Here is a 118,811-nt window from a genome sequence, read left to right on the forward strand (position 1 = left end):
GTGTGTGCCAAGTGGCTTCAGTCATGTCCGACTCTTTGCGACCCTATGGACTGTAACCTGCCGGGCTCCTCTGTCCAAGGGATTCTTCAGGCAAGCATGCTGGACTGGGTTGCCATGCCCTCATCCAGAGGAATCTTTTCGACCCAGGGATCGAACCCGTATCTCCTGCAGCTCCTGCATTACAGGCGGATTCTTTACCACTGAGCCACTGGGGAAGCCCCAAAGGAATTCCCCGTCATGCCCCTATTGTGCAGACAGAGAAACAGAGGCCCATTGAAGGATAGAGAATCACCCAAAGCAAGGCAGAAGCAGAGCCAAGACAGGGGTGTAGGGCTCCTGATATATATATTTTTTTAATATTTATTTATTTGGCAGTGCCATATCTTAAGTTGCAGCATACAGGATCTTCTGTCTTCCTTGAGGCATGCAGGATCTTTTGTTGCAGCATGCGGGATCTAGTTCCCTGACCAAGGATCAAACCTGATCCCTCTGCATTGAGAGCGTAGAGTCTTAACCACTGGACGACCAGCGAAGTCCTAGAGGGTTCCTGATTTGAATCATATTCCTGGCCATTTAACCCCAAGGTCAACTTCTACTCATCCTGCAAAGTCCATCTCAGATGTCCTCTTTTCCAGGAAGGCTTCCGTGGATCTCTTTTCTCCCCCTGGATTCCACTAGTTCCTTGTTCTAATCATTATCCTAGCCTCTTGGGCTTCCCTTGTGGCTCAGCTGGTAAAGAATCCCCCTGTAATGTGGGAGACCTGGGTTTGATTCCTGGCTTGGGAAGATCCCCTGGAGAAGGGAAAGGCTACCCACTCCAGTATTCTGGCCTGGAGAATTCCATGGACCGTGTAGTCCATGGGGTCACAAAGGGCCGGGCACGACTGAGTGAATTTCACAGCCCTATCTCCCTGCATTTTAAAGTTTTTGATCATGTTTCTGTTTACACTGAAGGGGCTTCCCAGGTGGTACTAGTGGTAAAGGACCTGCCTGCCAATGCAGGAGACATAAGAGACATGGACTTGATCTCTGTGTTGGGAAGATCCCCTAGAGAAGGGCATGGGTCTTCTCACAAGACTTTCAGGATCAAGTGATTCCAAGCCAAGAAACAAAAGCAGAATTGTCCCATCCCTCAATGGATTCGAATGAAAACTGGTAATAAAATCAGGTACAACTCCAAGAGAAGACACTGGAGAAGAACCAAGCTGGGTGTGTAAGAAGCCTCCTATATAAAGTGGCATACACGCGGTGTGTTAAGATCACTTGTATGTTAACCAACCAAGTCACAGTGAGAACATCACTACTGTCTGAATAGCTTATGGGGGAGATGAAATGCTTGGCTCCTGATGTTTCTTGTTTCTTCACTAGCAGTCTATGAGGCTTAGTAATAAATATGTGAAACTTAAAAAAAAGGAAATGTAAACTTGTAAGGGACCTATCTTACAGTGAGTTACATGAATGTATGCATCTGTCAAAATTTATTGAACCCTACATTTATGACTTGTGCACTGCACTGTAATTTAATCTCCAAAACAAGGCAAAATGATCTTGTAAAACAAACAAAAAAAGAGAATAAAGTGTGGACAAATTAAGGGGGGCGGGGGGAGAAGGGCATGGGAACCCACTCCAGTATTCTTGCCTGGAAAATGCTATGGATAAAGGAGACTGGCGGGCTTCAGCCCATAGGGTAGCAAAGAGTCAGACACGACTGATGCAACTTAGCATGTTACACTGAAAGAGATTCTCCAGTATAGAAAAGGTTAGATATCTGCTGGAAAGAAACTAGGCATTCCTGAGTATGTGGTGAATTCAAAGTGTACAGTGCTCTAAGAGACAGGCAGACAATGTGTTTGTTTCGGAGGCTCTGAGGAATGAGAGGTTAATTCTTTTCAAAGAGAGCTTGGAGAACTTACTGGAGGAAGTGCCTTTGGCTGGATTTGCATCCCACATATGCAAATTACTTGATTTCAACTATATGACTTCAGCAAAAGAAAGTATTTGCACTAAGACAAAATGTACTAGAGTAAGATGAATAACTCAAGCTGTTTCTTAATTTTCATGCAAAAAACTTTTCAACACACATGTAGTGTTGAAATAGTGTTCAACACACTATTAGTGTTCAACACACTATTACTGTCTAACAAACTTCCATAGGTTAAGGGACTCAAGACAATACCCATTTGTCTTTTTCCCTCCTGGGTGAATACAATTTTTTTTATTAAATAAAAAAAATTTTTTTATTTTGTATTGGAGTATAGCTGATTAACAATGTTGTATTAGTTTCAGGTGTACAGCAGAGTGATTCAGAGATATACATATACATGCATCTATTCTTCTTCAAATTATTTTCCTATTTAGGTTGTTATGTAATTTTGAAAAGAATTCCTTGTGCTATACAGTCAGTTGGTCCTTAAGACAACACCCAAGCTCAGAGTTCTGGAAATCAGACCAGGGATAGCTCACCTGGGTTCTCTGGTCAGGGACTCACAAGGCTGAAATCAAGCCCGTGTTCTCATCTGGAGACCCAAATAGGGAAAGTTTGGCCCTAGGTTCCCTCAGGTTATGGGCAGAATTCATTTTCTTGCTGCTGTAATACTAACATTTCCATTTTCTTAGTCCTTTGGGCAGGGACCACCCTCAGGTTCCAGAAGTCCCTCTTGGGTCCCTGCATGTGGCCATCTTCACAACACGGCAGTTTGCTCCTTCAAGGCCAACATAAGAGGGTCTGCTGCTCAAGAAAATGACTTTTTAAAAAAATACTGTACATTTTTTCACACACAGTCTTTATAGTTGTATGCTATTTATTATCGAACATATAAGCACATAGAATATGGAGCCAGTCATTTTGCAGATGAGAAAACTGAGGCCCAGAAAAAGAAAGTGACTTGGACAATGAACCTAGGATAAAACCAGGATTGAAATCTGGATTTACTGACAATTAGGCCAAGGATTTTTTCATGGTGTACACATACACACACCACAGTTAGATCCAATTCAAACATCTCTTGGTTGAACAACAAAGTTTTTTGAGTATAGGTTCTAGGGACATGCCCCTTGGTTAAGGTATAGGTCAGTCTTTTGGGGGAATATGGGGATTATGTTTGCCTTAGCTGGCTTTACCAATTAAATTTGTTTCCCTCTTTGTCTCAGTTTTTTCACCAGTAAAATGAGAAGAATAAATTTTATCTATATTAGGGGGTTGTTGTGGAGATTAAAGGAGTTATCAACACAGGTAAGGATCTAGAATGGGCTTCCCAGGTGGCGCTAGTGGTAAAGAACCCACTTGCCAATGCAGGGGATATAAGAGACATGGGTTCCATCCCTGGGTCAAGAAGATCACCTGGAGGAGGGCATGGCAACCTACTCCAGTATTCTTGTCTGGAGAATCCCATGGACAGAGGAACCTGGAGGGTTACAGTCCATAGGGTCGCAAATAGTCAGACACAACTGAAGCAATTTAGCATACACGTAAGCAAGGATTTAGAATAATACCTGGCACATAGAGGTCCTAAGAGTGTCGTCATTAATATAGTTTAACTCTGTAAATCTAGGGCTAGTTCAGGGTGGGGGGTTGTGTTTCTAGAGTGATCAGGACCTGCTGGTTTCATCAGATTCCAAACTGCCCACCAGGCTTGTCTCAGCCTTGCCCTCTATCTCAGAGGGGAAGAGGAGAGAGGGCAGTGGTAAGCTAGTTCTTCAGTGGACTCATAACTTTGAGTACGTGCAAGATCCTATGAGGGATACAGCCAGGCTGACGCATCTCTGCCCTTTGAAGTGGGGGAACCCCAAGCCATTAGGGAGCCCCCAGAGTTCGGTAAAGACAAGCCCTAGTCCCAGATAGAAGAGAAGGTCAAGAAGGCCTCTTGACCTCCAACCCTGGAACCCGTAAAACTGGGCTAGTTTTGGGACTTCCTGGTGGTCCAGGGGTTAAGACTCTGTGCTGCCAATGCAGGGGACATGAGTTTGATCTCTGGTTGGAAAACCAAGATCCCATGTGCCCTGCAGCCAAAAAGGAAACATTTGGCAGGTGCTTACATCTGGGCAAGGATTAGAAGGGCATGAGCATCTGTTAACTCTGCAAATGTGAGCTCATGTGTATGTGTATGTTTGTACATGGATGCCTTCATGTGTACACATAGATGCCCGTGTGTATGTGTGTGTACAGGAGTGGCATCTTATGTCTGATTGGAAATGAGATTCCAGGATTACTTTCAGCATAGTGCCCAGGCCAGGCCAAGGTCCCAGAATACTAAGCCCACTCCAGCGCCAACCAAGGTCAGTAGATGACTCTGTTGCTTTAGAATTCTAAACAAGTAACTTAATCTCTGTGTCTCAGGGTGCCTTAGTTTCTCCACCTATAAAATGAAAGTTTGGGGATGAGCTGAGCTCTGAGGTCTTCTCTAGCCCTAACAGTACATCTCTACGGTAGAGAGGGATGGGTCCTAGGGGTTTCAGGAGGGGATTCTGCTAGGCTCAGCCACCACACTTTCATGGTATCTTTGACTCATGAGAAATGTAAGGGTGAGATCTGGCCTGTCTGTCTGTACACAGGGTTTATAAAATTGGGAACAGAATCCAGGTCATTTAGGGGACCAGAGTATATGACAAGAAACCCTTTCCCTGGGCTCGGGGTACCATAATCCTGTGCTGAATAGAATGAAATGCTTCCTGTACCAGGGTTAAGGGTCCAGGTATAGGAGTCTTCTCATGCCAATCATTTCTCTTGAGCTGAGCCTTTAAATTTTTTTTAATTGAAATATAGTTTATTTACAATGTTGTGTTAGTTTCAGGTATACAGCAAAGTTATTCAGTTATACATACACATCTATATTATTTTTTACATTCTCTCCCATTGTAAGTTTTTATAAGATATTGAGTATAGTTCCCTGTGCTATACAGTAGGTCCTTGTTGGTTGTCTTATATATAGTAGCATGTATATTTTAATCCCAAATTCCTAATCTAGCCCCCATTCTCCAGCCTTTAACTGTTGAACCTTTGGTTGAGTCTACTCTATGCTAGGCCCAGCACAGGCTGAATGAAGTATATAGACAAAGATCCTGCCCTTGGGAGGCCCACAATCTACTTGGGAAAACACATATACATTAGTCATCATCACTTACTGTTTATTGAACAAATAAATGATTGTACCGTCGTCTATCAAGGTAGTTCTGGACACCTGGGTGGGGACAGGAAAGGTGACCTAGAGGAAGAAGGAGTGAGTAGAATCTTGAAGACAGAAAAACTCTGAATTCAGAAAGGCCTGAACAGGGAATTCCAGGAGAAAGCTTGAGCAAAAGTATGGATGTGGGAGAGTGAAGAGACAACAGGAGTCTGAGCGTAGCACAAGGTAGATGTAAGTGAGGAAGAGGAATAAAGTGAGAGCACTGGGGCTGGATCATGGAAGGCCACAAATGCCGTATTAAGGGGCGTGGTACTGTGGGAGCCACAGGAGGTTTTAGAGCAGGCAAATGATGTGACAAGAAGGCGTATTAGGGATTATCCAGTTTAAGTCAGCAAAAGGTGAAGAGAGGGTATGAGGTTAGCAGGAAGCAGATGTGATGGGCAGAGGCTCAGGGTTGCAAAGAATGAGGATGGTTTGGGGATACCACTCCAAAGGCCAAAACACTGCTTCCTCACTCCTACCCATCTTCCCCAAACCGCTGGGTATTGTTTCCTGGTTCCTTCTCCTAGTTGCTAGGATTGAGACGTCCCTCTGGGGTTTCAGATTAGGCCGGGACAGGATTTTATCAGCAGAGCAGAAGCTCTGGCCTAGTTCCCTTCCCCCACAACCCCCCTCCTGGTGAGACAGATGGGCAGTGCCCAGATTCATCCCCACCAGCCCTGCTCTACTGAGAGAGGATGCACAACCTCTGGAGGTGCTGAGGATGTGTACTGTGGTCTTTCCAGCCACTTCTCAGGTCACTGGGAATGCTGGGGGCCTAGAATATGGGACTGGAAGAATCCTGAGGGTGATGACTTTGAAAGAATCTCTAAAAGGTAACTTGGATATTTCGACAGATATGAAAATTGAGGCCCAGAGAGATGACATGACTTGCTTGAGGTCACACAGCAAGTTTGGGGAAAGGACGAAGCCCAGGTCTCCTGGGGGAGGCTGAAGCACCCTCGGGCTTTGATTATCTGGTGCTTGTAGAGAGTGGAGAGTGTTGGAGCCAGGAACTATGTGTTCAAATTCTGGCTTTGCCATTTACTATAACTGTGTGACTCTGATTCCTCAACTGGAAAATGGGGATAACACATACCTTTTCGGTTGTTGTGAAGAATAAAAACACATATATAGCAGTATGGCACAATGCCTGGCACTCAGTAAGTGCTCAAAAATGTCAGCTAATGGTCTGGCAGTGGCAATAGTTGTTGTTGAATGCGTTACTGAATATGAATCTATATACTAACCATGAGATCTGCTTCCCTGTGTGGTGGTGGTGTTGTTTAGTCACCCAGCTGGGTCCCACTCTCTGCAACCCCACCGACTATAGCTTGCTAGGCTCCTCTGTCCATGGAATTCTCCAGGCAAGAAAACACTTGAGTGGGTTGCCATGAGATCTATCTCAGTTTCCCTGTGTGTACATCAGGGTTAATAATCAATCAATCCCTGTCTCTCACTTTTCTGTCCAGCCCCAGTAGCAATATGGATTAAATAAGGTGTGTAAGGGCTTCCCAAGTAGCCAGTGGTAAAGAATGAGCCTGCCAATGCAGGAGAGTCAAGTTCCATCAGGAAGATCCCCTGAAGAAGGAAATGGTAACCCACTCCAGTATTCTTGCCTGGGAAATCCCATGGACAGAGGAGCCTGACAGGCCACAGCCCATGGGGTCACAAAGAGTCAGACAGGACTGAGCACACACACGCACAAGATGCGTAAACGTTCCAGTGTAGATTACTCTCTAGGTCAAAGTTTATTTAGCCCAAAGCAATTCCTCTCCAAGTTCTACCAGCAATATTTCCCTGTCAGCCTAACCAACTCTTCTATACTTCCTGCGATCCCCTGGAACCAGGGAAGAGGGTTATCCCCCAACTGTTAAGCTTGCCCAGCCGAGGAAAAAAAGGAGTGGGAAAGCAGCGAGCGTGTACGGCAAGAAAGAGAGATAGAAAAGGCAGAGCCGAGAGCCGGGTGGTGGGGAGGCTGGAGTGCACGAGCGTGGTGTGGAGTTGAGAAAAGTGTACAGACTGAGGGACTTGAATATAAGATGCAGGTGAAAGGACAGGAGAGGCGGCGGGAAAGGTGAGGGCGCTGACAGATGCGGAGGGAGTGCAGCAAGATGGGGATCTCGTAGGAACTAGTGGGAATCCCCCTCTTAGAGAGGTCCGTGGGTCGCCCAGAGGCAGGGCGGTCCAAGCTTCCAGCAGTTGTTTCTCCAGGCCTCCTCTTCCCTAGCCTGGGAGTCTGGGATCCCCGCGAGGGAGCCACTAGCCGGCTAACCGCGGAGGAGGCGGGGAGAGGGAATCCGCAGTCTGGGATTGGCCGCCGCTTGGCCGGCCGGTGACGCGAGGCGGGCGGGCCCCTTTGTGACGTCACAATCAGCTGTTTGAACGTTCCAATTTGTGCCGTGAGTCCAGCGGCGGCGGCTGTAGACTCAAAGCTTCGCGGGCGAGCGCAGTCAGTCTGAGTGCGCGACGCGCTCCCAACCCAGCCCCCGCGATGCTGCCGGGCCTGTGATCCGCCGCCGACCCCGGGACGCTCCACCTCACAACTACCTCAGCGCTACCTGGTTCCGCCGCACCGCCCCCAGTCTCCAGGTGAGTTCCGACCGGCTTTGGCCAGGGGGGCTCCTGGAGCCTCGGGACACGCCCCGCGCCCCCAGTTCCCGGGTCTTTGTCAGTCTCCGCCAGCGGCTGCCGGGGCTGCATTCTGGGCTCCGGATTGGCTGCCCCCCGCCCGGTAGACGGTGACGTCTCCCTATTTGCATATGACATTGAGACGTCACCAAGGCCGGCACCGCCCCCCCACCCCCTCCCGACTCCGGTCGCTTGTCCTCCGGTGACCCGTTGGGCGCTGGGTCGGAACTGGGCCCATGAGTGAGGGACGCTGAAGGCAGCGGGACCAGAGGGCCCTCCTGTTTCCTGGGCTAACCCAGGAGCTGAGGTCAAACCTCTGATCTTCTACTTTCTCCTTAGACCTGAGAGTGGTTCGAAGAGACTTGAGAGAGGTTCCGAAGGCACAGCTGGGTCTAGATAGGGGGAGGGGGTTGTCAGAAGTTCTGGAGCCCCTGAAGCTTGAACTGTAGATCGCTGGGGCAGCGCCAGGTGGTGGTGCAATCTCCTCCCTCTGGCTCCAGGCTCTGCGCCCCTGGGGCTAACATCATAACATTCCCTTAATCCCTGACATGTGTGCAGCGCCTTAGCTGACGTCGTTCCCAGCCCCCGAACGAGGGGTCTTAGAGCCCATTTCATGAAAGGAGAAACCGAGTCCCTGAGAGGGGAGGTGGCTTACTCGAGGTCGTGCAGCCAGTTACAGTCATGCCTTCCTAGTGAGTGGCGGATCCATTAGCCACTGGCACATACCTAGTAGAAGCTTATTACAAGTAACAAGTTACTCATCCTCCTTGCACCTAAGACTCCACTTGGGTTAGTTCAGTTCAGTCGTTCAGTCGTGTGGGACTCTTTGCAACCCCATGGACTGCAGCACACAGGCCTCCCTGTCCATCACCAACTCAAACTCATGTCCATTGAGTCGGTAATGCCATCCAACTACTTGGACTAAGCCCCATCCAAATTTGATACTGCTCCCAGATTTCCTCACTCCTGGATCTTTTTCCAGGAGGTCTCTGGAGACTGGGTCCCTTTTTGAGGCCCCCACCCTCATTCTGTACCTCAGAGTTCTGGAGCCCAGTAAAATCACTGCCTCCCAGCTGCTTTGGTCACAGAAACGTGAGTCAATGACTGCATCAGGGTGTCTCCCGGGCCAATGTTGGGATGGGGTGGAGATGAGAGTTCCCTCTATTTGTCTGTCCTTCACCTCCCACCCTGGTGGCTCAGATGGTAAAGAGTCTGTCTGCAATGCAGGAGACCAGAGTTCAATCCCTGGGGTCAGGAAGATCCCCTGGAGAAGGAAATGACAACCCACTCCAGTATTCTTGTCTGGAGATTTCCATGGACAGAGGAGCCTGGGAGGCTAGTCCATGGGGTCACAAAGAGTTGGACACAACTCAGCAACTATCACTTTCACCTTGTACCCCCAGAGCTGTCAGCTAGAAAGGATTGACCTGGACTAGTGCTGGTGATTACAAAGCATGTGCTCCCCTCTCTGCTCACAGAGAAGCACCAGAGACTGAGCAGGAGAAGGGGATCCTCTGACTTTCCAAGTAGATGGGCCTATGGGTTGGACCAAGAGTCCTATCTCAGCCTAGACTCTGCTCACGGATGGGCTGGGGATGAGGCGTGGGGCTCAAGTGTTATTCCGGGCACAGCTGTTGCAGTTATTAAAGGGAATGGTTCTCCCAGAAGCAGAACTGGAAATGTGAGAACCAGGAAGTTGGCAGGGCTGGGAAAGAAAAATTCTGGGAGCCTCCCTCTGTGGTCATGAGAGGGGGCGGGCACTGGCTGGCTGGTGAGGCTGTCGCTTCTGGCTCTGTCACTGACTTGCTGTGTGACCTCAGGCAGGGAGCTTTCCCAACCCTAAGCCTTCCGTTTGTAACTTGAAGAGACCTGGAGCAGACTCTGGTACACAGTGGGTGCTTTGGTAAATGCAGGATGAATCTCGGTGCCAGGAACCTCAGACCCTTTTATAGCTGGACAGAGGGCCCCCTGAGAGGGGCAGTGACTTGATCAAAATCTGACTCCTGTCTGACTTCCCCCGTCTCCCCTGCATCGTTATATTTTGGGGGATTGTTTACTGAGGGGTTCCTGACTATGTACACTTCAGACCCAAGGCTCAGTGACCTGGTGCTAGGCCTGTTCTGCCGCCATCTAGCTGTGTGTCTTTGGACGGATTTATGTCCTCTGATCCTCAGCTTATAAAATGGGCTGTGTGAATATCATGGTTTATGAAACACCTGTTCACTTTCTTTTCATTTTCTTGATGAAGCAGTAGGTCCTTGGAAAGAGGGTGTGCCTCATCAAGGCCCCAGTCTTTTGCTTCCTTCAGGAGGGGTCAAACTCTCTGAATTTTTGGTAACTGAGTCACTAACTCCCTGTGGCTACAAATGGGCTGGGATATGTGGCTTGTGCTGGGCGGGCACTGATTAAGGCTGACCCAACCTTTCATAATCCCTGAAAATCTACCACCAGAGAGGCCAACACCCAGGCACCACTTCCTTCTGGAGCCCGCTGTGGGGTCTGCAAATGTATACATACTCTCAGGGTGTAGACCTTAGGTGATTCTGTGACAAGTGTGAAAAATACACCCAGGAATTGGAAGAGGTGCAACAACCATAGAAATACCCCAGGTGGATTTGCAATAAAAGTAGAATGCCTCCAGGGAATGGAAGTGTGACTGTATCCCTAGGGAGCTTTATAGGAAGTGTGGAAACATCCTTAGAGGAAGGTGACAAGTGGCTGAGTAGCAAAACTGTTGGCTATCTTCAGGAGAGTCAAGCTTTAGGGACATCTAGGGGGCCTGGCCAGCAGCCCCTAACCCAGGTCTAGTCCTGAAGTAGGCTTGGTGTTTCCATTGCTGGAGCAGGGGGTCTCCTTTCTCATCTTCACCCAGGGAAGGACTGATTAAGGACTTGAGTCCTGGTCCAACCCTCAGTCCACATCGTTAAGGGCTCTTGGGGTCTGATAACTCTCTCCCTCCATCATCACCTCCCACTGATCTGCTGTCTCCCTGAAGATCAGGCAACCTGATCTTCCTCCCTAACCAGGGATGCTATCCTTGAGCAGGAGCTTGGGAATAGTGGGGATGAGGGTGGAGGGCCTGTGGGAATAGGACCTTCATCTGACAGACACGATTGAGGTTTATGCAATCACATGGTGAGATGGTAGCTGTTCTGTGGGATTTCTGCTAGTGAGCCCTTTTCAAGCCACACAGGCTCAAGTAGTGGGTTTTTTTTTTTTCTTTTTTAATTTTATTTGGCTGAACCAGGTCTTAGTTGCAGGGTTCGGGGTCTTCAATCTTCATTGCAGCATGTGGGATCTTTAGTTGTGGCATGTGAACTCTTAGTTGCAGCACGTGGGATCTAGATCCCTGACCAGGGATGGAACCTGAGCCTCTGAGTAGGGAGGGCGGACTCTTAGCCACTGGACCACCAGAGAAGTCCTCTCAAGTAGTGATTCTTAATCTCTGGGGTCAAGGACTGCTGTTTAGGAAATCATGATGAAAACCAAGGTCCTTCTGTTCAGAAAAATACACATGGACCATGGTCCCAGGTCAATAAATTAAAAATGCCTAACCCAGACTGATACCCAGCAAAGGCAATGGAGTATAGTGATCTGGAATCTGCGTGGATTAGAATCCTTCCTCTGTGTCTAACTAGCTGTGAGATTTTAGGCAAATCATCTTGTCTCTGAGCCTCAATTTCTTCACTAGTAAAAGAGGGCTAATAATTATATCCATTTCCTAGAGTTATTGTGAAGATTACATGAGGTAATATAGGTTAAAGGCTTAATACAGTACTTGGCACATGAATATTAGCTATATGATGATGATGGTGATGATAAATAATCATGATATTGGGCAGTTTCTTCCTTGCCTGGAGAACTGTTTTTACCCTTCAAGGTCCAGGTTGGACGTCCAGTCCTTTGAGGACCTTCCCTGATACAGTCTTATATATCAGTCCTACCTAGAGCATGCAATAATATTAGCAATTATTAATAATAAACTAGTTGATTAGTTTATCGAATGCCTAGTCTGTATCCAGGTACTGTTTTGAGCACTTTGTGTTTAGCGAGAGCCCAGAAGAGGATACTGTTATTAGCTCATTTAATTCCTTTAAGGTCTGAGAGGAGGATACTATTATTCTTGCCATTTGACAGATGAGAAAACTAAAGCACAGATGCATTAAATAATTTCTAAGGTCATACAGAAAACAGAAAAGCCTGAAGGCAGGCTGACTTAGCAGAAAGTGAACACACACACACAAATGTGTATACACACACCCGTGCAAAGGGCAAAGCTTTCCCACACATTTCCGTTGTACTCTTATCAATGTTCTGGGTGCTGGGGAAGTTGGGGGGAGAGCAGTCCCTGGTACCTCTGACTCCTCTCTACCTCACAGGTTTCTGCACTGCCATAGACCATCCCCTTCCCCCAGGCCTCTCTGCTCCCCCACCATGCTTCAGCGCCTCACCAGCCTCTTCTTCAGTCCCCCACCGCCTGCTGCCGAGGACCCCGACTGCCCCCAAGCCTTTGTCTCCGAGGAGGATGAAGTGGATGGCTGGCTCATCATTGACCTGCCCGGTGAGTCTGCCAGGACTGACTCCTGAGCCTGTGAAGCTTTCATTAGGGCACGTAGTCCAGCCATTGAGCAGGGAGCTGCTGGGGGCTGGGGAGTTCCCAAGGCAAACTGGGGCTGAGGCAGTAGCATTGGAGGCCGTCCCATGCAAACTGGGGCTCTCTCCTGGCAGAGGTGTTGCAGTCCACACCTCACGCGCCCTAGGGCAGCAGGTCGAGACTTGTGGGTGCCCCGTGGGTGTGGTTGGGGGGCCTGCGGGGCTGACTAACGATGCCCTTTTTCTCCCTGTCCATTGTGTCCTGTGTGTGTGTGTCTGTGTCTCCCCACTGCGCCCCCTCCTTCCGTAACCCATAGACAGCTTCACAGCTCCACCCAGACCCGGGGCCGCCGCTGCCCCGGCAGGCCGCCCTCCGCCCGCACCCTCCTTGATGGATGAAAGCTGGTTTGTTACCCCTCCGGCCTGTTTTACTGCAGAGGGGCCTGGACTCGGGCCTGCCCGCCTCCAGAGCAGCCCCCTGGAGGACCTCCTCATCGAGCACCCCAGCATGTCCGTTTATGTGACCGGCAGCGCCATAGTGCTGGAGCCTGGCCCTCCCTCCCCGCATCCAGAAGACGACGACGCTGCCCTGCCCGACCGAGACTCTAGCGACGGGTGAGCGGGCCGGGGGCGGAGCCGGGAGGCCTAGAGAGGAGTGTCTTGCAGCCCAGGAACCCCCTGGCACTGCCTGGGAGGAGCCGTTAGAGGCGGGTGCTTAAGGCAAAGGGCGGGGCCGATGGGCCAGGACGTAGCTCAGCCTGAAGGCGAAGGAGCCTTTGAGATTGGGAGAGGCGTGGCTTCGTGGCTGGGGCGGGGCTTGAGAAAGACTGGAGCTGAGGTTTGGGGTCTTGAGAGGTTGGAAGGGCAAGGCCGCGGTGCTAAGGAGGTGTGGGGGTATGGTACAGAATGCCAGGGTCGAATCGGAAGTTGAAGCTGAGCTTTCACGGGGCCACATTTACCCGTTTTAGAGTCTAGGATGGAGGAGGCATCTCTGGGGTGGCTTGGAGGAAGGGCTGGTACCCAAGAGAAAGGCATTGGGCGCCCCGCTCTGAGCAAAGACCAAACCTTGAGGAGGGTGCGGGGACAAGTGGGAGGTGCCAGCACTCCCCTCGATTTGTCCAGCCCTGACTGACTGACTGTCTCTCCGCGCAGGGAGCTGGCGCCTGCTCGCCGCGAGCCCCGGGCCCTGCACCACGCCGCCCCTCTGCCCGCGCGGGCTGCGCTGCTGGAGAAGGCGGGCCAGGCGCGGCGGCTGCAGCGGGCCCGGCAGCGGGCCGAGCGCCACGCGCTGAGCGCCAAGGTGGTGCAGCGGCAGAACCGCGCCCGAGAGAGCCGTCCGCGCCGGCCCAAGCACCAGGGCAGCTTTGTCTACCAGCCCTGCCAGCGCCAGTTCAACTACTGAGCTTCCACCGGCCGTGCTGCAAGCCCCTCGCTGACTCCCGACCCCATCCAGCCCCTCCGCCGCAGCCAGATCGAGGGGGCGCCTGTAGCCCACCTCGGGCTGGACACCACAGCCTCCCTTCTTAAGTGTGTGAGGTGGGCTGATCGCCTCACTTCACTTTCTCTCATCCTCTAATCTGCCTCTGAACACACCCCTCACCCCGCTCAGTAACCCCCACCCCCCACCCCCCACCCCCAGCCCCGCTCCGTTCACCCTCTCACCTTCTGGCCCCATCTGGCATCTAATCCTCCATCTCCCCCACTGACAGTCGGTCTTTCCTTCTCTGGTTTCCCTTCTGGATCTTTGCTCTGACACTCTCCATCCCCATCCCTCCAGTCCTCTATTTCCGGCCCACTCCTGTTTCTGAGTCTTCTTCCAGTCTCGCATCTGGCTCATTTCCTACCTTCAGCTCCCACTTTACAAGCCTCGCTCTATCTAATGTTTGGACCTGCATTCACTCCTGCCCCCTTATTAATTACTCAGTGATTCTCCCAGTGAGACTAGAGGGAAGCCTTTAGTCTTCCCCCTCCTCTGGAGGCTGGGCTCCTTGAAGTTGCTCAGGCATGGACAGGTAAGGTATGTGGGAAGGGACTGTGAGATGTGAGTTAGTGGGAGAAAGTGGAGGGAATCGAGGAAAAGAGGAAACCTATTGGAAAGGTAGTCAGGTCAGACAGGTTGAGATGCTGTAGGGAGCAGGGCACAATAGGGGCTCGCACTGTGCTTGCTCAGAGAGGCCAAGTCTTGCTCTCAAGCTGGAGCCCGGAGTCTACGCCCTCATCCCTTTTCTATAATTCATCTCCCAAATCTCTTCCCAATATCAAACCCTCTGCAGATCCGTGTCTGAAGTGCTTAGTTAGACCTTGATGCCCTTACCTGCAACATGTCAACTTAGCAGTAAAGGCTGGGCAAAGCCTTGCCATCCTAGATATCTGTTCATATGCCCAAGGTGCTAGAACTAGTTTAGGAGAGATGCAGGCTGGAGGGATTCTAGGCAGGGGAAGAACACACCCCAGAATAAGAATGCAGAATGGTAATGCTGGGGAGGACAAGCTGTGGGGTGAAGCCATCCCAAAAATGGCAGCTCAGCCTTTATCTTGCCTCTGGCCTGGTATTTCACACTCTGCCAGGATGGCTAATGGTAGGAGGCCAGGAGCCCCACTGCCCCAACCCCCATAGTCCCTACCCAGGTTCAGGGCCTTTTGGGAGGGCTCTCTCCATTTCTAGGCTGCTGGGGAGAAATAGGTACCCTATGGTTTCCTCTTCCCTTCTCCTCCGGTAAGTACCTGGGAGAGGGAACCTGGATACCTGATGAGACACAGGGGATAGGGCAGTCAGCTTTCTCCTTCTCACGGCAGGACTGAATTTTGGGCTCAGACACCAGCAATAGCCTCTTGGGATGCCCCGAGTTGCTTCTCCTTTCTTCTTTCTAACTGTCCTTTTCTAGTGTGTGCTCTTTCTTCCTTGAAACTTTTAATATTTCCTGTTACATACTAACATAGGTCTTCCCCTCACTCCAGTTCTAGGTTTCTAGGCCTCGTGGCCAAACTGAAGTTTAGAGAAACCTCTGCAGTTCCATGAGGGCAAAGACAGCTGTCCTCCCTGACTTGCTAACCCTAGGCCTCATGGCGGGGTGTACGGATAAGGGAGGGGGGTAGCCCTACAGATGTTAGGATGGGGACAGAGAAAGCCCTACAGATGTTAGGATGGGGACAGAGAAAGCCCTGTTGGGGTCTCTTACCCAAGGGAATAGGTCACATTTACAATATAAAAGCAGTTCAAAGTCCCCATACTGGTCCACTAGGGCTCCAGTAGTTGACAGCCTTGCTCCTCTCCCCAAGGTTCTCCTTCAGTTACAACCTAGTCTCTTTGATTCTTCCAGCTACTCCTTGGTTACATCACAGCCAGCTTAGGGTCTTCAGCACTTCCAGGAGCTGAAACTCCCTCCAGCGCTTCTTGCCTACTCTTTCGCTGCCAGCTGGAGCCTAGGCTCAGTTCTGGGCAGTGCTGTTCACAACCCTCTGTGGGGGAAAAGTGAGTTAGAGCATTTGGCTCCAGTTTTGGAAGGTCCCTACCTTACCCATAATGCTGAAGGCTCCTGTAGTTCTAGAACCCTCCAATATCATCACCTAGCTGGTTTTTACTTTTCCTATAGATTTCTGTAGCATTTGAGTGTGGCAATATTTTAATTTGTGTATAGATCTCTAAGAACCAACACTAGTTGGTCTCCTGTTAGTCTGACTCCTGAAGCATCAGACCTCGTCATACTGTACTGACTGTGTATGTGCCTTTCACCTTGAGCATGCTTCAGGAATTTTTTTTTTAAACCACGGAACTTGAATACATGAGGGAACCAGAACTCACAAAGTCCTATGCAACCTCAGACAGGAGGAGGTTAGAGAGTCTGTCCTTATGGATGTTTTCAGAGACCCTGGAGAAGTCTGTTCCAGACTGTATTACTTAATGTCAGCACTACCAGCGCTTTGCCAAAACTCAGTACGTGAGAGGGACCTGTTTCTAGAGTGTGTCCCAGTTACATTAAAGGACAACTTCCACTAATTCCCCAATACATCTGAGTAATTCCCCCAATACAGCTCTCTTCAAGCTGGGCGTCATTTCCAGCTCTTGCCAGTCTGTCCCCATCAGGGTACCACATGTGTATGAATGCAGTGTGCTGCTGTTTTGGAGTATGCTTGCTCCCTGACCCCTGTCTGGAACCCTGGTAGTCTGCTCTGATACATAATGTCAGGTGCAATGAGGACCCCACGGGAGCTCCTGGATGACTCCTCAGATCCATGTGGCTTTCTGTGAGGGGACTGAAGGCAGACTTAACACGGCCCCTTGTATCTTTCCTCTTGCCCTGCCCCCCCTGGTTCCAGGTGGAACCAGTAAGATGAGTGTATCCCTCTTGGGTGTTTTGTGTCGAGACCGGCTGAAAAGAGGAGACTCTGGTTGACCATGTTGTGACATGTTGACAGACTCGAGGACACAACCACCTCAGCCTGGTCATGTGGCATGCCTGTGGATGTGTGTAACAGGATTCTGATTGTTAGATTGTAATGTTATTCCTCTACGGGAGAAAAAGTTAATATAAAGAAAAACAAATAAAAATCTATTTAAAGCACATTATGCTTTCCTCCTGAGTAGAGCTAAAGTTGGAGAAGCACTTTGCAATCTCAAACACAGTATTGACATAGTCTGTTATTATAAGACTGGGTTAGGTTCTGGTTGTGTGTGTCACACAGGGAAAGAAGAGGGTAGATGAGCTTGCTGGTGACAGAGCTAGACAATGTGGTGTGACTCAGAAATAACTACTTTTAGAGAATCCTTATAATGCAAGACACGTTTTAAAAAATGAGAATAAGAACATGAGAATCACCAATTCATTCTTTGGGTCTCAGGCACTGGGTTATGGAGCTACTGAAGGGGAAGGGATGGAGTATATGTCTGGCTATAGGAGACATAGCAGAAGGTTGGGGCCCAGACCAAGATAAAGACAAGACTTCAAGCACTGATGTCCCCTGAATGTTGATGGTAGGAGAGGGGCAGAAGCAGCTGGTTTAGAGACCACAATTTTTAATGTAAGGGCAGAGCCAGGAAAGGGAGAAACCTAGGCATGTTCATAAGTCACCCCAAGCCATGGTGATGCCAATTAGAAACAGAGTAGCCAAAGAGTGGAACACAGTGGGTGTCTCTGAACTGTATAATGCAAAATGACCACTTTTATTTGGGAGCTGCTCCATCTAACCACAGATATGGACTGAAGTTAGAAACCTGACCTAAACTGGGCTAAAATCTTGCTGGTTGGTCTGGGCTTCTCTCTTGAATGGATGAAGTGTATACATGCTTGTTTTGGAGCTATCGTGTGCATGGAGAAGCAGACGAAAGAGGTAGAGAAAAGTGCCGTCTGATTTGCTGATTGCTTCTCATTTCTAGATGATCCTGGGTGACTTTGATCCTAAGTTGATTCTGTTGTTTTCAACCAAAAGAAATCTGACCAATATCAAAGTGCCTGGTACAGTGCTAAAAAGAGCTAATTTTCCAAAGCCAAGGAATGAGCTGAGTGCACAAGTATGTTCATTTTCCAAAACTTCCCAGGTGGGCATCTCAAGTGCAACGAGGACAAGATGGAATTCTAATTCACAAAGAAGGCTGTTCCTATTCACTTATGGTCCGAAGAAAGAGCCTGCTTACCCAATAATCCCTTACCAATAACATACATTTATGTTCTAGGACAAAAGACATTTATTTAACACATTCAGTATTTCACATTGTACAAACCCTTAGATTCTCTTTATTCACTGGTCCATTTCTACAACAAATACATTCAAAACACTATATAATAAAATTATTTACAACATTTCCAAATGAGAAGATTTCCTGTTGCCCTACTACTGCTATCCACACACAGTACTTCCACGGCACAATACATCATTAGAGATCTAAAAATGCTCACCCTGTACTCTAGGCTGCTTAGGAAATGTGAAAACTAATAACATAATCGCGTTAGCTCCTCTCAATACACGGCAACATTTTAGAAACCTTGAACTTCATCTTGCAACACCAAAATGGTTCAACAACTCTGCTTTCCCCATTGCACTTTACGAAACAGGCTGCAGGGACTAGGAAAAGGACCACGTTATTAAAATAACTAACTGTACAGAAATGGATTTTTAAAAAGTCACAGCTCAAAATTGCTTTTTGTAAAATTCACACACATTTACAAATATCAAGTCGTCGTCCAACTTGTTTACTTGGATTTTCTTCGCTTGGATTGCACCGCACTGGTTACGTCTGTGGGGAGAAAGGAAGGACATGTTCAGCTGAGGCAACTTTTTACCACAGTGACTTTCAGGCAGTCCACAAGAACCAGGGCTGACCTGAGAGGAGGCCTACTGGACTCTGAGTCAGTCTACGGGCCTCAAAAGGCCCGCTTAGTGTGAAGAGGGTCTCAGGCTTCTCAGTCTGATAAGACTAGGGCCTGGCTGGCAATTGGGGAAATGTTATACAGGTAGTAGGAGGTGAAGCAAACATACATGGAAAAAGTGCCAAGGGGGGGACAGACTCTTTAGCGGGGCAATTAACCCCACCATCTCCATCACATGTTTCCATCACTCAACAAAAGGATGGATAGACTGACAATCCTTTTAGTCAGAAATCAATGAGTGATGCTACAAGCAAGTGAATATACTGTGCCAGAGTGCAAAACAAAACAAAACAGCCTCTGGATCCCTTCCGGGGCCAAGTCATTTTTTTGCACTGAAGAACTCTTAGCCATGCCATAGTCAAAGTCTCTAAATAACATAAGCATGATCTTGGTCAGCAAGTGTCTACTATGGCCTAACAGCAACTCGGAGCACGCCACAGCCTGCTCTAAGCCCAGGTGAGCCTGAAGGCTTCACGGAAGAGGTAGGAACTGAGAGGTTTATAACACTGACATAAAAGGGAGGGAGGGAGTGTGTTTTAACTCCTTTAGTATTATGTCTTCAACCAACCAACTTAATCTTCTCCCATATTTAAACCATCTTTCTCAAAAACTTTTCAACATAAGTCTTCTACAGCAAACAGTGAATAGCCTAAAGCTCCCCAACTGTAAACATTTCTTTAAAATCTCTTATTAATATTAAAAATTCACCCTCATTCTACAAGCTGCTCCATAATAGATATTTTTCATTAAAAATGAAAAAATATTTTTACTTCCCAATAAGGACCAAAAAAGTACTATTAACATAAATGTGTCAGATGAATCCAACTTACCCCTTTCTAGAAACTAGGCTGAATTTTCTGATGTTGCACATTATTAGGTTCAGTATTCTAAGCAATTTTTCTTTTTTGTATTATATCAAATTTTGAGAACCCAGACTTAAAATGTGGATGAAAAAAGCAGAAATTTCACTAAGTAAAATTTTAGCTAAGTAATTGCTAAGAAGTGAAACCTAGATGATTTTCTAAAAGGTGGCCTGTGTGGTGACTTCAGGCTTCTGTTGGTAGAAGTTTCAATACACCTTGCTTCTTGTGGGGAGATAGTGATGCTTGTGCCAGGTGGCAGAATTACTTTCTCTCATTTACTCATTAGTCTTTTGCTAATTGGAGGATAGTAAATCTGATATGATGTTGATAATGGTGTTATTTTAATTCCATGTAAATAAACCGAGTCCCACATAGCACACAACTCCCCATGATCAATCAACTCTTTACATCCACCTCTCAACCTTCACTTTCATTGTAGATTTGTCATTTGCAGTGAAAAGATACAGGGTTTTGTCTTGACTAAGTGTTCATCCTTAGAAAAATATCTGTTACTTAGGTCAACTTTGGGAGCTTCTCCTTTGTTAAGATATGAATGATGAAGTGGTGTGTCTAAGCAACACACGTGGTTGGGAAGCATGGTTAGCAGTGGGGGAATAAACAACCTTAGGCTCCCCCCTCCATTCCCTCCTTGCTTGTTCCCATCTGTCAGTGCTCCAAAGCACCCAGGGATCTGGCAGGCTGCCTCTGCTTCTGAGGATGAATCAATGAGTGGGGCCATGAGTAAACAAGTTATCTATGCCAGAAACTGCAACAAAAAAAATAAAAGTCTTTTAGATACTAGAGTGAGAGGTGGCAGTGGTGGTGTAGGGTGTTACGTTTACACTTCCATGAAAAAGAAAACCTGATCTTGAAGTTTCTATCACCTTCTCTGGATAAATCCAGCCAATCTGGTCACAGAGCAAAGTTATGTTTGATGTTTCTATAAACTTGGAAAGTTATTTTTACGGTTCAATTTTATACTCCCTCTAAAATATTACCACTTTTACCATTCCGTAGTACACAATAAGAAAATCTAGAAGCTAAGTTTTTAAGGTAAGGAATTCTGGGGAAGTAATGTAGTAGGTGAAGGTATATTCAGGATGTATTTAATATGTAAGGCCTGCTCCTTATGGCCACCTAGCTTATCTGATTATGCATAATCCTACCCCAAGCCCCTATTATAAACACCATATTGGAAAAAAAAATTACATACATTATTGAAAAACTCTTTTTTTTTTTTTTTCTTTTAAGCATCAAAGATCTTTTTGTTTTTGGTTGCACTGCGCTGCTTGCCAGGATCTTAGTTCCTCAACCAGGGATTAAACTCGGGCCATGGCAGTGAAAGCCCAGAATCCTAACCACTAAGCCACCAGGGGACTCCCAACCTTCAAGGATTTTATAAATTAATGTCTTCACAGATATAAAAGTAGTCCAAAGACTAACAGTATAATTACTTCACTGATATTCATATTTTACAATCAACTATATAGTAAAAGTGAGGGTCAGTAACAGTCTTTCACGTGCTATCTATGTATGTCCTTGGGAAACATTTAAATTTGTAATTTGAAAGGGCATTTTAAAAGCATTTTTAAAGTAATTTTAAAATGAATGCCTCATTTTTTGATCTTAAGCAAATCTGGCCAAATCTATATAGTTCAAGGTTCTATTAAATCTTCTAGTATATGAGCTTTACCTTCTAAGGAGTTTTATAAATTAACCTTGACCTTGCTCACTTCATTACACTTTTTACTATTCTTCTTCTAGCCAAGATTTCCACTTAATTGTAAAAAAATTCTGGAAATTTCCTTTCAAAATTTGTATGGCTTGTTTCTAAATGACTACAAGAGTGCAGTTACTGTTCAGGGTTTTCCTTGGTCTTCCACATTGCAGGCAGATTCTTTACCAGCTAAGGCACCAGGGAAGCCCTTTCCTTCCATAAGATGTATCTAATTATGCTTATTCTATAATAACAACACCTACATTTTAAGTGTATCTGTATCAGTTCACTCGGTCTTGTTCAACTCTTTGTGACCACCTGAGCCACTGATTCTAGTGTATCTGTATACTCTGTGCTTTTTAGATTGCTGCTTTTCAAATCACTAGCTATGGACAGGACACAGTTATCACCCCACTTTGCTATCAGAGGCATCTAAGGGCACACTAGGGACACCCACAGCTACTGCTGATTACAGCTTGCTCTAAACTTCCCTCTTATTAGGATATTTTGCCAGGTTTCAAACTAGTACACCAAACTTCATCTTTTTAACTACTGATCCTTTTTCCCAGTTGAAAATATAACACAAAGCTACTATAGACATAAGACTAAATAAAGAATGACAAGGGAAACCAGAAAAATCATTTCTGTGTGAATGGAGAATTCATCATGTCAGGAAGCAGAACTATTCATTTGCATATCTGTAAACACATCTGATCAAGTGCAATTTTAAAAAGTTCACTGATTGGTGGGAGCCAATTTCCATTGTCTGTAATGAGAAGTGGCAGGACGGGGACTCCCCTGGAGGTCAGGTGGCTAACAACCTGCACTTCCGACACAGGGGGGAGGGGTTCAATCCCTGTTCAGGTAACTAAGATTCCACATGGCATGACGTGTGGCCAGACAAACAAAAGTGGCAGGGTGCTGGGGGTTGGTGGAGGGGGGGGAACCCAACCAACCAAAATCAAACAACAGATTGGAGAGAGTGACCCATCGACCATGAGGGCCTCCCTGGACTTGCTCAGAAATCATCCATCCTACCGGCTCCAATCTGGTAGTCCGATGGGCCTTGGTTAGCATGAGGTAAGCAAACTCTGTTCTCAAAGCAGAAGCATGATGAAGGTTACTGGTTTTTCAATAATACAGAAAGTACCAATACTTCTCATTATAAACTGCTCACAATATTTCTCAGCTTTCAAAATTCTCACGAAAAAATACAGACTGTTTCTGATTTTGTTTGGGCATATATGACCAAAATCTTAAAGAGTACAAAAAGGCAAAACCCTCTCTTCCTTTCAAAATTTGGAGAAGTACTGATGCTGCAGGAAGATGTTTCAGGTGACCAGCACTATATATGTCTACAAGTTTGGAACACATACAGCTTAGAAGCCAGCTTGATATTTTATGACACTGGTTCATTTTTGGATACAACATAGAAGGTTAAATAATATGCATATTGATTCTTTAATTTGGATCCAAGAGCTCTAACACTTAAAAATCAAGAGCTATAACATTCATTTCTGATTTTAAAAAGTAACTTGCCCTAGAAGAGTTAAGGATAGATAGCCTGAGGGCTTAAAGCTGATGTGGAGATCTAGACATGATTGTGATTCCTGGGGTCTGGCCAGAACCCTGCCATCCTCTCAGGAGATACTTACACAGCGTCGTTCCAAGTAATATCACAAAGCCTGTGAGTCATTATGACCTCTTCTAAGCCAGTTGCTAAGCCTCAAAGCATGGATGGGACAGGCATTCCAACATGACTACCATCACCTTGGGACAATGTTCAGTTTAAGTGTACAGGCCTGTACACCCCAACCCACTTCTCAAACAGGCTCCAGCTTTCCATCTTTTTTTGGCTAGCGGTTATCTACAGAGTGGCTCTAATTTGGGCATCTCTTAACTGTCCCAGCTGCCAGATTAGTTCTTTCTGGTGCACTGTAAATGGCATCTTTAGTATCCTGAGGCTCTGGGCTCAGTCCAGATTTCCAAAAATCTGGTTGTGTGACATCTCTAAAGGTCAACACTTATTTTCCTGCTTTAAAGATAGCTACATACCATATTCTACAGCCTGGAAGACCCTGATCCTTTGGGAAAATACACAGAATTGAGGGGAAGCAGATTTCCTCACAGAACTCTAGCAATCTTCCACGTTATGCTTCCTTCCAAACAAGTTTTTGCCTAGGAGATGATTCTCAGGGAGGGAGAAGGAAGTTGTTGGTTTCACTTCTGCATCCAAAGTGGGGATACCCATAGGACCCTGACTGTGGTATACATGGTATGTCTGGAGAGGAAAGAAGGCCGCTCCCAACCTCTCCCCTATCTGGCAGGCTGAGGTAAGGTGATGTCTACATCTCTGCTTTGCCTGTACTTGATCTGCAGATTTGTGGCCTCCTCTAGGAACTCTTGTGAGGCATTTGAACTCCGACCCAGAAACGTGACCCAGAAACAACTGAGCTCTCGGTCAGCGTCTGGTGTTGGAGCATCGCAATCTCCCCTGGTCTTCAGGCTGGTATCCTAATGGTGTGTGGCTGTTTTGCAGCAGCCCTGCTGATATCAGGCACTTGGCCAAGATTCCAGCTCTTGTCTAGCTTGAGCTACTTAAGCTCAGTACACTTCCTGAGAAGATGATACCATCCCTCAGCTCTGGGCATTTGCATATGCTTTATCTTTTACTGGGATGATGCTTCTTTGTTCTCAGTCTCAGCTTAAACATCATTTTCTCCAGAAAGCCTACACTGACTTGACAGAACAAAGCATCCCAGGTATTGGGTTGACCAAAAAGTTCCTTTGGTTTTTAAGTAAAAATAAAAAACCTATTTTTCATTTTCACCAACATACTCACTGTTTTGTTCCACTATCTTCCGCCTTTTTTCAGGCAACTTCATAATTCCATCTTCCCAAAACTTTTTATTTTTCTGAGCAAAGAACTCTCCCAGGTACCTTTAACAGTCTTCCAGGGAAAGGAATTTTTTTCCATTAAGAGAGTTTTGTAAAGACCAAAATAAATAGAAATCTGAAGGTGCAATGTCTGGTGAATACAGAGGATGAGTCAGAATTTCCCAGCCAAGCTGTAACAGTTTTTGCCTGGTCATCAAAGAAACATGGGATCTTGTGTTAACCTAATGGAAAATTATGTGTTTTTGTTGACTAATTCCAGAGACTTTTCGTCAAGTGCTGCTTTCAGTTGGTCTAACTGGGTGTCGTATTTGTTAGAATTAATTGTTTGGTTTTTTTAAAAGAGCTCCTAATAGAGGACTCTCCTCCAATTCCACCATATACAACATCACTTACTTTGGATGAAGACCTGCTTTTGATGTGGTGGTGGTTCACGTCACTTGCCCTATGATTTCTTCTGTTCCACATTATTGTACAGTTTCCACTTTTCATTGCCCATCACAATTTGTTTTAAAAATGGAACACATTCATTACATTTAAATAGAAAATCGTATGCAGAAATATGATCAAGGAGGTTTTTTTTGCTTATGTGGGATCCAAACATCAAAGTGACTAACATAAACAAGCTGGTGCAAATGATTTTCAACGCTTGATCTGGATATTTTGAGTATGTCAGCTATCTCCTGCATCGTATAACATTGACTGTTCTCAATTAATGTCTCCATTCGATCGCTATCAATTTCAATGGGTCTACCCAGCCATGGAGCATCATCCAGCGAGAAATCTCCAACACAAAACTTTGCAAACCACTTTTTACATGTTTGATCAGTCATAGTAGCTTCTCTGTACACTGCACAAATCTTTTTTTTGCACTTCAGCTGTGCTTTTACCTCTCTTGAAATAATAAAGCATAGTATGTAGAAAATGTTCCCTGTTTTCTTCCATCTTCAATACTAAAATGGCTACACAAAAAAATCACCAATTTTGATACTTTAAAAAAAAAATACACACTGATAATGATAGCTGTCACAATACAATACAAGAAAATTGTTTTAAATGAAGTTTAAAACAACTAACCACTACTAGAGTTTTCTTATGGGAAAAAACAAACAAACTTTTTGGCCAACCCAACAAATACCTCTACAGTACTATATAACATTGCTATCATAAAAGCATCATAGCAGTATCTTTCTTGATAGCTTATAATTGATGTGACAAAGACTCTGTTTTTTCACTGTTACATCCCCAGAGCCTGGCATGCAGTAAAGTACTTAACATATAGTTGATAGACGGTTATTAACATAGTAATTACTGATTGGATACTTCTTGCACTTAGGCATCACGTAGGCACCAGGCATACTGTGGTGAGCAAAACCAGACATTTCCTGCCCTAATAGAATATGTATATTAACTACTTACCACATAAATTGACATAAGTTATAACTGTGGTGTTACAAAGGAGAAGAGCATGGTGCTATGGTCCCACATAGCAAGGACAACTGAGTTAAGATAAGCAGAAAGAGTGAGAAGTTAATGAGGAAAAAAGAGGAAGAAAGAGAGAATACTCCCCACAATAGGCATCACACATACCCAGGCTGTGATGAGAGGATGGCATGTCCAAGTTGCTAAGGGAAGTCAAATGAGCCGGGAGAGGTTGACAGGAGCCAGACCAGACAGGACCTGTGGTTCATGCTGACGCTTTTAGACTTTAATCCCAGTTATAATGGTAAACCATTAAAAGGTTTAAAGCTAGGGTAGCAGTAAAGATAGGGAAAAGCAGATGAACTTGAGTCATCTGAGAGAAAATCAGTAGCTTTCTGAGATATATGTGAGGGTGAAAGAGAGAGGTGTCAAGCAGGACATGTCTAATAGACAGAAAGATGGGAGCAGGGGACCAACAGCAAAGGACCTGGCATCAGGGGTGAAAAATCACATGTTTTCAGACATGCTGAGTTTGTGGTCCTGTTAAGAATGTATGTGCAACTGTCTAAGATTTCTAGAGGTCAGGACTAAAAAACAAATGTATGAGTCATCTGTGAAAGGTTGTAACTAAAGAAGGGAGGCATGAATGAGATCACCTGGGGAGAAAATATAAGTTGAAGAGAAAAGGTGACTCAGGATTAAAGTTTGAGTAGGCCAACATCTAATGCATGGGGACAGGATCTGAGAAGGAATAGTCAGAAGACCATTGAGAGTTCTGGGTCAGAGAAGCCAAGAGCAGAGTTCATTTAATGGAGAGACAGCAGTTAACAGAGAAGAGAAAACTGATTGTGTCAGGTTCTTGAGAAGCTCAGAGAAGATGGGATCAGAGGCACAAGTGAAGGCACTGGCTTTGGACTGAAGGAGGGACAGTACTCTATCAGAGCACGAGCAGAGGACGACACTGGTAGATTTATGTCCTGGTAGTGAGCGTTCTCTGTGAAGAGGTGAAAGTCTCTGCTGAAAGAGAGGACATAAAATAGGAGCCAGAGGTTTAGAAAGAGTAGAGAGAAGGAAAAGAAGCTGACCACAGAAACATAAGAAACACAAAGGAGCCACACTGAGGACCTGTCTGAAGTGACGATCATGGCTCCATCTGCCCTGTTATGTGCTTGCTGCTCTGGTACACACACTGCAAACACACAGTTAAATGAACTAACAAATAAAGGACCTACTAAGCAGCAGAAGTCAAAGCAACTTGAAAATGTAAGGAATACATGCAAAGACGAAGGGCAAAGGCCGCTGATGTTGTGGTAAGAACCCTGTTCTTCCGTTTGACCCAGAAACAGCATCCACAGCCCACTGCTAACCTTTAGTAGAGCTGGAGGCTGAAGCAGGCCGGGAGGATCGCTTTCGATGTCCGTTTTCCATACTTTCAGAAGCCACAGCTGGTTCTTCAGTTCGCGAGTTTCTTCGGCTTGGAGTCTTGGACTTTTCAATTATCTCTTTGGGCTCACTGCTGACAGAGGGAAGCACAAAGCTCAAGGAGATGAGGGAATCAAGTCACACAAAAAATAAAGATTAACAGTTTCATTCACAGGAGATTAAGAACTACATAATCATTCTGAGCAGTCTGGGATAATAATCACAGTTACACTCTAATGTTACTGACAATTTAAAAGTGAGTCCAGCTTGTTATATTAGTAAAAATAAAATAAATTTAAGCGTAATACTGGCGAGATTGTGGAAAAACAGGTAAAAGACATTAAGAACTTGGAACAAATATCAAACTTCCTCACCCATTTTAGTAAGATTAGGATACTTCCCTTCAAAAGTTAATAGCACCTAAAATCTAGGAAATGAATAACATACACTGACATTTACTATGAGTTAGATAGACAATTGCATATTACAAGTCGCACTGGAGAATCGATAGGAGAATACATTTACAATACACTGCTGGGTAAATTGATTGCTCCAATCCCCCTTTTTTAGTACATGGAGATTAAAAAATAGTAACATTCAGTACTACTGAGGGTACAGGGACAAAAACTCGTGATGGAATGTAAACTGCACAACCCAATGATTCTCAACAGGGGGCAGTTTTGCCTCTTAGGGACAGTTGGCAATGTCTGGAGACATTTCTGATTGTTACGACTGAGTGATGCCACTAAATATTCTCTAATGCATAAAGCAGCACCCTCCCCCACACTCCACACAGAATTATCTGATCCAGTCAGTAACGCTGAGGCTGAGACACCCTGGTGTAATCCTCTGGCTCAGCAATTCTGTTTCTAGGTGTCTAAGGAAACAAATCTTTTTACAGAGCTCTGATTACACACAAGGATGCCAAAGCATTTTATTCATATTGATGAAGACAGAAGACCGAGAAGCTTAATAATGATAGCAGATTAGTTAACTAAATCATGGCACATCTAAATGGAGCTATAAAAATCATGCTGTAGAAGGTTAATAATAAAAACTGTTCATAATACATTAAATAGGGAAAAAAAACTATCACCCCTATGAACAGTATAATCTCGTTTTCATTATAACATACATTGAGTATATATGTAACACGTATGAAGGGGTGTGATATACTTATATGTGCATATACAACATATAGGATTTATATATGGATATAATACTACATATTAGATGTATACAAATACTCTAGTATATATTAATATATACCATCCTTGGAGAGTTTTAACTCTATCTGCACATACTTTGTGAAGAAGACTAGAAGAACTAAAATATACACAGTGAATACTGCTGAATTGTAGGAATACTGGCTAATGGATAACATTTTTCTTTGTAATTCTCTGATCTGAATTTCAATTTATTTTCAGTAAACTCTCACTACTTTCACAGTTCAAAAAAAATCATGTTAAAGTCATTAGGAAAAAAAAGAACTTGATTACATTTACTTATAAGACACGGAACTGAAACAGAAGGAATGCAACAGAAACAAAACAAAAAACCAGTCAAAGGGATGCCTCTTCTGGGAAGTCTTCCATGACCTCACTCCCCAAGAGGAGCTGCCCCTTCTGCTTTTGGGTTCAGAGTCTGTGTCTGGCATCCTAGAGCACCCACCAGGCCGTACAGCGCGTTTTTAGTGTCTTGTGTCTTCCACCACAACGTAAGCTTCTTAACTGGGCCTGTCAACTATCCATAGCCCTCCACTGCTTAGTCCTGCCAGAGGACCCTTTGCCTGGCAATCCAGCCACAGAGTTCATTATCCTAGCTTTACTTTTAACAACTGCCCAGCAAGCCAAGGCAAGTCAAACAGGAGGCTGGGCTAGCACTGCAAGTCAGGGGGATTTACATATCCTTTTAGAAATGGTGTGTAAGGATGGCTTTCTGACTAGGAGTCCAGAAAACGGTCAAAGCCTCTAAGGTAGAAGATTCCTAATGGAGTTGCCTCTTTCTCCTGGTAAAACAAAAGCCTCAGCAATACTATTCCGGTGTTTATAGGGTCAATGGTCAGGTGACTCAGGGAAAACACCTATAAGGTATCTTTGGTCTGATTATCTCTTCCTTAGCCATACAGTTGGTGTATACTTTGAAAAATGCAAATGAATTCAAACATAAGCCCAATCCAAATGAAACTAGACAGGCAGAGTGCTGCTGTAGGAATAGCAATGAATCTGGAGTCAGAAGAACAGGGGTTGAGTCTTACCTATGCATTTACTGGCCATGATATTTAGCTTTATGCTTCAGATTCTTGATCTATAAATTCCCATCTTGTCTGCTGCAATACATTAAGTGTGAGAGCTCTGCAGTCAGAAGGCCTGAGTTTGAATCTTAGCTTCACCATTTACTAAACCTGTGGTTCTGGGTGATTTAGTTAACCTCTCTGAACTTTAGGTTCCTTATATGTAAGACAGAATTTCCTTTCCTAATAGATACTGTGAAAAATAAATGCGATAATACATCTAGGGAGCTTTTAGCCCAGCATATGACATGGTACAGCATTCAAATAAATGTTGGCTATTATTGCCACCTCACAGGGTAGCTATGATGATTAAATGAGAAAATGACTGTGAAGCTGTTTTACAATCTAAGTTGATACAGAGCATGACAAATTCTTTAAAATGTAGTCTAGTACATTCCTACACTAAAAAAAGGAATGACTTTTTTTTAATAATACTCCTCTCCATGGGGCTAGTGAGATCGAAGCCACAGTTGTATTTCATCTTGTTAGGTTATATACGACAGCACAGTATAAAAGAAAAAGCATGAGTTTTGTGGTCAGACCCCATCTGCCTTTCTCTCACTTGAGGATCAAACAGCTACACTTAGAAGGTATTGCAAGGAATACTATTAATGACCAATGACAGTAACAATTCCTATATACTGAACACTTACTAGTTACTCACTATGCTGAGTGCTGAAAAATGTTATGATTCAGTTTCAAAACAACCACAAAAGGCAGAAACCTGGCCACCAAGTTTTACTCAAAGAAATTTTACCTCTGAGAGGTTGTTACTCACGACAGCTCCCTACTTCAGCAGGAAAAAAACTGGTACAAAGAGTGAAGGAAAAAGCCAAGGTGAGGAGAGGTTGAAAGGCTGAGAAAGCTGATACCTTTCAAAGAGGCTTATGCCATATTCATGCTAAGTCTGCAGAAATGATCATCTTACCTTTGTCCAGAGACTACGGCAGCGTTTGCCTCGAGTTCTGTTAAAAATACAAAGGACAGAAATGAGATGTAGGAGCTTCTTGTGTACATGTCCACTGGGAGAGGCTGGTATCTGAGAGAATTCTAAACGCCCTGTTTAGGCTGCCGTGTCTCCAAGCGTGGCAGGATCCTCACCCTGATGCAGTGCAGAGACAGAGATGGCATGGACATAACTTGACTGGGGCAGAAGACACTAACTCAATTCTATTTTCACTCCTACTCCATACTGTGAAATAATCCTGTCTGGATCAACAGAACTAAATTCACACTGCCTGCTTCATATTTCATCTAGCTAACTAGGTTAGTAAAATAATCCTCTTTCTCTCATGTAAAAAGAGACTGTTTTCATTCTTAGAATATCTCTCCCCTCCTGACATATTTTTTAAACAGTAATCTTCAAATATGTCTTAAATATCCATTAAGGACGTATTCTTCTCCAAAGGATTTCCCCACTGAATTTTAGAGGGCAGAATGCTTTACTCTAAGGTATCACCTACAACCCCATTATGTCCCTCTCTTCCTCAACCTCTCAGCAATGCCCTCTAAAAATGGAAACCTTCAGTAATTTGTCTAGCTGGGTTTTGCTTAAATGAGCATCCTATGGATTTGCCAGGCACTTCTTTCTTAGCACCAGCAGGAAAACATCCTCTTCCTCTATTATCCACCTTTAGGTAGTCTCATCTTTTCCAAAAGACCAACCCTGGTGCACCTGGTCTCCAACAGTCCTTTGGTCTCCAATAGTCCTTTCCCCATCCCCCACTTTCAGGGAATTCAGCACCTCAGACTCAGTGTACATGTCTAACCTACCCTTCTTATTACAGAGTAACCGCCTTGAAAGCAATGAAGTCAGATGCCTTGGCTATTTTGACCTCACTGCCTGCTATCCATGAGAACTTGGGCAAACTTTTTGACCTCTCTGTCCTCAATGCTTCACCTGAAAAAACAAGGATAACCACTTTACCCACTTCAAAGTTAAAAAGATCTATCTTGTGGAGAAAAAAGGTGGTTTAGGAGATAGAATTCTCTTCCCCTTTCTAGTTGCTCCCTTTCTCACCAAAAATGAGTTTAACTATTTAACTTGCTCCATTCCTATCCTTCTCAGGTATCATGTGGGTAGTTGGGAGCAAAAAAATCTGGGTGGTTAAAATGTTTTTTTCCTCAACCACTTTTTCCAGAGGTCTGGTTTTACCCAAAGAATGTACAATAGAAAGTCCTATCCATCATATAGGACATAGCACCCTGAGGCAGGTTTTAAAATAATCACAACTTTTACCTTACTTAAAAAAAAAAACTTATTTTATTCATTTATTTACTTGACTATTTTGTATGGTTTGTGGCATTTTAGTTCCCTGACCAGGGACTGAACTGGGCTCTCAGCAGTGAGAGTGTGGAGTCCTAACCACTGGACTACCAGGGAATTCCCAATTTTTACCTTACTTTTACTAACTCAGACTCAAAATTAAACATTAAAAAAAAATTCTGTCAAGTGTATGAACTGTATTGTCAGTGAGATTCTAACCTCCTTGTGGAAAGCAGTCATACTTTTTTGTGGGGCATACCTACAAGAACCTACAATGCAAAGAGCTAGGCAGGACTAAACTGTAACAAATCTATGCTCTTTATCTGCTCTGGCACTCTAATCTATGAAGGCAGTGTGCTATTATTGCCATCAAGATCCTCATGCATTCAGAGCTGACCCAGCATCTCATAGTAGTTATCTGTCAGATTACCATGGACTCCACCTTCCAGAAACACCATCCCTAGTGCTATTTACAATATCTTGGTCATGGGAAGAAACTTAATGCCATCCAGAGATGACTGAAATGACTCTGACTCTGGAGGAGTGGCTACCTCACTGCAGTCTAGGTTTTCGGAACAAGGCTGCACTCCTGATATCATAGTGCAATTACTATCTTAATGCAATAATGCCTGCCATCCTAGTGAGTTAGCATGTGCCAGTCAGTCAGGGGCCAAGTACGGGGGCAGGGTCATGGAACAGGGCAAACCGTGCAATGGAAACCACCCACAGCTGGGTGGCAGACAGACAATGGGCACTGAGATGCCCTTCTTGAGTTCCCTGGCTGACACCAGGAATGCGTCAGAGAGCAAGTTGCTCAAGGGAAAAATAACCTCAGATAGTACTGCATGAGCTGCCACTCAACCAAAGTCTGCCCTAAAGCAAGCAAGACAGTTTCAGCCATTTCCTGGCACACTGAGAACAGTAGTGGTTCCTTCAAATGCGATCAACTCCACTCTAGAAAGTTTTCCAGGATGGGCCTTACCTGGTCTGGGAACAGACCCCTGCAGTGCTGTGGCTGGAGTTTCCTTTGGGACTAAACTCTGTGAAGGAGCTAAGGCAAGAAGTTAAAAAAAAAAAAAAAGGAAAAGAAAAGAAAAAGAAAGAAACAGGTCTTTAACTTTCTTTTCTGAACAAAGTAGAAAGCACCGAATCAAGAGCTAAGTAACTGCTGAAATACATATACTCTTGGAAAGCAGTACTTGAAGTTAACTTTGAAAGTACAGTACATTTCAAAACTGACTTTAAAAATTATTACTTTAACACTCAGTAACAAAGACTGCCGTGAGGAGAGTCTGTTATTCCTTTTTTTATGTACAAAGATCAAGGAAGAATATGGCCATAAGATAATAGCACTTATAATTTTTGCTTCTTGGAGTCAAGTTCTGTCCAGTATTCTAAAACACCCCAAAGCATACTTCGGCAGGCAACCCAAACCTCTTTCAGAGGGACAATTATACCATCCAACCTTAGCACTGAAAAAACTGCTTCAATTCTCTAAAGACTACATTCCTTGAGAACTGAAATGAATCATATAATTTATCTTGTACTTTTCTATAGCACCTGGCAATTATGATGGGCATAAAGCAGGTATTCAATTCATATTTAATGAAGCAAATCAATTTGATGTTATCTACTTATCTAACAAACAGTTACCAAGAACTTTCTAGGGGCAAGGCTCTGTGCTAGGCACCCCTAAGGTCTCTAAAGACCAAATTACATTCTTCTTGCCCATCAGAAATTCAGTCTAATATTAAAGAAGTATATACAACTGGCACTCGGGAGTGAACTGTGATGTTAAAATGAAGTAGATTCATAAAGTACAAAGTGCTATGGGAGTACAAAGCAAGGGAGATCAATTCTAAACTGAGAAATCTGAAGGTACCCTAGAGGCAGCAACGTCAGAATCAGGCTTTGAAGGACAAAGAGAACTTGGGCCCCTGAAGAGGAGTGGAACAGAATACACAATGTACTCTAGAATGGAAACTTCTTGGATCATACAGTAAAGATTGAGGGCATAGATATGCCACAGTCACTCAAGGTTAAGTCCTCCCACCTTGATACTCAAACATCCTAGATAAATTCTACAACAATAAGTTTTATCTTCTTGTGCAAATGGGACTCTTGCAGATTTCTCTCTCTGCTTAGTCAATGATGCATTTGTGTTAAGAATTTATTTTGGATGCTTATATAATACAGCTTAAAACTATAACTTTTATTTTTTACTCCAGTATTGGTTTTTCACACTCTTAAGATAAAATCACAAAAGGCCTTTGAAAAAGACTGGAAATCATCTTATCTAAATTTGAGAAGTTTCTCTCCAACTACTGGTTCATCTCCCTAACACTCATGTATTTCTCTAGGATTATATAGGACCCTGATAAAATATTTTCTAAATCATTATTCTCTTGGTACCAGAGGGGAAAGTTACCCGAAAGGAAGTAGAATGGAAACATATAATAGTGGAAAACATGTTTATGTCACATATTTTTAATTCTTTTAAAAATTTTAGCAGGTTTGAAAAATTCTTAGGGCTCACCTACACCAACAGAACTAGAACCAGAAATCTATTAATATAGTATCCAGCCCTATGAAGTCTTTCTCCTCCAAGGACAGAGAACTAATTAAAGGCCTTTATCCCTCCCTGCATCTCTGGTATTGAAGTGAACAGGTAGAGAGAAGGAGAATTAGCCTTTCCTGGGCTCTGTGGGAGGCAGCATGCTGGCCTGTATGCTAAGCCCCTCAATGAATCTTTGTATCAATTCTGGGAGGTAGGAATTATCTACAAAATCTCAGTTTACAGGTGAAGTCCATAGCTTATAAGAGGTTAAGGGATTTATCCAACCACAACTGGTATCAGTGGAGCTAGAACTTGAACTATGATCCTGTCCTGAAGCTTGTGTTCTTTCCGCCCCTCCTCCAGCCCCTCCAAGCATTTTAGCCACATAAACAAGACAGGGGCTCTTGACTGGCCTAGAATATAGCAAAGGTCCTTTGAGCTTTGGCAGTTTTTGACTGATTCTACTGTGGGGTACAGAGCTCTGTAGCACTTAAACCTCACAGAAGGAGGAACATTATGTGTGTGTGTAGAGGTGGGGAGGTGGCGTGGAGTGGTGGTGAGGGGGAAGGAAGGGAAATGTAAGGACACCTATGTTTCCTATGAAGTAGCCCACCTTACTAGTACATAGGAAATAATCTGAACTAGAAATACATCAATGGGATGGTCTAATTTTCAAAGAGACTGCGTCAAAAAGAAACTGGTAATAAGAATACTTACTATTGAATGATTACTATATTCTAGCCCTGTAACCCTGTAACATGCTAATCATGTTACATGCAGTATCTCATTGAATTCTTACAATTACTACTGTCCCTATATGACAAAGGAGGAAACTCAAGTTTGGAGTAAAGTAACCTGCCTAAGACCAAACAGCTGGTAAATGTTGGTTGGCACTGTGATACCTCCTTCCATTCTATTACCATGAAGCCTGGTTTTCTGGAAAGCTCTCCCCCAGCCAGTCAGAAGGAAAGAATCCCTGGGAGAGAGTACAATGAGGAAGGGGTTATGAGAAACCTGCTCTGAACAGTTGAAAGCAAGTCTTTACCACCGTAAGAACCTGCAGGAGCTGCGGTTCACCCTTAAGAGACAAGGTTAAATTAGACGCTCACATACAGACTTTGAACAACTGAACTCGGAGCTTCCCACGTAGGACGAGATTAGTGTTACCTGACAAGGTTGGTATGAAGATGAGGTAACATATGTAAAAATGCTTCTTTGTAAAATGAAAAAATTTTATAAAAATATAAGGTATATCATTATTCTAGGAGTTGAGAGAGAACCATATTAGTAATGTAAACAACATGGGAATTTAATAGGAAGTATATTTCCCAATGTACTTCAAATAAATGAAACTACCACTATAGCCATTTAGCCCACTCTTCTTCCTCCAAGTAGAAAAGAAGCCATGCTTTCTCTGGTGGGATAGGTCATCAAAAATTGACACGAGATGATGCCAGGTATCAAGTACATACCTATGCTGGGCAGAAGCTCTGGATGAGATCCCACCTTCTCCTCCACTAGGCCACCTGCAAGTGGCTCAGATGCTATGCCAACATGATTGCTTTTTGTGGTCGGCGCCGCAGAGATGAGTTCAGAGGGTACCAGAGCGGTTACTATTGAGCGTACATTGGTGGGGAGCGTACTGCCAGGTAAGCTGGGTCCTGCTGAGGCGGAGCCCGGGCCCACAGGGCTAGAGGTCATTTTGAGCAGAGTGGGCGCTGGGGGAGTTGGGGTTTTACTGTCCAGCTCTGAGCATAACTGCTCCGTTCCCAAGAGCCCTGGAGCCGGGGTCTCTAGCCCCTGGCCTTCAGTCTCTCCATCGGCACCATACTGCTCTTCCCCTTTCTCAAGGGAGCCTGTAACTTTTTTACATGCCTTGGTCAGCAAAATCTGGCCGATTTTGTCCACTTTACCTTTGCCCTTACTAGACGAGACTGGGCTTCGCCGGTTGACAGAGGATCCTGGACTATTGGTCAAAAGGGGAGAAACCACTGTGGCTGTCTGTGAAGAGGGCAGAGTGCTTTGATCTGCTGAGGTGCTCACCTGAGGGCTAGTCTCATCTGGATTCAGTTCTTTGACTTGCTGGACAGGGGGGTGAGGAGGAACAACTGGAGAAGTTGTACAAGGCGGGGAAGGAAGCTGAACAGGGGCGGCTCGTGAGTTAAGGACCAAGGGGCGACCTGTCTGCATGTTTGCAGCAGGACTACTGGTGGGGGCATTAGGCAGCACGGGAGCAGAAGAAAATTTTATATTCTGAGGTATGTGTAAAGGGCCAACGACTGCAACGGAGGGAGGCATCAAGCCAGAGTTGGTTGTCAGTGGGGCTGCAGGAATTGTGCTTGGCTGTGATCCTTTCATAACCTGAATTATTGAGGATGAATTGATAAAGACGGGTGTAATGAACTGAGGCCGGGCATTTGACTGAGCAGCTGACTGTCCCTCAGAAACCATAACCTTGTTACCCACATTGGGCATTGTGACAACTGTTGACATTAACGCAGACTGCAGGTGAGTTGGCAGAGCTGCTGATGTGTTCGCTGAAGTCGTGATGGGATTGGAAGTCACGAAAACAGTTATCTGATTTGGGGGCAAAGGAGTGGAAATGGAGGAAGAGCTGACCGGTCTTGACATTACCTGAGGGATGCTCGGGGTGACATTGGAACTGACCTCACTCAATTCTGGATGCACAAGGGCTGAACACGGCTCGTTACTGTGAGGTAAATTTAGGGAACTGGAGGGTTCTTTAGAAGACGGATCCTGAAGGGAGGGAATGACAGATGCTTTTTTCGGGTCCTCTCCAGACACTCCTGGAGGTGTTACTTCCAGATCTGTAAGCCCGGGGGGTTTAATGGTCACATTAGGAGCTCCAGAGTTGTCAAGTAGTTGACTTAGCGATGTTGGTGCTTCCCTCATAGCAGGAGACACCAAATTTTTGTTCTCTTCAACACTGGGAGGTTTGTTAGGATCCAAAGGCTGCCCATCCTTTTTGGATTGATCTTCAGGGGCAACCATTTTCACTTCTTGGGGAGGGACTGCTTTTGGCTCAATGTTTACCTGCTCCTTCCTAACCTGGGAATTCTGGCAATCACTGTCCTGTGGCATATTCAAGCTCTCCTTGTTATCCTCCAGAACACCCCCTATTGTGGCTACAGGTATGGTAGGATTCTGAGGATTCAACCCACTGTTGTTAGGGAAGCTCCCAGGTACAGGCGGATTGGCCAAAGGAGTAGGACTAACCAATACATTTCTTGGCAACTCTACGTTTTGCAACAATGTTGCATTTGTTTGAGAGGCAAGTGTAAGTTTAGGGGCTTTTGAATTCTGTCTCCCAGGGCTTGGGGTGGTTTTCCTACTTGACCCAGGACTAGACCTGCGGCTGTTGCTTGGACTCGCCCGTTTTGGTGCTCCAGAATTAGACTGCTTTCCAGAATTCACCACCACAGAATCTAATTTGTGAGTCTGTGGGGCAGCAAAATTGGAAGGATTATTCATGGTAAGGTTTGAAGGTGCTTGCCCGATGGCCTTCAAAGTTGTTGGATTTAGGCCCTGTTGATCAAAGCCCCTGTTTAAATTTGGCCTGGGAGGTAAAGGAATATTAATCTGTGGGGGGAAGAGCCCTGCTATGGAGGCATTGAGTCTTTCTGGTGACAGACTGATTTCTGAAGGTTCCGTGCTGGGAGGGCGGTTGTTGGGTGTCTGAGGATAATAGGGTCTGGGGCTGGCTCTGTTGGGTGTTTTAGGCCTAGATGTTTGGGTGGGAGCAGCCACGTTTGGAAAGTGGTGGCCATGAGAGCTGGGCAGGGAATTTACAGGAGGTTGCTGGGGAGTTGCACCTTGAGTTGCTGAAAGCGGTGAGGGTCCAGGTTTTGGCCCTGTCATCATTAACTGATTCTGGGAGACCACTAAATGTGAAGGCATGTTATTTGGGCCTCCTGAGACGGACGGTCCTTCACTGCCACTTGCTTCTGGGAGCGAGGACATCTCTCCCAGTGGTGAGCTGGCAGGGTTCTGGGGGTTCTCCTGGTACATCATTTTCCTTGAAGTGCTTCCCAGAGGAGTATTCACAGGCATTGGCATTCTTTGCTTGTCAGGTGACGGCGGCACCGAGGCAGGGCCTTGCAGACTGACCATGACAGGCACGCTGCCACTCGGCTGCATGGGCATTCTCTGGGAGTCTGGGTTCAGTGGGCCCCTGGGCGGGTGGACATTCTGGGAGATCGGAAGCCTAACGGATTTGGGGTCCTGCTGCATCATGAGCATCATCATCATTTGCTGCTGCTGCTGCTGCTGCTGCTGCTGCTGCTGCTGAGACTGTGGCTGACTGGGAGGTGGCTGCGGTGGCTGCGGTGGCGGCTGTGCGGGGGGTGCCACGTGCTGCACGAGCTGAGGAGGCAGCTGCTGAAGTGGCCTCTGTTCAACTGGTTGAGAAGGATAACCTAAAACGAGCCCCCAAAATCAGGGAAGTTAGATTTTCAGCAAGAAAAGCTTTGCGACCTTTAGGGGATGGCCAAGCAATACTCATCTAGGTGGCACAAACAGTTCAGGCATGCCCGTTCCCAGGGGGGTAAGGGGTGGCCCCTCCTTCTCTGGCGTAAGCAAAGAGGCACGCTGCTTCAGGAAGCAAAAAGCAAAGCATCGAGAACCTGGAGCTCCTCAGTCTTCAGCGTTTGCATGAGGCATCACTGTACTAAGACTCTAACAGGCACTGTGCTATGCACTGAAACTGGCCAAGTCTATGCCAGCCTCACATTCAGATGAAATGAGGACAACTCCATCAACAGCACACAGATGACCACCCAGTACTGGACTCTCATGCAGGCATAGTAAACATTTCACTGGATTTGTGAATGAAGCATTTAAGATACACTTTTTTTCTTTTAGCACAGATTAATTTTTTTAAAGACTTGGTTTTGTTGAAAACACCAGCATCGAAGATAGCCTTTTTATTCTTTCAACAGAAGTAAAATATAAAGTTCTAGGGTTCAATTCCTTAAGAAAGAAGGATTTAAAATCACTCCAATCCATTGGCTTCACACACCACGCTGCACCCTCCGGCTTGCTTCTTTGGGAAACCCAGTGAATTTAACTGTCCCTCCAATGTAAGTCAGTTTAATAAATAGTAGGAGCTGACTAGAAGCTGACACACACACTGAAAAGAAAATGAGGGCACTGAAGTTCTTTTTACAAATGCTAATTTCCATGTACTTTTTTACATGTCAAACTGTATTTGGAGAAATACTGTCTTTGAATCCATAAGTGGAAAATAAGTGAGCAAGAAGCATAGCCCTCAGGAATAAAAAATAATTTTGGGAAAAGAATTCTGAGGACAATGCCTTTTAGATTTCTAGAAGGCAACATCTCAAATGATTCTTTCTTTTGTGAAGATTTTATTTGGCATTTTACATAATCAGCAGAAAGGACCAAGAATAAAGGTGGTTCAGTGGGAAAAAGTGGACATATAGCTGGGATACAATTTTACAAACTAGATTTATTTCATTGTTACATAAAAAACATATTAGGAAAGTTTTATGAAGGCACAGGCATAAGGACAGCGGGCTCTGGCGGTCAGAAGTGCCCGCTCCAGATTTTCACAGAGCAGCTATCAAATGCTATTGATCCATAGGTTCACACCCTGTGTTTAATAGCTAATCAATGTCTTCTGGCCAATGACAGACATGACCCCAATGAGTACAATTTTTTTTAAAAATTATTTACTAATTTGGCTGTGCTGGGTCTTAGTTGTAGCATGTGAGATCTAGTTACCTGACCAGGGAACAAACCTGGGCCCCCTGCACTGGGTCCAGTCTTAGCCACTGGACCACCAGGGAAGTCCCCAGAATCCAGTTTTAAAGCTGTTTTGTTTTTTTTTAAATCCTTTTTTGTTTTAGGCCCAACTGACTTCTTTACATTTATAACACCAACAACATATGGCATTTCTATAGGTTTAACTCAGGTTCCCATGTGAAGAAAATTGTAATTTCTATAGAAATTACAAGCCCGTTGATGTCAAGGCTATGACACAAATGCCTTCATCTTTAAAATGAGGGCACCAAACAACATAAATACCAAAGAGAGCAGCATAGACAACACAGCAGCCTCTTGAAAGTAACAGTTAAGGCTTGCATGACTGCTATAAAGGTTTCAGAAGCTGGAGGCAGCAGTCCAAAGAGCACTAATGGTAAGAAGATAGACTGGGGTCGTGGTGACAGAATGGTGGAGAGGCACAGCCAGGACACACACAGTGCATATAACATAATCAAAGATCAAATTTATTAATCAAAAGATGAAAATTCATATTCCTTTAGGGGCCAGACTGGCAAATAAGAGAAGTGGGCTGCTGTAAGACAGTAGCAGCTCTGTGGACAGAGCCAAACTGCAGAGCTGATGCTCTACCTAAAGACATCTAAAATCAGGTTTCTGTTTGCTTTCATATTCTGCATGACAATTCAAATATATTGCAGGCCAAATTCAGCCTATAGGCTTCCAGTTGGCAAACTGTAGAAAGGAAGCAATAACGTGTGTGAGAACCTCTGGGATTTATAGAATTCAGATGAGTCTGAGGGAAGAAGGTGCCTTCCTGCTCATAACGCCTCTGGACATACCCACCAAAGACTGGTGACCTCCCAGCCTCAACTGTGCTGCTGCAATTCACCGATGGGAAATGTGGTGTGCCCAAACAATTTGCAATCAGTAACACATAGTATTGACATCATAATGAATTTACTTTTTTTTTGGATTCACTTTTAAAATACATAAATTAAGGATACTGAAGTTTATCCCTAAAATAACTTACAAAATCACTTCCACTTATATGCCAAAAAGGAGGTGGAATAATTAGAAAGGAAGGAACAAAACTTAATCCTTTGTATACACAGGGAAGTGTGGCCTAAATGTGATAGGTTTGTGTGTCTTCCTCATAGGGGAATAAAGTTACAAATTACTGCTCGGGCTAATTGTAACCAGGTTTGGAGACATTGTGGCAGCTGGCCTTGGTTCTATAATAGCTAGGTTAGAATGAATTAATTTTAGGAGATTTTTTCCCTTCCAACATTTTAAGAGGATGGTATTATTTTATAATCAGAGGGGGATATAACACAGAGGGCTTCAACAATACTGGTCTTTTTATCATTAACCGGGTAGGAAGTACATAAGTGTCTCTTTCATTACTCTTTACATATTTTTTAATGTTTAAAGATTCATAATAAAAGCTCTATTAAAAAATCTTATTTTAAACCCTGGTAGTTCTCTGCTTTGAGAAAGTCCCAGTAGAAAAGGTTCAGGAAAGGCAGCAAGCAGGATTAGAGTGAAAGCTTCATTTCATTTAATCTTATTCCATTTTGATGCCAACTAGAACCTTGATATTGACAAGAATAAAGAGGCACTGACTAACTTTAGTTTGATTTTATGAGGACCTAAAATAACAAAGAATAATTTGAGCAAAATACACACACACACAAATATATACACATACACATGCACATACACACACTTTCAGAGGTTATATTTGAAACTTTTTACTTACTAACAAGGCAAAGTTTCCAAATACTAGACACACTAAATCACTAAAGTAGTCTAGTTAGTAAACAAAATAAAATACTATTGTTTCCTTGAAAAAAAGCCTTATAGTGCTGTAAATAAATGATGACAAGTATATAAACTTTAGCTAACATTTTATCACCTGGTGGTCGGTTTGAAAATTCTGGCAGTTTAGGGCCTGAGCTGTCCAAGTTAATTCCTTGTTCTCCAGGCAATGGCTGTTGATCAGCCTCCTCCAGACCAGCTGGGCGGGTATCTGGGGTGCTAAAAAATAAATTACACGTTTGCGAGTAAGTTGTACAGTTTATACATGAAAATTGCTTAACCCCTCCCCTATGTCTGAATAAATCCATCTGCATTATCATTCTTAGAATTATCTATATCTCTCTAGTCTGATAAAACATTCAATATTTGGCATAAAAAATCTGCCAATTTCATTAAATGTTAAAATCCACTTAATTTAATAAATGGTTATTTACTTGAGGTGCTTTCTACAAATTTCTGATATAATGATTTTCATTTAATTATCCATCCAATGTTTTAACAGCTGATTTTGGGTTATCAGTAGTACTGTTCCTAAGAAACCACACTATCTTTGGGGTAGCTATCAAATTGAACCAGGGAATCTAGACTTCTTTTTTTGTGAATATTGCAATGGTGGCTCCAACAATTCATAACACCTTGCAAGAAATTGTAGACTGGCTAATGAAATGGTATTCAGAGAACAAAGAAAGCTGGAGAATACTAGAACAAAGCTAATTAATTTTGTTGCAGAATGTCTATTTAACAGACATCCCCATCAGCTTTGGGATGCTTTCATTTTCACCTAGGTGTACCTTACAATTTTATTAGAGAAGGAAAAAAATGAAGAAACACCCACATTCCCAAAGACGCAGGGCTCACAGCTCTCATTTCGTTTTCGCCCTGGTATTAGTCACCTACTTTTAGACAGTATTTTATCTGGTTGTACTCTGTAGTTTCATAAACCTTACCTTAAACCCATTTTAAAAGCTCTAGCACATGGGAATTTAGAACCTGAAGCAGGTCCTAAGCACATCTAGATTCCTGTATTGATTTGCTCCTTAAATGACTTCTCTCTTGCTTCAATTATAAGTAAGGATTCCTGTAGTATTCTTTACTTTCAAAGAATTATACTGCTAAAAAATTATCTCAGGTCTAGCCACCTCATGTTACTGGATGAAAAAACAAAGGCCCACAGAGGTGTAAGAAGACAGGCTGAAGATTCCATGGTAAGCTAGTGGCAGAGCTGGGAGCATGCGCTCTTCCTTTTAACTTACTGTCTCCATTCCCAGGAGCCTTGATGTAGTATAACGCCCTTTCCACAATCTGTAGCCGTAACAAGTAAGCAACTCCCTAAGTGCTGGTACAGATAGCAAAAATCCATACTAATGGCAACTGAAGTACCTTGCAGTGTTACTCCTAGATTACTGAAAGGAATAAATATTGCGACAGAAATGTTACTCCCATACAGATTGACAGTAAAGAATTTAACTTAAAAAGAGCTATTGGAAAAATCAGATAACCAAAGAGTTTACTAATTCTGAATTCAGGAAAAATACAGGTTGCTAATATACAATTATTGAATTCTGATTTATAAGATTCAAGAAGAAAATGAATATGATAAGTTTTATAGTACAACCAAAGGCATATTGTGAGAAGACTGAGAGAAAGGTATTGGGTTGGCCGAAAAGTTCATCCAGTTTTTTTCCAGGTGTTATGGACAAATGTGAATAAACTTTTTGGCTAATCCAATAGATGGTTTTATTTTGAACATTTATGTTTGATTAACTAAAGCTCCCCTATTCTCTTCTATAATTTTAGTAATTTACTTGAATTAACCCGCTTTTATACTCCGCAGTCATTATTTTCTGGTAATAAATGTCTCTGGATTTCAGTTCTGTGATTAAAGGCAGAAAATCCAGTTTAATCAATGTTCCTTTGGGAGTCATTTTATCAAAGCCAAAAATATGACTTAACACTTAGATTAGGAAACGAAATATAAATTAACTGCCCTTCCCACTGTGATCTTGCAAAAGACTCACCTTTACCAAAAGGTGATTGAAAAGGTCTAATCATCTTTTAGGTTTTAAGCTGCTAAGGATGATAAAGAGCCTTTAAAAGAAAGGCATTTGCACAAAAAACCATTTCTATTTGAGAGACAGAAGGGAGTCTCCATAAGTAGTTTTCATTCCTAAAACACACATAGCCTCTCTGGTTCCCCAGCAGTCATTACAAGCTTGACGTGCTTTGTAGAGTTGTAGTGTGGTAGCACTGGCTACTTCTCAGGCTCTGAATGGCACAATTCCCTCTGAGACTACACTTAAGAGACATATATCAATTGACTGCAATATATGAAGCCTGTTTGGCTCCTTATTTGAACAAATTGTAAACAAAAAAAAAAATTATTTTGAGATAATCAGGGAAATCTGGACACTGTCTGGATATGTGAGAATATGAAGGAAGCATTAGTTTTTTCCAGGTGTGCTAATCATATTATGTGGTCATAAAAAACAGAAAACAAAAAAACTGTCCTTATCTTTTAGAGGTACACACTGAAATATTTAAAGTGAACTTGCTTTAAAATAATCAAGAGGTAATGGGAAGAACATGAATGAATGCAAGACAGATTATGAGCTGAAAATCTGAAGCACGGGGAATTCCATTATACTGTTCTTATACATGCTCAAAAATTTCCATCAAAAAAAGTTGTTCACATAGAAATAAATGAATAAGATTTCAGACAAGACTATCACAACCTACTTTATGTCCTGCTGACTATTTTTCTTCTTCCGAGGGGGCTTCTTCTTCTTCGGTTTATTTGCGTTGGTATTGTTTTGCTTATTGTTTACCCCAAAATGGCCTGCAGAGATATCACTCTGCAACAAGTTGACCAACAACGGGCTTGTCAGCGTGACATCCTTATTGACCGGGAAGCCTGGATTCTGACCACAGGACATTTGATTTCCATTGGGTGCTCCATTGAAAGGTGCATTGAAGGGCATCCCATGGCCCGAGAAATGGTTTCCCGAGGCACTGTTCCCCTGCATGGCCTGCACGTGGGGGGGGACCATGTTGCTTTGCTGCATGCTAACATCTGGCATCATCTGTGACAAGTTGACATCATTATTTGCTGTCGTAGCAGGATCACCATGCTGCTGGGCCATGTGGGGGCTTGGCCCTGGTGGCCGCAAGACCTGCCCCTGCATCCCCATAACCTGAGATGGACTGTTGTTCACGGGCCCTTGCTGCGGCAGCATCTGTCCTGACATCGGTCCTGTAAACTGCACCATGTTTCCTTGCAAGTTTGGCGTTGGTCCCCTCATTATCTGTGCTGGTCCCGGCATGACATTAGATTGGTTCTGAGTGTTAAACTGTTGCTTATTCCCCTGCATCTGATTGGTCATGATCTGCTCTATCATTGGATTCTGTTGGAGCAAAACTTGCCCTTGAGGCCCCATCATCTGGTTATGTGGCGCCATCATTTGGGGGCCCTGCTGGGGAAGCATCTGCTTGGGTGGGGTCATCCTTTGGGGCGAGGGCCCAAGATTTTGGCTCTGAGGATTCACCATCATCTGACCCTGCGGCATAAGCTGGGCCCTTGAAAGGATCATGGGGTTCTGAGGGTTCAAGGTTCCTTGTTGCTGGACCATCTGGCCCTGGGAGGGCACGATCTGCTGGTGCATGCTCATCAGTTGAGATGGTGGGCCCTGTTGGGGCTGGCCTTGCATGTTGCCCAGGTTCACCTGAGGAACCCCAGAACTACCAGCCTGTTGGTTGTTCATGTTGCCATGAATTCCCATGAGGCTGGGCTGCATCATATTTGGTGGCCCGTGGGACACCTGCATCTGGTTTTGAGGAGGACCAGCTCCTTGACCACCTTAAAAAAAAAAAAAAAGGCACAGTTTCAGCAAGAAATACTATTATCTTGTTGGTATTAAGATTCTCAAATTACCTTAATTAGAAAAACACCCCTCACCCATATCCAGTGATCAACATAAACAGATATGCTATGTTTAACATATTTCTGTGAGTTTTCTATAGTATGAGGCTGTGACTGTGGCATACATTCTCAGTGACCATACAATAGAGAAAGAGAAACCATTTCTTTATTCCTATTTGGTAACTTGATAACATTTTGAAGATCAATATAGTTTTCTTTCTCTTAGACTAAACAAAGAAAGGCAGCATCTCATTATTTAAAAATAACTTGTAACTATCTTAAAATGAAGAAAATTAATGAAAAATGCTATGGGTAATGAAATAAGTTCTCCTTTAGATGAATCAGGAAACAAAAAATGTGCTGCAGCCTCTTAAGAAAATCTCAGCAAAGCTGAGAAGACGTTTAACAATGCTCCTTGGGACACTGTGATAAAGACTCTCCAAGGTTATGGATGTGTTATCTGGATGCTTCACTTTAAAGAAAAGAACAGCTAATACTTCCTAAAGATAGGTCTCCCCCACCCCAATGTGGTAAAAATTATTTAATCTTGACCTGGAAGCTGAGACTCTAGTGGAAGTCAACTGACAGACAAGTAAGAAGCTGCAAGCAGAGGACAGTCAGGAAAGGATGATAAAGCTTCAGTGACCCTCTCTGGGGCAGTCTCTAGTAGACCACATGGGGCATGTTTTAGCCTTCTTAATTATTTCCAATTCAGACAAAGAACACTTCCTGGCTTGCCACAGTGTATACTTACTGTTAGGTCTTTGGAATTTTCCTATAGCTGCTTATAGTCTCTCTTCCTTTCTGCAGAATAACCTTCTAGCTTATTTTATCTCCTCCCTACCCTTTTCATTTTTAAATGGGGACTAAAAAGTGATAGCCACAATGAAGTTATCAAGCCAGTCCATGCTCCAGCCAGGAGGCAGGGGACAAACTGTCCTTTGTTCATACAATCTAGATTTTTCCTGACTCCTAAGATCTTCCAGACGGGCCTTAAACTGAATTCCATGACCACTGTATATACTATATACACTAAATATTCCAGTATATATTCATTCAATCGACAATCATCTATTGAGTACCTAATATGTGCAAGGCACTTCTGGTACTGAGGTAACATCAATAAGCAAGACAAACCAAATCCCTTACCCCTTGGAGTCTAGTTGGCAAGAGAAAAATAACAAACAGATAAAGTATTTTCACAGGAAGAAGTAAAAGCTAACAAGAGAAGTAGAATAAGAGAACAGGAAACGACAGACAAGAGTAGAGCTATCTTAGATGGGATAAATGGAGAAATCAAAACAGTAAGTGCATGGGGAAGGCACCATATAAAAATAAAAAACAGCTGTGCTTATGTGGAGGAATTATGAATGATTTTATTACTGTTTTAAAACTTCCTATAGAACGTGAATTTACATAGCTCAGGAATTATAGTTTTGCACTGGCAGATGGGAAAAGTCACGGTTTGCCCTACACTTCTTCAGCCCTTCAAGAGGTAGGTTGAACTTTTTTAAGTTTTGAACTGCTCTCCTTCCTTAGTGATTTCGAGTTAACAGTGGAACTAAACTAACTCCAAATGGGCATGGGAGCTCAGAAGGTATTTGTGCTACCTCAATCCAAACTCCCTATGAGAAAGGGTAAGAGGATTAATCATGTGCTACCTAACAGCAATCAGATACATGCAGTCTGGGCTAATACATATTGCTTACAAATACTTTCTAGCCATTCTGCTGTACACAATATGCCCTCCTAAATTTCTTCTTATATACAATACACTACTGGCATTTCACCTGTACTGATAAAACCTGGTCTTCAAACACCACCTTGTAAACCAGAATTCAGACACTCAACATATACAATGTTAACATGAATTATAAAGATTTTAAATGTTGCAGTTGTTCAAAATGCTATGTACCTCCATGCCTTTGTACCTACCATCTTCTTTGCCAGAAATACCTTCTGTCGTTTTACTAACTGAGGGATCAGCAACCTATGATCCACGGATCAAACGAGGCCCATTGCCAGCTTTTAAACAGACATGAATTCACTCAGAGCTCAGGAATATAGTTTTGCATTAGCATACAGGCAGTGTGGAACATTGCCATGCTCATTCATTTATGAATGAGTCTATGGCTACTCTGGTGCTACAACAGCCAAGTTAGGTAGCTGCAACAGAGAACATATAACCTGTGACGCCTAAAATATTTACTATCTGGTTCTTTTCAGGAAAAAAAAATGCTGACTCCAGCTCTACCTGTAGGTTTATCTCCTTTCTTTAGGTGTTTCCAGATTTTTCAAGACATTTTACCTACTTTCAATATAACAGTTATTGCCCTGAAAGAATATTTATAGGTCTGAAACGAAGGGGAAGGATCAAGGTTTATATTTCTCTGTATATCCTGTTGTCTACCTACCACACAATGTTCAATAAATGCTGGCTGAATAAGTCATAGAAAACAAACCTGCATGCTGGACATTTTGATTCGCTTGCAGCTGAGGGGCTCCTGAATTCCCAGGGGTAGTTGCTGTGGTCGAAGGCACCTGACCTTGCATAAAGTTCGGATTGGCCTGTCCTGCTGAGAAGCCAGGTGGGAGGCGTTTAGGCATTCCTTAATAGAAAACAACGAGTAAGGCAGTTACCTAGCAAATTTATACTCTTGCTTAGATGTGGAATGAATAAGGAAGGATGAGCTGCATGAAGTCTCCACTGGCTTAGCTCTCTCTGTCACACTGGTAGGATCTTTAACAAGGTTGGGAAAGATGGTTAAAAAAATCAACACAATATCTTACATGAGCATTGTCAAAATGAAAAAGAAATACTAAAAAATTTACACTTTGAACATGCCAAGGAAAAGATGGCAATCTGCTCCCTAAATGTGATCTGAGGCCACGTCACAGCAAGGTTTAGGGTTCACTTTTCTGCAAAACAACGGACCCCAAACCTTTACATACTTTAACATAGGTACCAAAGGAACACACTAAATTCTCTCATAAACAAACTGATCAGAAATACTATAAAACAAAGACCTGGGTCCTGATATTAAGCATAGGTAGGTGGTTTTTTTTTTTTTTTTTTCCATTGAGGGAATAGATGACAATTTTCTTTGTGGAAAAATATCTCCCCTGTATTGTGCTGGTCTCTTTGGAAGAGACAAGAGATCAGAAACAATTTATAGGAGCATCAAAGTGAGGTTATATTAAATTTATCATTACACCTTCCCTTCAAAAGGGTTTGCTGAAATTCTGACAGCTATGGTACCAAAAACTGTGCTCTAATGGAATCTTACTAAAGTAATACTTTCTTTTATAGGAAGGTTTAATTTCAGAAAACAAATCTATAATAAGAAGAATCTCAGAACCCATTCACTGTTTATAACATAGGCCTGGATGTGGCCAGATCACCTAGGTGAGCACATCATTTGCTCTATGAAAGCATCAAGACCTAAGCTCACTTGAATTAGTCCATTTATTTAAGGGCCAAATTTTCAATGTCCTGAAAAACGCTCTGAAGACAAATATGCATTTGTCCTTTCTTTAGCAGTGACAAGTCCCCATTTGCATGCTTCCATTGTAATTATATCAGTAATCACATTTGCAGGAGGGACTACCCAGCCCCCACTGATCCAAGGCTAGATGCCCAGAACAGTGAAGTTTGGAGCCAAAACATTCTTGCATTTTCTCAAAACTTCTTATGATTCAAATATTGCAGCCTGCATGTCAGTAAAAATAATTACAAGAGAGTGAAAAGACTGATGAGCGACTTAATTTTACCAGAAATCATGGGAACATGCCTTTGCTATGTTGCATTAAAGATGCAAGGGTTTTTTTTTTTTCTGGATAGGCAATGGGTGTCTTTTGGTGGGGGTATGTTTATCAGGTGACAGTATTACACTCTCTATACCTTACTGAAAAGCTCCAAGCACATTCATGTGCACTAGATCAATGATTAATAAGAATAAATAATAAACATGGAGATGGATAAGTTTTACTGTAATCGTTTTACCTCTCACACATTAAGCTCCATTGCTTTTTCTTCATACAAGAGGCACCTTACAAAATAAATAAATAAATCTCCTTTAGGTATAACTGGTGGAATTCCCTCTCTAAGGAGCAGGCATTGGCATTATAAAACTGTAAAAGTCAATGATTTCTGAACTTACTCCCCTTTAATACTTTAAGCAAATTTAACAAATACCATGCTAATAATATTTTTGCTGACTAGGATTATCAAAATTGAAAACCACAGGGCCATTTCCCCAACAAAACCCTACACTTATCTTTTCAATTTTGCTCTACTGCATAACCTTAATTTTTTCAACAGTGGAGCAGCTTAACTTGTTAATAAAACCATGATTCTTCCAGATGCCTTAATTTACTAGTACAAGATCAGGCAAAAATATTTTGAAAAACAAAATGAACATATAGCTACATTGAATTTTACCTGCGTTTTTATCCAGAGGACTAGCTTAAACATAACCAGTAAGATGCTGCATAATGTATCAAGTTAACTAAGTCACATCAAGTGTCATCACTATATTCACAAAATCAAATAGTTACATCCTCGTTTCACTCCCTCCATTAATTTTAAAAATTGAAGTGCTACTAAGATCTAGCTCCAGTCAAGTTACCAACACAAATAGCTCCAGTGTTCCTCACCTCCTAGGCCTGGATGTAAACTCTGTGGCCCCTGATTTGGTGGTTGCTGCTGCATCACCATGAAGTTAGGTGGCACGTTTCCCTGTTGAACCATAGGATTCCGACCCGGAGAGCTGACGGGCTGCTGAAATCCCTGGGGAAGTGGGTTATTTTGAGGTGGCCTTGGTCCCATCTGCTGCTGAGTTTGGTTAACCGTTGGGGAGGAAGCAGGGGATCCCTGCTGGAAGGAGGAGGGTGAGGAGGCAGGAGACTTGTTGGTGAGGTGGGGCTGCTGCAGGGGGGTCGGGACCCTAGAGGGCCCTCCCTGCAAACTCTTCATCTGAGGAGCTGTGAACTGGCCTGGGTTGCTCATCTGAGGAAAGTTTGTATGGGCTTGTGAAGCTTGCTGGCTGCCAAAGGGATATGGAGGGGGAGGGTGGGAAGGTGTCTGTACCGTGGCTAAGGATGGTCTTGCCTGGAGCTGCTGTTGCATTGGGCCAGGCAAGGGAGCCTTCTTCCACCCTTGATTTGCAGTCATTGTGCCCAGAGAACTCTGGGCTGGAGGAGGCTGAAGGGCTCCAGAAGGCAGCTGGTTCCAGCCTGGAGGAACAGGCACCTGAGTAGGGGCAGTAAACTGGGGTCGGATTCCCTGTGGCTGTTGCTGCTGATGTTGCTGTGGGGGTCTTGCCTGCAGCTGCTGCTGCTGCTGCTGCTGCTGCTGCAGCTGGGGAAAACTGGCTGGGTTTATTTGTCTGTTCACAGGGCCAGGCTGCATTGGGTGGTGCGGAGGCGCTAAAGATCCTGAGGGATGACTCTGCTGCTGTATGTGGAGCCCAGAGAGGAGTGGATCCATTGCATCTGTTTAAAGATAGTCAACAAAGCAATAATTAACTTACTGCAACCTAGATTCTAGAGCAATCCTAGAGTCTTGGCAATTCTGAAAAAACAGAGTAAAATCTTCTATTATCATTTAATGAAATGTTTGTGAGCATTTACTATAATGCAAAACAACTACCGAGATGAGAGAAAGACTGAATCTTGTCTATAAAGAGCGTATGATTCTCAAGTGGATATAAGAGCCAGACAAACTATGCAGAGCAGTATTCTCCAAAACATATTCTGAGGAACTATGTTCATTAGTATTAGCAGAAAACAAAACAAAAAAGAAAGTCAATCAGGTTTGGGAGACACTGGACCTAACAGCCTTAGACAGGTTTCTTCACTATAGGACTTTCAGTGCTTCCAACATGTTACTTTTGGATCTCTGGGAGGGAGGATCTAGTAGGACACATTAACCAAATTTACTTCACTACAGAATTCTCGGTTATGGAGGAGCAGGATTAAGTAGGCCACGGAATACATTTTTAGGAATGTTGGGGTATAACTGATAAGAATAGTGAGAAACTCTGAGAAGAAATTTTGAAAAGGAAATAATGACTTCCAGCTTGAAGAAACTAGGGCAGATTTTATATAGAAAACAGCATTTAAGCTGGGCAGTTAGAAATCTGGCATCAGAGAGAGAGCTGAATTCTACGATGCTCTGTGCAGGCAGTGCAGCCTCTTCAGTTCTCAAAGGTTAGAGGTCAATACCTGACTGAGAAGCAGGGCGCGGAGTCCTGGGCTGCAGTTCTGAATTGGGGCCTGGTGCCATCATGGAAGATGACACGTTTCCACCCTGGGGTATCATAACAGTGGCAGGACTGGTCATCCTTATTAATCCTAGAGAAAAAAAAAAATCTCTAGAATAGAGTACTGGAATTGACACAATGCTTGTTTTTAATGAAATATTTCAAAGATGTAAAAAGGTATAGAAAATTTTTACACCACCATCTACCTTATTTAAATGTAAACATTCTACCCTGCCTGCTTCATATATATATATGCAAATATATATAAGAAGCCTCCTACTCCTTCCCAATCTCATTCCATTCCCTCCTTATCTTACATCTGGGGTTAACAGTTCCAAGTTTTTATCTTTTCTACATATATAAACTGCAATACATTTTTTGAATGTTTTTAATTGTTGTATAAGTGATACCATTCTATATGTATTCTTCAATTCCCCTTTTCACTTAATAGTATGTTTTGAGATTCACCCACCCTGACTATAATAGTGCCCCATTTTATGGAGTCAATACATCCATTCGCCTGCTGATGAACACTGACTTTTCATCGTTAGAATTTTGCAATGGCATGTATTTGCCCTGTATTCCATAGACATGTAAGAGTCTCTTTAGACTACATACTTAAAATCGCTAAATTTTAAAGGATAAGCATCTTCAATTTTACTAGATATTGGTAAACTGCTCTCAAAAGCGGTTATACCAAATTTATACTTTGACTAAAGGTTTGAGAACTCCTCTTGATTCACATCTTGCTAATTTCTGATACTATTAGATTTTCTAGGATTTATTAATAGCATCTACCTTTATAAGTGAAAACAACTTATAATTATCCTCTGCTCTCGTCCTAATTTTAGCATCACGATGAAAACAATTTTGGAGTGAGTTGGAAAGAACCTTTCCTCTTTTTCTATGCTCTGAAAGAATATGTGTATCTGTTCTTTAAATGTTTAGTAAAATTCACCTGTAAAATCATCTGAGCCTGTGGTTATACTAGTTGATTCACAGGGAGACAGATTATTTTATTTCTTAAGTAGTTGTAGATTTTTCATTCGATATATCTTACTAAGTCAGTTTCAGTTAAATTATACTTTCAAGAAACTTGTTAATTTGCCAATGCTTTCACATTATTAGCATAAAGTTATTCATGAATATTCTTTTTTCCCATTCTTTCTAAAAACTGAGATATAATTCACATACCATAATAAAATACACCCTTTAAAGTGTACACTTTTTATCATTCTTTACACTGCTCATGCATCTCTCTTTTTTATTTGTCTTACTAGGATCAACAATTTTAGTTGTCTTTTCAGAGAAACATCTTTTGGTTTTACTGCTCTTTTCCATTGGGTTTTTTAATCCATACTTCACTTATTTCTGCTCTTACCTTTATTATTTCCTTCCTCCTAAATTATTACTTTGCTGTTCTTTTTCTCATTCTTCTATCAGACACTTAGTCTTTTAATTTTCAGATAGCTCTAGATACCTCAGATTAGATATTTCAGACTGCTCTAAATATCTGAGGGGTCAAATTTTCTTGTCTACATCTCACAAGTTTTGATATGTACTATTTTCATTGCCATGTTATGTGCTCAGTTGTATCTGACTCTTTGTGACCCTATGGACTGTAGCCTGCCAGGCTCCTCTGTCCATGAAATTTTCCAGGCAAGAATACAGGAGTGGGTTGCCATTTCTTCCTTTAGGCGATCTTCCCGACCCAGGGATCGAACCTGCAATCTCCTGCATTGCAGGCAGATTCTTAAACCTGCTGAGCCACTGGGGAACTATTCTCATTATTTCCTTCTAAATATTTTCTAATGTCCATCTTTAATGCTTTTTTAAAAAAATCACCGGTTATTTAGAATACATTTTAAAACTTCTAAAAATATGGGATATTTTAATTTTTTCTTCTTTTTCGCCGCTGACTTGACTTAACTGTACTATGGTCGGAGAAAATGATCTGTGTGATACCTGTATTTGGTATTTACTAAAACCTGCTTTTGGAATAACATAATCAGTTTATACAAATGTCATACGTGAGAAGATTAGGAATTCTTGAATTATTAGTACAGTTTCTAAGTATCCCCATTATCTCAAACTATTTTAATTATATTGTTTGAGCTTTCTTTAACCTTACTAATTTTTGTTTGATCCACCAATTACTATCGGAGGTGTGTAAAAATCTTCCTTAAGATTTGCTATCTACATGAATCTGGGCCATTTTTACTTCACATATTTAAAGCTAGTTTATTAAAAACACAAAAGTTTAGTTATCTTCCTGGATTTTTCCTCTTATATTTTACAGTCATCCCTTTTATCTCCAGTAATGCTTTTTATCTGATAAAAATAGTCTTTTTCTTGGTTAATATTCACCTGGATTCTCTATTTTCTTCTATCCTTTTAACTATGAACAGAGACCTTATATTTTATATGATTCCTCTAAGAGTACATAGCTAAATCTGAATTAGTCAATCTGATTAATCACTTTCTTTTTATCAGTGCTTATAATCCACTTGCATTTACTGTTAATTACTGGTATATTTTATAATTTTATGATATCACTGTTTTTTACCCTGTTTTTTCTGTGTTTTCCTACTTCTGAATTTTATTGGGACTTTTTTTCATCATGTCCTTCCTTTTAACCCCTCCACTACTAGTTTAGAAATTATACCTTCTATTTCTATTATTTCAGTGATATTTTAAAAATGTCAGCAGACATATCTAAAGGTCATGTATGATCATCATTATTACTAAGTAAGTTAATGTTTATTTACATTTACCCAATGTTTACCAATTATTTAGCTCACCATTCCTTCTTAGCTCTTATTTCTTCCATCTTAGGTTCAATTTTCTTCTTCCTGAAGTACATCCTTGAGCAGTTCAATTAGCAAGGGTCTGTTAATGGTAAATTCTCTTAGTCTCTTTAAAAAGGTCTTTAATTCACACTACTCTTGATACTATAGCTTTTGTTTAAAATTCTAGGCTGTTAATTTTCTCATCACTTTGAAAATATTATCCTCATGTTTCATGGCGTCAATGTTGCCACTGAGAAATTAGCTGTGGGTCTGATAATCTTCCCTTTGTAAATCACTGGGGCTTTATTTTGAATTGCTTTTAACATTCTCCCTGTTTTTCTGCTCTGCAGTTTTACAATTTTGTGTCTAGATGTGAATTTTTTTTTTTTTGGTAGGGCTCAGAATTATTGGACTTCTGAATCTGAGGACTTGTATCTTTCATCAATTTTGGAAAAATTTCAGCCATTCTCTCACTACTGTCACTCCTCAATTTCTTTATTTTCTTCTGAAACTCTTTTCAGGGACATACATTAGGCTTTTTCATTTTATCCTTCACTTCTCTTGACCTCTTTCATATTTCCTTCTATTTACTTATTGTCTGTTGCATTCTGAGTAATTTCTTCAAATTCACCTTCCAATTCAGCTGTCTCTAATTGGTTGAATAAGTTACTTTTTAAATAATTTTAAAATTTCTGTGGATTCTGTTTTTCCCCTAAATTCTCTTTGTGTTTTGATAGTGTCTTGTTCTCTTCCTAGAATTTTCATTATTTTAAACATGCTGATATTCCTATTATCTAGAATTCTGGAAAGAGGGTCTAATCTTAAATTTTATAAATTCAGAGAATGAGCTCGTTTATAACAGGCAATAAGTATGAAAAATCTGCAATGGTTTGGGGTGAGAGCTTCAATGGTTATTACCACTTCAGAATCATTTAATAACTTAGCTTTGCTGTTCCTGGGTCATTTCAATGACACATGTCCAACATGTATGAGGATAGAGAAGACAATTCTATAACCACCCTTTCCCCCACTCAACTAGAGTCCAGGCCAAGAGAGAAAAGTTTTGCCTTCGGCCTCCTGCACCAGAGAGTGAAACTTTTTCTTATCTACCTTTTACTGAAAATACTGGTTTCATGAAGGATTCTGAATTCTAACTTTCTTCTTTATGTTGACCCAAGGCAAGGCTTCCTATTTTATCCCTCCTGGCCATTAAAACTCAAATCCCTTGGCTCCTGCAGCATCTCCTCATGTGTTCTGCTGCTGCTGCTGCTGCTGCTAAGTCGTCGCGTCCGACTCTGTGTGACCCCATAGACAGCAGCCCACCAGGCTCCTCTGTTCCTGGGATTCTCCAGGCAAGAATACTGGAGTGGGTTGCCATTTCCTTCTCCCCTCATGTGTTCACTGCTATTTAAATGTTCTTCTTTGTTCTTGCCCTGGGGATTTTCCCTTATTGTCTTACAAGCTCATCTGTGCATTAAATGTTCTATTTTATCTGACATTTTCAGATGTTCTGTAGCGGAGACAGCGCAGTTAGGCAAATGTTTACCTGTTAAAAATGGATTTGTTTCTTTGGAAACCCACCCCACTTTCCAAAGATGGTAATTGGCTAGCAAGAAAGTTCTTGGGAAATAGAAAGAAATAGGTTGTCTTAGTCTACAATCAGCTTCCTATCTCCAGAAACATTTAAGCACATGCTGGCTAACATGTTCAGTGGTGATACTGTAGAATACATTCTAGCACGATGTGGGAATCTTGACTAGAGTCATGCTTCACAACTGGGGGCAATTCTGTCCACTAAGGGATATCTGGAAAGGTCTGCAGACCTGCAGCTGTTGGCATAACTGGGAGGAAGGTGTGGTGGTGCTACTGGCACCTGACAGCAGAGGCCAGGGATGCTGCTGAACATCCTACAAGGCACAGGACAGCTCCCCACGGGAAAGAATTATCAGTTCAAAACATCAGTAGTGACACATGACTAAATGACTACTGTGGTACCTCATTAATCTTGGAATTCTATGAAGCTATGAAAAAAAATTTGCTATGGATTTGGTTTTCATTTCAAAAGACTCCTGCTTATCAGTCAAGTTTCTGTTGCCAATGCAAAGAGAATAAAGTAGTGTTAAGAATAATTTAATCTAAGAAAGACATTCTAGATACACAATTCTAAAATTATTTATTATAGTTTTAGAGGGTAGTTAAGGTCTCTTTCCCTAGAAAAATTTGTTTAGTTTAACTAAATATTAAATTTTGTTTGCATACACTGTCCCAACAGACAACAGAGAAGAAACATTCTTATTTTAAGTATGCTTGGCAGTAAAAAAAGATACTTAGGTGTTAAAATGTTACTGTAACTACAAATCATTACTAATTGATTATTCTTGAAACTTTATATTGTATATTTTATCACAGTGTCCTTCATTAAACACCAATCTAATTTCAACCTAAAGCTTTTAAGTTTCCTATGTTGATAATGAACTACATACATCACTAAAATTTACACTCAGTTTTCAGAGATACTTAGTAAAGATGCCTGCTGTTTGCCAGATACTAGAAGAGCTTGCAATTAGTGTGCTGATATTGGCTTAATGGAGTCTTAACATTTTAAGGTTGGAAGGGATCTGAAATATTGTTTCTTGGACATAAACATGTTTACAGGTAACTACGGCCAGTAACTATTAAAACATCTGACCGGAAGTTGAGACTAGAACCCAGATTTCCTGAGTCTCATCCTAGGTCTGGTCTTTCTTCCACTAACTATATGCAACTTGGCTATACTCTGCCCACTCTTCTGGCTCTTCAATAGAGGCAACAGTGTCACCTATAATCTCTCATCAAGCTGCCTTAACACCAAATGCTCAGACTTCTGTGGAGAACTAAATTTATTTAACTCCCTACTATAGGTTCCAGGTTGGGTATTTTCCATTTACCATACAGTACTCCAAAACAGCCCAACAATACAGGTCCTGACATACAACAGGAACTCAGTGAAGGTCTGCTACATTGCTCAAGGCTCATCCATCTTCAAGCAAGAGCTCAAAAGATTATAGGGACTATTATCTCAGTGTAGAAACTGTTGCATGGAGAGGTAGTGGCTCGCTTGAGGTAAACATGAAGTGGCAGTGCCAGGATAAAAACCTAGTTCCAATTCTCCATGGCCAACTCTTCAGTTACAGTTCAGAAAAAAATGGCTTTACAAACTGAGCTTCTCTATTCTGCTGCATTTCTTCAAGAGCTACTGTGGTAGGTTGGAAGTGAATGATCGGGTATAATTTCACATACTGAGACTCTCCTTCAACCACAGCAGCTGTGCTTTTCTGGCTTATTTGAATAAAAGTTCCTATAGCAGAAAAAGCCTGAAAGCTGCTAGTGCAGTGAAAATAGCACCGAACTGGGGAGTCAGATTTGCCCACTGCTACTTGACCATGGGCAAACTGCTTCCTCTCTGTGAACTCCACAGTTTCTCCAGCTTAAAATGAGAGTACCAACTCAATTCTAACTTTCTTTGACTCACAGAACGTGGGTTCAATCTCTAAAGAGGAAATTTCAGCACTGCTACAAAGGTAGCAAATAATCTGTAACTCTCTCAAATTCTAAATACATAAAAACACATACTCTCCCACATACTTCTACAGATTCCACCTAAGCATACACAAACTCCCGGATTCTCAGTCACAGAGAAAGGTGACTCTTTCTCTTTCATAACATAGAAGGCTATGTTATGCTATAAACACCCTGAGGATAGAAGATGTTTTATTCAGTTCTACTTGCAACACTTAGCATAGGTCCTATCTACAATGAGAACTCAATAAATGTTTCCTGCATGGCTCAGGACTCATCTACCTTTAAGTATGAGCCCCAAACATTGCAAAGACTATATATGCTCCATGCTCTGTGATTCTAGTCTCCTAAGAGTCTAGATTCATGCCTTGTTTTCCTGAACAAATCAACAGAAATGTGTCAGGAACCTCCACCTATCTTGCAGAACTCAAATAATTATACATTAGCAAATAAAGCCAAAAAAAGGAAACTAGTCAAATGTCATACAACTGAGTGGGAGATCTCACCTGGACCGCCTGCCATGGGAAATCCCGCTTCCATCCTAACTGAATTTCCAGCTCCCATGGGTCCATTCATTCTCACATCTTGGCTCCGGTTCTGAGCCAAAGCCAGGTTGATAGCACCTTCCCCTGAAAATGATAGTCAGGTTTAAAAGGAAATCATCAGAATAAGATGTAAATTTTGTTGAAAAACAGATATACAAGAGCTTTAGTTTTATGTGTTTTTGAAGAATTATGCTAAGTTTACCACCACAAAAATGGTGAGTTCAATACTATACAGGTCTCTTTTCAACCTCACCTGAGCAGGTTTATTTACATGAAGCACAAGAACATAACTAATTCTCACAACACAGCAGATGGACAATCATTAATGATGTATGGCATCAGCAGAGAGCTTGGAAGGCTGAATATTTATTTTCTACCAACTCATATGTGTGTAGGAAGAAAATATTCTCAGAAAGTCTCAAGTCCTAGATTACTTTTTGAGAATTTATGATCAGAAATTAGAAATATGAGTAGGTCTAATGCAGGAAGAACATACAATGTCATGTGGACACTGTGGTATTTGTAAGTAAAATACCATTTTCCTTTCAACAACTGCAATATAAAGAGATATGCAGAGGAGAAACTCATGCAGTGAAGAGTAGATACGCTGCTACTAATCTACCTCTGAGATCTGATAAGAGCAACATTTGTATAGTGATTTTAATGCTTAAAAAACTGTATCTCATTTGAACCTCACAATAGCCTGGTAGATAAATGTCACTAGAAGTGTTCCAATTGAGTAGACTCTAAAGTTAAAGGCTATTTACTTATTTATTTTAATTAGAATGATATGATGAAATTTATTTTTTAGTAAATATCATGTACCTAGAAGAACGCATGAAACAAATTCAGTTCAAAGAATAATTGCAACACAAACCTCACATAACCACCATTCATTTTAAGGAGCAGACTCCCTGTAAGCCCTTTGTGCTCCTTTAACATCACATGCTTTTCCTTTCCTGCTGGAGTTAACTACTAAAGTTAAGGGCAATTTAAACCTCACTTAATAAAAAGATCTCTGAAACAAGTTTTGAGATGCTTCCTGAGCTTAATCCCAAATTTTGACTGTTCTTCCTCTGGTAGACAGCACCACCTTGTGGACAGAAAAAAGTATAGCCAGCCTGTGGTCGAGGATTTGAAAGGCTGCATTCACCATGCTCCTACTGTTTTAGGGCAAGATGACTAAGAATGAAGCCAATGAAGGCACAGCAGTTTCCTGTCTTGTCACTATATAGGTCAGCTAGATAAACAGATAAAATATTAACTATTGTAACCAGGCAGATAGCTTGGTAACAGGGAACAAATATCCTAACAATAAGTGACCAATCACCAAGGGCTATATACAATGTTCTAAATTGCCTATGGGAGTTAGGAATAAAGGAGAAAAAGAATACAGATCTTGAGGGTTTCCACCAAAGGGAAAGAACTATTAACATATTAAATTTGCGAAGATGTTCTAGGTGGAAGGACTTTTGTTTTTGAAATGGACAACAGATCATAAAAGTGGCTTGTGGCAACAGATGGAGAAATATACCGTGTTCATGGATTGGAAGAATCAATATTGTCAAAATGACTATACTACCCAAAGCAATCTATAGATTCAATGCAATCCCTATCAAGCTACCAACGGTATTTTTCACAGAACTAGAACAAATAATTTCACAATTTGTATGGAAATACAAAAAACCTCGACTAGCCAAAGTAATCTTGAGAAAGAAGAATGGAACTGGAGGAATCAACGTGCCTGACTTCAGACTATACTACAAAGCCACGGTCATCAAGACAGTATGGTACTGGCACAAAGACAGAAATATAGATCAATGGAACAGAATAGAAAGCCCAGAGATAAATCCACGAACCTATGGACACCTTATCTTTGACAAAGGAGGCAAGAATATACAATGGAAAAAAGACAACCTTTTTAACAAGTGGTGCTGGCAAAACTGGTCAACCACTTGTAAAAGAATGAAACTAGAACACTTTCTAACACCATACACAAAAATAAACTCAAAATGGATTAAAGATCTAAATGTAAGACCAGAAACTATAAAACTCCTAAAGGTGAACATAGGCAAAACACTCTCTGACATAAATCACAGCAGGATCCTTTATGACCCACCTCCCAGAATATTGGAAATAAAAGCAAAAATAAACAAATGGGACCTAATGAAACTTAAAATATTTTGCACAACAAAGGAAACTATAAGTAAGGTGAAAAGACAGCCCTCAGATTGGGAGAAAATAATAGCAAACGAACCAACAGACAAGGGATTAATCTCAAAAATACACAAGCAACTCCTGCAGCTCAATTCCAGAAAAATAAACGACCCAATCAAAAAATGGGCCAAAGAATTATACAGACATTTCTCCAAAGAAGACATACAGATGGCTAACTAACACATGAAAAGATGCTCAACATCACTCATTATCAGAGAAATGCAAATCAAAACCACAATGAGGTACCATTACACGTCAGTCAGGATGGCTGCTATCCAAAAGTCTACAAGCAATAAATGCGGGAGAGGGTGTGGAGAAAAGGGGATCCTCCTACACTGTTGGTGGGAATGCAAACTAGTACAGCCGCTATGGAAAACAGTGTGGAGATTTCTTAAAAAACTAGAAATAGAACTGCCATATGACCCAGCAATCCCACTTCTAGGCATACACACTGAGGAAACCAGATCTGAAAGAGACACGTGCACCCCAATGTTCATCGCAGCACTGTTTATAATAGCCAGGACATGGAAGCAACCTAGATGCCCATCAGCAGACAAATGGATAAGGAAGCTGTGGTACATATACACCATGGAATATTACTCAGCCATTAAAAAGAATCTGAATCAATTCTAATGAGATGGATGAAACTGGAGCCCATTATACAGAGTGAAGTAAGCCAGAAAGATAAAGACCAATACAGTATACTAACACATATATGTGGAATTTAGCAAGATGGTAACGATAACCCTATATGCAAAACAGAAAAAGAGACACAGATGTACAGAACAGACTTTTGGACTCTGGGAGAAGGCGAGGATGGGATGTTTAGAGAGAATAGCATTGAAACATGTATATTATCCAGGGTGAAACAGATCACCAGCCCAGGTTGGATCCATGAGACAAGTGCTCTGGGCTGGTACACTGGGAAGACACAGAGGGATCGGGAGGAGAGGGGATCGGGATGGGGAATACATGTAAATCCATGGCTGATTCATGTCAATGTATGGCAAAAACCACTACAATATTGTAAAGTAATTAGCCTCCAACTAATAAAAATAAATGGGAAAAAAAAGTGGCTTCTGGCTATTACTAATAGCTCAGATGTAGTCCTTGCCAGTCTCCCTAATCCCAATTCACACTACTTTCTCCTTCAATAACAAGGACTCAGGTTCAGTGGCATTTTTTACTCTCTAAGGCACACAAACCCACTTTCCTTAAGTCCTTTGTACATGTTGTTCTCTCTGACTAGAACAGTTCTCCTGCACTCTTCACATAAACCAACTTCTCAATTTTCAGTGTAATCTTAAGTGTCACAAGCCCCAAAAGTCTTCTCCAATCATTTTTTCCAAGGTCAGGTCACCCTTATCAAAATATCTTGTTACTTCTTCAGAGCACATCCCAGTAGTTATTCATTCACTTATTTTCTTGTCTGACTCCCCTTTATGGGCTTCTGAGGTAGCACTTGTGGTAAAGAATCTGGCTGTTGATGCAGGAATGCAAGAGACACGGGCTCAATCCCTCGGTCGGGAAGATCCTCTGGAATAGGAAATGGCAACCCACTCTAGTATTCTTGCCTGGAAAACCCCATGGACAGAGGAGCCTACAGTCCATGGCGTCGCAAAAGTCAGACAAGACTGAGCATGTACACACACTCCCCTTTATATCTGTTGTCCCGGGATAGCTATTAATAGTTATTCATAGTAACTCCATTTATTTTCATTTCCTAATTTAAATGATAAATTTTATGGCCACCTTAATTATATCCTTTAGACACCGAACAGTGTTTGGTATACATAATAGGCACTCATTAGCTATTTACTGACTGTATGATGAAAAGTCATCTTATCATAATCTTACAAAGAATCATAGGCACTTTTCCATATGATAATTGCATTCCAAGAAAATCTCACAGTCTATAAAAATCTCACACTGAAAATAATAAGTTTCATGAGAGAAACCCTGTTGAGGCAAACTCAAAACCCATGCCGCTTTGTAACTAGTGCTCTAATGAAAACAAAAATTGGTGTAGGCAACACACCGGAACACTAGAGTGGAAATGTCTGGTTAAAGCTGGGAGAGAATGCAGATGCAGTGGGGCTTTGAGCCGGTGCAGCTGCCTTCCAGGTGCGCATGGGAGGAAGTAAGCTGAGAGCCATGCGATGCTGAGGGTGTACTTCTGGGGAAGGTACCCGAGTGTCACTTCTCATTCTCGATTTCCTGAAAAAAAGCTGAAAGGACTCCCACCCATGTAGCAACAGATCAAAAGGCTTAGGACAATTAACCTTCTATTCCTACTATTCTAACTCCTTTTGCCCAGGAAAAAAAAATAATGTATGAATAAACACAATTTCCACACTATACTACTGTTATTTTCCAATTTGCAAGCTGCACATAAGTTAGTTGTTGTCAAGGAAACACACATAGAAGAGAATACTACTGGCTCTCCAACTTGCTGACTGGGGTTGACAAACCATGACCCATGGGCCAAATCAAGCCTGTTGCCTGTTCAGATAAATAAGTGTCACTGGAACACAGCCACATTCACTCATTTACATATTGCCTTGACCATTTTTTGCACTATGGCAGCAGAGCTGAGTTGTCTTGACAGAGATCTTCTGGCCCACAGAGCCAAAAATTTTTACTCTTTGACCCTTTACAGACTCCAACTTTAAATCAGAATGAATTTATAGAGGAGTCACAAAATGTCCTCAAAAGAAATGTCTCAACTCCCTGGCCAAAACTCAAAAGAAGGGTACAGGGAGTGTTCTTCAATGGAGAAAAGACTGTGTGTCCTTGGGGGGACAACTTGTTCCTTCAGCCCTGCAGCAGACACCACGATAGTGGCAATACCTTCTCTTATAACCTAAAAGGCATCAGCCCATCATGTTTCACAAAAGCAACAGCTGCTGACACCACTTTCACTCTTGCCTGAACTCCCAGTGAATGTGGAAAGAGAAAAGGAGAATGCCTGGGACACAGGTGTACTCTAAAAGTTAAAAAAAAAAACTCTTTTCTGTAGTATGATAATCACTGCCACATGTGAATTTCATAATTTCCTATATCTTATCTATTTTGCTTCCATGCTGGTATTGCATTTTAATTTATGGCTACAGTAATAAATGGGAGTCTTACTCTTTTGAAGACTTGTAGGAAGTAGGGATGATTAAGAGAAGAAACTTGGGGTCATACAGACAGCACATCCTGCCCTGCTCACCTAAGTTCTCGAGCAAGCTATGCGTCTGCCCTTTTGGTTTTCTGAACGTCACCAAGACGGTTGGTAAGAATAAGCGCCTTACGAAAGGAGGCAGAAAGGGAGCCAAGAAGAAAGTGGTTGACCCATTTTCTAAGAAAGATTGGTATGATGTGAAAGCACCAGCTATGTTCAATACAAGGAATAGTAGGAAAGCACTGACCACAAGAACTCAAGGAAACAAAATCGCATCTGATGGCCTCAAGGGTCGTGTTTTTGAAATGAATCTTGCTGGTCCGCAGAATGACGAAGCTGCCTTTGGACAATGGAAGCTAATTACAGAAGATGTTCAGGGCAAAACCTGACTGAGATTTCCATGGTATGGATCTTACCTGTGACAAAATGTGCTCGATGGTCAAAAAGTGGCAGACCATGATTGAAGCTTGTTGATATCAATGTGATTCATTTGTTCTCGTGTATGTTTTACTAAAAAACGCAACAATCAGATTCGGAAGACCTCTTATGCCCAGCCCAGCACTAGCAGGTGCACCAGATTCACAAGAAGATGATGGAAATCATCACCTGAGAGGTGCAGACAAATGACTTGAAAGAGGATGTCAATAAATTGATTCCAGAAAGCACTGGAAAAGACAGAGAAAAAGCCCTCCAACCTATTTTTCCACTCCATGATGTCTTCGTTAGAAAAGTAAAAATGCTGAAGGAAGCCCAAGTTTGAAGTAGGAAAACTCACGGAGCTACATGGTGAAGGCAGTAGTTCTTGAAAAGTTGCTGGGGATGAGACAGGTGCTAAAGCTGAATAAGCTAATGGATATAAGCCAACAGTCCAAGAATCTGTTTAAAAGTCAGACTTTTAATGGTGACAGACAAAAGATCTTATTTGTGGTTTAAAAAAAAAAGAGAAGAAATTTGGTGTTTCCTTTCTCCACTGGAAAACACTACCACAAAGCCCTTTTAATTCAAGCAAATAGGTAACACAGACTATAAAATGCTTAGGGTTTTTAAGAAACTGTGTATATGTTTCTTATTAAAAAAAAGTATGTTGATATGCTTATAAAACATAAACAACCTATATGGTATTATTAACAATAGCTGTTTGACTTCTACTCTTCCCAAAAGTTCATCCTATATTTAATAGATTGCAGTGAATTAATTTTACTTTTCTGAATCCTTTTGGACAATCAAAACAAACTGGTTATTGTTTAAGCCACTATTCTCTTATTTATCAAATTATGGAATTCACCTCATTTATCATTCTATCTCTAAACAATCTGTTTGTTGTTATTGCTCCTTCTGGGGCACCATAACCTATAATCTTAACTGCACAAAATGTGTCCCACTCCTAAACATAAAATGTTGACCTTTCAGTTACTGAGGTTTTGTGCAACTTCAGGTCCCATGCAAGCACAGGGTCAGAAGGGCTTGGGTGACAAGGGCAAGAGAAGGCTGGAATCACTCACTGGTTGTGACCTTGTTTGCATCAATGCAGGAAGGTTTTAGTTCATTGGGCACCAAAAGACAGAAGCTCCTCTGTGCTTCTTCATACTTGGTAGTTATATCTCTCAGGTTTATCTCCCTCATTAAGGTCATGAGCTCCTTCTGAGTTCATAAAGGCAAAGCCCATATTTTGCTTATTATATATTCCAAGAGTTGAACCAAACTAGTGCTATTATATATGTGTTTCCTTTACTTTCATTCAGCATATGTTTATTAAAGAACTTAACATGTACAGTCAAGTCAAGATACAACAGTGAGCAAAACAAGATATGTTTCCTGCCCCTACTGGAGCTTGGAGTCCATGGGGGATCAAAACAATCACCAAAATAACTGCTCTAGTCAAAGTGTAAGAAATGATCAGAGCGGGGGAAAACCAGACTTTTGCAAGAGCATGTGAAAAAAGACTGATTCGGTCAAGGAGTTCAGAAAACACATCCTTAAGATTTAAGCTGATACTCGAAGGCTGGGTATACAACTAATGGAAAGGGGAATGGTAGGGAACAATATCCATACAGAGGAGACATCAATGCAAAGGACCTCAGGCAGGAAAAAGAAATGTATATTCAAGGAACATTCAAAAGAATGTTGAAGAGACTAGAAAAGATAGCCAAGGAGGAGGGAGGAGAGCTGGACAAGATAAAGCTAGATGAGAAATGTAAAGGTCAGACTGTGCAAAGCCTGAGGTCACAATACAGAGTTTGGACATCATTCTGCAAATAATGGCCAGTCATAGCAGGGTTTTAAGGTGTGTGTGTACCATATTTTCATTTTTAAAAGATAATGCTGACAAAAACACCTGCAAATGAATACTGCTACAAAAGGACTGTTCAGGGCCTCTGTTAGATAAATAAAAAATAAATACTAAATCAGGCATATTGGGTGAAAGGAAGCAGATGAAATTAGGTATTTTTTTAAGGTTTTTTTTTCTGATGTGGACCATTTTTAAAGTCTTTATTGAATTTGTTACAATATTGTTTCTACTTTAAGTTTTGGGTTTTGGCCCCAAGGCTAAGATCTTGGGGTCTTAGCTTTCTGACCATGGATCAAACTCACACCCTCTGCATTGGAGGCAGTCTTTACCACTGGACTGCTAGGGAAGGCCTGAAATTAGACACTGCTTAAAAGACAAATCAGTTCTTGGTTAGGGTGCCAGTAAAACCAAAGTTGGACAGACTGATAGCCAAAATCAGTTCAAGGGAATGGAGTCTGAGGCTATGGATGCTGAAGCATCAGGACCCAACCAGAGCCTCAACTCCTTTTCATACTAAAGTGCTACAATGTGAAGTGCAGGTGACACGAGTAACTTGTTGTTCAGTTGCTGTCAATCTGACTCTTTGTGACCCCATAAGCTGCAGCACACCGGGCTTTGCTGTCCTTCACTATCTGATTTTGCTCAAACTCATGTGCACTGAGTCACGATGTCATCCAACCATCTTATCCTCTGCCCCCATCTTCTTCTTTTGCCTTCAATCTTTCTCAGTATCAGGATCTTTTCCAATGAGTTGGGTGTTCACATCAGGTGGCCAGAGTATTAGAGCTTTAGCTTCAGCGTCAGTCCTTCCAATGAATATTCAGGACTGATGTCCTTTAGGATTGACTGGTTTGATCTCCTTGCTATCCAACGGACTCTCAAAGAGTCTTCTCCAGCACCAGTTTGAAAGCATCAATTCTTCAGCACTCAGTCTTCTTTATGATCCAACTCTCACATCCATACATGACTACTGGAAAAACTATAGCTTTGACTAGACGGACCTTTGTTGGCAAAGTGATGTCTCTTTTAATACGCTGTCTAAGTCTATCATAGCTTTCCTTCCAAGGAGCAAGTGTCTTAATTTCATAGCTGCAGTCACCATCCACAGTGATTTTGGATCCCAAGAAAATATAATCTGTCACTGTTTCCACCTTTCCCCCATCTATTTGCCATAAAGTGATGGGACGGGATGCCATGATCTTAGTTTTCTGAGTGCTGAGTTTTAAGCCAGCTTTTTCACTCTTCTCTTTCACCTACATCAAGAGGCTCTTTACTTCCTCTTAGCTTTCCGACATTAGAGTGGTATCATCTGCATATCTTAGGTTGTTGGCATTTCTCCCGTCAATCTTGATTTCAGTTTGAGCTTCGTTCAGCTTGGCATTTTGCATGATGTACTCTGCATATAAGTTAAATAAGCAGGGTGATGATATACAGCCTTGACGAACTCCTTTTTCAATTTTGAACCAGTCCGTTGTTCCATGTCCAGTTCTGAATGTTGCTTCTTGACCTGCATATAGGTTTCTTAGGAGGCAGGTAAGGTGGTATGGTATATTCCCATCTTTTTAAGAATTTTCCACAGTTTGTTGTTATCCACACAGTCAAAAGCTTTAAAGTAGTCAATGAAGCAGAAGCAGATGTTCTTCTGGAATTCCCTTACTTTCTTGATGACCCAACACATGTTGGCAATTTGATCTCTAGTTGCCCTGCGTTTTCTAAATCAAGCTTGTACATCTGAAAGTTCTCGGTTCATGTACTGCTGAAGCCTAGTTTGAAGGATTTTGAGCATTACCTTGCTATCATGTGAAATGAGTGCAACTGTATGGTAGTTTGAACATTCTTTGGCATTGCCCTTCTTTGGGACTGAAATGAAAACTGACCTTTTCCAGTCCTGTGGCCACTGCTGAGTTTTCCAAATTTGCTGATATATTGAGTACAGCACTTTAACAGCTTCATCTTTTAAGATTTGAAATAGCTCAGCTGGAATTCCATCACCTCCACTAGTTTTGTTTGTAGCCATGCCTCCTAAGGCCCGCTTGACTTCACACTCTGGGATGTCTGGTTCTAGGTGAGTGATCACACCACTGTGGTTATCTGGGACATTAAGGCCTTTTTGTACAGGTGTTCTGTGTATACCTGTCACCTCTTCTGCTTCTGTTAGGTCCTTACCATTTCAGTCCTTTATTCTGCCCATCTTTACATGAAATGCTCCTTTGGTATCTCCAACTTTCTTGAAGGGATCTCTAGTCTTCCCCATTCTATTGTTTTCTTCTATTTCTGTACATTGTTCAAATATGAAGGTATTCTTATCTCTCCTTCCTATTCTCTGGAACTCTGCATTCATCTGGGTATACTTTTCCTTTCTTCTTTGCCTTTGCTTCTCTTCTTTTCTCAGCTATCTGTAAGGCTGCCTCAAACAACTACTTTGCCTTCTTGCATTTCTTTTTCTTTGGGATGGTTTTGGTTACCGCCTCCTGTATACAATGTCACGACCTCTGTCCATAGTTCTTCAGCACTCTGTCTACCAGATCTAATCCCTTAATCTATTCATCACCTCCACTGTTATCATCATAAGGGATTTGATTTAGGTCATAACTGAATGGCCTAGTGGTTTTCCCTACTTTCTTCAATTTAAACCTGAATTTTGCAATAAGGAGCTGATAATCTGAAGCACAGTCAGCTCCAGGTCTTGTTTTTGCTGACTATATAGAGCTTCTCTATCTTTGGCTGTAAAGAATATAATCAATCTGATACCTGGTGATGCCCATGTGTAAAGTCATCTCTTGTGTTGTTGGAAGAGGGTGTTTGCTGTGACCAGTGTGTTCTCTTGACAAAGCTCTGTTAGCCTTTGCCTTGTTTCATTTTGTACTCCAAGGCCAAACTTGCCCGTTATCCTAGGTATCTCCTGACTTCCTACTTTTGCATTTTACTCTTCTAAGATGAAAAGGAGATCTTTTTTTGGTGTTAGTTCTAGAAGGTCTTGTAGGTCTTCATAGAATCAGTCAACTTCAGCTTCTTCAGCATTAGTGATTTGGGAATAGACTTGGATTACTGTGATGTTGAATGGTTTGCTTGGAAATGAAGAGAGATCATCCTGTTGTTTTTGAGACTGCACCCAAGTACTGCATTTCAGACTCTTGTTGACTATGAGTGCTACTCCATTTCTTCTAAGAGATACTTGCCCACAGTAGTAGATATAATGATCATGTGAATTAAATTTGCCCATTCCTGTCTATTTTACTTCACTGATTTCTAAAATGTTGATATTCACTCTTGCCATCTCCTGCTTGACCATATCCAATTTGCTTTGATTCATGGACCTAACATTCCAGGTTCCTATGCAATATTGTTCTTTACAGCATCAGACTTTACTTTCACCACCAGACACATACACAACCGAGCACTGTTTCCGCTTTGGCCCAGCTCTCTTTCTGGAGCTATTTCTCTGCTTTTCCCCCAGTAGCATATTGGACACCTACCGACCTGGGAAGCTCATCTTCTGCTGTCATATTTTTTGCCTTTTCATACTGTTCATGGGGTTCTTAAGGCAAAAACACTGGAGTGGTTTGCCATTCCCTTTTCCAGTGGACCACATTTTGTCATAGCTTCATTGAGTTATGCAAACCCCTTCACCATGACAAGGCTATGATCCATGTGATCATTTTGGTTAGCTTTCTGTGAGTTACTTGGCATTGTGAATTCAACTAACAGGAACAGACAAAGCAGCACATGCTATAAATCATATTATATTCTAGTATTCCTTTAATCTGGAACCAGACATGTACCTTCAATCTGAACGGAGAGAATTCCCAGATCCCGAAGCTGCTGGTTGTTGCTTTGAGCCAGGATCCGAAGCCGCTCCGCTGCTTCCCGGGGGATATTGAATGTCACACGCACGCTGTTCCAGGGCTCCACCTTCTGTACCTTTAGCTTGCTGGATTCTTGGTCGTGAAAGGAAGAGAATAGTATTAGTAATGTTTTAGCCATTAGAAGACATGGAATGAACAACAACAAGGAAGTAAAAGAACAAGGTAGAATACCAGTATGGAGTAGCTGAGAGAGCTTAAGCTTTGGTATTAGACCTCAAATTTAATCCCAGCTTTACCACTTAGCACCCGGGAACTCATGAACAAGCTATTTAACATTTCTGAAACTTATCTTTCTCTTCTCTAAAACCACAAGAAAACTACTTGTGCTAAATGTTATAATTATATGCCAAAAATCTAGCATAGCACCTGTCAAACCATAGGCACTTAATAGATGGAAAGCAGTAAGATGGAATAAGAATCCTAAGACAGAAGGGAGAGATAAGTTTTAAATTACTCAAATAAGGTCTACTTCTAGACTCAGTTTAATGTATGTGAACTGAGAAGCTAAGAAATTTAAGTTTCTAATTTTAAGTGAAATTCTATAAAAATTCAACTGACAGATATGCCAACAGTAGGATATTAGGGGATATGCAGCTACAATTCACTAAACTTGTTTAAAGAAAGAGCACTGAAAAGGAAGATAGTAGATTCACTTATAAAATGTCAAGCAATTATACTTCTTCAAATGAAAAAGTTGTACTTTTAGTACTCATATTTAAATTTTCACTGAGCATCTCTGTGGAAGATATTCATAGATATAGGAAGCAAACATTTCTTCCAATGTCCTGTAAATGCTTCAGTTTAAGGAAGGCTTAAGTCTTGATTCTTTACATCTCTGATTTTTAATCTTTTTCTAGTTTAAACAAGAGCAGAATTTCCACTGAAGCACACCAAACTGAGGAGAAAAGCAACATAAATCTCACAACTATATTTCAGTTAGGATAAGAAAACATTACATTTTCAGCAAACCTGAAAAGTCAATGTAAACTTCGAAGATATTTTTAAATTATGATTGCAAAAGTTAAACTAATTGAGGAGGTAATGTTGTTTGTAATTATAGTTTACAGATGGAAAGCAAATCCCAGGTCCAGTTAGATAATAATAAAAAAACATCTTTTTCCCCAACAACCCCACACAAAATATTTTTCCCTTCTGTTATAAACTCAGCTACATCAAATCTTTTGTATCCTCTATTCAATTATACATTCAAGTATTGAGAAAATGGTCATTTAGGCATATATGTTCTCAAAATAAGAAATTTACATGGATGGGGAAAGTATCTACATGTTACCTAAAAGCCCCTTTTCTACCTTCAAAACCATTATACATTATCAGTTTATTCAGACATGGAGTCCACTTGTCCTAATATGGAAAAAAAGAGACCACTGGCTAAGAGCAGCGAGATATATAATCAAGGAAATTTAGGAAGGATTATGCAAGATTTAGCCCAAATGTACTTTATAGGGGAGGAAACTGAAGCCCAGAAAATCTAAAAGATTTACCCAGAATCCAGTGGCTACCTATCACTAAAATGGCATTAAAATCCAGCTCTGATTTTCAGGCCATTTTCCTTTCCATGACACTTATACATCTAAATAGCAAAAGGCAAGGAGCCTGAGATTCTGCTACCACAGAGGACAGATGCTGCAGGGCTTCTTCTCAGTCTGAACAGTACTGGAATCTTATATCCATGTGGCCCAGACAAACATTAAACTTGCTTTTGATGTTATCTACTTGTGATAAGCCTACAGAAAAAATTTTAACTATAACACCGCTATATTTTATAAAAAATTTTTTTCCCTTAACTTTCATCATATTTGAGAACATCTAACTTAAAATAAGGGGAGTGGAAAAAGTTGGCTTAAAGCTCAACATTCAGGAAACTAAGATCATGGCATCTGGTCCCATGATCTGGTCCCATCACTTCACGGGAAATAGATGGGGAAACAGTGGAAACTGTCAGACTATTTTTCTGGGCTCCAAAATCACTGCAGATGGTGATTGCAGCCATGAAATTAAAAGACGCTTACTCCTTGGAAGGAAAGTTATGACCAACCTGGATAGCATATTAAAAAGCAGAGACATTACTCTGCCAACAAAGATCCGTCTAGTCAAGGCTAGGGTTTTTCCAGTGGTCATGTATGGATGTGAGAGTTGGACTGTGAAGAAAGCTGAACACTGAAGAATTGATGCTTTTGAACTGTGGTGTTGGACAAGACTCTTGAGAGTCCCTTGGATTGCAAGGAGATCCAACCAGTCCATCCTAAAGGAGATCAGTCCTGGGTGTTCACTGGAAGGACTGATGCTGAGGTTGAAGCTCCAATACTTTGACCACCTTATGCGAGGAGCTGACTCACTGGAAAAGACCCTGATGCTGGGAGGGATTGGGGGCAGGTGGAGAAGGGGACGACAGAGGATGAGATGACTGGATGTCATCACCGACTCAACGAACCTGAGTTTGAATAAACTCCGGGAGTTGGTGATGGACAAGGAGGCCTGGCATGCTGTGACTCATGGGGTCACAAAGAGTCTCAGACACGACTGAGCGACTGAACTGAACTTAAAATACTTTTTGGATCAAGAATATAACTGATAACCGTAAATCTGAGTTTGCTAATGTATTTAAAAGCCATTAATAAACTAATTCAGCTATTTAAAAACAAGAAAAAATGTGGATAATTAAGAACAATGAATAATCAGACCCAGCTAGCCCTTAAAATATGATGCATTATAACATGATTATGGTGACAATTACAACTTTCACCATAAAATTCTCTAATAATCTATTAAATAATCCATAACTAGAAAGAAGCCTTAAACAACATTATTTTTTTTTTTTAAAAGAACAATTGGGGGGAAAAAAAAAAGCTCTCCTCCTGACATTAATTCTAAAGAATAAGACCTCAAAACCTAAAAAAGTTGGTTAGTGCTTAAGATTTGTGATAAAAGGATAAAATCTAGGCTTTGCACTACATCTGAAGGGATTAAATAACTGTGCTAACCAGAAAAGATGGAGAACACAGAAACCGAAGTTGACAAGCACAAATTCCTGTAAGAGCACTATAGGTCATCTAAATGAGTGAAGAGACCAGACGGGACTATGGTGACGGGAAGGTATGTCTTCAGCGGCAGCTGCTACTGAGCACCACCTGGGATAGGAGAGTTTAATATTATTAGACCTTTCCTGTATAAAGACAAATCCAAAATCTGAATTTTAATATAAAATATATATTTCTTGAAGCACTGGCAATAAAATTTAAACACTAAAAAACAAATAAGCAAACAAAAAAATAATCAGAAAAACTAAAGTGAGCTGTATGTAACACATGGCTGCACACTGGATCCAGTAGGCCATCAGTTAACCTCTGATCTAAAATTTAAGAGAACAAATTTCAAATACATTTTAAGTAAAGCCAAAAAAGCCATGCAGTAAAAGATTTTTGTAAGCTTAAAGTGGCCTCAAAGAGCCAGTCATTTTATAGGAAAGGAAGTTAAAGACCAGAGAGCTACAAACAATAAATAAATTTGGGCCTGGAGAATTACTCCCATCCATTTTTGTTGTTGTTGTTTAGTCATTCAGTCATGTCCAACTCTTCTGTGACCCCATCGACTGTAGCCTGCCAGGCTCCTCTGTCCATGGGAAGAATTCCCAGGCAAGAATACTGAAATGGAATGCCATTTACTCCTCGAGGGGATGGATCTTGCTGACCCAGGGATTGAACCTGTGTCTCTTGCGCCTCCCGCATTGCAGCTGGATTCTTTACTACTGAGTCACCTGGGAAGCCCTCTCCTATCCATTAGAACAGATAATTTAAGGATTACAATGCTAAGCAATGCTTTATAGTCAGTCACTCCATGTACTTAAAAAAATACAACAGCATTTCTATTTAAAAAAATTCTAAAATTCCAACTTTGCAATTAAAATCAGCCTTTCAATCTAATATAGCACAGTTGTACTTTGTAAAACTCAAGATAACTACAGAAGGGCAATTCAAAAACAGTAACAAAAGGAAAAACAATTAAAGCAAATTACCCATGTGTAACAAATTGGGCACATTCTCCAATATTGTGTCCAATTTCCATTTGAAGTCTTTATCATCTATATTTCCTTTGAAGGCCACAAAGATTGTGGAATCCTCCAAAATACTATCACTTTTTGAGTCATCATCTTCTAGTCCAGAGTCAAAATCCATCTCTGAGTCTTCTACTGTTGATGAACACAAGGAAGTATAGATGTCTTCTAAGTTTGGAAGGTCATCCAAAACCATGGTGAATATTATTCCAGAAGCATATGTCAAGTGGACAATAAAAAAACCTTTCAAAACAGAAGATACACAAAGTATTACAACACATACTTACACAATCAACAATATATAGTTCTATGAAAACTAATTTATTTGACAAGTAATAGCAAAATACTATAAATTAAAAATTACAGTGAGGATAAACTATTTTAATTAAGATATTCTATAAGTTCTTATAGATACTAGAAATAAAAATTTACCAGTTTTAACTAAAATTCCTTTTGTTGGCCTAGAATATAGGCAGAAAGGAACAAGAGATTACAAAAAAACTAAAATAGATATCTTCTAAGAGTTTATTCCCGTAAGCCTTTGGTTGATCCCCAGAGAGCAAGACTCAGGCTGACCCCAAGACTCTTCTTACTCCTGTCCTAACAAATGCTTCAGAGCAACCAAGGTTTCTGAAGTCCTCCTCTTCAACCTGCAAAGGACAACCTGACCTCACTAAGAGCATCTGCAGGACTACCTAAAATTCTAAAGTCTTTCACAAGGACCAATTAAAATAACTTTTAAAGGGTTATTGATAGTGGCATAGCTAAAACTAATGATTCAGAAACAGAAAAAAAGAAAGAAAGTTTTGAAAGAAAGAAAAGAATAAAGAAATACTTTTGCAAAAGGAAAGCAAGTGGTTACCACATGTTTACAGAAGCAAAGAACTATGTCTAGGACAGAACCAAATTACTTTTTAACTTTTAGGTTTAGAGAACTCAAATTTTCTGCTATTTCCAGTTATGTTGCCTACCAAAGAATACAAATATTAAAGACCACACACCACATGGCCATTTCCTCCATTATCTCTGGGACTGATGATCACATTCTTAACCCAAAAGTGAATGAATACACATCAGTTTTTATGAATGTGTGTTAAGCAAGAATGGCAAGGAAATAAGAACCTCGCACAAGTCTTCTAATTAAAAAAAAATTCCTTACATAAAGCATAATTACAACTAAGAGTTTTTTTTTTAAGATGATTAAGAAAAAAGGACTGAAAACAAATCAACTAAAATACAAATAGTGATTGTACTAGGTTGGCAAGATTGCTGGTAAATTTTCCTACTTTCCAAATATGCTATAAGTCTTTAGGAAAAAGGAAAGCTACATATGCCATACTATGATTATACCTCCTGCAAAAATAAGAAAAAAGTATCAACTTTTAAAAATTAACGATTCTGTTTTAAATAGTCAGTAAACTTCAAGAGCAAAGGCGTTTCAAAAACTAACCTAAGCAACCTTAAGGGGGGAAATTTCTCTGTTGTAAATAAATACGAAAAAAAATTTACATTTGAGCAGAGTATCTTATAGTCCACGGGATTTCCCAGGCAAGAATATGGAAGTGGGTTGCTATTTCCTTCTCCTGGGCATCTTCCTGACCCAAGGATCAAACTTGAGTTTGAAGGCAGATTCTTTTACCACTGAGCCACCCAATAAAATGTTAATAGTGGCTAATTATAGATGATGGGTACATGGGTGTTCATTGTATTTTTATCTGTACTATACATATATTTGAAACTGACCATAATAAAGAGTTAAAAAATTTTTTTAAAAAAGGAAAAGCAAGCATACCAGAAACACAGTGTTGTTTCACAGTAAAACTCCACCACACTGGGAATGTGAAACAGCTTATTTATGAATATCTTCCAAATCACAGTAGGTTTTAGATATATATATATTTGAACATACAAATTTATAAAAATATAAATTTATGTATCACATATATTACATATATTTAGCTACTGATAAGTCTTTTCCGGAGAAGGCAATGGCAACCCACTCCAATACTCTTGCCTGGAAAATCCCATAGACAGAGGAGCCTGGTAGGCTGCAGTCCATGGGGTTTCAAAGAGTCGGACACGACTGAGCGACTTCACTTTCACTTTTCACTTTCATGCATTGGAGAAGGAAACGGCAACCCACTCCAGTGTTCTTGCCTGGAGAATCCCAGGGACAACGGAGCCTGGTGGGCTGCCGTCTATGGGGTTGCACAGAGTTGTACACGACTGAAGCGACTTAGCAGCAACAGTCTTTTCAGATATAAATATATGTATTTATACATATTCAGATTTATATGTGAATAATCGTTAAAAGATTATCACAGACTATTCAGATTATCTGCCATTTGAGTAAAAAGATAAGACACTACTATACACCTCAGAAATCACAAATTCATATACCTACAGGCTTCAGGTGTGTAAAATAAATAAGGGAAGAATGTTGAATATCAAATGTATTTGTATATACTGTATGAATGGTCTGAGCAACGGGAAACTCAAATACCCATCTATGCTAGGCACTCGCTACTTTGCTCCATTTTATTATTTTCTTTCTGGAGGGATGGAAGGAGTTGCGCAGGCACAGGACTAACATTCTGAATTTGAAGAAAAGACGTGGCTCAGACGGTAAAGGATCCGCCTCCAATGTGGGAGACCTAGGTACAATCCCTGGGTTGGGAAAATCTCCCGGAGGAGGGCATGGCAACCCACTCCAGATTCTTGCCTAAAGAATCCCCATGAACAGAGGAGCGTGACAGGCTACAGTCCATGGGGTTGCAGAGTGGGATACAACTGAGCGACTAAGCACAAAATCCATATGCTGAGTAAAATCTCCAAATTTAAGAACAGATTTCTATTTCTGGAAAATACCCTATGGGCCAAATGAAACACACTGTAGCTGCATATGGCCCGCAAGCCATCAGTTTTCAATTTCTAATTAAGTCTAATCAGTTTCTAATTAAGCCTAATTAGTCTAAGTCTAACCTGGATTGAGTAAATCCAAGTATAACTTACAAAACTGACTGGTAGAACATTAGAGTTAAGTCGCTCAATCGTGTTTGATTCTTTGCAACCCCATGGACTGTAATCCACCAGGCTCCTCTGTTCATGGGATTTTTCCAGGCAAGAATACTGGAGTGAGTAGCCATTCCCTTCTCCAGAGGATCTTTCCTACCCAGGGATCAAACCTGGGTCTCCTGAACTGCAGGCAAATTCTTTACTGTCTGAGCCAGCTGAGGAAGCCTGGTAGAACACTAGGCCTCAGTGAGTTATGCTGGGTTTGGTGGAATGCTAGAAGAGACCAGGTATTTAAAATGCATTTAAGTGTTATGATGTGCCTCTTGGGAGGTCTGTGGATTCACAGAGAGAATAAAAAAAAGAGCAACATCAAGGTCTTAACCTCAGAGAAACAGAAGGCATTCAAACTTAAGAAAATTTCGCTATATAACTTTGGGAGAGTCTTTCCACTGGTAGCAATTAAGTTGAGCCATATTTACCCTCAAGTAAGTTTTCACTCACCAAAATGTCTTTCTTAATTTTTATCATTTGTCCAGGTTATCTTCTAAGTCCAAACAAGCTGGCATTTTTACGGCCTGTATTTTAAGGTAGCAGTCAAATAAATATCCTAACAACAACAAAAAAAAAGATAAAGTATTATACAGAAATTACAGAGGTGACCCATCCTTCCATCAGAACACAAACATAACAATTTATCAAGTCAACTCAGACATGTTCAGATAACGATAAAATAGGGTTTTCATGAAATATGCAAAGAATAGTTCCCCCCCCCCCAACCTGGAGATCTTAGAGCACTCATTGGGCTTCCCCAGTGGCTCAGATGGTAAAGTATTTGCCTACAATGCAGGAGACCCAGGTTTGATCCCTGGGTGAGATGGGAATGGCTACTCACTCCAGTTATTCTTGCCTGGAGAATTCCATGGACAAAGGAGCCCAGTGGGCTGTTAGTCCATGGAGCTGCAAATGTAAAGAATAACTCCATCAACAAGCAATTTAAAGAATATAGAAGCAAAACTCAGGGATGTATACGAGAATTATGAAACTGGGATCCTAAGCCTTAGAAACCTCCCTATACATTCACTTTTTAAATTGGTCAAATTAGAACACTCTCTGACATAAATTGCAGCAATATCTTTTTGGATTCATCTCCTAGAGTGACAGAAATATAAATAAATGGAAGAACCAAATTAAATTTAAAAGCTTTTGCACAACACAGGAAACCATAAACAAAAGACAACATACAGAATAGAGCAAATATTTGCAAATGAAGTGACCGACAGGGGATTAATTTCCAAAATATAAAATTGACTCACAAACTCAGTTCAAAAAAAACCAAACAACCTAATCAAAAAATGGACAGAAGATCTAGATATTTCTCCAAAGAAGACATACAGATGGCCAACAAGCACATGAAAAAATGTTCAACATCACTAATTAATTATTAGAGAAATGCAAATCAAAACTACAATGAGGTATCACCTCACTCTGGTCAGAATGGCTATCATCAAGAGTCTATAAATAACAAATGCTGGAGAGGGTGTAGAGAAAAATAAATCCTTCTACACTGTTGGTGGGAGTATAAATTGGTACAGCCACTATGGGGAACAGTATGGAGATTCCTTTAAACTCGTTATCTACATTCCCACTTCTGGGCATATACTGAACAAAACTATAATTCATAAAGATACATGTAACCCAATACTCACTGTAGCATTATTTACAATAGCCAAGACATGGAAGCAACCTACATATCAACTGACAGGATAAAGAAGATGTGGGGTGTGTGTATATACAGATATACATGCACACAAATGGAATATACTACTCAGCTATAAGAAAGAATGAAATAATGCCATTTGCAATTACACTGATGGACCTAGAGATTATCTGAAGTCAGACAAAGACAAATATCACGGGACATGCAGAATCTTTAAAAAAAAAAAAAAAAAAAAGAAGATACAAATCAATTTATTTACAAAACAGAAAAAGACTCATAGACACAGAAAACAGATGTATGGTTACTAAAGGGGAAGGGGGGAGTGACAAATTAGGAGGTTGGCATTACCATATACACACTACTATATATAAAACAGAAAACCAACAGAAACCTACTGTACAGCACAGGGAACTACACTCAATATTGCCTAATAACCTGTAAGGAAAAAGTATATACATACACATATATGTGAAATGAAAGTTGCTCAGCTGTGTCCGACTCTTTGAGATTCTACAGACTGTCACCTGTCAGGCTCCTCTGTCCGTGGAATTCGCCAGGCAAGAATACTGAACTGGGTAGGTGTTCCCTTCTCCAGGGGATCTTCTCAACAGGGACCAAACCCAGGTCTCCCACATTGCAGGCGGATTCTTACCATCTGAGCCACCAGGAAAGCCCAAGAATACTGGAATGGGTAGCCTATCCCTTTTCCAGGGGATCTTTCTGACCCAGGAATTGAACCAGGGTGTCCTGTATAACGGGAGGATTTTTCACCAGCTGAACTACCAGGGAAGCCCATATATACTACTTTGTACATATACTAAATACAAGATCTATACTTTTTTCCTATTTTATCAATACTAGCTATACATTTTATTTTTCATTAAATTTTCAGTTCAAGTTTTAAAGCATTCTTTACTGTACCTAAGAAATTTATGTATGGAAACTGCATAATTTTGGTATGCATCAGAAAAAATTTCCCTCTTAAGAAAATATGTCTACAATGTCTTTAACTAGGCTGCTGAAGTTTACATTATTGCCAAATACAGATTTTATAATCTCAAATTTTGTTTTATTTTTATTTTTAAAAATTTTTGGATGTGTTGGGTCTTCATTGCTGCGTGCAGGTGGAGAGCAGGGGCTACTCTCTAGTTGCAGTGTGTGGACTTCTCAGTGCAGTGGCCTGTCTTGTGGAGCAAAGGCTCTAGGCACATGGGCTTCAGTAGTTGCAGCACACAGGCTCAGCAGCTGTGGCTCATGGACATAGTTGCTCCGCAGCATGTGGAATCTTCCTGGAACAGAGATCGAACCTGTGTCCCCCGCACTGGCAGATTCTTATCCTCTGTACCACCAGGGAAGTCCTACAATCTCAAAATTTTAGATAGGGCTTCACTGGTGGTCCAGTGGTTATGAACCCGCCTGCTAATGCAGGGGACATGGGTTTGATCCCTGATGCAGGAGGATCCCACATGCTGAGGAGCAACTAAGCTCAGGCACCACAACTACTCAGCCTACATGCTGCAACTACTGAAGCCTGTGTGCCTACAGCCTGTGCTCCACAGCAAGAGAAGCCCCTGCAATGAGAAGCCCACATACCACAACTAGAGAGCAGCCCCTGCTCGCCACAACTAGAGACAGCCCGCATGCAGCAATGAAGATCCAGTGCAGTCAAAAACAGATAAAACTTAACAAATTTTAGATGGATATATGAACTAGGTATTAATAAATAATTATTAGAGAAATAAGTATCACTTAACTATTTTTATCAAGAAAAAGTCAATTTTTAAGTTTCCAATCAATAAAAATTAACCTTAAGAAAGGCCATAAAGAAAATCTCAATAAATCCAAAAGTAACAATAGGAGAGTCAAATTACCCTGGTGACAATGCACCAAAATTATAAATTTAAAATAAGACCATGGCCTTCCACCTTAAAACAACAATAAAACCTATGGATCTGGGTTAAAAAAGATATCAGAACAGCAAATCTTTTAGAAATAAGGAGAATACTACATATTGGAACCTAAAGAATACAGCCAAACCAGTTAGAAGAAAATTCACACAGCCAAGAACACCTATATCAGGAGAAAATAAAGTGAATTAAACATCTGGCTAAAAAAGTTAGACATGGTATAGTCAAAACCCACATCTCCAGGTAAGGAACCCACAAAGCAGAGGATAATCACAGTTACAGGGGTTTTCCCCAAGGAGTGAGGGGTTACAGACACACATAAGGATCCCCAGTCCAGGGATTCTGCGCTGGGAAGATGAGTCCCCAGAACATCTAGCTTTGAAAGTCAGCAGGGCTTGTGTACAGGACAGCTAGAAGGCTGTAAGTAAAAGACTCTGCTCTTAAAGGGTGCATGTCAAATCTCACATGGTCTCCCAGTACAGAGGCAGTAACTTGAAAGGAGCCTGGGTCAGAAACACTTGCTAATCTTGCAGAGCTTTCTGGAGAGGAATGTATCAACTGGGACACTACCTGGGGACATAGATATTGGCAGCAGCCAAATGAGTGACCTTGTTTTACCATGAGGATACTGGCGCTGGCAAGAGACATTTTGGAGTACTCCCTCTAGCCTATTAGTCCTGGGGGCTTTACCCACCCACCAGCAGGCCAGCACCAGCCTCAGCCTCTGAGGGATCTGGCCCCTCCCAACCATCGGCCAACACCAACCCTGAGACCCCTGGGACCCTGTAGCCAGTTGTGCCGGGACCTAGGCCCACCACTAGTGGGTTGGCAGCCATTCATGAGGCAGGACCTGGCATCCAACTAGGCTGGCAGCCAGCCTTGCCTACCAGCATGTCCACAGTACATGGCCCCCCAACAACAGAATGACCCACACAGTCCACAGAGGGCACCCCAAGAATATATAGCACTAAGTGACCAAGAGTAGCATGCAGCTGGGTCCCATAGGACGTCTCCTGTATAAGACTTCTTCTCCAAAATTGGGAAATGTTCAATAACTGGCCTACCTATTACATATTGGGTTGGCCAAAAAGTTTGTTCAGATTTTTCCATAACAGTGGAAAAACCTGAATGAACCTTTTGGTCAAACCAATAGAAATAAACAGAGATTTAGGCAAAACAAGGAGATAGAGGAGTATGTTTCAAACAAAGGAACAAAACAAAACCAAAGAAGAACTAAAGTAAGTGGCGATAAACAATCCACCTGACAAAGAGTACAGGGTAATGATCATAATATGCTCAACAAACTTGGAAGAATGAATGAACAAAGTGAGAAATTTAAGAGTGAGAAAATACAAAGAAGAACCAAACAGCTGAAGGACACAATAACTGAAATTAAAAATACACTAAAAAATAAATAAATAAATAAATAAATAAAAATAAAAAAATAAAAACACACTAGATGTAATCAACAGTGGATTAGATAATACAGAGGAACAGATCAGCAAACTGGAAGTCAGGGTAATGGAAATCACACAAGCTGAACAGAAAAAAGAACTTATGAAAACGAGAATAGCTTAAGAAATCTCTTGGAAAACTGCAAGTATAGTAACATTAGCAGTTTAGAGGCCCAAATAGGAGAAGACAGAAGAGGGTAGAGAATTTATTTGAAAAATTAGAGTTGAAAACTTCCCTAACCTGGGAAAGGACACAGACATCCACATCTAGGACTTAGTACAGAGTCCCAAACAAGATGAACCCAAAGAGGTCCACACCAAGATATACTATAATTAAAATGGCAAAAGTTAAAGACAAAGATAGCCTTTTTGGCTCTTTGAGCGGCACCATGGCGGTCGGCAAGAACAAGCGCCTTACGAAAGGAGGCAGAAAAAGAGCCAAGAAGAAAGTGGTTGACCCATTTTCTAAAAAAGATTGGTATGATGTGAAAGCACCAGCTATGTTCAATACAAGGAATATTGGGAAAACACTGGTCACGAGAACTCAAGGAACCAAAATCGCGTCTGATGGCCTCAAAGGTCGTGGTTTTGAAGTGAGTCTTGCTGATCTGCAGAATGATGAAGTAGCATTTAGAAAATTCAAGCTAATTACTGAGGACGTTCAGGGCAAAAACTGCCTGGCTAATTTTCACATTACGGATCTTACCCGTGACAAAATGTGCTCCATGGTCAAAAAATGGCAGACCATGATTGAAACTCACGTTGATGTCAAGACTACCGATGGTTACTTGCTTCGTCTGTTCTGTGTGGGTTTTACTAAAAAGTGCAACAATCAGATCCAGAAGACCTCTTATGCCCAGCATTAGCAGGTGTGCCAGAGCTGCAAGATGATGGAGATCATGACCCGAGAGGTGGAGACAAACGATTTGAAAGAGGTGGTCAATAAACTGATTCCAGATAGCATTGGAAAGGACATAGAAAAGGCTTGCCAATCTGTTTATCCGCTCCATGACGTATTCGTTAGAAAAGTAAAAATGCTGAAGAAGCCCAAATTTGAACTGGGAAAACTCATGGAGCTACATGGTGAAGGTAGTAGTTCTAGAAAAGCTACTGGGAATGAGACAGGTGCTAAAGTTGAACGAGCTGATGGATACGAGCCACCAGTCCAAGAATCGGTTTAAAATGCAGACTCTTAATGGTGACAAATAAAAGATCTTATTTGTGGTAAAAAAAAAAAAAAAAAAAAAAAAAAAAACAGACAAAGAAAGAATCTTAAAAGCAGCAAGACTTGGCAGTTCCCGGTTGTCTAGTGGTTAGGATTCAGCTCTTTCACTGCCCCTGTTGGGGTTCAATCCCTGCTTGTGAACCTGAGATCCCACAAGCCACACAGCGTGAACAAAAGAAGAAGAAAAAAAGGCAGCAAGAGAAAATGCAAATGGTTACATACAAAGGAATTCTCACAAGACCATGAGCTGTTTTCAGCAGAAACGTTACAGACCAGAAGCAAGTGGCATGATATAATCAAAGAGAAGAAAGGAAGAAACCTACAATCCAAAATAGCTTACCCAGCAAGGCTATCATTCAGATTTGAAGTAGAGATGAAGAGTTGTGCAGATAAGCAAAAGCTAAAAGTTCAGTGTCACTAAACTGGCTTTACAAGAAATGTTATAAGGACTTCTCTAAAAAGAAAAGACCACAACTAGAAATATCAGAATTATGAGGAATTCCCTGGCAATCCGTGGTTAGGATTCTGCGCTTCCACTGGAGGGGGAACAGATCTGACCTCTGGTTGGCGAACTAAGATCCTGAAAGCTGTGTGGCATGGTAAAAAACAAAACAAAACAAAAAAATCAACTTATTTGTAAAGGAAAGCATACAGTAAAGGCAGATCAACCACATAAAAAACTAGAGGGAAGGTTAAAAGGTAAAAGTAGTAAACCATTTCTATCCATAGTAAGTAGTTAAGGGATATACAAAACAAGAGGTAAAATATAATGTCAAAACATTAAACGTGGTTGGGGAGGGAGTAAGAATGCAGAGTTGTTAGAATGTGTCTGAACTTAATTTACACACCCACAGAGTTATATATGAATCTCATGGTAATCACAAAGCAAAAATCTATAATACAAACATGCAAAATAGAAAGGAATCCAAACATAACACTAAAGATAGTCATCAAATCACAAGGGAAGAGAGAGAGAAAAAAAGAAGGAACACGAAAGAATTACAAAACAATCAGAATAAAATAAACAAATGGCAGTAAGTACATACCATCAATAACTTCAAACCTGAATGGCTAAATGCTCCAATCAAAAGACACAGAATAACTAAACAGATACAAAAACAAGACCCAGATACACAATGCCTTCAAGAGACTCAGATCTAAAAAAAAAAAAAAAAAAACACAGACCGAACATGAGCATATGAAATAAGGTATTGCATGAAAATAAAAAGAAAGCTGGGGTAACAATACTTGTATCAAACAAAATAAGCTTTAAAACAAAGACTAACCAAGAGTATTTTAAACCTTGACTATTTGATTTCAATGTTATCACATTTCCCTTAGAAATTGCAACTAATTTGGTACAAGATATTTAAAACTCTTCCTTCTTCCACTAGTGCCTATTCTCCACTCTTCTCTCATCTTCCTTCTTTCAAAAAATTAACAGTAGGCTGGGAGCTAAAATGGAGGCTACCGAACAATGCCTGGTTCATCTCTATCATCACCTCTACCCTAATTTTTCATTGATATACTTAAGGACACACTGAGACTCAAAGTTATTAACAGCACTGGCAACTAGGGCTGCTGCTCAAACAACAGCTGGACTCAAAAATGACTTTTCTGCCGAAGAGCAGGCACAAATGGGAGCCAGGAAGATAGCAACAGATTTCTAACTTCCTCCAACTACCTGTTCCTAAACAGCTTTCTCCAGAGGCAGCAATGGCAATGCCTTCTGTAAGAGATTCACTTAAAACAGTCAGTGCTATTAGTATTATATACCTACAACCTTCCTTCTGTACTTCAGATTCTGTAACATACAAAGTAGTACATTCACCCTGAGATCTGAAGGCAAATGCAGGAAGGGCTGAGATAGCAAAAGCCCTGGGAGCATTACATACTGGAAATCATTTTTTTGTAGCCTAGACTTCAAATTATCAATAATAACAAAAAATCATCTTTTTCAAAGTAAAATTACCAGGCCAAAGGAAGGAATTTCCTCTACTCAATCCAGCAGGAAACACATAAATGACTGCTGAACACTCGAAAGTATTCAGAAACTATGTGAATCAATTAGTCCTTTAGTTTAACACCTTAAAAAAGAGAATTCCTATAGTTACCAAGTTTACCCTATCTGGCACATGCTAGACCTGTATACCCCTCTCCTTACTCAAGGAAGAATTGAAGGGAGAGATAGGAAAACTTTCTGCAACATAAAAGAAGAGAAACTCTGCCTCTGTAATCCAGAAAATGAAAATATAAGGAGCAATCGGTTAAATTATAGAAATCAACTACATTGCTCTTAACAAACTTGATAAAGCACATTGAAATAAGAGCTCAAAGTTCACAGGCAGAAATGAAAGAAGCTAGTTGAGATGCAGGAATAAATGTGACAGGGGGAAAAGAAAGGTAAAAATTACAAATGTACCAAAGCAGAATTCAAATCTTTACTAGAAAAGTAAAGAGCAGAATACTTTATTAGAAACACAGGGACAACAAATTCAAAATTTCTTTCAGAATAGAGTAGGAAAGGACAAATAATGAAAAGTATGAGAGAGGACTGATAAGAAGAGGAGAGAGAAACTTCAACTAATTTGCTATCCTGAAAACAAACGGACAGAAATAATCATCAAAGATTTTCTAAAAGGAAATGTAAACTTTCCTGGGTCAAAGAATGTTCTGCATCTCCAGATCAAAAGAGCTCACAAAAGACCAGCAAAATTACTAAAAAGAGAGTGACTGGATTTGTTCTAGTGAAACTTTCAGATTTTAAGGATAAAGAAAATGCCCCACAATCAACCAATAAAGAAAAAAGAAGTCATACACAGAAGACCAAAATTTGGTCTGGCCACAGATTTTTGGTTTGCAAGACTGGAGGATAATGGCAATATATTAAAGAATTAAGAATGGAAAAAACAAGGTGACCTAATAATTCTGCTCCCTTCCCCACCAAGTTGTCATTCAGTGTGAAATCAACATGATAATTTCAGATGTATACCAATCATGTATTTTTTATTAAAAAGTACATAAAAACTACATTGTCTGAATATAATTAACCAAAAACAAGACCTTGAGAATAGGAAGGAAAAATGCAATCAGTTAAACATAAGACTGTGCTATGCTGTGCTTCGTCGCTCAGTCATGTCTGACTCTTTGCGACCCCATAGATTGCAGCCCTCCAGGCTCCTCTGTCCATTGGGATTCCCCAGGTAAGAATACTAGAGTGGGTTGCCATGCCCTCCTCAAACATAAACACAAACATAAGACTAAGTCTAAATAGTTATTATAAATATCAGTTCAGTTCAGTCACTCAGTCGTGTCCAACTCTTTGCGACCCCATGGACTACAGCAAGCCAGGCCTCCGTCCATCACCAACTCATGGAGTTTACCCAAACTCATGTCCAATGAGTCGGTGATGCCATCCGACAACCTCATCCTCTTTCATTCCCTTCTCCTCCTGCCTTCAATCTTTCCCAGCATCAGAATCTTTTTCAATGAGTCATGTCTTTGCATCAGGTGGCCAAAGTATTGGAGTTTCAGCTTCACCATCAGTCCTTCCAATGAATATTCAGGACTGATTTCATATAGGATGGACTGGTTTGATCTCCTTGCTGTCCAATGGACTCTCAAGAGTCTTCTCCAACACCACAGTTCAAAAGCATCAATTCTTCAGCACTCAGCTTTCTTTATAGTCCAATTCTTACATCCATACATGACCACTGGAAAAAACATAGCTTTGACTAGATAGACCTTTGTTGGCCAAGTAATGTCTCTGCTTTTTAACATGCTGTCTAGGTTGGTCATAACTTTCCTTCCAAGGAGCAAGCATCTTTTAATTTCATGGCTGCAGTCACCATTTGCAGTGATTTTGGAGCCCCCCAAAATAGTCAGCCACTGTTTCCACTGTTGCCCCATCTGTTTGCCATGAAGTGATCGGACCACATGCCATGATCTTAGTTTTCTGAATGTTGAGCTTTAAGCCAACTTTTTCACTCTCCTCTTTCACTTTGATCAAGAGGCTCTTTAGTTCTTCTTTGCTTTCTGCCATAAGGGTGGTGTTATCTGCATATCTGAGGTTACTGATATTTCTCCCGGCAATCTTGATTCCAGTTTGTGCTTCATCCAGTCCGGCATTTCGCATGATGTATTCTGCATATAAGTTAAATAAGCAGGGTGACATATACAGCCTTGACATACTCCTTTCCTGATTTGGAACCAATCTGTTGTTTCATGTCCAGTTCTAACTGTTGCTTCTTGACCTGCATACAGACTTCTCAGGAAGCAGGTCAGGTGGTCTGGTATTCTCATCTCTTGAAGAATTTTCCAGAGTTTGTTGTGATACACATAGTCAAAGGCTTTGGCGTAGTCAATAAAACAGAAGTAGATGTTTTTCTGGAACTCTCTTGCTTTTTCGATGATCCAGCGGATGTTGGCAATTTGATCTCTGGTTCCTCTGCCTTTTCTAAAACCAGCTTGGACATCTGGAAGTTCACAGTTCACATACTGTTGAAGCCTGGCTTGGAGAATTTTGAGCATTACTTTGCTAGTGTGGGATGAATGCAACTGTGTGGTAGTTTGAACATTCTTTGGCATTGCCCTTCTTTGGGATTGGAATGAAAACTGACCTTTTCCAGTCCTGTGGCCACTGGTGAGTTTTCCAAATTTGCTGGCATACTGTGCAGTACTTTCACAACATCATCTTTCAGGATTTGAAATAGCTCAACTGGAATTCCATCACCTCCACTAGCTTTGTGCATAGTGATGCTTCCTAAGGCCCACTTGACTTCACATTCCATGATGTTTGGCTCTAGGTGAGGGATCACATCATCGTGATTATCTGGGTTGTGAAGATCTTTTTTATATAGCTCTTCTGTGTATTCTTGCCACCTCTTCTTAATATCTTCTGCTTCTGTTAGGTCCATAGCATTTTTATTCTTTATTGTGCTCATCATATTATAAATATGATTAATGTTATTTTTAAAAAATTATTCAAAAGGAAGATAAGGTAGAAAGTAAAAATTACTATCAGTCACCATGATCTTTGAGTACTATGAACAACTTTTCTAATATGCTCTGTCATTAATTTAATGGGTTACCTGCTCCTCCCCATTAAAGGATAAAGAGTTTTAGGCTAGGTCAAGGAACATTGGTCTATTCGAGATACCTCATAAAATAAGTGGAGAAGACAATGACAACCCACTCCAGTACTCTTGCCTGGAAAATCCCATGGACAGAAAGCCTGGTAGGCTGCAGTCCATGGGGTCACGAAGCAACTTCACTTTCACTTTTCACTTTCATGCATTGGAGAAGGAAACGGCAACCTGCTCCAGTGTTCTTGCCTGGAGAATCCCAGGGATGGCAGAGCCTGGTGGGCTGCCGTCTATGGGGTGGCACAGAGTCAGACACGACTGAAGCGACTTAGCAGCAGCAGCATACAAAAAGAACCATACAATAAGTGGTCTTTTGTGACTGGCTTCTTTCACTTAGTTTTATTTCTCCAAGGTGCTGTAGCAAGTAATAGTACTTCACTATTTTAAACCGCCATATAACTTCCCTTTGTATGGGCTTCCAGGGCTTCCCTGGTAGCTCAGCTGGTAAAGAATCCGCCTGCCATGTGGGAGACCTGGGTTCGATCCCTGGGTTGGGAAGATCCCCTTAAGAAGGGCATGGCTACCCACTCCAGTATTCTGGCCTGGAAAAGTCCACGGACACAGGAGCCTGGCAGGCTACAGTCCCTGGAGTCATGAAGAGTTGGACACGACTGAGTGACTTTGTTTCCCAGGTAGCGCAAGTGGTAAAGAACCCACCTGCCAATGCAGATAGACATGAGATGCAGGTTTGATCCCTGGGCTGGGAATAGCCCCTGGAGGAGGGTATGGCAATCCACTCTAGTATTCTTGCCCGGAGAATCCCACGGACAGAGGAACCTGAAGGGCTACCATATAAAGGGTCGCAAAGAGTCGGACATGACTGAAGTGACTTAGCACACACCATACCCAGGTAAAAGGCTATTTTTCTGCCTTCTTACTTCAGGACAGGTCTATCAGTTAGTAAGTGGATAAACTGAAGTATATTCCTATAGTAGAATACTGACAAATAATAATACTGAAATGATTTTCAAGTAGAGTAGGGACAGGATTTTGTTCTCCACTGGACATCTGGCAAAGTCTGGACACATTTCTGACTGTTACCACTGGAGAGGGAAGTGCTAATGGCTTCTAGTGGATAGCAGTTAGGGATGCTACTGAATAACCCCACATGCACGGGACAATCTCCAAGACAAAGAATTATCCTTTTCAAAATGTCCACAGTGCCAAGGCTGAAGAATTCTGAACCGCTGATACATGCAACAACATGAATGAATATAAAAAACTTCATGGTGATCAAAAGAATATTTCTATGGCGTTCCAGTAGGCAAAACCAACCTACAGCAATAGGCATCAGATGGGTACTTGTCTCGGATTGGGGTGGGGACTGATTACACAAGGATGAGGCACCTTTGGAGTGAAAATGTTCTATATCTTTATTGTGGGGATATACACATCTATCGAAACTCAAACTGTACATCTTGCTATATATAAATAATACATGTAAGATTAGTAAAAAATAAACTGTTGAAGGTGGGTGAAAGGTACATGGGGTTCAGGATAGCATTCTACTTTTGTATGTGTCTCAAGTTCCATGACAAAATGCTTTTTAAAAAATACATGCGTATATAAACACTAAATGATACAGGGAGAAGCCTTAGTTGAATCTTAAAACATACACACACACCACCCACTCAAGATTAAAATCTCACTGTGAGAATGATCCTTGTATTATGGCTCCGTTCTTGAAGGGGAGAGAAGCTAATGTTAAAGACAGAAGGAAGAAAGATATAGTCTGATTACGGGTAAGGTAAAGAAAATTTCACAAACTATTCCTCACTACCCCTACTCCCTTTAATACCCCACTGAGTCCCAGCCTGGCACTAAGCCATGTCTCCTGTGGTAGACAGACTTATAAGATGGCCACTAATTATCCCAGCCTCCTGGTATTCATGCCCTGGTATAATCACCCCTGCCCCTCTTCCTCCCCCTGAATGTGGGCTAGCTTAGTGACTTACTTATAGCCAAATGTATACAGTGGCATTTCCATGAATAGGTTACAAAAGAATGAGACTTCCATCTCCCTAGGAGACTCTACCGCCTTCTCAGCTTGCCACGCTGGAGGGGCTACAAGGTAAGGAACTGACAACTGTCTCCAGCCAATAGCCAGTAAGAAACCAAGGCCTTAAAAATCCAACACCCCTTGACGAAGTAAATCCTGCCAACAACCAAGTAAGCTTAAAGGAAATCCTTCTTCAGTCAATCACTGAGATGACTCCATTCCTGGCTGACACCCTGACTGCTGCCTGCGGGACCCTGATATAGAGGGCCCACGTAAACTGTGTCCAAACTCCTGACTTCTGGAAACTGTGCCCTAATAAATCTATGCTTCAAGCGGCTAAATTTGTGGTAATTTGTTATGCAACAACAGATAACTAATGCACCCTCCTTGGAAATTCTGCTGAACATTCACATCTTTTTAAACTGTTTGGCAGGGACTTCCCTGGTAGTCCAGTGGCTAAGACTCTGTGCTCCCAATGCAGATCCTTGCTGGGAATTCTTGATCCCTGGTCAGAGAACTAGATCCCACAAGCCACAGCTAAGAGTTCACAAGCTGCAACTAAAGATCCCATGTGCTACAACTAAGACCCAGTGCAGCAAAAGAAATAAAGAAATATTTTAAAATAAAGGTCGGAGCCAAGATGGCGGAGGAGTAGGACGGGGAGACCACTTTCTCTCCTACAAATTCATCAAAAGAATAACTGAAAGCAGAGCAAACTTCACAAAACAACTTCTGATCACTAGCTGAGGTCATCAGGCGCCCAGAAAAGCAACCCATTGTCTTCGAAAGGAGTGCTGTATAGTTGGAGAAGTCCTGAGACTACTGGAAGAATAAAACTGAAATCCAGAGGCAGGAGACTTAAGCCCAAAACCTAAGAACACCAGAAAACTCCTGACTACGTGGAACTTATTTAAGTAATAAGAGATCGTCCAAAAGCCTCCATACCTACACTGCAACCAACCACCACCCAAGAGCCAATAAGTTTTAGAGCAAGACATACCACGCAAATTCTCCAGCAACGCAGGAACATAGCCCTGAACGTCAACATACAGGCTGCCCAAGGTCACACCTAACACATAGACGATCGATCTCAAAACTCATTGCTGGGCACTCCATTGCTCTCCAAAGAGAAGAAATCAAGTTCCACACACCAGAACACCGACACAAGCTTCCCTAACCAGGAAACCTTGACAAGCCAATTGTCCAACCCCACCCACTGGGTAAAACCTCGACAATAAAAAGGAACCACAGACCTCCAGAATAAAGCCCACTCCAGACACAGCAATCTAAACAAGATGAAAAGGCAGAGAAATACCCAACAGGTAAAGGAACATGAAAAATGCCCACCAAGTCAAACAAAAGAGGAGGAGATAGGGAATCTACCTGAAAAAGAATTTAGAATAATGATAATAAAAATGATCCAAAATCTTGAAAACAAAATGGAGTTACAGATAAACAGCCTGGAGACAAAGATTGAAAAGATGCAAGAAATGTTTAATAAAGACCTAGAAGAAATAAAAAAGAGTCAATTGAAAATGAATAATGCAATAAATGAGATCAAAAACACTCTGGAGGGAACCAAGAGTAGAATAATGGAGACAGAAGACAGAATAAGTGAGGTAGAAGATAAAATGGTGGAAATAAATGAAGCAGAGAGGAAAAAAGAAAAAAGAATCAAAAGAAATGAGGACAACCCCAGGGACCTCTGGGACAATATGAAACACCCCAACATTTAAATCATAGGAGTCCCAGAAGAAGAAGACAAAAAGAAAGGCCATGAGAAAATACTCGAGGAGATAATAGCTGAAAACTTCCCTAAAATGGGGAAGGAAATAGCCACCCAAGTCCAAGAAACCCAGAGAGTCCCAAACAGGATAAACCCAAGGCAAAACACCCCAAGACACATATTAATCAAATTAACAAAGATCAAACACAAATAACAAATATTAAAAGCAGCAAGGGAGAAACAACAAGTAACACACAAAGGGATTCCCATAAGGATAACAGCTGATCTATCAACAGAAACCCTCCAGGCCAGAAGGGAATGGCAGGACATACTTAAAGTAATGAAAAGAGAATAACCTACAACCTAGATTACTGTACCCAGCAAGGATCTCATTCAGATATGAAGGAGAATTCAAAAGCTTTACAGACAAGCAAAAGCTGAGAGAATTCAGCACCACCAAACCAGCTCTTCAACAAATGCTAAAGAATCTTCTCTAGACAGGAAATGCAGAAAGGCTGTATAAAGGTGAACCCAAAACAACAAAGTAAATGGCAACGGGACCACACCTATCAATAATTACCTTAAATGTAAATAGGTTCAATGCCCCAACCAAAAGACAAAGATTGGCTGAATGGATACAAAAACAAGACCCCTATATATGCTGTCTACAAAGAGACCCACCTCAAAACAAGAGACACATACAGACTAAAAGTGAAGGGCTGGAAAAAAATATTTCACGCAAATGGAAACCAAAAGAAAGCAGGAGTTGCAATACTTATATCAGATAAAATAGACTTTCAAATAAAGGATGTGAAAAGAGACAAAGAAGGACACTACATAATGATCAAAGGATCAATCCAAGAAGAAGATATAACAATTATAAATATATATGCACCCAACATAGGAGCACCGCAATATGTACGGCAAATGCTAACGAGTATGAAAGAGGAACTTAATAATAACACAATAATAGTGGGAGACTTTAATACCCCACTCACAACTATGGATAGATCAACTAAACAGAAAATCAACAAGGAAACACAAACCTTAAATGATACAATGGACCAGCTAGACCTAATTGATATCTATAGGACATTTCACCCCAAAACAATCAACTTCACCTTTTTCTCAAGTGCACACGGAACCTTCTCCAGAATAGATCACATCCTGGGCCATAAATCTGGTCTTGGAAAATTCAAAAAAATTGAAATCATTCCAGTCATCTTTTCTGACCACAGTGCAGTAAGATTAGATCTCAATTACAGGAAAAAAATTGTTAAAAATTCAAACATATGGAGGCTAAACAACACGCTTCTGAATAACCAACAAATCATAGAAGAAATCAAAAAAGAAAACAAAATATGCATAGAAATGAATGAAAATGAAAACACAACAACCCAAAACTTATGGGACACTGTAAAAGCAATGCTAAGGGGAAGGTTCATAGCATTATAGGCTTACATCAAGAAACAAGAAAAAAGCCAAATAAATAACCTAACTCTACACCTAAACAGACTTTTGGACTCTGTGGGAGAAGGCAAGGGTGGGATGTTTCCAAAGAACAGCATGTATATTATCTATAGTGAAACAGATCACCAGCCCAGGTGGGATGCATGAGACAAGTGCTCGGGCCTGGTGCACTGGGAAGACCCAGAGGAATCGGGTGGAGAGGGAGGTGGGAGGGGGGATCGAGATGAGGAATACATGTAATTCCATGGCTGATTCATGTCAATATATGACAAAACCCACTGAAATGCTGTGAAGTAATTAGCCTCCAACTAATAAAAATAAATGAAAAAAAAAAAAGTAAATGACCTAAATCTGAAAAAAAAAAAAGAAATATTTTAAAATAAATAAATAAACTGGCAGTTTCTTAACAAGTGAGATAGGTACCAGTTTAGTTGTTTAGTTGCTCAGTTGTATCCGACCCTCTTGCATCCCCATGGACTGCAGTCCACCAGGCTCCTCTGTCCGTGGAATTTCCCAGGCAAGAATACTGAAGTGGGTTACCACTTCCTTCTTCGGGGGATCTTCCCAACCCAGGGATCAAAACGGCATCTCCTACATTAACAGGCAGATTCTTTACCACTGAACCACCAGAGAACCCCAAGATATACCATACAACTTGCTTAACGTCCGACAGCTTCTAAGTGACAGAGCTGTGACTAGAGCCCAGTCAGTCAGTCACAGAGGCTGGACTCTTCACTACCACCACCACCACCCTATATCTCAGACCACTTGTGTACTAGGTGAAAGCATACTCAGTTCACTAAAGAATGATAGGTTCATTCACCCCCTTAACAAATACTTAAGCATACATGCCAGTTATTGCTTTAAATGTTAATGATACAATGGGGAAGAAAATATATACATGGTACCTGCTTTTATGAAGCTTACATTCTGGTAAGAATTTAGGTTTAAAGAACAGGATTTTAAAATAAAAATATTTGTCCTTTATTCATATATTTACCCAAATATTTACACAAAAAAGTCACAAGTTGCGTAGTGGCCAGATTTGCTTTAACTAGCTAGAACAGTGGTTCCTAAACTTGTCGGCACTTCAGAATCCTGTTGGGATCTTTTAAAAATTCCTAGGCCATACCCCCAGGCCAATTAAATTACAACCTGGGGTGCAGTGGTGGTTGGGAGGTAGAACAAAGACATCAGTACTTTGCAAAGTTCTACTGGAGATTTCAGTGTAAAGACAAGTTTGGAAAATCACTAAGCTTGAGTTTTTATCTGTCTGAATAATGATAAAGTTCATTCAGGTGACACAGAGTGAGGTAAAAGAAAGAAAAACAGAAAAAAAAAAAAAACCAAACCCAAAGCCTGTATATACTTGCCCTTCCCTGAATGAGAGATTTGCAAGGTAAAGGTAGCTGTGATTGTTTTCCCCAGTGTTATGAATTATGAGAGTATCACCAAGAGAGCCAAATAATTATTTTCCTTCTTGGATTTTTCCATGCCTCCATTCTCCACCAGAATCACAGACAACTGAGATACTCACTTTTTCATCTTTTCCTGTTATTTTTCAGAAACCAACAAAGAATTCTGCCATATTATATATAATCAACATAACTGATAAAGACATGACAACTGCTTTTCTATTAAACAGATCTTTTTAATTGAGTTACTTTGGGTCCAATTCACATGCCAAATGCAGCTTGCTAAAGTAAATACCCTGTGGACACTGAGATCAAAATGGCTTCTTTTTTAAAAAGGCTACTTCTTAATTCAATCCTTTGTTTAGGTTGAAACCAAATATTTTATAACTCAAACTTGCATTTGTATACTACAGAATCAACAGACCTGTTTAAGAACTCTCTGACCACTTTCAGAAAAGATAGTTAGAGGTTGAGTAGGAGCCCTCTCCATTCCATCCAGGACCTAGACAGAAAGGAAAAAGGGCAAAGAGGAAGAAGAGAAACATCAGAAAGACAAGACTTAATATAATCAAAATAAACCTATTCAAAGTATATTTTTGTGACTGGACAAATTCCTTCTCTCTACCCCGTTTCTGCTAACTTCACTCTAGAAAGAGTTGTAAAAAACATGACATTACCTACAGCCCCAAGTCCAGTGATTTCTTTTAAAGGAAAGCTTATTATAATCACCAAGGAAACTTTTTCAAAATACAACAGCAATGGTTATACAAGTATGTTCATTTTATAATTCACTATCGTTACGACTTGTACACTTTGCATTGTGTTATACTTTCAGTGACAAATACTGAAAAAAAAAAAAAAAAAAAAAGCCAGAAATATTTCTTCTGGGCAGAAGCCCCAAAGGATTCTAATAAAGTAGTAGCAGATACAGTCTCACAGAGGCTACAAGATTTGCCCTAGGTCACATACGTAGTTAGCTACTGACTTAGTCCTTCAAGTTATTTTCCTACTCGTTCTGCTATAAAACTGTAAATAAGGTAATAATATTAAACTTTTAAATTTAACGTTTACTCTACTTATTCTCTGAAAAAAAATTATTACAAATGACAACTGCAAAAAACAAACAAGTAAACAAATGGAAAACACAGATGTCCTGGGTTCACAACTGTGAAACACAGGGTGACAGAATGAAAAAAGAGCTAGGCTGAGCATGGCAGGATGAGTGTGCTCCAAGTTCTAGTTGTGACCTTCCCATAAAGTTCTATGAATTGGGGCAGGGTGCAATCTCTCTGTGCCTGTGTGTGCTCAGTCACATCTGAATCCTTGTGACCCCATGGCCAGGCTCCTCTGTCCATGGAAACTCCCAGGCAAGAATACTGGAGTGGGTTGCCATGTCCTTTTCTAGGGGATCTTCCTGACCCAGGGATAGAACCCGTGTCTCCTGCACCTCCTGCATTGGCAAGTGAATTCTTTACCACTGTGCCACCTGGGAAGCCCTACGATTCCTAAATTATAAAATGAGAGGATGGATCACTAAGCTAGAACTAAAGGGGATTACAGGTTCCTTCCAGGGGTTTAAGAAAACTCAAGGACTATTTATCCCCCTGGAGTAGGAAATGGCAACCCACTCCAGTATTCTAACATGGAAAATTCTACGGACAGAGAAATCTGGCAGGTTATAGTCCATGGGATCACAGAGTCAGACATGACTAAACATGCAAACACAACAACAAACACATGGTTTCACTTTAACAAATACTCTCGCTACTCATATGTTTTAAGTATTTGTAAAGTAAGAATCCTAGAATTCTTCGGTCATCTACCTCATGAAAGTGAAAGTGAAGTTGCTCAGTCATGTCCAACTCTTTGCGACCCCATGGAATGCAGACTACCAGGCTCCTCTATCGGTGGGATTTTCTAGGCAAGAGTACTGGAGTGGGTTGCCATTTCCTTCTCCAAACACAAGTATATTCTTCAGCTTGTATAAAATACAAATCTCCTAGGTTTGTGGTCTAGATGCAAATAATATAAACAATATCCTCACTACCACCACCATCACCACGAGACTTTTTTTGCATGAGTTAAACTTTACATTTTGAAACCATTTCAGACTTAAAGAACACAAGATAGTTTTTTAAATGGAAAATATATGTGTAAAGAAGTCCCTCATAATTTCTTTTTTCATAATTTCTAACCTATTATAATTTGAATACTTTCAATGGATGCATTTGTTCAACCTCCCTTTACCAATCACCTACTATGCATCAGGTTCTCTATTAAACAGATTCCTGCTCCTGAAGTTACTATATAAGAAACAAAAAAAAATATGGAATGGATAATTTAAATAAGATTTTCATGAATGCCTAGGTCTGGATATTACACTTATACTGCTTTAAAAGTTAAGTTGAAAAAAAAAAAAGTTAAGTTGGCCTTTAAACTACATAGCTTTCAATGTTTCAAGATAAGGCATTTTTAAAATTGTATTAATACCCAGTTAACGATAAACTGTCAAAGACAATCTGCCATGGCACAACTAGTGTAAGATCCAATTCTATCCTCCCTACATCATTTCATAAGATTCTTATAAAACTCTTATATGTTTCCTGTTCCTAAGTCCAGGGATCCCAAGGGAAAATTTATATAAACCTCCAGTCAAATCACAGAAACTTAGTGCCCTGAAAAGATTAACAAAATGCCTGCTGAGGAGACTGGCATTTCACTACTGTAAAAATCCTGGTTTGCTCTTTGTAGGCATAATAGATAATTTAAGAGATTAGGGAATATTAACATTAAATATAAATTTCAATCCCGACATTTTATTAATAGTATAAGAAACAAAAGACAAATTTGTGAAATACAATATTTACTTCCAAGTCTCTCTCTTCATTCGTCTTATATTTCATATTCATAAAAGAACAGATGCAACATATGTATAATTTATGAAGCCTCATAATAAAATAAATATTTGTGGGGAAAATGTGTGAAATACAAAATTTGAAATCCCTAAACTAACACAGATACATACAGTTGACTCTTGAACAGCTTAGGAGTTAGGTGGTCTGATCCTAGGAGCATTCAAAAATCTGAGTATAAGTTTACAGTCAGCCCTCCATACTTGTGGTTTTACATTCATGGATTCTACCAACTATGGATGTGTAGTACTGCAGTATGTATTAACTGAAAAAAATCTGCATATAAGTGGATTGGCACAGTCAGACCATGTTGTTCAAAGGTCAACTGTAGTTATAATTTTAATTGAGCATAATCAGCAGAGTAAGTCAGAGGCTCAATGAGAGTTTTCCCATCGGGTTAGATACCACGGTAAGAGGATAAAGTAAAGTTTAGAAAAAAACTACACTATACATCATGTTCTAATTGTGAACCACCACGTTCTTTCATTCAGAATAAAGCTTCAGTCAAAAAACAGTGCAAGAGGAAATTTCCCTGGTGGTTCAGTGGTTAAGCTCCCACACTCCCAAAGCAGGGGACATGAATCTGATCCTTGGTTGGGAAACTAAGATCCTGCCTGCCGCAAGGCAAAAAAAAAAAAAAATTCTAGTCTTTCAATCCGTGCTGTAATATACAAATTTCATGACACTGAAATGTTGACCAAATCTTACAATGTAGGAACTAAATTTTTTAAAAAAATCCCTAAACATAACTTGATGAGATTCTGAGCAGTATCAGAGGGCCCCAGGTCCAATACCCTCATTGAACAGACAAAAAAATTAAGGCCCAAGTAAATAATTTGTCCAAAGCTTCTCAGTAGGAGGGAAGTCTTTCATTTCATGTATGACACTTCTTTCAAAAGAAATACTTCATTTTAAAAGGAGCAGCAAAGTATGTTATATAATGATAATGAATGTTGCCCTGCCTTAAGAAAGTGTTGGAAAACAACTTTAGAGAACAATGGCTTGCTTTCTCTATTAAGTTTCTAACAAGAAACTGTTAAATCATGAAATCCGGGCTCGAAATTACAAAAAGTTCTTAGACTATCATTCTAAGAGTCTGCCAGTGTTTCTTTTTCTCCACTGTCTTAGCATACAGTCATCCTCAGTATCCACGAGGGATGGACTCCAGGACCGTCCCCTCAAAACCAACATCTGCAGATGCTCAAGTCCCTCATATAAAATGATGTAGTATTTGCATACAACAGCACATCCGATCCATATACTAGGAATCATCTTTAGATTACCTATAATACCTAATACAATGTAACTGATATGTGAACAGTTGTCAAAACAGTTGTAAATACAAGGTAAATAGTTTCCAGTCTTGAGAAGTTCAAGTCTTGCTTTTTAGAACTTTCTGGAATTTGGGGGGAGAATGTTTTCAATCTCCGGCTGGTTGAATCTGCAGATGAGGAACCCACGGAAAGGAGAGTCAAATGTATTCAAAGACAGTTTTGTCAGCCTTTTTTTTTTTTTTTTGCTTTATACTCTTATAATTGTCACTTTCTTTAAAAAATCAAACACTTAAGTCCTTAGATCAGCTTCTGAGTTCTGTAGCTACCATTTCATCATAATTGATGACCCAGAATATACCTGGCAAACCTGCAGACAGAATTGTTATTAGATGAATACACTATTATTTTCAAACACAGGTAGAGCATCCAAATTGACTTAGAAAAACCAGAAAAGCATTTCTTCAAAATCAAGAGAGATTGTTTAAAATAATTATATCCCTAAACAGTGAAGAAAGTTTTTGACCAAGAGAAGAAATTCAATAGCATAATAAACAGGCTCATATATTAAACAAAGAAATTTCTGCCCAAGTTGCAAAAACGAGAAAAACAAAATTAAAACTTAACAAGACAAAAATATAGAAAAAAGATTAGGATTATTAACTTCGGTGGAATGGTGGTGACCAAGACACGAACCTAGAAATTATAAAGAAAAAGACTGACAGGCATGATTAGATAATTAAAGTAGTCTATATGTAGAACAAACCGCAAAGTCAAAAGCCAACTGAGAGACTGGGATAATATATTTGTACCACACGACAAAAAAGGGATTAAGACCCCAAATACACAAAATAGCTATTTAAAGTTGATAAAGAACTGGCAAAGTTGATAAAGACAGCCAAATGAAATACTGAAGAGGACAAGAAGCAAAAATAAATTCTGAGTGTTTGGGGTTGGGTTTGTAAAACAACTTATGAATTCAGGACTTAACTCTCCTTCAAAAAGAAAAAAAAATTGTTTTATTCAAGAGCTTTACGCCTCTTAGTTTTGCCTGCTTACAATGCTTTTTTAAAAAGCAAACATCACAAGATTGTCAAAGAAATGCCCCCTACTGTATGTATATCTGCAATCTGTAAGGTTTTTCTTGGTTAAATTACATTTGATTTAAGCTATACCTTGAAATTTGAAATTTATCTTTTATAATGCACCATTCTTTATTACACTATATAAAATTTTTAAATGCACAGTACAAGCTTAAAAGGAAAATATCAAATCTACACTGAACAAACGGTCAAATGAATGAAAAACTAGCTCAAGACTAAAAAATACTCATCAATGATAAAAATAAAAAACATATTTTCTAGTCACACACACACACACACAAAAATGCAGCTTCACAGGAGCGATCTGGCAGTTACAATCTTAATCCTATGATCAAATTTAACATCAACAGGGGAAAACCAGACATCTATGCACCTCGTGATATGATACGATGTAAAAAAATGTATTAAATATTTTTGTCAAAATGTTAGGCTACAATCTAATCAAGTCTTAAACCTTCCAGTTAAGGAAAATACAAGGAACAAGTTAAATGCCACAAAGAAAACAATCAGGCATATCCAGGATGTGGGACAAACAAGAAAAATGCTCAGGTCTCAACAAATCAATGCCTTGAGGGGGTGGGGGGAGGTGAGAGAGCAGATAAGAAATGGGAAACGCTTCAGATTTAAAAAAAAAGACTACAAAAATAACAAATACAAATACAATGCATAGTTCTTAATTTGATTCTACTTCGAATAAGTCAGTTGTAAAAGTCATTATAGAAACAACTGGAGAAACAAATACAAACTTAATGTCTCAAACATTCAGGAATTATTGATAATTTTATTCCCTGTGATAATGGTGTTGCAACAATGTAGGAAAATGTTCTTATTTGTGAGAGACGCATGCTAAAGTATTTAAAGGCATACTATTATGATGTCTTTATTTTAAAAAGGTTTAACCTAAGAAGTATATTAGTAAGTGTATGGCAACATACTGAATTGTTCATTGAACTATTTCTGGAAGGGTCTTTTTGGAATGTTTGAATTTTTTTTTTCATAATAAAACATTTAAAATACCAAAAATCCCACAAAACTGTGATATATCACTATTACGTGTGTGAGCCTGCTTAGATGCTCAGTCTTGTCCAACTCTTTGCAACCCTTTGGACTGTAGCCTGTCAGGCTCCTCAGTCCATGGGATTCTCCAGGCAAGAATACTGGAGTGGGTTGCCATGCCCTCCTCCAGAGGAGCTTCCTCACACAGGGACCAAATCTGTGTCTCCTGCATTGCAGGTGGATTCTTTACCCACTGCATCATCAGGGAGGCCTCAATCACTATTACACTAAAAGAAAAAAACTCTAAAATCTAATGTTAACTATAGTAGAACTGTATAAACTGGTAGTTTTCTAATGAATAATCTAACAACATAGTGAAAAAGTGATATCCTTAGACAGAACTGAATTATTTTAGGGAATATAGTCTAAGGAAAAAATGGGGCGGGGGCATAAAAAGTTGTTAGAGTAGTATCATTTAGAATTGTAAATCAAAAATAAAAACAAACTGGAAACCATCCAAATGCCAAATAACCAAAGAGTATTTAAACTTTATTGTAGATTCATTAAAAATGATGACTATGTTGACATGTAGAAAAGTGTATCAATATAATGCCAAATGAAAGAAAACTATAAAACTATATGAAAAGACCCTATGCATATGATGACTAGGAAGTTATGTTTGTTTGTAATATTCAAAGTAATTTTTTAAATGTCATGAAGACACATGCTCTTAGAGAAAATATGTGAGATGCAAATACAGAACCAGGAAGAAATACCTGGGCACAAAGAAGGAAACGCACCTGAGCACGGCTGTTGACCACAATTTGAATGAGTAGTCATAATTTAAATAAAGTGGACAAAAGTGTCCACTATTGTGGACAAAAGTCATCAAAACTATCATTGAAAGGATACAGAAAAGAATATCACTGGCTTGGATAGTACAGAATCTTCCTCAATTCTTTCCATTAGTCAGATGTTTTTAAAAGACATGGAAAGAAACTGAAAATGGTTCAGAGAAAAATCAAGAGGTGAAAAACAGGATGGAAAATCGGTGATTTTGAAGAAAAGTTTGAAGGAAAAATGAAGAACAACATGATTATAAATCCAAAGAGAGGCTTTTGAATAGAATAGAGACCCTAAAAAAGCAGATGTGTCTCAATGCCCACAGATGACTGACCAAGAGGCTAGTAAAATCCTCGTGTGCTGTGGTGGTGTTTTCTGTCTATGGGGAATTTCTGGACTGTCCTGGTGAAAAGTTACTGGCATAGGTAAATGAGGGAGGCTGGGTGTGTTAAGTCACTAACCATTTGTTTATCCTGATCACAGAATCTTATCCTTATCCTTATCAAGTTCACCTGATCACAGAATCTCCCTAAAGCTTGAATTAATTATCCAAAGTCTGAATTAGTTATCCACCGTTTCAAAACTCTGCAAGGCTATCCTGCTCCCACACACCACCCACTCAGCAGCACTCAAATATCTGAGATCTGGTACCTAGGACCTCAATGCATTTACTCTGCCTTCATCGCACAACTCCTCAATACACCAGCAAACCAGACTTCTTTATCTCATTTCCTAAATATTCCTTACAATCTACTATATCCATCATTCCCTTAGTTCTTCTTTCCTTAACTCAGTTCGTTCCAGTTTTACTCTTCCATTTAATTAGTAAATTTTAATTTAATACTTCTGTATCATGTCACCTGTTTTAAGTTCAACCTCATCTCCCCAAATATACTTAAAATCCTAACCCTCAGTACCACAGAATGTAACCTGATCTGTAATCACTACAGATGCAATTATAGTTAAGATGAGGTAGACCCCCAATCCAATAGGACTAGTGCCCTTGTAAGAGAGAAATTTGGATACAGAGGCACAAAGGTAGAATGCTATGTGACAACAGAGACAGAAACTGGAGTGATGTAGCCACAAAGCAAGAAATGTCAAGAATTGATGGAAGCTAGGAAGAGGCAGCAGCAGCAGCAGGAAGAGGAAAGGGAAAGAATTCTACTCAAAGTCTCAAAGGGAGCACGGCCCCATCAACACCTTGCATTCAGGTTCTAGCCTAAAGAACTGTGAGAGAATAAATTTTTGTTGTTTTAAGTCACCCAGTTTGTGGTAGTCTGTTATGGCAGCCCTAGGAAACAAATACACCACCTTTTCTATGAAGCGGTCCCTGATTCTTCAAGTAGAAGTAATCTCTCCTGAGTTCCCATAGCACTTACTATTTCATTTAAAACACACTTTCCCCTCTTTTATTTAGGTTCACATCACTTCCCCAGATGAATTTGTTTCCTAAAAGGCAGAAGCTAACTAATCAACTGTATACAGACCTCAACAGTGGTAGGTAGTCAACATATACTGACTTTCATAATTAACTTTTTCTCAATACATAATCATTCTGATTGTAAAACTTCTGAATGAGTTATCCCCACATATACTGAAGAGTTACACACAACTCTCAGATGAAGATTCATTTTCTTTAGGAACATTCCTAGATCCAAATGTACTTATATTAATTTTATCAATATATATTACACTTAGATATATACATGCATGTATATGTACATTCTACTGATAGCTAATATCCACAATGGAAAAGAATGTTATTGATTTGTAATTGATCTAGTCAAATGCTGGTTTACTTAATATCTTCCTACTTTTACTGGTATTTGGCAGTTAATCTGTGTCTTTGAATTTCTCCAAAATGTTTGAATTTTTAAGTCTGTATTTGATAGAAAGAACACAGCCTTACTTCCAGGTAACATTTAAATTTATTGCAAGGGACTTAATCTTTTGACTAATTTCCCTCAGTAAAATCCAAAACAGGCATCTGATTCACAAATCTGCAACTAGTTATTTCTTCTTGAGAGAGACTGCAGTCTGGTCTTAAGAAAATGTACATAAATGGCACTATGGAACTAATATTCAACAGGTTCAAAGTCAGTAAGTTCAGTTCAGTCACTCAGCCGTGTCTGACTCTTTGCGACCCCATGAATCACAGCACGCCAGGCCTCCCTGTCTATCACCAACTTCCGGAGTTTATTCAAACTCATGTCCATCAAGTCGGTGATGCCATCCAGCCATCTCATCCTCTGTCGTCCCCTTCTCCTCCTGCCCCCAGTCCCTCCCAGCATCAGGGTCTTCTCCAATGAACCTGGGAGAAAGAGTCAACTCTTCCCATGAGGTGGCCAAAGTATTGGAGTTTCAGCTTCAGCATCAGTCCTTCTAATGAACACCCAGGACTGATCTCCTTTAGGATGAACTGGTTGGATCTCCTTGCAGTCCAAGGGACTCTCAAGAGTCTTCTGCAATACCACAGTTCAAAAGTCAGTAAAGGAGCTGATTACTGGCAATTTTTGTTGCCTCTTTGTGTATGGGGGGACTTGCAGCTGATTAATGCTAAATACACACCTAAATATCTATTTAAAATATGAATACCCTCTGAATTTGGTGATCATTAATATTATTAAGACTGACACAGTTTTTCTCCCAGGTTCATTGAGATATAATTGATATACAATATTGTATAGGCTTAAGGTGTACAATGAGATGGATACACATATATATTGAGAAATGACTATTATAATAAGGTTAGTTAACATATCCATCACCTCACATAATTACCATTTTTTATGTGTATGGTAAGAACATTTAAAATCTATTTTCTTAGCAACTTTCAAATATATAACACAGTACTATTAATTATAATCACCATGCTGTACTTCAGACTCCTAGAACTTATTCACCTTATAAGTTTATACCCTTTGATCAAATATCCCCAAGTCCCCCATCTCCTGGCTACTGACAACCACCATTCTACTCTTTTGTTTCTATGAGTTTGGTTTTTTAACTGACATAGCTAACGTTAACTGAGTGTTAATATTCTAACTGAAATAGAATATACAATTCTTCACAAGTTAAAAAAGAAGTAGTTCTTGCCTTTCTCTTTGTAGACTCTGTATATAAAATATAGCTTATCACCAAATTATAAAGCTGCATTTACTCCCTCCAACAAAATCAGAGTATTCCCTTTATGTACACATCTATATATACCTCTAGTCATTTATTAATTCACTCAGCAATTGTTTACTGAGCTCCTAGGCAGCCACTTTAAGTCTTTTTTAGAACAAGAAAAAGATTATAAATTTTTAAAAATAAATAAATGTGACAGACACACAGGACACCAGAGCTGAAGGAAAGGAGAGATATAGTCCCAGCCCTTAAAGGAACAACCAATTTGGTGAGGAAGGAGAGAGGAAACTACCTCCATATCTCTCCTTTCTCACCTTGCTGCTTCTGTATTTCATGACCAGGCTTACTTTCCGAATGTACAGATTTCATTATGTCACTGTATAGCCAAGAACTTTTGATGACTTCCCATTACTTAATCAATTCTAAATTTCTCAGCCTCGAACTGAAGAGGATTCAAAGCCTTCCATGAATAATATGCAGAGACTAAGAACACAGGCTTTGGAATTGGACTGCTTAGACTCATTCTCTATCAACTGTTAGTTCTATTTCTCAGTTTCCTTATCTACAAAAAGGGGATTAAAAATTAGTGCCTATCTCACAGGGTTATTGTGAGGATTAAATGAAATGCCGCTTGTAAAATGCCCGGCACATTATCTGGCAAACGGTAGGCAAGTGAAAAATGCGAGCTACTACTACTATTATTACTGTTGTTCAATCTCCACTTCCAGCCTCAACTTTAACAACAGTCCTGAGACAATATTGTTCTCCAACCAAACTAGACTCTTTACTATCTCTTAAACACCCATCTCTACCTTCATGCTTTCCCTCAGCCTGGAAAAATACTGTCTCATCTTCAAGTCGTAAGATCCTAAACATTTTTGGCAATCCTGCTTAAAAGGCCTTCTCTTTCAGGTACCACACTCTGACAGCCCAGCTCCATAACACATTATATATATGCTCCACATGACACAAATCCTGGCTACATTTATCCTTGTATTCTGCAGAGTTCTAGCCCAGTGTACATGATAGGGTTCAATTTGTTGACAAATGAATAAATCCCCATATTTCCTCTCTGTCATCCAAATAAATGCTCTCTTGGAAAACAGCTCCCTATCACAAGTAAAAAGATCTTTTCTGTAGTATTTCATAAAGCTGGTCAGCTAGTTTTCTTTTCTATTACCAATGTGGTAATTTCTAATATAGCATCGAGCACATAGTAGACGCCTAAATATTCAATGATTTAAATTTCATCTCATCTTTTAACTTCAATGATCAATTATTACTAAGAATGACTCAATCTTAGAAATGGAATTTAGTTTTTACCTGCCCCCAAATTCATCTGTCAGTTTCTGGCCATTCTGACAATATCTCGATATGTCCCTTATTAGTTTAGGTGAGGTAATATATAACATTTTGGTAAAGTCAGAACTAGAAAATCAAATGCCTGTAGGGGGATAAAGTAAATGAACAAAACAAGAGAGTAGTGAAAACTGCAAAGAACTACAGGGAGGAGTTCCACTCCAGCAGACAGTCTAAGGCAGCAGCCAAAATTAAGCAGCCACCTGGAAGCACCTCCTGCAACACTTAGCTCTCAGCCATTCTCTTTCAATCTGAAAACTGAATAACGTCTACAACTAAGTTGAGCATATTGAGCTTCCACTCTTGCCTAGGAATCATAAATGAACAATAATGCTAAATAATAAATAATAGCTAACATTATTGAGCATTTTCTAGATGCCACTCTGTTCTACATGTTATAAGAATTAGCTTACTTAATCCTCACAACAACTCTATTTTCCTTATTTTAAAGATGAGAAAACCAAGGCACAAATTGTGTCCAAGGTACACAATTCACAAACAACGGAGCTGGAAACAGGGCCTTCAATAGATTATACCAAAAAGAGCTCGCAATATGAAGACAGAGTACCATTCAATAAATGATACTGGGATAATTAATTGTACATCAGAAAAAATGAAATGACTCTACCTCACACGACAAACACGGGTCAAATCCAGATAAGAGATCTAAACATAAAAGGCAAAAAGATAATATAAAGAATAGCTTCAAAATCTTGGGAGAGAAAAAGATAAACTTGATTAAAATTCAAAACTTTTTAACAGCTTAAAGAGATGTAAACACATTAGCAACAAACCAGGAAATGATATCTGTAATACATATAGTTAACAAAAGGATTAATAATAAAAAAATATGAAGAAATCTTTTGAAAAAGACAACCCAATAGAAAAAAATGACAAAACAGGTCCCGGGAAGGTCTAAACTGTGAAAACCTGGCAAGAACCAGTTGTCACACAGTGGATCCCAAAACAGTAAACCACGGCACCACTGACCAATATAAAATATTCAGGGATCTATGTCATACTGCAGATACACAAAGCATGGGGAATCCAGCCAGAAAGACAGTGCCAAGATGGTTATTCTTCATCACATAGGAACTGGATGGTAAATCAGAAATTTAATGTCCAACATTCACACACAGATCAGGAACTGGCAAATATCTTTGGTAAAGGGCCAGAAAGTAAATATTTTCAATTTTGTGAGCTATATATTCTCTGTCACAACTATTTAACCTGCCATTGGTAGTATGAAAGCAGACAAAAGCAATATGTAAATAAGTGTGCCAGGGTTGCAATAAAACTTTATTTACATAAACAGGTGGTGAAACAGATTTGATGCATGGGTCACAGTCTGCCAAGATCTGACATTGATAGTTATGATTTTCCTACTCTAGGAATACTTTCCCAGTTTGTTGACACATGATTTTCTTAAGCAATAAACGACATCACACTTGACAGCTCTGTACTGGCTTCTAAAAGTCTACTATTCTACAAAAAAAAAAAAAAATTTCCCTTATTATCTGCAGCAATTCTCATTCATTTTCCTTTCACTCCTTTTTTAAACCTCTTTGACTGCCACCCCAAACTAGAAATCTAAAAAATTCCCCTTCTCGCTCATCACTCACAATGTAATTATATCAACACTTGAAAATTCTAACTCTATCCAACGTGCCCAGCTTCTGCCTTGGTTCAGGCCCTCAATTCCCTCATTACTTCTTTTCTGCTCTCCAATCCACCCTCCCTCCAAAACACATTAATTTATCTTCTAAAAATTAAACCTCATCATAACTCCACTCCTTGAAAGCCTTGAATGCCTCTCTAAAAGCCAAGAATTCAGTCCAAATTCCTTAGCAAGGTCCTTCAACCCAGGTTCCAAACAACCTTCTCTCCAACCACACACACACACACACACACACACACACACACACACACACACACACACACACACACACACACACACACACACACTGCTGCAGACACGTTCCAAACAACCTTCTCTCCAACCACACACACACACACACACACACACACACACACACTGCTGCAGACACGTTCCAAACAACCTTCTCTCCAACCACACACACACACACACACACACACACACACACACAATGCTGCAGACACGTTAAATTACATTCCCTGAAAATGTATGTCCTTCCAAACAACCTTCTCTCCAACCACACACACACACACACACACACACACAATGCTGCAGACACGTTAAATTACATTCCCTGAAAATGTATGTCCTTATCTTCTGCATCTGGCAAACTCCTTTACCTTTCAGGACACACCTCAAGTCTCACTTATTTCCAAAGCCTTCCCTGATCCTAGAGCAGAGACATGCCTACCTGTGTCCTAACAACCTGACAGCTCTCCTTTGGCATTTAACATCCTTAACTGTCATTGTTTACATGTTCACTTCTCTCATGGGACTGAATATCCAAAGTGAAAAGACCCTATCCTGCCTTAAAGGCCGGTGACTCCTCGCAGCCTAGCATAATGGCTGATATAAATAGATGTCTCAGTGAACAGTAAATGTCTGTTGAATGGAAGACATCCTTTGTGGTTCCTTAACCTGGGGTTCACAGATGGGAGTTCACAGACAGAATTCCCGGGGAAGGAGTGGAGGGGCTATGAACTTGGATAGGAAAAAAATTATTTTATTTTCACTAACTTCTAACTGAAAGTTACCATTTTAGTCAAATATGAACGTAGGCAGTAAGCCATTCTAGTATTAGCAGATCTGTGATTCTGCTACTGTAATCACAGATATCTTTATATCATATTATAGTTATTGCAGGTATCTTAAAGAATTATTTATGTTCATTTGATGTAATTATCAGACCCACCACTAGAGCTAATTTCTTAATTTGCTGCTAAAGAAGTCTATCTATATTACTACATCACAATTTGTATATTGTAGTAATTGCATTTCAATACAGTAGGTTTCTCTATAACCCCAGGTATTTTGTATTATGCAATTAAAAATATTATTCTGAAAGGGATCCAAAGGGTTTGCTAGACTGCCGACAAAGGTCCATCTAGTCAAAGCTAGAGTTTTTCCAGTAGTCATGTACAGAGAGAGTTGGACCAAAAGGAAGGCTGAGCATCGAAGAACTGAAGCTTTCCAACTGTGGTACTGGAGAAGACTCTTGAGAGTCTCTTTGAGTGCAAGGAGATTAAATCAGTCAATCCTAAAGGAAATCAATCCTGAATATTCATTGGAAAGACTGATGTTGAAGCTCCAATCCTTTGGCCACCTGATGCGAAGAGCCAACTCACTGGAAAAGACCCTGATGCTGGGAAAGATTGAGGGCAGGAGAAGAGGGTGACAGTGGATGAGATGGTTGGATGGCATCACTGACACACTGTACATGAATCTGAGCAAACTCTGGGAGACAGTGAAGGACAGGGAAGCCTAGAATGCTGCAGTCCATTGGGTGGCAAAGAGTTGGACATGACTTAGTGACTGAGCAACAAAGGAGCCCATGGTACAGAAAAGATTAGGCTTTCCTGCATAAGAAGGACCAAAAACAAACGAATCATGTTGCTGAATAAGGATACTGAACGTCTATTAAAAATATCATTGCTATGAACATCTTCATAACCTTTTTGTTGAAAGTCTTTTTTGATTATATGGGGGCCCTGGGACAACTATAAGGTAACTGAGAATTCTCTCATAGCCCATGGGGACTTTGAACTCTTCTATCATGATTGAACTTCAATTACAGTCATGATAGAGATCCATTGTTCACTGTTACCTTTTAGGCTTTTTGTGTCCCTTTGCTGTATAGTAAACACCTAGAAGAGAAGGAGCATCTCTTAAGACTCTATATAAAGACAGAACTCAAAAAGATCCTGAAGATAACTTCTTTACACAAACAGAAGCACACTAGAAATTATCAAACAGCTAGCTATCTATACTTTTCTCCTATCCCCCTCAATTTTTGTACTGACAAACTCAATACAAAAATAATTTACTTAGTAGTTCTTTGATATATGCTGCCATGCTTGACTTTTTTTTTTTAATTCATGCTTGACTTTTTAATACTTTTTGCCCACCTGACCAATTCCTCTAAAGCAGCTGTGTTGAATAAGGAGGCAACAGGCCTGAGTTCTAGCACTATTTCTGCCATTTACTGGTTAGATCTTTAGAAGTCAACTTTACCTTTCTGTGTCTCAGCTAAAATCACTACATAATCTGAAATTATTACATGATCTAAGGGCCTTTGCAGTTTTTACACATTCAATCCTTTACCATTCTCACGGGTTCAAAAACGCCTTTCTGATGACCTCCCCAGGTGACACTGCTCTTAAAAAACAGTGGGCAGTCCCCTTCCTGGGAAGACACCTTGGGTCACCGCCCACAAACAGCCGGGTCCCTCCTTTTAAAGACACACACACAAACTCCCTAAGTTGATGGAGGCTCTCTCTCTTCTTGCCAACCAGAACCAGTTCTATTCTGCATTCTTTTGCTGGCCAGCTCCTGCACCCAAACCTCAATCCCCCTTCTATTCTTCATCAAAGCCTTACTTTTTCTGTTGCTCTTGCCAATACGGAGTGCAGGATCCTGGGGGCACGTATGTCCTCAGTCCCTTGGGAGTTACACGGACTAGCCCCGCAACTCTAACGACTAGACCAAATTGATATTCGCCTCTGTACCGAAAGGGCCCTCATTTTCAATCAACCACCACTCCCCGCCCCCCGCAAAGAACTGTCCCAGCCCTGACAGCCTGGGCTCAAATCCCACGCCCCTCCGCGCCCTGCCGGCCTGGGGTCCTGAACATGGACCATGGCCTAACCCAGCTCCAGTTCCTGCTCCCCAAGCCCCACGAATCCTGATCCTGATTCCATTTGGACCCAGCGACCCTTCTCGGCGACCCCGGCCACGACCCCACGTCCGACTCCCGCCAGTTCCTCGGGCCTGGAGCGCCACCCCGTGCAGACCCCGACCGGCTCAGCACTCCCTCAGCTCGCGGACACCGAGTCCCGCACCCTCCCCAACCCTGCCGGGCCCCCAGCTGTCCCCAGCGCCCGCGCCCGCAGGCCCCGGGCCCGCTCCCCAACATGGCGACGGGGACACGAGCGCGGCGGGCGGGCGGGGCGGCTACGGGCCGGGACCGCACAGGGGCCGCGCTCCACGGTCCGCCGGCGCCATTTTCCCGCGCCGGGCCCGGGCGGCGCCTCCTTCCCGCGGCGCCAGCCGGGCCGGCACCGCGGACGCCCGGCGGGCCCACCCCTTACGGGCCCGCGTCGCCGTCAGCTCACCTGAGCGCGGCCCCAGCCCTCCCGGGCGGGCCTCGGAGCACCGGCCCGGGCCGTGCGTGCCCGCGGCCCTCCGTGTGTCTGTCGGTCCGTCCTCGCGTGCGCCCGTCTATCCGGCCGTCGGCGCCCGGCCGCCCGCAGCCCGACCCGGCTGGGCCTCAGGGAGCCGGCGGGGAGGGGGATGGGCCGGACCGGGCCGGGGAGGGAGGGGGAGGGAGGGAGAGAGGGTGGGAGCGCGGGAGAGGGCGGGGTAGGGCGGGGGCGGGGCCTTGGCCACGTGACCAAACGTCTCCCAGAGCGCGGGGCCGAGCGCGCACCAGCTCGGTTGGGTGCAGAGCTCGGAGCCGGGATATGAGATTGTTTGTCTCCTGGCGCTGTAATATTGCCAGTGGCTGCCGCCCCCATCTTGGAGTCACTGCACAGCCGTATGGAAACCCTCTAAGCTGAGTGTCCTTGGGCAAGTCAACTCTCCAAGCCTCAGTTTATGCACCTGAGATATGGATATAATAATAGTCTTTGCTAAGAGGAAATGAGGGAAAGCATGGCCCTTGGCACCGTGCCTGACACATAGTATCTAATAATGCTAATCATGATAAAGATCATCTTTAGCCTTTATTACTGATGTTTGCCTGTAAGTCCCATCACTGTGACCCTAGGCAGACTCAGTGGGTATAAGGTAGTGTGGCCCTTTCCGCTTCTTCCCAAATGTAGGGAGGCCTGCGGAGCACTGGGCTTGATGCTTGTCCTAAAGGCCTGGATTCAGATCTGACTTTCACTCTTGATAGCTGTGTAATTTTCCTTAGCCTCAACTTCAACTTCCTCATCTATGAAATGGGAATTAAGGGTCTATTACAAGCATCATGTTGGATAGATAAGCAGGAGATTGTTAGCCGATTATACAGCTCAGGCATACTGGTCTCATCTAACAAAAATCAGAGTCGTTTCATTCCACCAATATATTTATTGAGCACACACTATGTGCTTGGACTGGTGCAGTAGCCTTCTAAGGTGGGTCCACATTCTCCCTGGCTCCCCTCCAACCTATTCTCCACCCCGCTGTCAGAGCAATATTTCTAAGTCAGAAATCTGATGATGTCTCTCCTCTATTTAAAACTATTTATGGTTCATATTGCTCTTATGATAAAGGCCAAATAGATGTCCCATTCTTGCCCTTCCCACATTGCCAGGCTTATCTCCTAGCACTCTTTAACTCTCTCTGGACTGTAAGTAAATTGATCTTCACATACTGTACTTCCTTCCTTCTTAGGATCCTTGCACATGCTGATTGGTCCATCTGGTGTGCTCCCCCTCCTCATTAGATAATTTGTCAGCCTTCAGATCCCTGCTCAAACATCACTAACCCAAGGACACCTTCTCTGCAGATTCCTTAGGGAAGTTCTCTTGCTTGCCCTCAATAGGACTCGCTAGGTTGTTTATCACCTGTCTTCAGGAGGTTGTGGACCCCATTAGGAGGGAGAGTTTATCCATCTTGTTTACTGCTGTTTTCTCAGCACATAGCACAGGGCCTGACACAGAGCATATGCTCAGTAAATATTTGTTGTGTGTGAATCCTGAGAATGGTGGTGGACCCTAAAGGGCAGAGAAAAATAAAGAGAACCACAGGCAGCCAAAAGGGGGCACCTCATACACTTGAGCCCAAGAAATTAACACCAAAAGGGTTTATAATAGCCTGGAAAACAATTTTAAGCTTTTTCTTCTTTTAGAAAATGAAGTATGATTTACATACAGGAAAATGCAAACATCTTAAGTATACACCTAATACATTTTTACCTACATTCCTGTTTACCACCACAGTTATCACTTTAACTTCAAAAAGTTAAATATAGAATTACCATCTGATCCAGAAATACTACTTCTGGATATTTATCCCAAGAAAGTAGAAGCAGGGACTTAAACAGATATTTGTACTCTCATGTTCATAGCAGCATTATTCACCATAGCCAAAAGGAAGAAGCAGGCTGTATATCTGTCAGATGAATGGATAAACAGAATGCAGCATATCCATACAATGGAACATTAGCCTTAAATGGGAAGGAAATTTTGGCACAAGCTATAACATTGCAGACATTGAAGACATTATGCTAAGTGAAATAAGGCAGTCACAAAAGATCAACTACTATATGATTCCTCCTATAAGGATCCTGAAAAAGAAAGCTGAATCTGTTAGTGGCTCAGTCATGTCCGGCTCTTTGTAGCCTTTCAGGCTCCTCTGTCTATGCGATTTCCCAGCAAGAATACTGGAGTGGGTTGCCATTTCTTTCTCCAGGTGATCTTCCTGACCCAGAAATCAAACCCGGGTCTCCTACAATGCAGGCAGATTCTTCACTGACTGAGCTACAAGGGAAGCCCCTGTTAGCTGTGTGACTTCAGGCAAATCTGGAGTTCTTTTCTTATGGATGATACAACTTGGACCAAAAGGAGAAAAATGACTTGTCCCATAGGGTCCAAAGTATTTTTTCCCTTTGTTTTTAAATCCTTACATGGTTTTTGCTCCCAAAAGACTATAAGTTCTATTTTTGCAGTATCACAGCCTGTTCAGTTCAGTTCAGTTGCTCAGTCATGTCCGACTCTGCGACCCCATGAACCGCAGCATGCCAGGACTCCCTGTCCGTCAGCAGCTCCCAGAGTCCACCCAAACCCATGTCCATTGAGTCGGTGATCCATCCAACCATTTCATCCTCTGTCGTCCCCTTCTCCTCCTGCCCTCAATCTTTCCCAGCATCAGGGTCTTTTCAGATGAGTCAGCTCTTCGCATCAGGTGGTCAAAGTATTGGAGTTTTAGCCTCAACATCAGTCCTTCCAGTGAACACCCAGGACTGATCTCCTTTAGGATAGATTGGTTGGTTCTCCTTGCAGTCCAAGGGACTCTCAAGAGTCTTTTCCAACACCAAAGTTCAAAAGCATCAGTTCTTCTGTGCTCAGCCCTCTTTATAGTCCAACTCTCACATCCATACATGACCACTGGAAAAACCATAGCTTTGACTAGACGGACTTTTGTTGATAAAGTAATTCTCTGCTTTTTAATATGCTGTCTAGTTTGGTCATAACTTTCCTTCCAAGGAGTAAGCGTCTTTTAATTTCATGGCTGCAATCACCATCTGCAGTGATTCTGGAGCCCAGAAAAATAAAGTCAGTCACTGTTTCAAATATAACTTAACTTTTTTGTGCTACAATTGCCTCATCTGTAAGGTGTATATAATAAGGGTACCTTACAGGATCAGATGGTAAAGAATCTGCTTGCAATGCAGGAGACCCAGGTTCAGTCCCTGGGTGGGGAAGATCCCCTGGAGAACGGAATGGCTACCCGCTCCAGTATTCTTGCCTGGAGAACCCCACGGACAGAGGAGCCTGGTGGACTACAGTCCACGGGCTCACAAAGAGTCAGACACAACTGAGCGACTTTCAGTTCAGTCCAGTTCACTTGCTCAGTCATGTCCGACTCTTTGCGACCCCGTGAACTGCAGCACACCAGGCTTCCCTGTCCATCACCAACCCCTGGAGCTTACTCAAACTCATGTCCATAGGGTTGGTGGTGCCATCCAACCATCTCATCCTCCTTCATCCCTTCTCCTCTTGCCTTCAATCTTTCCCAGCATCAGGGTCTTTTCGAATGGGTCAGTTCTTCACATCAGGTGGCCAAAGTATTAGAGTTTCAGCTTCAGCATCAGTCCTTCCACTGAATATTCAGGACTGATTTCCTTTAGGATGAACTGGTTGGATCTCCTTGCAGTCCAAGGGACTCTCAAGAGTCTTCTCCAACACCACAGTTCAAAAGCATCACTTCACTTCCACTTCACTTCAAAATGAATTAGTAGATACAAAATGTTTAGAAGAGTGAGTGACTAGCACTTATGATAGCCTCAATAAGCAACAGACTATCTGAGGCCGCTGAAGAGGTCATCAGGCTGTTTCACAGGATGCTTTGAGCAAGAAAAGCAGCCCTCTGACATCCAAGACTGTTCTGGATTCAGATTTAGATAAAGAGAAAGTGTTAGATGCTCAGTCATGTCCGATTCTTTGTGACCCATGGACTGTATGTTGGCTGCCAGGCCCATCTGTCCATGGAATTCTCCCAGCCAAGAATACTGAAGTGGATTGCCATTTCCTTTTCCAGGGGATCTTCCTGACCAAGGGAGCAAACCTGGGTCTCCTGCACTGCAGACAGATTCTTTACTGTTTGATCCACCAAGGAAGTCCAATTGATAAAGCGAAAGCAAATCAATTATTCTTTGATGTGAACAATCTGGCTTTTTTTTTTTTTAAATTGGAGGATAGTTGCTTTACAATGTTGTGTTAGCTTCTGTGTACAACTACATGAATCAGCTATAAGTATACATATATGCCCTCCCTTTTGAGCCTCCCTCCCACCCCACCATCCCACCCATCGAGGTCATCACAGAGCCAGGAGCTGAGCTCCCTTTGTTATACAGTTTCCCACCAGGTATCTATTTTACACATTGTAGTATATATGTGTCAGTGCTAATCTCTCAATTTGGCCCATTCTCTCCTTCCCACTCTGTGACCACAAGTCTGTTCTTTACGTCTGCATCTCTGTTTTTGCCCTGCAAATAAGTTCATCAGTACCATTTTACTAGACTCCATATATATGTGTTAGGGCTTCCCTCGTAGCTCAGTTGGTCAAGAATCTGCCTGCAATGCAGGAGACTTGGATTCAACTACTGAGTCAGAAAGGTATCCTGGAGAAGGAAATGGCAACCCACTCCTGTATTCTTGCCTGAAGAATTCCATGGATAGAGGCAGGCTACAGTCCATGGAATCTCAAGGGTCAGACATGACTTAGCGACCAAACCACAACCACCACATATATATGTGTTAACGTGGGATATTTGTTTTTCTCTTTCTGACTGACTTTGATTGGCATTTTTTGAACATCTATTTTCATGTTTGTCCGATGGGCTTAAGCTTTGCAGTGGTAAGACTGATAATGAACACTAGAAACACGTCTTTAAGAACAACATCAAACAGAAAAAAAAAATTGAAGACTAAAACCTACTAGAGAGCATCAACATGCTACTGTCTGTGGGGTTCATCATGACGGTGCCAAATGGCAAGGCTATCACATTTGGTTAGGCGAGTTGTGTCTTACTGGAGGACATCACATGTAAGTGGATGCCACTCACTGGTACACATTGTAATGTATACCTTTATTGTGGTAATTTACCAGTAGATGGCAGTAACGTGCCTTATTATTACAAAATCAGTTTTCAGACAATAGGAAATAAAGTGTCTTGAAGAGGGATAAAAATTCTGAAAAATAGAATGCACAATTGAAAAAAATGAAAGAGTATCAAGAAGAGACCAAAAAAAAAAATAAATAAAGGAAAAATATTCTAGGACTTCTAAAACCTGATTTCAAAAATATTCTGAAAATTTAAAACATTTTATTAGCATATAACATAAAGACATGAAAATACACAACTCATAAGTGTAAAGCCTGATGATTTTCCACAAAATGAACACATATGTCCAGTTCAGTTCAGTCGCTCAGTCGTGTCTGACTCTTTGCAACCCCATGGACTGCGGCACGCCAGCCCTCCCTATCCCTCACCAACTCCTGGAGTTTACCCAAACTCTTGTCCATTGAGTTGGTGATGCCATCCAACTACCTCATCCTCCGTCATCCTCTTGTTCCCCTGCCTTCAATCTTTCCCAGCATCAGGTTCTTTTCCGATGAGTCAGTTCTATGCATCAGGTGGCCAAAGTATTGGAGTTTCAGCTTCAACATCAGTTCTTCCAATGAACACTCAGAACTGATTTCCTGATGGACTGGTTGAATCTCCTTGCTGTCCAAGGGACTCTCAAGAATCTTCTCCAACACCACAATTCAAAACCACCGATTAGTCAGTGCTCAGCTTTCTTTATAGTCTAACTCTCACATCCATACATGACTACTGGAAAAACCATAGCTTTGATTAGACAGACCTTTGTTGGCAAAGTAATATCTCTGCTTTTTAATATGCTGTCTAGATTGGTCATAACTTTCCTTCCAAGGAGTAAGCGTCTTTTTATTTCATGGGTACAGTGACCATCTGCAGTGATTTTGGAGCCCTCAAAAAATAAAGTCTGCCACTGTTTCCACTGTTTCCCCATCTGTTTGTCATGAAGTGATGGGACTGGATGTCCCACCAACATCCAAATCAAGAAACAGACTATTCGAGCCCCACAAAAGCTCCTTCATTCTCCTTTTCCACACCTCTGAGGGTAAATAGTATTCTGACTTTTGACTTCATAGATTAGGTTTATCAGGTATTAAATTTTATGTAAATAGAAGCATATAAAATGTGCTCTTTTGAGTCTGGCTTCTTTTGCTGATTTTGTGTTTTGAGATTCTTTTATATTGTTGCAGGTAGTTGTAGTTGGTTCCATT

The 118,811-nt window shown here is 41.1% G+C and overlaps 2 protein-coding genes and 3 pseudogenes across 9 annotated transcripts; 4 read left to right on the plus strand and 1 right to left on the minus strand.

Moving 5' to 3' along the window:
- The first annotated feature begins 1,016 nt into the window (after positions 1-1,016).
- Positions 1,017-1,217, plus strand: LOC136157180 (large ribosomal subunit protein eL39-like; annotated as a pseudogene).
- Positions 1,218-7,551: 6,334 nt separating this feature from the next.
- On the plus strand, positions 7,552-16,950 carry TP53INP2 (tumor protein p53 inducible nuclear protein 2). 2 transcript variants are annotated; one of them, XM_065921864.1, is made up of 4 exons: positions 7,552-7,754; positions 12,173-12,354; positions 12,704-13,001; positions 13,539-16,950. In XM_065921864.1, the coding sequence occupies exons 2-4, from the start codon at positions 12,228-12,230 to the stop codon at positions 13,786-13,788; spliced, it is 675 nt and encodes a 224-aa protein (XP_065777936.1). In that variant the 5' UTR covers positions 7,552-7,754; positions 12,173-12,227; the 3' UTR covers positions 13,789-16,950. The 2 variants fall into 2 exon arrangements, with proteins under 2 accessions (XP_065777936.1, XP_065777937.1); XM_065921865.1 differs by having other exon boundaries at positions 12,824-13,001.
- A 1,095-nt stretch (positions 16,951-18,045) lies between these two features.
- NCOA6 (nuclear receptor coactivator 6) lies at positions 18,046-112,586 on the minus strand. Of its 7 annotated transcripts, XM_065921857.1 has the most exons (16): positions 112,406-112,586; positions 95,946-96,023; positions 77,966-78,071; positions 74,411-74,692; positions 70,294-70,449; positions 58,800-58,922; positions 51,909-52,037; positions 50,340-51,176; positions 48,146-48,292; positions 44,504-45,620; positions 41,865-41,986; positions 35,659-38,622; positions 32,612-32,680; positions 30,292-30,328; positions 27,016-27,164; positions 18,046-18,618 (listed from the first exon to the last, which is right to left on the minus strand). In XM_065921857.1, exons 4-16 carry the CDS (start codon positions 74,643-74,645, stop codon positions 18,575-18,577), a joined length of 6,129 nt encoding a protein of 2,042 aa, XP_065777929.1. In that variant the 5' UTR covers positions 74,646-74,692; positions 77,966-78,071; positions 95,946-96,023; positions 112,406-112,586; the 3' UTR covers positions 18,046-18,574. The 7 variants fall into 7 exon arrangements, with proteins under 7 accessions (XP_065777929.1, XP_065777933.1, XP_065777932.1 ...); XM_065921861.1 differs by lacking the exon at positions 95,946-96,023 and having other exon boundaries at positions 48,146-48,256; XM_065921860.1 differs by lacking the exon at positions 95,946-96,023 and having other exon boundaries at positions 48,146-48,259.
- Positions 64,316-65,105, plus strand: LOC136157983 (small ribosomal subunit protein eS1 pseudogene; annotated as a pseudogene).
- Positions 82,913-83,791, plus strand: LOC136157984 (small ribosomal subunit protein eS1-like; annotated as a pseudogene).
- Positions 112,587-118,811: the final 6,225 nt, after the last annotated feature.

The sequence above is a fragment of the Muntiacus reevesi genome, chromosome 2 (assembly GCF_963930625.1).
Source record: "Muntiacus reevesi chromosome 2, mMunRee1.1, whole genome shotgun sequence".
Lineage (NCBI taxonomy): Eukaryota > Metazoa > Chordata > Mammalia > Artiodactyla > Cervidae > Muntiacus > Muntiacus reevesi.

Bases quoted from the DNA above. Each gene is read 5' to 3' on its own strand.
- TP53INP2 (XM_065921864.1), top strand. From the start codon at position 12,228: ATGCTTCAGCGCCTCACCAGCCTCTTCTTCAGTCCCCCACCGCCTGCT. The intron at 12,355-12,703 runs GTGAGTCTGCCA...CGTAACCCATAG, and splicing joins GCTCATCATTGACCTGCCCG to ACAGCTTCACAGCTCCACCC. The intron at 13,002-13,538 runs GTGAGCGGGCCG...CTCTCCGCGCAG, and splicing joins GACCGAGACTCTAGCGACGG to GGAGCTGGCGCCTGCTCGCC.
- NCOA6 (XM_065921858.1), bottom strand. From the start codon at position 74,645: ATGGTTTTGGATGACCTTCCAAACTTAGAAGACATCTATACTTCCTTG. The intron at 51,177-51,908 runs GTATTGACCTCT...ATCTTTAAACAG, and splicing joins GCGCCCTGCTTCTCAGTCAG to ATGCAATGGATCCACTCCTC. The intron at 45,621-48,145 runs GTTTGTTTTCTA...TTTTTTTTTAAG, and splicing joins TCAAAATGTCCAGCATGCAG to GTGGTCAAGGAGCTGGTCCT.